This window comes from Pinus tabuliformis, chromosome 5_1 (genome assembly GCF_031772625.1).
Source record: "Pinus tabuliformis cultivar Carrire ecotype Pingquan chromosome 5_1, CPIR1, whole genome shotgun sequence".
NCBI classification, from domain to species: Eukaryota; Viridiplantae; Streptophyta; class Pinopsida; order Pinales; family Pinaceae; genus Pinus; species Pinus tabuliformis.
In genome coordinates this window covers 692,227,655-692,371,833 of record NC_142305.1, presented here as the reverse complement: position 1 = coordinate 692,371,833, position 144,179 = coordinate 692,227,655, and the positions used below count along the sequence as shown (strand labels likewise).

The following is a 144,179-nucleotide window of genomic DNA, read 5'->3' as shown; positions in this document are numbered from 1 at the left end:
GAGGTCCCTCGCAAATGCCTTCAATCTCCTCCTTAGATGACAAGCTTTGCAATCTCAAACCAACAACATAAGTTTGTTTTCTCTCAATTATAACCTCCTCAATCCCTCTACCCTAGACTAGTCATTTTATAGCACAAGAGGAGGAAGTTTCAGATCCATGAGAGGAGGATGAGACTCCTTTATTGAGGGATTAGGTTACCATGAGAAAAGGGATGGAGATGCACCTTGTGAGGCTTATAGTTCGAATATTCATCACCTGGAAGCTTTCAATTGGGAAATTTTCGACTAACTATGTTTCTAGAATGTAGTTTTTATTTTTACTTTCTAGAATTCACCTGCGTGGGTTTATAGTGGCAGAAAAAGCGCATCTCTGCGCTATTTTCAGAGTCAGTTTCAATGCATGTGTGGGAAACTCCAGAGAAAATGGTGCAGGTGGAACTTAACAGGTGTGACAACTATTTGACTCAAATTTATCATGTGCTTCAACATATTTTGGTTTGTTTGACTCTTGAGGGAGTTGGTTCAAACATGTTCACGAATGGTAAAAATGTCCATAAACTGATCAAGTGTCATGTCAAACAATTGACATGTAACAAATTTCCCCCTAAAGTTTGAAGTTTGTAAAAAGAAGTTTAAAAGATTGAAGTGCTTTATCATTTCAAGGATTGAATTAGAGGCAATGGTCAGAAACCTGCAGGGAACATTCAAGGGAATACAATGCAAATATATATTGAAAATCATCTTTAAGGTGGGCATCCCCATGCTTAGAGTAAAGCGAACTCAATGAACAAGCATGGAAAAACTAAGATCATATATATGGTAGACATAGCATGGACGCAACCATCTGTCTACATAATTATGAATATAAAATTTCCTCGCAACCTGGATTGATGAAACTAGATCCAGGGTTTTTATCTCCATCTCTCGATCCATAGTACGATTCTAACCATGTGAGTGAATGTCTCGAAGTCGAACACGGTAGAAACCACTTGATTACCGATTAATGATGTGAACCGTTAAAAAGCACGAGAGAAACCACCAATAATGACAATGGTTCTCAAGGTACTCCCAGTACAATCTATGAAGTGTGAATAAGTGATATGAAGTCAAACACTCATAGAATCATTCGATTGAAGGCCAATGATAAGAACCTGTTGTCAAAAGCGGGAAACCTACCATTAAGGCTATGCAGGCTTCAAGGTACTAAAGGTTTCTAAATCAAATTCCTAGGTAACGAGCTGAAGTCGATAGGAAGTGATTTGTCGTATGAAAGCCTATGACACAAAACGTGATATCAAGTTTTGAAAATAATTTGCAAGGGATAACTCAAGGATAGTTGATGTGAATGAAGGAAAAGAATTTTTCAAAGGGATTTGAACTGAGGTTGAACTTCTCTTGAACACATAACGACACGACAATGACTTGGCAACATTTGACTTAACGATAATAACAGAAACCATGAAGAATTTCAATGAGGTTCAATTAAATGTAAGGAAAATGGATTTCCCAACCCAGAAATGAATGTGATGAAGTGCCATGTTCAAGAGCGACATGCTACCTTTTAAAACTGATAATGTAGAATGGACACCTTCCCCAATTTCTCCCCACCATTACTGGAAAGTACCTCTTTATTTTTTACAAGCTTGAGGAGGATAACATATGCTTAGACTGTAAGCTCATCCTTCAGATGAGTCCATCAAAGTATTTTTGAAAAACCCTAAGAAGGAATGGTTTGGTCTCATCATGCTTAACGAGTCCTATATTGTTTAATTTTTACGAGTCCAGGAAAGGGGTATCTCAATGTCGTTTTCTTTTAAGAGTTTGAAAAAGACACAAAAAGGAAACTCATTCAATTCTTTTACCGTAAAATTTTAACGAGCTCAGAAGAAGTAAATATTGACGTTTTTCATTTTTAGAGAGTCAGAAGAAAAACATAAGTAGACTCCATTAGGTTCTTTTTCGTCATTTTAGTCTCTCAAGTCCGAAAAAGGATAAAATAATACAAGAGAGAACTCTATTGAGCATGTTTGGTCTATGTATACCTATTTCGTAAACATTCCTAGATTAGTCAGTAAAAGGGGTAAACTTATACTGAGTGGACAGTTATTCATTTAATTTTACGAGTTCGAACAAGTAAGTACTTGACAATCTTTTCGTTTTGAAAGAGTTTGAAAAGGGCTTAAAAGAAGACTCCATGATTTTCACTTTTCGTAATTTTTTAAGAGCATGAAAAGTGATAAAAGTTTGCTAAACTGTCAAAAATGATTTATCTTGACTCTGTAAATGATCCTGCACATTTAAACCCAATAACTCGTTATAACTGTTGAAAAGGGGCATTTTCACTTGCCAAAAGGGTTCAAAACATAAAAAAGAATATTTTTTAAGCTTCAAAAACTTATAAAAGTGGGAAAAAGTAATTTTCTTTTACCATTTGCATTTTCACCAGTTCAGAGTAGAGAGAGGAGTTTTTAGCATCAAACTTCCAAGACTGATTCCGAGCCAACTGCTAGATGAAATCGCGCACCGTTTCTTCCAGGTGGAAGATCTCTCCATAACTTAGATTTTTATCCATTTAGTTTTCCATTTTAATCTTTCATTTTATTTTTGGGGACAAAACCTTGTTAAAAAATGCGCCCTCGACCCTGTGCGGGTTTCTTTCAATCGGGTCCACATAGGCTGATAAAATTTTCCACACGGAAAATCTCGGCCTGTGCGAAATTCTGCGGGAAAAATCTGCGCAGTGGCACCCTGTCCATAAAAGGGCAGCCGCGCAGGCACTAGGGGATAATTTTTAAACAAGTTTTTATCCATAAAAAATGTCAAATGAGTTTTAAAAATGTTTCTAATTGCTTTAAAATTTTCATTTCAGGCCATTTGATTGCTCGGAAATGGAATGGAGGGTAAGAGAGCATGAAGCCAATGATTTGGCAGCTTTGGCAGATCCGACCACCTTGAAGGCTCTCAGGACTTGTGGCCTCCTGAAACACTGGCTTATCCTTGGGATGAAAGCTCAGGTAGATCTGGTCGGTAATGACCTGGAATGTCCAGGAATAGTGTTTTGTGATTGCTGATTATCGCCTTACCATTGATGCTGATGATATCTATTTCTTGACTGGGATGTCTCATTGGGGAATCGATCTTTCACTATTCGGATCGAGGGTGGGGAGAGATACTACTGATAGATACATATGATGTTTTTGCAGGGGTGCAACACCCAAGGATTGATGAATTGACATTTAGTCCATTGAACTTTTACCCTTGAGGACCATTGCTTTTACTGTTTTCAAACTGTGTGGCAATGCTTCCCTTCATCTAGCCACATGAGCACAGATGTAGACGACAGTGGAATGTTGGGAATCCACAATATACAACTAGTGCAAATCAGCGGTGGTGAACATGAAGGGCCAGTTGACTAGGTGCAAGAATAGAAAACTGAAGAATTTCGGCTTTGGTGCCATTCTTATTGCTTTTGCCTTAGACAAGGTTCCTATTCTCCAACCACAAGATATTTTGGCAGATGAGGGGGGTTCAAGGGATCCACACATGATGAGGTGGATTGCACTGATGACATGCGATGGAGGTGATGGTCCCATAGTGAGGTATACGACAAATTATTTTGACTGGTTGGGCCAACAGATTGTTTTGATCGAGGAATTTACGTATGTCAGGATGGATTACAGAAGTGATCCTCATATCCCACTTCTTGCCGGAACTTAGTGGGGTGATATAGGTAAGAATTTCTCATTTCAACATATTTTCAAATTTTCAAAATTTTAAGTGTTTTTTGTCTTCAAAGGCTAATTATCCGAAATGCATGTGCATATGTGGGTCCAACCTGACCAGCCGGGCTGAGACGATATGATAGACGAGGTGAGTAGCCTACAATAGTTGCAACAACAAACCCAGAGGCAGAGGACATCCTGACAGAGTTGGAGCACAACCTTCAGAGGTTGACTTCCAACATCCCAGACACTAGGACCGATGACATTCCACGCACCTATCAGAAGCATGTAGTTGGGGTTCTAGGGCCTCTCAGACATTTTCTACATTGAGTTGCTCATGCTATTGTTTGTTATCATGAGCATCATCATGCATAGCTATTCTAGATTCTAGGACTATTTTTGACTTTTTTGTGTCAACATATTCGAAAAATAAAAGGTCAGGGGGCCTTGCATCCTCGGATGACATATTTTGTACACACACCCAAACTCTATTTTAATGAAAAACTTACTAATTTTTACCTACGTTTTTCTCGACCAATGTATGAATGAATATATTTTATTTTTTAATTTGCAAATGTTACAAGTGTCTATTTAACACATGATTCACCAATGCATCTATTAATGTGTTTAAATATCTCAGAATGTATTGATATTCACTGTAATCAAATTGCCTTTCCAAGAGATGGATTCATAAAACTACTCTTGACATGGTTGGACTGCTTATTGTATAGACACCATTTAAATGTAATACCTGTTATAGACATTTTTGGGCACTGCAACCCCAAAGCATAAATGTCCATAAACCAAGGGCTACTAGGTCCCTAGAGGTGTTGTTCCAACCCCTAAAATAACAAGGTCAACTGATTACAGCATCTCCCAGAAGTTCTCCATGAAAAACTACTCAGAACTGGTCAAAACTGGACCATTTCACCTGCTCCATAGGCAAAGTGCGTTACATCCCACCTGAATACACACAGTAGGTGCGATGCATGTCAAAAAACCCTTCTATGGGATGCGATGGGCGAGAATGGACAAATGGCAGGGTCAATCCGCAAGGTGGAGGAGCATGGAATCTTCCAGAAACCTCTCCTGTGACAGTTGCCTCTCTGAATTCGACCAAGGATGAGTAAGAGATCATCAATCTCCAAGTGGAATCAAGAACTATCAGAGAGAAGACACTAATCAAATCTCAAAAGCTGACTCACCTCCCTTGCAGACATCCCTCATCCCAGAGATCCAGAGGCTGGAATTGTACTGCAGTACCTTGAGGGTCATTATCATTATCGGTGATTCCTCTCGCACCTATTAACAGCTTACATCATTGGCTGGTAATCAGGCGATGTCTTTCCATGTTCGACTCCAGAACATCTCTCACATGGATCGACTTGTACTTTGAGTGAAGATCGAACGAGATTGAAGACCCTGGATCTAGTTTCATCCATCTGGGCTGCGACATATATTTAGGAAAATAAAGACATCAAAGGTACATCATTGCTGCACAGATAATCATCCAATCTAAGGGATGATGGCTCTACCAGAATCACCAGTCTACACTCAGACGATTGTCTGTCCTATGTACATGAAAATGAATTTATAAAGCTGAGCATGGGAATGCTCGCCTCAGCTAGATCATGAAAATAATATGAAGATAATGTATTGTATTATATCTTATTACAGGTCACCTTCCAGCTCAAAAAAACTTCGGATCCTCATGATAAAGCATTTCATCCGAAATCAAAAGATTAACGACCTCATGCTTTAGGGGGCAACTGTTATAGGCATTTTTGGGCACTGCAACCCCAAAGCATTAATTTCCATAAACCAAGGGCTCCTAAGTCCCTCAAGGTGTTGTTCCAACCCCTAAAAGAACAAGGTCAACTGATTACAGCATCTCCCAGAAGTTCTCCATGAAAAACTACTCAGAACTGGTCAAAACTGGACCATTTCACCTGCTCCATAGGCAAAGTGCGTTGCATCCCACCTGAATACACATAGTAGGTGCGATGCATGTCAAAAGACCCTTCTATGGGGTGCGATGGGCGAGAATGGACAAATGGCAGGGTCAATCCGCAAGGTGGAGGAGAATGGAATCTTCCAGAAACCTCTCCTGTGACACTTGCCTCTCTAAATTCGACCAGGGATGAGTAAGAGATCATCAATCTCCAAGTGGAATCAAGAACTATCAGAGAGAAGACACTAATCAAATCTCAAAAGCTGACTCACCTCCCTTGCAGACATCTATATATGGATCCCTCATCCCAGAGATCCAGAGGCTGGAATTTTGCATCTTGTAAGGAAGGGCTGTTGGTTTCTTGGTGCAACATCATAGTGTTGGGTGATCTAAGCTTTTCATGAGGTGAAGAAGGGCTTTCTTGCTGAGAGGATGATGCTGGGTCAGAACAATTGGTTGTAATCCTCTTTGCTCTTTCTTGATTATCAATAAAGCTATTCAATTTTTCCTCCACATTCTTGTATGATTGATGATTTATGCATTTGTGTGGTCAATGTACATCTGATCCTATATTGTTTATGATAATAGATCTATGTTCTTGGATAGTGTTATGCTGCTTTGATTCTACAGGTGCTCTTTGAAGCTGGGTAGACAAGGAAGCGAGTGGTGAAGACCTACCAGAAGAGAGAGGAATCAAGCAAGGAACCAAGCGCAAGACAGAGGTTGGTCTCCTTATTCTTCTCTTATCTATTTCTCATAAAGGAAAACGAAAGTAGTTTTTAGTGTGTTTGTTTCTAAGGTAGCTACTAGCCTTAGTGGGACTAGCAGCTCTGCATAGACACTAGTTTTCCCGATAACAATACCACGAGCTGCGAATCTAACCTAATGACCAAATGCTGGATACCAAATGTGATGGAATCAGCTAATAGCTCAACGTTGTTCGTTGTTTGACTGAGACATATTTCATGAATAGAGACTAGCTCATCACTGGGTGAATAGATAGCCTAGAACGCAAAAGATAAATTCTGAGTTCTACGACTAGCACCATCATCAAAACCAATGTAAGTATGAGAGAATGTAGGAATTTGCAAATCAAGTGTAAAAACGAGATGAGCAGGAGAAGTAGTAGAGAATGTGAAAACTCTAATTATCATACATTCCTAAAAAAAGGGTAAATAATGTACAAATATTCAATAAAATTTTATGCAAAATATTTCTTTAGGTAAAGACCATTTCTGGGCTTTCCCAAAGGAACACCATCATAATCAACAAGCTCATAGGCTCCTTTAGCTAATATGCATTTTATGATGTAAGGGTCATGCCACATGGGCTCAAATTTTCCTGCACCTAACTTGTCATGAGCTTGATCATAAACCAAGACTAGGTCACCTTTTGAATATGTATGAGGATTAAAGTTTTGGTCATATTGGGCTTTGACATGTTTCTGGTGAGCTTCACTAGCCAATACAACATTACGGCAATTTTCATATAAATGAGCTAAATGTACAAAGCATTCTTTGTTCGCAAAGGTAGAAGGTAATAATTGAATAGCTAGTTTGAGGGATGGGATTCCACATTCAATATGTAATACTGCTTCCAAAACATAAACAATTTCAAAAGGAGTAAAACCAGTCGATGTTTTTACAGTAGTACAGTAAGCCCATAGTGTTGAAAAGAGCAAAGAATGCTAGTTTCTTTTATGCGTACCAATGATTCATTTAATCATATTGGTTAAAAATTTATTGACAACTTTGACCTGACCATTATCTTGTGGATAATATGGAATAGAGATATCATGGTGAATGCCGAGTTGTGTAGATAGTTCGACCATCATAAGGTTACGAAAATGACTACCATGGTCTGTAACAATAGCTTGTGGGACACTGACCCGAGCAATCACATGATTGAAAATGAAAATGGCTGCAGTTTCGCCATCATCTCTATATGTGGGCATTTCCTTGGCCCATTTTGTAAATTAATCGACTACAAGGATAATGTATCCATGCCCCCTAGATGAGTGAAGGTTACATGTGATGAAGTCGATGCCCCATTTAGCAAAAGGACTAACAATAATGATAGGGTGAAGAGGAACTAGAGGTGCTCACATTTTGTGATCATAGATTTGGGAATTATGACATTTTTGGAATGTAGTGATGCAGTCTTTAAACATTGACAACCAAAAATAGCCAACACGTAATATCTTTTGGGTAGTAGCATACCAAGACATGTGACCGCCACATGCTCCAGAATGGCATTCATTTAAAGTTTTTTCGGCTTCTTGAAAAGTTAAACAATGTCGGAATACAACATCGACACCACGATGATAAAGAGTGTCGCTAACAATATTGTATTATTGGGATTGGTATTGAATTCATCGACGATCAGTTTTGGATAACTTGGGCCTAAAATTTTGTGTTTGGAGATATACAATGATGTCTCCATACCACGATCTAATGTAATAGTAAGAAAGAGAGATTCGTCAGCAAAATAATCTTCTGCTACAGTTTCTATATCAATATGGGGAAAGTCACACAATAGTTTGGCAAAAATGAAGCATTTCTTTGATTTGGATTTTTCAAATTCCAAATAAAAATCTTGTAAAATAACTATCCACTTCGAGTATTTTCCCCATAGCAATTGGTTTGTGAGAATGTACATCATGGGGTTTCAATCTAAAATGATAGTTGTTTTTCAAAGAAGTATATAGTGACAAAGTCGTTGAACAAATTGCACAACTGCCAAGGCTAGCTTCTGCACATGTGCATATTTAATCTCAGTTGGAGTGAGACTCCTACTCAAATAGTAAATCACATGTTTGTTGCTAAAATCATCCTCTTGGACTAACACCATGCCAATGGTGGCATCGGATGTATCTAAGTACAGAAAGTAGTCTTGATGATAATCAGGTGGATGCAGTAACAGTGCATTATTCAGTGCACAATTTAATCCATCAAAAGCTTTATCAACAAGCTCATCTTAGAAAAATGGAGTACCCTTCTTCAACAATCGAGTAAAACCCTGGGTTAGTTCAACATAATTTTGGATGAATCTGCGCAAAATTTTTGCCGTCCCTTGCAAACTTTGGAGTTGAGTAAGGCTAGAAGGAGCAGGAAAATTCAAGATTGCCTCCACCTTGAGGGGATCAACATGAATGCCTTCCTTCAAAATGATGAAACCTAGAAGCCAACCTGATTGTACACAAGAAACACATTTTTGCGGATTCAAGCAAATATTATAATGCCTGCACCTAATGAAATTTCCTTTTAAGTTCAATGGGTGATCTTGGCATTTCATAGAATGAGCTGGGAGGTCATCTAAATAAAGCTGAACAATATTCTTGATATCGTGGAACGCATAAGACATTGCTCGCTGAAAAGTCGCGCCAACATATTTTAGGCCAAACGGGAGTTTGTGATAAGCAAAATTTCCCCATGGGCATATAAATGCAGTTTTATATTGGTTGGCAGGGAGTATGTTTATCTGATTGTAGCTAGAAAATCCATCCATAAAGGAAAAAATTTCATTCCCGGTACAATCATCGACAATTTGGTTGATATATGGAGTTGGATAATTATCCTTGGGACGAGCTTTATTGATATCTCGGTAATCAACACACAGTCGAATACTTCCTTGCTTTTTATTAACGGGCATAATATTTGACACCCAATCGTTTAAAGGAACATGGTAAATGAAACCTGCTTTCAACAAATTTTCAACCTCATTTTTTTATAGCGGTAGCCTTTCATGGATGTATAGGACATATTCGTTGTCTAAATGGCTTAGCATTTGGATAAGTTTTTATTTCATGTGCAACAATGCTAGGGTCGATTCCTGACATCTCTTCATAGGACCAGGAAAAAATGTCACAGAATTCCTGAAATAGGGCTTTGTAAGTTTGGATCTATTTAAATAATCAGAAGCTCCTATATGAATATTTTTAGTTATCCCAGGTTTCACTGATATATATATATATATAGGTATCATTGCAAATATGTTCCCTAAATTCTATTTAGAACTGGAAGAAAGTGTAGATACTAGACATTGAGGATCACTAAGGGTCTCATATGAAAATAATGATGAGAAATTATTCTCAATTTTGTCAAAGGATGGCAAGAAATTTGAACAATGATGAGTATCGTCCCGTGGAATTTCATCTAAGGTCATAACTTCCATAATCCCTTCATCAGTTAAAAATCTGTGTTAAAAAGATTAGGAATAGAGATTGGTTCCAAGCGTGACAAATGAGAATATTTGTCAATAATCATATTCATTCAATCATTATCAAATGTTGATGGGTTGGACAAAGACTGAATTGCCTCATAGGCCAACTCAAAAGGGCTACGAGGCATTTCATCACCATATAAGATCATTTCTGATTCTGAAGGTACTTTCCATGGATCCCCCGATTCGAAAGTACTTGATGTAATCATGTTAATCTAGGAATCATTATGAGGGAAATTGGGTGGAGGGAACATGAAAGTTCCCATAAAATATGAGTTTTTGAAAAGGTCAACACCAACTTCCTCATATGGAGTAGTTGATTTTCCAACATATGGGATACTACCGGTGGAATTAGGGTTTGAGGTGAAGAGACATAGTCATCCTAAAATATGACGAGACTATTGCCGCCATGGCATAAGTCCAGCTCTGACCAAGCAAAAAGTTATAGTCAAGTTGAGCATCAACAACCTCAACACCTATTGCAACTGTTTTTCCCTCTAATTCAATTAGTAAATCATTTAAAAGTCCATATGTATGAAAACCTTTTCCATCGAAGGCTTTCAAAGTCGTGGGATATTGATTGATTTTTTGAGAACCTAAGGCTTTCCAACAGGCAATGGACATAATACATGTCGACGATCCTTCATCAATCACTATTCGAAAAACTCGTCGAGTTTTGACATGAACTGGTATCTGAAAAGCCAGTTGGTGCGGGAGATACAGATCATGATTTTCGAGATTGAAAACAATCAAATTGGAGTCTTGAAGATATACAAGTCCTATAGATGATAATAATAATTTCCTTTGTGCTGGGAAAGTTTGCAACACTTCAAGGGCAGACATGACCAAAGGTGACATGGCCAGATCTTCAATGGTGTTATAGTTTTGGGCAACCCTCGCATGAGGACTAAAAGATGAATTACAAAGCATACCCTTAGGAGGCGGATGAATTATCATATAAGGGTTTGGTTTTTCAATATGTAACGGTTCAGAAGAAGGAGGAGCAGACATGGAAGTTTGACTAGGTGAATTGGAGTCATCTCCATCTTCAAGAAGACTCTTCGATGTGTAATATTTGGATCTCGTTGCTACCATAACTTTGGAAGACATCATCATGATATTTTCCGATACATATGACGAGGATTGGTCATGAGAAACCATTTTACTGTCTTGTGGAGGAAAAGGATCCTTCAAAACAACGAGTGTGGGTGAACTGGATACTTCGGCCTGACGAGGGCACTCGTTAGTGTAATGATCTTCCTCACAAATTAAGTAAGGATACAAAGGTTTCATCTTTTCATCAGATGGTTCGTTCTTGTTTGATTTATCCTTAGAACGATTGTCTTGTTTAGTTTTTCCTTTTCCCTTTTTCTTAATTCCGGATTGCTTACCCTTGCCAATAGATGACTGTATGACATTAATTTCCGAAGTAATTTCAGGAGAAGGATCTTTTTTAGATGAATCAGATAGAGCCGAAACCTGAACTTTCTTAGAATTCTTATTTTTGTCCTTAAATTTCTGGCTCACAGAACTAATCATGCCATCTGCGGTACGTGATCCTGGAAGAGGTGGATTATTTGGGGTAGATTGGGGTAAATCTAGGATCTTTTCATACAAAGTACCATACTAAGTATAAACAAGATCAAGGTATTGAGCATGAGCAATTACCTGCTCTTCAGTTACAACACCCCCTTTGGCCACATCTTCAGTTATTATTGGTAAAAGACATTTTATGAACCATTAGGCCAAAATCTAGTCTCATGTAAAATTTAACTAAGCGACATATTCGTCTCCATTCGTGAATGTGATCTAAGATATGGTTTGGCGTTGACTGCTTCAAAGAAGTTAAAAGTTTAGTTCCATTATCATACCGAATGGGAAACTGAAAATGCGTCAAAAAGGCTGTAGCAAGGGTGTTAAATGTGTTGAAGGAAGTGTGCGGCAATTATACATACCATTTGACTGCCGAATCAGTTAAGGTTCATTGAAAAAGTCACAATCTAATAGAATCATGGTTTAATGAGTTGGACATGTACCAAAGATGATAGATCATAACATGGTTGGACTGATCTTCACCTGAAGTACCTTTGAACTTAGGAATATCACTGGGTAACTTAGTAGGAATAGTCGACCAAAATGGTAAATAAAGAAGTGGATCATTAGTTAACCGAGAAATGTCAGGAAAATCCAAAGTTGCAATGAAGGGAAACTGGCGATTAGGGTCTTGCGATGGATATTGATAACCCTAAGGGACGAGTCTCGTACCGGGAGTAGGATATCCAAGATATCCAAGATATCCTGGGATAGCCTGAGAAATTGGAATCTACATACCTCCTGGGCATCCGGGATGAGCCATAATGTATTGCGGTTGAATAGGTTGTTGAAACGTATGACCTGGGTATGGTTGATTCTGAAAGGGGAGACTCTGACCCATTTGACCTTGAACAAACTGTCCTTGAAAGGGTTGGCTTTGCAAAGGTTGACCTTGGAGAAATTGAGTTTGAAAAGGTGGACCTTGAACAAACTGGATCTAGGGTAAACCTTGGAAAGGTAGCCCTTGAAACGGTACTTTCATATATGGGACACTAGGCTGTACAATAGGTATTTGGGGTGCTGATGGAATCATAGGAATAGATTGAACACCAGATGTCCGAGGTAAATATTAAACAAAGGGTTGCATAATAACCTATGATGTAGGTGGGATAGTTACTTGCGATACTCCTAGAATGGGAGTTTGAGGTGAAATCGAACTTGGGTTCTAAACAATCGTTGGCATGGAAGACTGCATCAAGGTTTGATGAGTACTCGGGATAGGTTGCTGAACTGGTTGCTGGGAAGGTGTTGATGAATTAGCCTGGACGGTTGATTGGACCTGAAAAGGCATACCTTGGAAAGGAATTTTCTGCATAGGTTGTCCAAGAGGTTGGCCAGGTTGATACAAAGGCACTTGAGAAGCAATAAGAATTGACTGTTGAGAAGGGTTCCAGATTGTATTCAATCCAGGGTAAGGCATTCCAACGGTGGGTTAAGGCATAACAGGTTGACCAAAACCGGTTTGTGGAATTTGAGCATAATTAAAGTAATTTTTGGCAGGGAGTATCCCCCAGATGCAGGGTAAGGTCCACCAAAAGGTTTTCCTACAGGAGGAGGATATGACGGTTTTCCCCTAGGCGGATAATAACCACCTTTTGGGTTAGCTTGTGGGTTACCAACATTATCGAAAATAATATTAATATATTGTTCTGATGTCAAAAACTTCGTTGGTATATTTAATTACACTAGTTTACATGTTTGAAGATGAGTTAGTCTAGGAAGAAGCTCCTGAATAAGCTCCTGCAAGAAAGTGATATCCAGGTGGTAAAAAGCCACCATATAATGTTGACTCTGGAGAAGTAGAAAATATGGATGTATCTGATGCGGTACTTCTAGGAATCATTGTAGACTAGTAAGAACTTGGTACGGTAGAGTAACGAGTCATGTATCGCAAAATCCCTTGTCTTTGAAAGTTAAAGGGTGTAAAATACCAAGGGTTAGGGTGAATAGATTGAAACAAAAGTTCTGAGATATCTACAGGTTCACTAGTAGAAACTATAGATTCTTCCTCTTTGTCTGAAACAAGTTATTCAGTGGCAATGAGACCAGGAGGGAGACTATCAGTAATAATGAGTTTCACACGCAGTTTTGGCTTGAGGGGGCCTGACCCAAGATTAGCGTTAGTTAGCCAAAAAAATCCCTACACTACTGGCCCTTTCAACATCATCTCGTGGAGTGCGGACTGAAGTCCCACCCAAAGTAGTGTAGGGGGATGCTGGGACCAAGTTTCTGCACCCTTGAGATGGTTGTGATGTCGGTTTATTCCAACCATACCTGCCTTCGTGTAGGTTGCTTCGCTCTCCGTCTCACCCTTCAGTACCTTCGCGAAGTGTTACAATCGGCTTTCGCACAGTCCTGACTAGGGGCTGAAGTCCTTTTACGCTGCTAGGGCAACGAACTGAGATATCTCCCAAACTAGGCTAAGTATCTTACTTATCTTATTAATAGAGCTTATTTAGCTTCGCGTAAATAGATGTTCTTACTTGCGTTCACTTAACCAATATATTTATACACATTCACGCATCATATAAGCATTATAAGAGAAATTCATACCCAATATAACATATACATAAACAGGAAATAAATACGCAGAATGATAGAAAACTTCTCTTTATTAATGATACTTGATAATTACAGACTCGACTTGCCCTGTGCACTCAACTACAGGGGTCTGCACACTCAGCTGCGAACTACTAGGCCTCTGCGCACTCAGTTGCAGAGCCTCTACCTACGCTACGACCCAAAACTTAGACTCACACTTCAGAGCTATCACACATACATCTTCATTGCTTAGACATTGTCTCTAACTACTTAGAGCTTAGCTCTATTTATACAATCCCATGGTCCATGGACCATGGGTAGATCTTCTACAGCCAACATTACATTATCAAAATAAGGGCGGACAACCCTATGACTCTTTAACAACTATGCGCTCCGTGCCCACAAAATGTGGAGTCTTTACATTGGAATTACAAAATTGGACCAAAATCTGGGCTCTAAGCCCCAAAACTGCCCTTGGGGGATATCACACCCAACATGCCCCTAACACAAACATCGTGACTCGCCCTCAAGTCACTCTGCAGGTGCAGAGGTCTTAGTGTGAAGACCTCCCAGCTTTGTTTGAATCCCTGCAACTTTGGCAGCGCATTGAGCGGCCGCCTGCTGGACTTCTTCCACGTGCTGGTCGGTAACTGATGCTGCTGAATTGCTGCCCTGAATCCTTTGCTGAGTTGCTTGTAGTTGCAAGAGATTTGCTTCAATGGAGGCTGTAATTGTTTAAGCCTCTTCGATCTACGACTATAAGACCGCTTCTTTGTACCGAGCAGCATCCAACTTTTCCTTGAGCGCCTTTGCCTGCTACATCCGTGTAAGTATTTGTGTAAGGGAAACCATCTGTGCGGTCCCTTTTACCTCGTCATACCTCAACTATAGCTTGCACACCTCTGTCTCTAAGCGCTCTACATTCGCGTCCTCCTGCAGAGTGGTTAGGACCTCGAATGACTGTTCGAAGAGCTACATGCAGTCTGTCACTGCATTGTCAATCGCCACGATCACTGTCGTAACCGTGGTGGTGCGTTGTTCTCCGGACCCCAACGAAGTTGAAGGATGAGCCCTCAACTGTAGTTCTTTGACCTGCAGGTTCAACTCTAGCTGAACCCTAGCCATCTCTGCTCTTGCGTCATGCACCCCTATGGCTAACTTACAAACGCACACCTCCATCGGTTCCTCTGCCTGAATGTCCAACTTTGGGACCATCCGACAGACTTCCTCTACTACCTGCATTATTTTTTTGTTCTTCTCCACCGCCTCGTTGCACTGCAGGCCCAACTGCTTGATCTTGATGCACTGCTCGCTCATCACCTATAGAGCGTGACTCTCCCTGGCCCGAAGTTCTGCGGTGACTCTATCCTGTAAGAGGTAGAATGTCTCCCGAGGGAGCACAACCATGTTGAACCCTACCCCTTTCAAACTACTCAACATAGGTATGTTGGCTTCCTTCTCTGTAGTAAGTGCCTCATCTGGTAGCACTATTGTGTTGGTCACACTTGTGCGCAACATTTCTTCAGCCGCTGAAGTGCCGACTGTGAGGCTGGTGGACACTACGCTAGCCTGTGGAGTGCGAACCTACAACTCCTGCAACTCTATCTAAAGAGCCCCCAATACCAATTGTTGTTGTTCCTCAAACTTCTGGAGGGCCTCCGTGGTGACAACCGTCACCGTTTCGCCGATATCATGCAAATTCCCCTCAGTGAGGGTGATTGGGTTGAAAGAAGTCTTTGATGCTTCTATTTCCTTTCACGACACTATCTGCTCTCGTGGTCGCGGACACTTGAGTTGGGTGGATGTCGTCTCCGGGTCCGTGCCACCCTGTTCTGTGTCTGTCTCTAGTTCGGGTGAAGGTGATTTCTATCCTTCGCGCTCTTCTTCTCCTATTTTCTGTTGTTCAGCCAGCTTTGCAGTGTCGCGCGTTGCTTGGGCCTTAGCTGCTACTTCTTCTTTCCTGTGCTTTTCTGCCAGCTGCACCATCCGAAGTTTTGTCTCTTTGTTCTTGCGCTGCGCAGTGGACTTCTCTGTTTCCACCGCAAAGCTAGCTGGAGCATGCCACTCCGACGACCAATACTCAAGGACTACAAATATCACATCGTCAGTCACCAACTACGGTAAATCATGTCATGTCTTTGTAGGGTCCTTCCGCACCCTGACGAAGACATGGTGGAAATCTGCTTTGAACTCTGCAAATCTCTGCAAACTGTGGGCGATAATTGCGGCTTGTGATTGATCCCCATATGGATGTTCATCTCCATTAGCACCCAAAATATCTTGCTTTCTCTGATCCACTCTGCGTCCTTGGTCGCCCACAGCAAAGCGTACTTCGCTGCCTCTAGAAGGTCCGGTACCACCGAGGGGAACTGGCTATCTTTGGGTATCTCCCATGCTACCAGTACTATCGACAATAGGAACAACGCATAATGAAGCGTTTTTCCCTGCTTCTATGGCTCACGACAGTTTGCAAGGAACTCGCCGCATAGATAGTTCACCTAGTTGAACTGGTCTCCTTCTACGCATTGGGCTGCTAGTGCAACTACTGGCGCGGACACCTCATTTGTGCGACACTTCCGCATCACCTTCCATGCCAATATTTGTGTTGCGAGCTTAACTGTAGGGTTGTTAATGTTGGAGATGGCATATCCTCGCTTCTTCTTCTCCAACTTAAACTTTTTCTTCATTGCTTCCACGAGGGCCAACTCGCCACCTTGTCCCTCTGAAATTTTTGCTTGTTCCTCTCCTGAGTAAGGCAGTCATGTAATTCGGTGAATCAGATGGTCTATGATGGGGATGGGCTCCTCCAGCCACAAGCACCCATCATGCAACAAGAAGAGCAGCTATCTAATGATGAAAACAATCATTGGGCGTGGTGGTAATGCGACACCTAGAGCAGATTTAGCAACCCTGCTTTCTCGACACCTCTGAGCCATTTGCACAGCTCCAATTCAATCATTCCAATCGTCGCGTCGATCTTTTGGCGCATTAGCTTCTCATTCGCTAAATGTGGGAACTTCTTGTGGTCTACGAGGTCCCAATCCTTGAATTTCAACATAGAAACCCACCCCAAGTGCGGTCCCTCAAAAATAATATCGTTTGGGAGCAACAGAGTTTGCAGAGAGCTCTTGCTCTCATCTATATCCTTCGACACCTTGGCTTTACCCTTGCGCGCTGGAACATATTCAGGTAACTGGGTAATAGGGTCCGCACCTTGGGTTTCAACTTCTATCTCTACATCCTCCTCTTCCACCAGGATTTCTTCAAATTCCTCCTCTTCTTCGGCCTCCAGGTTAATGGACTTCCCCTTTTCCTGCAAGGTGAGTTTTGTCCTCTGCTTATCCTTCTTACGTCTCGGTGTGTGGGGTGACTTATGGACCTCAACTATTGCTCCGACGTTCTCTAGGGCTTCTACTTCCGCAATCTCCTGTCAGGCTTTCGTGGGTGTCGACATCAGTCCAGTTAGAAGGTCGTGTGTCTCCTTTGGAAAGGTTTCAAACATTGAACTTGCTCTCAAAGCCTCAAAGTTTGACAAGTCCAAAAACACTTGAGAGTGTAACAACTCAGTTCTCAAAATGGCAAGTGTTTTTCGCTAGACAACCACTTGTAATTTATAGGGCCTTTTGAATTTGAATTTGACCATTCCCCCCACATTTGACCCATTAATGCTAGATTTCCGGCAGATTTCCAAGAATCTAACCCATAAAGTTCGCCTTAAATGCTTGCCGCCTGCTCCATTTGGCCTCAAACCAACCATCAAATTGTGAATAGTGACTTTAACGGTCACTTTCCAGTAGACCTACGCGCTGACACAACTGTCTTCGCGTTGTCGCAGACCCTGTGACACTTCGCTACTGCGCATAGTCTTGACATCGCGTAGTTCCCGGGTAGAGTAGTTTATAGTCTCGTGCCTCCTTTCAGCTACCTGGAGCGCTAAGACTATGCTACTTCCATATAGTCACATCGCTGGATCGCCGGTGTATGGCTTCAAGCGACTGCCATTCATGTTTCCTGGGAAGGTTTCTCCATTTAACTTGACCAGCTATACCACACCTGCGTCGGTAATCTCCTTAATAATATATGGCCCTAACCAGTGCATCCTTAACTTCCCTAGGAATTTATAAAACTTACTATCATACAACAACACCAGATTGTTTACCTTGAATGTGCATAGATTGATGTGTTGGTCGTGCCATGCCTTTTCACGCTGCTTTTGGACCTGCTGGTGAAATCCTGCCAAAAATCGTTCTTCTTCGAGCTCATCTAGCTGCATGAGCCTCTCCTCTAGGGCTCCGCGATCCATCATACCTATGAGCGCTGCTATGCGCAGACTAGGCACGATGTATTCCATAGGCATTACGACTTCCACTCCATAGACAAGCCTAAAAGGTGTCTGTCCCGTCAGTTTCTTGCATGTCATTCGATAAGCCGATAACACTACAAGTATGCATAGGTCCCAATAACTTCGCTGAGCATTGCATACCTTGCTCAGCGCATTTTTAAGCACTTTTTTGAACGCCTCCACTGTCCCATTAGCCTGTGGGTGATAATGTGTGCTCTTTTGATGATATACTTGAAATTCCTCCGTTAGGGTGTTGATCGTCTCGTTCAGGAAGTGTGTACCGTGATCGATCATCAAGATCTTCGGGAATCCAAACCACGTCAGTACATGTTCAAATAGAAACTTCACGGCAATGGCGCCCGTACAATCCTTCACCAGCTTTGCTTCTGCCCAACGAGTCAAGTACTCCGTCGCAGTGACAATATACCTCACGCCTGTCTTTCCTTGAGGTTTAATGGGTCCTACAAAATCAATTGCCCACTTTTCGAAAGGTTGCAATGACATTTGTGGATTCAAAGTCATTTCATCCCTTCTTGATGACCTACTTCTTCGTTGACATACATCACATGCCTTGCAATATGCTTTTGAATCCTGATGAAGGGTTGGCCACCACAACCCAGCGCGTAGAATCTTCTGCGTGGTTGCTCTTCCTGCATAATGTCCTCCCGCGGTGCCCCCATGAGCATCCACGAGGATGCTGCTTTGTTCAAACTCAGGTACATACCTTTGTAGTATTTCATCATTCCCCATCTTGTATAGATGCCCAGAAATGACAAAGAAGTCTGCCGTGTGCACCACTAATTCCTTCTTTTGCTGGACAGAGTATCCTTCCAATGCAATTCCAGTTGTTAGAAAGTGTATTATATCTTCAAAATGTCCATCCGCTACGCGCACAACAAAGAGCTGCGTGTTAGGTAATCCATCCTCCAAATTAGTAGGTTCTTCCCTTGTCTCGATGCGCGATAGGTGGTCTAGTCCTGCATTCAATCGTCGAGGCTTCACAACAAATTCGAGATCGTACTCTTGGAACAATAAAGCCACCGAAAAATTCACCCCCCCAACATAGGATTATTGACCAGGTAATTTAGTACGGAGTACACGTGGATTTTCTTCTGTAGGGGCTTTTCTCCATAGGCCTGCGTCCACTTGGCTAGATGTGCGCGCGGATCATCCTACCCATCATACTTGTCTGTAAGTCGCATCTCAGGCTTCTCAAATCATGCTCACATCATTCTCCTACATTCACACCAATCATCAAAGCTTCCTTCGTGCGTACCCCACCATCTTGCGGGCCTAGCGCGCAGTACCCAGTCCAAGGCTTGGAAGCGTTGCTTTTTCGGCATCTCCCTTTCAAATGCATCCAAGAAGGTATCTACCTAATTTAGGCCATTATAAGTAGTCAAATTTCTTTCTTCTAACGACACGCAGTGCAGTGAATGGGTCATCATATTACAATTCAACGTAGTTACTTTGTGTAACCAATTCTGCCAACGTTCTACTTGTTCATCGAAATCCAAAGTGCAGTAACTCTCGTGCTCCCATGTAATCCACCCATCCGTGGTGGGATTCATCCAACCTTGGTCTCACACTATTATCTTGTAGATGCAGTCCAGATCATCATCACTCTCATAGTCGTAGACTTGTTCCGTATAGCGCAATCCCTCAGCAGGATCCAGGGGTATTATTACGCGAAGTGACTTCTTCTCAAAGATCATCTTCTGCTTCTTTAGATTGATTACCTTGTTCATATCAGTGGCCCAGTCAATTACGAGGAGTGCGGGGTAGGGATTGCTGTCATCAACAATCTATATTACTTCAAAGTCTGCCAGCGCGCTCGCTCCCTCAATATCCACAATTACTCCCTGTAATCGCCCCATGGGTATGATTTTCTCTTGATTCGCCATTCTCAGCTGAATCGGAGACCATTGTAGTGCAGGTATTCCCATTCGTTCCCATGTCTGTTTCGGTAACACATTCACATTTGATCCCAAATCCAAAATGACTTGATCTATCTCGTATTCTCCGATCTACGCGGTCAGTCTCATTTCACGCCCCGTCCTTGTTTTATGTTTTTCGATCTTTCGAACTACGCGCAGTTCTCCTGGCGCTGTCCCAACACATCTGTTGATGAGTTCCTGTAACACTTTCATAGCCTTACTGTTGCACAGTAACTTCATATAGGTTTCCAAGAAAGTTGTGAGCATGGAGGGATCCATTTCTGGCTCAGGCTGATCTTTGCTTCTTGAAGTGGAGGCCTCAGTGAAGCTCTTCTTAGCTTCCATGAAGGTTTCTCGTGCGTGCTCCAAATCAAACTCAACGTATTTTGCTAGGGTTTTGCGAACCTAAGTACTGTCTTTTGGTTATTTCCCCTTGTCATCTCCCGTCGCGATTCCACTTCGAAGCACTATATTTACATTCGGATCTTCCTCGCATGCCTTAGACCTCATCATCTGTAGGTTTTGAGTCAGGGTAGGTGTTAGCACCCCTTTGTCACATATCAAAGCTATCAACGTAGGACAATCTTCTGTCTCATGATCAAACAACGTGGAATACTTGCACGACGGGTGCGTTGGATTAGTGCAATCGCAAGCATAGTGTCCTGGGCCTCCGGAATTGTAGTAAATCAATTGTCCGTGACCTCTACCAAGTCCTCCTCTGCCTTGGCCTCATCCGTGCCCCTGAAATCCTATCCGCGCCATCCCGACATTCTGGTCAAGGGGCCGTGTTTCGGCTTGAACCCTGTAGGCAGGAGTTCTATCCATCATCAATTCATAGCTCCTACAAGTACGCTCGTCTTGTCCCACCAACCTACAAAAGTTACAGAACAACTGTTGCATATTTTGTGTATACTTCTATAACAAATGGCAGTTATTCGTGGCATGTTTTCTAGCTACTTGACAGATAGCACACCACAAAGCAGGTGCCGCACTAGGTATTGCTTGAGCTTTCGACCTTAGAGGCATCGGTCCTCCTTTTGCAAGGTAATTTGTAAAGACCAGGCAATGGTCTTTGTCACGACCCTGACTCTTGTATTTCAAGCACCATATTTCCTCGCACACTTCTGGCTGAACCGTCCTATCTTGCTTCAAGCTTTGCATCTCAAGGCACAGATTCTTCAGCTGCGCGTGGATTGCTGAACTCCTAGATTAGGATCTTGCATCGAGTTCTCATGTAGTCTCATGGCAATCTCCAGGGCCTCTGCCTGAGTTGTTACCTTCTGCTGTGACAACACACTCCTTAGGTGTGGTAGTAGCGAAGCTACAAACCACTCGTGATGTTGTCCATCTGTCAGATTCATATTGGCTTCGCGCATTGTACATTTCAACCTCTGATCTAGTTCCAAAGGTGTCTCCCCTGGTATCATTGTGATTTATTTGAATCTAACAATCCACTGTGCTTCAGATTTAGGCCTGCTAAATTCCCTATTCAGTATTGCTTGGATGTTCGTTACTCTCGCATTCGGGTTATCGTGGGAGTACTTAACATACCAAGTCAGCGTGCGATCCTACAGGGCACTAACCAGTGTTTCTCTCTTTATATGGTCATCTGTAACACCTTGAGCTTCCCATAAATCCTTCACTATGAACCAGAGTTGGTCTGAGTCCTCGTTTCCCAAGCCTTTGAACAAAAGAAACTTCACTGTGTTCGCCATACTGAATCGCGGTGGTGGTGGAGGTGGTACAGGTGAAGTTGGAGGTGAAGCCGGTGGTGGTGTGGATGGAGGTGGTATTCGTGGAAATCCTTGTCTTATCAGATGAATAACACTTCACGGAGAGACCTTCACGATCCCTTCCTCGTCCCCTCACGGAGGTGAAATCAAGGGGCTATGCTCTGGACCCTTATTTCCTTTGTTTCTGTAAATTCTTCCGCTTTGCGTAGACCCGAACATTAAGGTAACTGCATAACCCGCTTTTCACACAACAACATTTTAATCCAAGTATTCAAATATTTTACGTACTTACCTCGCAGTGCTTTGAAAAAACGTCTCTCTGCCTCGCTATAGCTAACTGAGGTTTCAAACAAAAACTCAGTAACAAATCCTCCCTAATGCGATCGAGCCAATGATCAATGGCGAGTGCGATCTTATCCTCCGATCCTTCCATTTTTCGCACTAGCTCCGGGGTCCACACAAAAGGGCCATCAAGTTTCCACCTTCCTTAGCTATCTGCTAGCTTCGCGATCCAATCTTATAGCTTAGTAGGAAAGGAGGCGAAAAAGATTTCGTGGATCTTCATATACAGGTAGCTATCTAACCACTGTGCTTTTGACAGTTGCGGGTTTCTGTTTCCTATGCCGCGAACTCATGAATTATTCTGTCAAACCAACCTTCGATTTCTTTCTTAGTTGGATTCCAATGATACAACATCACACATCTCTATGTAGATTCTGGTCCACCATTTGTTGGCTTGAGGGAGCCTAACCCAGGTTCAACGTTAGTTAGCCAAAGAAATCCCTACACTGCTGGCCCTTTCGGCATCAGCCAGCGGAGCGTAGACTGAAGTCTCACCCAAGGCAGTATGGGCGGATGCTGGAACCAAGTTTCTGTACCCTTGAGATGGTTGTGATGTCAGTTTATTCCAACTATACTTGCCTTCACACAGGTTGCTTCACTCTCTGTCTCACCCTTCAATACCTTCGTAAAGTGTTACAATCAGCTTTTGCACAGTCCTAACCAGGGGCTGAAGTCCTTTCGCACTGCTATGGCAGTGAACTGCGATATCTCCCAAACTAGGCTAAGTATCTTACTTATCTTATTAATAGAGCTTAGTTAGCTTCGTGTAAACAGATGTTCTTACTTGCATTCACTTAACCAATATATTTATACACATTCGCGCATCATATAAGCATTAGAAGTGAAATTCATACCCAATATAACATATGCATAAACAGGAAATAAATACGCAGAATGATAGAAAACTTCTCTTTATTAATGATTCCTGATGGTTACAGACTTGACTCGCCCTGCGCACTCAGCTGCAGGGGTCCACGCACTCAGCTGCGGACTACTAGGCCTCTGCGCACTCAGCTGCAGAGCCTCTACCTACGCTACGACCCAAAAATTCAACTTCACTTCAGAGCTATCTCGCATACATCTTCATTGCTTAGACATTGTCTCTAGCTACTTAAAGCTTATCTCTATTTATACAATCCCTGTAGATCTTCTACAACGGACATTACATTATCAAAATAAGGGCGGACAACCCTATGACTCTTTAACAACTACGCGCTTTGCACCCACAAAATGTGGAGTCTTTACATTGGAATTACAAAATTGGACCAAAATCTGGGCTCTAAGCCCCAAAACTTCCCTTGGGGGATCTCGTGCCCAACACGTGGTGAAAGTGGAGGATCCAGAATGTGTGTTGTAGAAGATGTATAAATTTTAGACTCAAGTTCATCAATATCTGGTTTAGAAATGGGGTCTGTATCCGAAAATTCTCCAGTATCTGATTCAGTTTGAATGAGTTCAGTAATTTGTAAATCAGTTGCTGTTGAGTGTGATGTTAAATTCTAAGTTTGATTAAATTCAGTTTCTGTTACTTCAAGGATTAAAATAGTAGATGTGATTGGTTTATTAACTTCAATTCCTCTTACATCAAAATCTATAATAGTAGAAGTTTCAGTTTCTGCTCTAGTTCCAATTTCAGACGATTTATATTTTTCTACTTTAATCTTTTCTAACTGACTTGGTGTATACTCAGGGGCATTCCTGAGTATCCTACATGCCACCACAATGAAAAATTTTCAATTGATCAATTACACAATATTTAAATTACACCTAAAGTCTTTGAAAATTAAAAAACAACACAGAAAGTAACACATGCTAAAAATCTAGTAGTTCAAACCATACAAACTTACTCTTCACAGAGATCAATAATTACTAGTTGGTGATGAAATCCAACATCGCAGAGATCAAGGTGAAACGTTTTATAGAAATGAGTATTTGGAACCAGTTACCCAGACAACCTGCTTAATGAAGCAGTATGGTGCGACTAACTCTGCTATAAACCATCTCGAGCAAAGATTACCCTCCAAAAAGTCCAAGTGAGTCTAGCCAATTTCTGTTCCAGGTACAACAAGACCTTCCCTCCACCGTCACCTTAGGTAGAGCCCTAGGATCATAGTCACTAAGTTTACCAAATACAACAATTTTACGTAGGGGGATAGTCGTAGATCGGATGTACATGCAAGGGCAGAGTAACAAGCTCAATCCCCTTGAAGGCTCCTCTACATGATCAATTGGATGTTTACTTTCAAGTGACCCAAAGTACCTTTCAAAACCATTGTAATACATGCAAATCACTGTATCTAGGCCAATGAAGTGGGTACGATCACTTCACCAGATTCAACACAACCTCATGCTTAACTCAGGTATAAGAAGAGCTTCCCAGAGCAAAATGGAAATAATTGGATTTTCTCTCTCTAACTCAAGATTCTATTGTTTGTTTGTACCTTTGGAAATTTTACTTCCTTCCCTATTCCAAAGCCCTACACTTAAGTTACTGTAGGTGATAAAAGCCCTAAAAGGTACAAAATTATAAGTGAATTTTAATTAACGCTGTATTATTAAGATGTTCTTTACTCAGTAGGCGATGAAGGTGACACTAATGATGTTATGACACAACTCGAAATCTTAATGCACTCTAAAATGCAATAGCAACTTTCAAATTCGATGAAATTCTATTTATAGAAAAGAAAGAGTTTCTTTGATTTTTTGAGAAATGAGATGCAAAAACTCACAACTTTTTCCAATTTTTTGAAGCAACCAATTTCACTATTTGTAATGAAAATGCAGTCAACAAACTAATTTCCAGATTTCCCTAATCATCAAATAAGCCAAAATACTCTTTTTCTCTAATCAATCAAAAATTTCAAGCACACAGAAATCAATCAAGAGAGTTGGAGAAAAGACATATTCTCCTATGAATGCTTTGATATAAGTATAATAACAGTGCAATCACAATTTTTTTTCCAAGATGAAAGCAACAATTCCTTTAATCCAACAAAAATAACTACAATTCTTTCACAAAAGCACAAGGTCTTAAGAAATCCTAATTTGCAATTCAAAATAATTTTGACCACGAATAAGAAACAATTAAGGCTTAACCAGTGTATTTATCAGAACAAAGTAAGAATATCATAATTAGAAGGACACTCTATCTTGTTTTGATCAATTAGCAAATCAACTAGGTAAAACCCTAAGTTATTCTTTAAAAGAGACCTAATTTGCAAAAATAATAAATAAAACAATCAACTGAGTTTAGAAGAGACAGAACATAGTCCAAGAAAAGATAATGACACTCTCAGGAAAAAAAAATTAGGTCTGGGTTGAAGCAAAAACAACATTTTCAAAAACAATGCAGGGAGGAAAACCTAAGAAAAAATAAAAAATTCAAAGAATCAACCACTCAGATCTAAAAGGCCATTAATTTATGAAGACTCAGGTCTAAATAAATCAGAAAAATAAAAAATCTAGGCTAAGGAAAAAGACGAGAACATAGACGTTCCCCCAGTATGGTCGCCAATTTGTTACACTGGAGAATCCCTCTTGCGGACAAGAGCGATCTTCCTAGATCCTAAATGGAAACTAGAATTAATCATGAAAATTGAACTGACTCTTTCCCTAAGTTGAACTTGTTTGAATTATAAGCAGTATAGCTAATGGATGAGCCTCTTACCTATTTCACGAAATGCCTGACGAAGATCCCTTGTTGTGACTTGATGCAGTTCTTCAATGCTTGATAAGACCTGCAAACATGGACCATAAAAGGATTAAAATCACATGTGATATAATAATCTAAACAACTTAGCTGTGAGGTCCCTCCCAAATTCCTTCAATCTCCTCCTTAGATGACAAGCTTTCCAATCTTAAACCAACAACATAAGTTTTTTTTCCTCTCAATTCTGACCTCTTCAATCCCTATACCCTCTAGTCATTTTATATGCCAAGAGGAGGAAGTTTCAGATCCATGAGAGGAGGATGAGACTCCTTTATTGAGGGATTAGGTTACCATGAGAAAAGGGACATAGATTCATCTTCTGAGGGTTATAGTTCGAATAGTCATCACCTAGAAGCTTTCAGTTGGGAAATATTCGACCAACTATGTTTCTAGAATGTACTTTTTATTTTTACTTTCTAGAATTCACCTGCACGGGTTTATAGTGAAAGACAGAGCACATCTCTACATTGTTCTCAGAGTCAATTTCAGCGCATGAGTGCGAAACTCTAGAGAAAACAACACAGGTGGGACTTAACAAGGTGCGGCAACTATTTGACTCAAATTTCTCATGTACTTCAACATATTTTGGTTTGTTTGACTTTTGAGGGAGATGGTTCAAACATGTTCATGGATAGTAAAAATATCCATAAACTGATCAAGTGTCATGGCGACAAATTGACATGTAACAAATACCTTCATTTGATACTCTAAAAAATGTATTGCTTCCAACAAAAACTTGAGCACATCAAAAACATAATCAAGAGATGGAACAAGGAAGTTTTTAGGAACATTCTTAAGGACAAGAAATACCTAGAAAATAAAATGGAGGAGCTCCAACAAGACATTGTTCTCAATGGTACCTCAACTCAACTACAACAAAAAGAGAAATAATTGCATCATAAATGGGAAATTAGAGCCAAGGAGGAAGAAAAATTATGGTAGCAAAAGTCTTGAATTCAATGGCTTAAATGTGGTGTAAGAAATACAAAAATTGTCCATAAATAAATGACACAACACAGAAAGACCAATAGAATCTTATCTCTAAATAAATCTAATGGCACCATGATCACCTCCCATGAAGATGTATCTATAGAGCTCAATTCTTTTTTTGGTAACTCCTATAGGTACCTAATGAGGAAAAAATCCAAGAAATTAAGGAGACCATTCAAAACATCCCAAAAGTTATTAATGAAGACCACAACACTCTTCTACTATAGGAAATAACTCAACATGAGGTGGAGGAAGTCGTTATGTCGATGCCCTAAGGCAAGGAACTTGGACCCGATGGTTTCACCATAGACTTCTTCAAATATTTTTGGCCCGTACTAAAGGAAGAGGTTCTTGATACCGTGGAGGATTCAAGACTATCCAAAACGGTTCTTAGAGCTCTCAATGCCACTTTCCTCACTTTTACTATAAAAGAAGAAGGTGATACTACTTTAGAGAGACACTGACCAATAGCCCTATGCAATGTCATCTACAAAATTATCTCAAAGGTTATAGCAAATAGATTCAAACCTTTACTTCCTCTTCTAGTCTCCCAAATTCAATCAAGTTATGTCGAAGGAAGATAGATTCTAAATAGTATAATCCACTCACATGAAACTATTCACTCTCCCAATTTCATCAAGACTGGATCGACTTGGTAATGGCTCTAGTGACTAGGTCCTTCTTTTCAATATTCGTCAATGGAGCCCCCACTCATCCCTTCTCCCCCTCTTAGGGAATTAGACAAGGGGATCCTCTCTCACGCTTCTTATTCATCCTCATGGCTAAAGGATTGGGAAGAAAAATAATTGTTGCCAAGGAAATTAATTAGCTTAGTGATCTCAAGCTTCACGAATACACACCACCCTCCACCCACCAATAATTTTTTGATGATACCCTTCTTATGGAAATCCCCACTTCTACAAAGGCTCAGAAATTAAATCAAATCCTCAACCTATTTTCATAAGCTTCAAGCACCTCCATCAACTTATTAATATCCAAGGTATTCTTCTTTAACACCCCTCAATCCATCTAGAAAAACATATCTAGGATCCCAGGCTTTCAAATATTCTCCCTTCCATCTAGATACCTCCAGTTTCCCATCACTGGAATTGTTCTTAAGAAATTCACCTAGGAAGACTTGTTAACAAAACTACAAGTTATACTTAGCAACTAGAACTTTCGATCTCTCAAACTAATATGAAGGTTTTTCCTGGTGAAGTCAATCCTATAGGTCGCGCCTCTCTATATTTTTTCTACATTAGTTGCTCCCAAAAATGTTCTAAAGACCATATGTAACCTCCAAAGAAACTTTATCTGGAGAGGTTTGGAGGAAAAGAGAAAGTGGGCTCTTGTATGCGACGAGAAACTGTGTAAGCCCAAATTGGCTTGAGGACTTCGTCTCTAAGACCTGAAAATCATCTGTAATGCCCTTGGTGCAAAAAATTGGTGGAAGTGGTTGGAATGTCATGAAACCCCTTGGGTAGCCCTATGGAAATTAAAGTATGCTCCTAATAATCAACAAAAGGACCTCATAATATTAGAAGGATTAATATCAAGCTCAGCTATTTGGAAAAAATCTTGGCACAATAGACATGTCATCCAACAACACTGCTTTTGGTAAATCGAAAATGGTCAAATCTCACTATTATAAGAAGATGCATGGTAGAAACTTCCAAAATTAAATGAAGTGTCCCAAACAAAATTTTAGGATTATATGAAAGCTAGAGGAAAAACCTAGGTGTCACACTATTGGAAAAACACCCCTGAGGATAACAAATGGAAACCCAAATTGACCGAGAAGAATGGAAGCCCCTCCTAGAGAAACTTAATTAGGAAGCCTTATGGCATCTCCTTCAATACCTCTAAATTATTATAGACCAAGACAAAGATAGGTTGAGATGGGAAAGAAATATTGAGGGAGTCTTCCTCATCAAAGAAGCCTACGGGTACCTTGCTGACCACAATCAGTTGGAACGTCACCCTAAGTGGATATCCCTCTCTTCCAAAAATCACTAGCCAAAAATCACCATGTTTATCTGGTTGATCATGCGAGGGAAAATCCTCACATGGGATAACCTATTGAAGCGAGGTTTTATAGGGCCATATTGATATGACATGTGTGGTTATCAGGAAGAAACCATAAACTGTTTATTAAACTCTTGCAGAGTGGCCTCCTCTATTTAGGATTGGAGTGCAAATATTTTCAAAATGACAAATAGACAAAAGAGCCTCCATCCAGGACACCCTAAAGTATTGGAAACCTCAAATATCCACACATCCAATAGTCAACAGAGCCTAGGAATTGCTTCCCAGATCCATATGTTGGGTTATTTGGAAAGAACACAATGCTAGGATTTTCAAATAAATGCACGTCACAAAGGAAGTTCTCATTACCATGGTGAAGGTGATTATTCAAGGCTCTGTCTTGGTTACAAAGCTCCAACTGCAACAAGGAACTCCATGAGCATTAGAAACCAAAATCATTTAACTCTTATAGCTTGAGCAGAGCCCAGTCTCTGCCCCATGAACCCTTCAACCACCCCCAACACTCCAAAGAAATAGTCACTGTCTGATACAAATTTTTACAAGATCAACTTAAATGGAGCCTCGAGGGGTAATCCTGAGCAAGAAGGATTTGGAGGTGTTTTCATAATTAATGCCAAGGGCACCCAATGGATCTATTTCAGCAAACTTAGGGACAACAAAAACAACATTGTAGAACTGTAACTGTTGGAGCAGGGTCTCAAAATAGTCGGATCCCACAACCTTCTACCATTGATTGTGGAAGGGGATTCATTCATGGAAATACGCATAACCGAGAAACTCCAACATGGCACCCCAGTCAACAAGGTCACCACGAACTAGAGAGTCTCTAAGCTCCTCCAGGGTATCAAAGGCCACATCGACAACCTTGTTGGGGCTCACTTTCAAGAGGTTAAGTGAAAAAGCCAACTCTCTAGACGGCGGGTTGGAAAATGCAGTGATTGTGAAGTAATTAATCGTAAGGATGAATCAAATATTTCCAACCCAGAGCAGATCCAATAACACTCCCTCCAACAAAATTTCTCATGATTCTTGAGGATAATGGAAGTGAGGGGGGTGTTGTCAAATCTCTTACATTGTCCCTCCCATTTATGGATATTTATGTGATATCAAATAAAGGAAATATAGATTGTTTAAGAAGATTCAGGCACATTCTCCATTCCTCTCCAGGCGAATGTAGCACACAATGCTATGATGCTTGCAAAAACTTCATTATACGAGTGACGGGGAGGCGACATGATGTTTCCGTAAGCGATTGAGGCTTGCATGGTTGATGTATACCTTCCTTGATCCCTCTCTCAGGAGTTTCTCTTTCATTCCATCTCACCACCTGGTGTTTTCAGTCACCCTATGTCTATAAGATGGATTGCCTTGCTCATACCAGCAAAAGATCCACCTCTGGCCAAAGGAGAACAGGTCATGTCAGAAGTAAATGGAGGTAGGGCCATGTGCAATATACAACTAGAGTGGAAAGAGAAGCTCAGAAAGCCACTCACTACTACAATTACACAATTTCACCTGAAACAAGGGAAGAAATTGTGCAGCTTAAGGAAAAATAGGGAAGTCAGGAGGCGCAGTAGAAATGAAGAAGTGGACACCCAAATTGACTGGATCCATGGCCCCGGGCATTAGGAGAATTTTGAGGTCTAAAATGGGTCTCCTAAGAAAATTATAAAATAATAGTGTAGATAATAAAATAAGATTATATTACATCATCGAATTTTAGAGGAAAATAAAAAATAAAAAAATTTTCAACTCGTATTCTCAACTTATCTCCCTATGGGTTTACTCAAATTTCGAGTGGAAACACTCATTGGATGCACAATTTGATTCCTCATCGAAGGAGTACCCATGTTTCATACTTTTTATGGACCATATTACACGAAAATGAGAAATACATGAAAACCATGATTGCAATCACGTTTATTCATGTATTTCTAATTTTCTGTGTAGCATGGTCCATCAAAAGTACACAACATGGGTACTCCTTGGATGAGGAATTAAATTTTGTATCCAACGAGTACTCCCACTCGAAATTTTAGTAAAACCTTAGGGAGAGAAGTTGAAAATATGAGTTGAAAAAGTAGTTTTATTATTTTTTAATCTTTTTACTTTTTTACTCCAAAAATGGTGAATCATCCCCCATGGTTGACATCATCATCTTGAATCCTATTGGTTCTTATAAGTTTATTTTGGTTGTACATTTTTCTTAGGAGGCCCATTTTAGACCTCAAAATTCCCCTAATGCTAACCAGATCATGGGAAACCCTGTATAGTTGAACTATCGAGTTAGCAAGGAAAATGAAAACAATGTTGGGGTTAGCCATGTAGGAGAGAAAAAATGCTAAGACCAATCTAGAGAAAAAATAGATTTTCTAGATGAAAAGTTCATAGTGTACGTAGCGAGGGTGCACAACGAAATTTTTGTTACTCACGAAAAGGGGGAAGGGCCTTCTGCAACTTGGGTCTCTCCTTAGGTGTAGTGGTCCATAACTAACAAAAATGATTACTCAACAAACACCAAACTTCAGGTCAAGATTGAGGGTGAGGAGATCCTCTACCACACTCTAACCCAATGGAAGGTAGAAGGAGGTGAATCAAGTGGGTATTTGGCAGACCCAATTGCTATCTGGGAAGATTAATAGATAAGTGTCATGTCCATCACTTTTTGCCTCACTTTTGTAGGTTCTGCCCTATTGTTGCTTCATCTTTTGTTTTTTTTGTTTCTTATACTCCACTAGCGGATTCAAACAGGGTTTGGTAGCAATCCACTTAGTTCTTATAGTTCGAAAAAGTAACAAGGGGCATCTATATTAAAGAGTGTTTTTCCCACAGTAATGTAATTATGTCAATATTCAGTAGGCTCATGGGGATTTTTTAGTACAAAGTTTCAAAGGCTAAATAGTATTGTAGGTGGCTAGGATTTCAAACTAGTCGGGCTATAGTAAATATCATGTACCCTCATTTTTATTTCAAGAAGTAATATATATGGCTACTTACTTACAAAAAAAATAACAAAAAATATCAATTTAACATTTCTTTCTTGTTATATTTGATTATCCACCCCTCCCGCGGTAGTCTCAATGACATCATGAGTACATGACCAGGTCATTAATGGGAGCTATAGAGGCCATAAGAATTGAAGGGGAAGAAGCAATTGATGAAGTAATTTCTAAATTATTTTAAAAAATAAAAGAAAAATAAATTATTCTACTAGTTATATCATTAGAAACATCATGTACCATATTATGAAAACATATTTTTGATGATAAATTTATTAAGATGATATTTTGTGTCTATTATTAATGAATGAATGTTATATGTTATAGAATGAAACCTAATGAGTTGATATCAACTATTTTCTAGTAGATAGATTGGGTACTAGGGAACATAGAGTGATGTGATGGGGGGGGTGGGGGGGGGGGGGGGGTGTGTAAGCATAGAAGCTTCCGTCTTCATGTGGTTGGCCCTATTCAATAGAGAATAATTTAGGATTTGGATAGTCTTGGAGCAAAATTCCCTCGTTCCAACAGATGAACAACTAAGTAAATGTTGACTTCGATGTTGTTTAGTCAAGTCAAGGAATGTTTGCTCCAAGATTAGACTAATCCAATAAATTATTCTTGAAACCAAGAGGATCTCCTTCAGGTATTTATGCGCCTCAATATTTCTAATTTTTATTTAATCTTGAAAATGTTTCTTAATTTATTTTATTATTTTGCATATTATTTATCTACGTTTAACACAATTTATGTGCATTGCAGGCATTCTTATTATAGAAAGTTGTCGTCCACAAATATAACATGGTTGGAAATAAAGTGGACAAATTTCTCCTCTTGAGTAGGCATTCCTTGTCAAGTGTGCGTCCTACCTTTTGGATTTCATAAAATATATCCAACGCTTATCCTTTGTAGTTAGCATGGCCATAATAATGAATAAGGAAATTGTATGTTACAACATTGGGCTCATACCCATCCCTTTGCATCTCATTCAAAAGAAGATTGATGACCTCAAATTCCTAGCATGTACCAGTATATCTATCATATTTGTGTAGGATTTCCCATCATGTATAAATCCTTCTTGTCATTTGTTCCATTTGAATAAGTTTAATGCTAAGCCTTATGATAAATTCAATGCATTATTATCTAAGTATACATGTATTACCTTGTTAGGAATTCAAGCTCTATTGACAAATCATTTCAAACCAAATCAATTAATGATTCATGTTTTCATGCCATTCAATTTTCTCATTTCTTGATAGGGCGGTGATGCTATATTTTTGACATCACATTGTTGATGTGAGCATTGGTGTGGTGGAATAATTTCATTATGGTTGCTTGTCATCCAACCCTAAATTTGTTTTGCTAGAGGTTTGTCTACAAGTCTCGGAATTTCTTATCCATCCAGTGTTTGTAGTTTTGAAAGTCCATATTTTTTGAAGCTGTCCCAAGACATACATTCCTAGGGATGAGGATTGCAATTTTCCCAATGCTTTTGGCCCCCAAAATGGGCTAAGGATATAGATCCCTCATTTTGTCTTTTGGGTATATTTTTCCTTGTTTGGAAATTGTCCTCCTGACACAGTCTATAAATACTCAATTTATCCCCTTTTTGGACCTCTTTTTCATTTTTTTTCCCTTGTCCTATTCCACTCCTTTGGGTGCTTCAAGGAGCTTTGAAAACTCCATTTCTACTTTTCTTTGACATTTGATTTTCTTTTGTATTACCATGTCTTTTTCTGTTGCTTTGGGTGCTTTAGGAACCAAGTCTTCAAACTTGAGTAATAGTTGTTTCTCACTAACCTCTTCTTAATCCAACAAACTTTGTTGATATAGTTTCATATACTCCACATTCACAACTGAAAGGATGTTTATGTTGGATGGAAAATTGAGCTACATTGTTGTATTTATTTGTGAAAGTTTCTCAAATGGAACATACCTTATATGGGTTTGATATTTTTCCTTCTCCTTGCATTATCTCCTTGGTCAAATGTAACCAAATGTATCCAACATGGAACTTATGCTTTTTCTTATAATTTCCATTCATCTCTTTGTATTTTGTGCATCTCCAATTGTTTTTAGACTTTTTTAAGCACTTGTCTTCTACTATTTTCTATGAAGTTTTCAACCTTTTATTCCTACTTGTGGGTTGTTATTCCTTGTCTTGCATGCTTGTTATATACCATGTCAAATGGTGATTGTGGAAGGAACTCATAACAAAATTTATATGGTCTCATGTGAGTAAATGAGTGAATTGTCACATTGTATGCACATTGAATATGGCTTTCATCCCATGTTTTGGAGTGTTTGTGATTATACCCTCTCAGTAAATGAGCTAGTGTTGTATTTACAATTGTTGTGTATATGTTTTACATACCTTCTTAATGAAATTTTCAGCTGTCTCTTTGGATTTGATGGTCTTATTACAAGGAGTGAGAACAAACATCTTATTGAATCTATCTGTAACTACTAGAATTTATTATTGTTTGACCGTGGAAATCCTCCCAATAAATCTATAATAATTCTCTCATATGTCCTAGAAGGCTAGGATATTGGTGTATACAATATCAACAAGGAGTAACTTGGATTTATTATATTTGGAAGTGTGCATGCACTAACATACCTTGAAAAATATTGATGTATGCTTTGAGAAAGCACATATATTTTCAAATATGGTAATGACTTTTCAACTGTGAGATACCCTTAACAATTGGATTTGGATTCCTTATTTTCAAAACGAAAATCAACCTAACTCATAGAGAAATACCTCTTGAACATATAAATATTATGGTTCAATTTCTTTGTGATTTCTATGGATACTAGCTTGTTGATCTATGTCTAAAATTTCAAGATATCCTCATACAACTTTGTGTACTAATTTTCATGTTAAAATCGACAAGATCTCCTCATACAACTCTTTGTACTACTCTTCATGATCAAATGGACAAGATCTCCTCATACAACTCATTGTACTACTCTTCATGATCAAATGGACCAATCTTCATGATGGCTCCTAATGTTAAAATTTGATGATTTAGTGGCATACATGTCTTCCACTTTGTTTCTCACTATGTTCTCATCTTTTATGACAAAATGGAATTGTTAAAGAAATCCCATCGATTTATATTGCTCAACTGACTGCAATTTGGTTTTGTGTTTGCATATATTGTGATGGTTCATGACTAGAATGAAAAATGTTTCTTTTTCCATTAAGTAATTCTTCCATTTCTTAACAACTTGTACCAATGCAAACAATTCTTTGTTTCAAAACTTAATTGGGAAACATTTCCAAATGATATAAAGCTAATCTATCTCCTATAGTGAGCATGGCTCCCATGGAGTAGTGTGATTCATACACCTTTGTTTGAAATAGTTTTATCACAACCAATCAAATTAGAATATGAACAAAGTTGGTTCATGCTAGTTTTAGAGTTTTGGTCAAAATGATCATTCAAACCAGTTTTTGACCAATTTCCCATTTGGTTAAAATATGTTCAAAATAGAGTGGTTGCAATAAAACTAGTCAAAATTGGTTGGTTTTACTGATTACAATCGAGTGTTAGGAAATAGAGCATGTAATTGGGGTTGAATTCACATCTCACATCTCTTGGGTGGAAGTAATATTTGAATGTGCACACTTCTTTAAATGCTACGATTTACTTATCTAATTTCATTCTTTAATTCTTTGAACAAGTAGCCTCCATGGTGCTTCCTCGTTGTTTAAAGAAGATAATATAATTTTATTAATGTCTAATTATTTACCAAAAAGTAGGTCAAAGGGACTCAAATGTACTTCCAATGTAAACACATAGAGGGAGTGCAAATGTTTCCTATTGTTATACTATCAACAAAAAAGAAAAGTAAAATAAACTTCATGTTTGCATTTAAAAAACTTTGGGTTCGATTCGTTGATGGAAGAGATGTTTTGCATATTTATTGATGGTTTCCCCTTTCTAAACACACATATATTCCCAAAATTCACTAAGCACAAGGATTCCATCCAAGTACACCATTACAAGAGAATAAATATATGGAGGAAGAATGTCATTAATTATCCTCATACATGTATTTGGTTTGTTACATAACTTGAATGGTAGCACAATCCAGTGGTATAATCGTTGTTGGGTTTGAGAGTGGTCTTTGCCATATTTTCCTCCTACACTCATATTTGGTGATAACCCAATCTTAAATCTAGTTTTGTTAATAATCTATCATGTTGAAGTTGATAAAATAGATAATCTATCCTCATAAATTTCTTGGTAGGGAAAGAATTGAAGAAACCCTAGTTGCTTCATTGGTAATTTCAAGTTTTGGAGGGCCTGATCCTTTGCCTCCTCCACCTGATCCTAATATTGATGCTTTCAATGCACTGGTTGTTGGTGGTTTGAGCTTCCAGTGCTCCAAGCAGTATCAATTTGTGAAGAAATTGAATATCCCAAAAATTGGAGTTCATGTCAATCAATCCCACAAATTGGATCTTAGGATAACAAAAAGAGGATTTATCGAACAATTTATGGGTAGATGGCCCTCACTGCACTCTTTGAATCTCAGGGTGTATAAAAATTGGAGATCAGTCACAATATTATTTTTCTCCTATGTTAAAAAGTGTCCCATGATCATCATGAATATTCCCTATGAGGAATCCTTAGGGGTCAATGGAGATAAAGATTCTATTTGAGGCCATTTATTTTTATTTTTTAAATTTCCAGCGTCATTGGTCTTTTGACACCTTTTATTTCTAAATGTCATCGGTCTTACGGCGCATCGACGTCGGTCGTCTGACAACTATTCTAATTACACAATCATCACAAATATGGTAGGTTCATCACAATACTTAAAAAAAAATATTGAAGATGTCAATCTTATGATTTCATTTTCGACGTTAGAAATGTCGCAAGTATGGTAAGATGTCGCAAAATATTTTAAATAATTAGAGGGGACGTTAATCTTGCGACGCCCTTTCTGAAAGCCAAAATGTCACAACTATGGCAGGTTTGTTGCAATCCTATTAAAAAAATAATTGATGGGGTCGGTCTTGTGACTCCCTTTCCGATGGCAGAAATGTCACAACTATGGTAGGTTACCATCAGTCATATGATGCAATTTTTGATGACACAAATAAGTTGTCTTGTCATTAGTCATCTGAAGAGAATTTGCGATGAATCAATGTAAATTGTTTTACAACACTTATTGTCAGAATTCTGACAAAAAAGATGTTGAAAGTATGGTTGTACCGGAAACGATGTTTCATGAAATATCATTTTGTCGCTATAGCTACGAATAATCATCGTAAGAACAAAAAAGATTGATCGAAAATTGGGTGAATATTTAGTAGTGTCTCCAGCCTTCGCCCCTAGTCTTGGTTCCTCGCCATATGTGATCTGATTAAGAAAATTAGTTTGTTCTGCTAAAATTTCTTTTTAGATTATGTTAAATATGCTTGAGGATTTATGAAATTATTTGCAAGTTTAAACATAGGTTTTTGAGTGTTTTTATGTGCAAATTAACATAAACAAATCACTGAACAACAATATATAACATACATAAACATCACCATAAATAGTATCACAATAGCACATGATGAAGGATTTCACCCTGTTGGGTTGTGTTATATTCTTTCCACGACTAGCCCACATAGTTAACAGGAGGGTTAGAGGGGGGGCGGAGCCCCCCTTCGTTGCGCCGATTTTGTAGTGGGGGGGTCACAGGGGGTTTGAGATGTACCTGTAACCCCACTTTATGGGGTCTGGGGCAGTAAAATTTTGGTTTTGGACCCTATGTTAGGTTGGGCGGACCCACCTATGGTTTTGTGCATGATTTTCGCACATGTTTTTTGGACGCGATGGTTTTCGGTCCATGGTATTGGATGCTTCGGCATGTATAAATATGTATTATAACATTGAAAGGAACAATAATGAAAAATCAAGCTGGTAGTCTCGGTTTTGGGATCCAGGGGAAAATCTCTGTGTATATGTGTTTTATGTGTTATGCTCTCACATTGTTTATTTTCTATGTTTTAGAATTCGTATGCAGGTAATTTTCTGTACAAGGTTAAAACCTACACACCCCTCCCGGGCTACATCTCCTTGGTCCAAATTCCAATGGCTTGACCCTCTCTATTATGGTCAAAAGTGTGAATACATTAGTTTACAATGCTCATAATCCTCTCAAACCTGTTCCAATGCCTCCAGAATGCCCAAAAATGCCTGTGTCACCTCTTTCTGCTCCTAGTTTGGTAAAAAACTAAAGAAATTATGGGCTTTCCCAATTTTCTGCTAATCGCACTGCAAATTCCCCAAAATTCGGCACCATCCTACAATTTCGCCCCATAACGCACTAATGGAGTATAGTTTTGGCCAAATTCTGGTTGAAATTGTAGGTGCCTTAATTTGGCCTCTACGGCCTTAAATTTGAAAAATTACGGGCACGTGGGGGCCACATGCCCGGGGCTAAGGCCAATGGCCTGCCCTTGCCGGCCGGCCCCCCGCACTGGTCTCCATCAGTGGTCATGTTATATTGGTGTGACCAAGGTCAGCTCCCCGTGGGTGGCCCTACCCCCAAATGACGCGTAAATAACAACGAAATACAACTCGTGACCCTTATGGTTAAGAAACAACCACATGGTGCATTGGAAATGGATTTGGTGTTGTGTTGGAAGGTTGCAGTTTCAACCCCCACTGCCTCTGCCTGAACTATGAACAAAAATTTTGGTGGCCTCCGACTGGGCCACGTGTCAACCTGTGGTTGGGCACCACTCCAACCAATCAAAAGCACAGAAATTCTACCAATAAATAAATGCCACTTGTCACATTGTGATTCATTGGAGAAAACCCATTGACCAAGTCAAACTGCCACATACCCCTGTCCAGTCAGCGCCATGTCAATAGTACGGATTGCTGACTGGAATGTCAATTTTTTTGAAAAAAATTCCTGTTTGGGAAAGTGAACATAACTCATTTCTGGGAGCATATAGAGTTTGTTTTGCGTGAAACGAGTTGCGTCAGATTCAATATGGCGAGCACTATGCGGTTATCCAGGTTCCACACCAATCCGAAAAATTTAAATTTTGAGCTATTTTTTGAGCACCTGATCATTCCTCCCCACTGGGAAGTCTTTTGGACCCCAAAAGATCACTTTCAGCTGTCCAATAGGTGAGGGTACAGTTCCCTCACCTTTCCAATCTCGATCCATTTATTACCGACTTCGAACTTGTGATCTACACGATGCTTGTTGTGCCTTGTTTTGTACTTGCCTTTGCTCTTTTCAAGTTGATCTTGCACTGTTTGATGTACCATCTGATGTCGTTCAATGAACTCCTTAGCTTTTTCCATGTTACCATCAATAACAACATCCTTCTTATCAAGATTATACAACACATTATGATGAAAATGGTAAACAAATTCCTCTATTTAATTCCCTTGACTTAAGCTTGAATGTACATCTTGAAAATATGTATTTTTCTGAACACAACTTTCATCCAGAAGAAAATGATGCTTGAGGAAAGTAGTTATACAAACAATAATTCTAGAAAGTACATCAACTAACTTGTCGCTTATACCTTTCTTATTCCTTTTTACCAAGTGGAATAGTAGAAGAAAACCCATCCAATTAAAGTGCCTTTGTTGCCGCAAATTAATCACTAGACCATTGAAAATTTCTGAATGAAATGAAATGGGCTTACCATGTTGCATAAGGATTGCGCCCATGGCATAGTTGCATACATTAACTTGAAACTCAAATGAATTTTTCAAGTTTAGAAGAACAAGTATAAAGGTTGAAATGATCTTTTGTTTCAAAGCATCAAATGTCTCTTATTGTTTACCTCCCCATTGGAAGACCTTTTGCACAATTGCCAAAGAATGCAAATGAGTTACAATAGAAGAAAATTTAACAAAAGTTTTCCTCCAACATTGGGCTGCTCCAAAAAAGCCTATTATCCAAATGACTATCGTGAGAGTTGACCAAACCATAATGAAACCAACCTTGGAGAGATCTAACTTCAGCTCACCTTCTCCAATATTATGGCCCAAGTACATCAAAAAAGTTTTATTCAACTCACACTTTGACATCTTCAATAACAAATGTTATTGACATATGATATCAAGTATTTCTTTCTCACACATGACATGTTTATAATGAAATTTTCTGAAAATGAAAATGTCATCCAAGTAGACTATCATGTCTAGAAATGGCTTCAATACATCTTTCTTCATATGCATGAAAGTAGTAAGAGCATGGAAAAGACCAAAAATCATAACAAGCCATTCAAACAAACCTTGCTTGGTTTTGAATGTCGTCTTCCATATGTCTCCTTCAACAAATCTACTTTGATGATAGCCACTCCTTGAGTCCCATTCAATGAAATGCTTACCATTCTTCTTGGTCGCCAACACAATAGGTGCACCACACGATGAAGGAGATGGTTGGATGATCCTTTTGTTCAACAATCCTTGGATTTTCTTTGTTATTTTTGCACTTTCCCTTCTTGACATTCGATGCATGTCAATGTTAGAAAGAAGACACTTTTGCTGCAATGGTATTTCATGTTGGATTCTCCTTTTGGGAGGTAATCCCTTTGCTTTCTGAAACACCTCATCATCATGGTTAACTACATCAACCAAATCAGTTTCCAATTTTGAATTACAACCATCAAATGCTTCATAATCAACATCAACATTGGGTTTGATCATAAGAAGCACTAAATTCTTTCTTGAATTCACTAGTCTTTTCATTTTCCCTGCATTAACTAATGAAAGATTTAGTTTCTTGCGATGAGCTCTCACAATATACTCCACACCATCTTTGAACAAGTGGTACTTGTTTTCATGACAATAGAAGATTTATTTTCTATCATAGAGGTAAGGACTACCCAAAACAATTCCTGATATATCAAGTGGTACAACATCTAATTCAACTTCGTCAATGAAGTTTGTTGTGATTTCAAACTGAAGAATACATTTTCTTGTAACCTGTAAGTTTGTGTCCTTGCATATCCAACCCAATGGATATGGCTTGGGATGTAAAATGGTTTCAAGATTAAGTTTCTTGACTAAATCATCAGATATCAATTTGGCTTGAGACCCACTATCAAATAGTGTGTCAATTTTTGTATGTTTTGTGATTACCCTCACTTGAAATAATTCAATCCTTGTTTCTTCATTTGGAGTGCTAGTGTGACCGTTTGATATACTAATGCTAGCAATGAATTCTTTTCCTTTTGTAACCATGGTTGTATTTTTAGTTTCATCACCCGAATTAGATCCCAAATCCTCTTGAATGGTGGTAGCTAACTTTTCTTTTCCTTTATTGTTGAATTTCTTAGGCCTCATCTCCGGATGAAGATTCCAACAATTAAATTCTTGTGACTCTCTTTGGAAAAATGTTTACATATTTTTTTTCTCTCCTTCCAAATTAATGGATGCATTTTTCTTTCCTTTGAAACCCTTTTCTTCTCTTTACCCTTAAATTCTTTTTACTACCCTCTTCTGGAGTGTTTTTCCCTCTTGCCTCAAGATGAGTGGCTTGCACACACACCTCATCCAGATTATTGGGATTAAACATAAGGATAGTATGCCTAAGATAACTGTGTAATCCCCCTATGTACTTAAACAATGTGTCTTGTGATTGCAAATCTACACCTAACATTAGATACCTTATTATGAATTCTTGGGTGTAATATTGCACATTTTGACCTTTAAGTTGTATAAAGTTCTACCAATTCATGATGGCTTTCTGCATATAAGCTATAGGGTAGAATTGTATTTTAATTATAGCAATGAGACCAGTCCAAGAAATTGAGATCTTACCATATTTTTTATCTCCTCTTGTGTCTTTGATTCCCACCATACTAGTGCTTCACCCTCCATCCTCAAGGAAGCTAATTGAATATTCATGTAATCCTCTTAAAGGTTTTGAATTCTGCAATAGAACTCCAGTTGTTGAACCCAATTTTCAAGCTTCTATGCATTCACTTCACCATTATACATGGGCCGTTCAAATTTAACATCAAGTTTTAATAAGGGTGAGTTACGAGTTCCTTTTGAGGTATGTTGATGAGTATGAGTAAGGGTTGTGTTAGTGGAAGAGGGTGAAGATGCATGTGAAGAAGAAGATGAAGAAGATGGTGGAGGTTTACCTCCATTTCCATTACATCCTCCTCCCGAAGAACCTTCTCCTTTGGGAGGTTTGGAGATTTCACCCTGCAGTCTAGTATTCCTCTCTTCATAGAGGACCTTCACCATCTCTGTCATATCAAAGAAAGCCTTCTTGAAGACCTTCTCATCCTCTGTCATTGTAGGCTCTCCTTCATGATACATGCTAACTGGAGTCTCAACTACAACTTGAGGAAGAACTAGTGTTGGAGATTTTGGCAACCTTTCCCTCCTTCCCTTTGACCCAACTTCAGGGATTTCAACCAGCTTCCCTTCTCCTCTCTTGAGTTTCAACCTTGTAAGAATGACATTCACTTGCAAACAATTAAATCCTTCTTTCAAAAATTAAACCCAGAGCTCTGATACCTAACTTGATCTGATTAAGAAAATTAGTTTTTCTGGGCTAAAATTCCTTTTCAAATTATGTTAAATATGCTTGAGGATTTATGAAACTATTTGCAAGTCTAAACATAAGTTTTTGAGTGCTTTTATGTAATTTTTATGTGCAACTTAACATAAAAAAATGACTGAACGACAAGATATAATAATACATAAACATCACCATAAACAATATCACATAAGCACATGATGAAGGAGTTTACCCCTCCTGGGCTACGTTTCCTTGGTCCAGCTTCCAATGGCTTGGCCCTCTCTATTATGCTCAAAAGTGTGAATACATCAATTTACAATGCTCAAAATGCTCTAAAACTTGTTCCAATGGCTCCAGAATGCCCAAAAATGCTTGTGTAGCCTCTTTCTGCTCCTAATTTGGTAAAAAACTAAAGAAATTATGGCCTTTCCGAATCTTATGCTAATCACACCGCAAATTCCCCAAAATTCGGCACCATCCTACAATTTTTCCCCTTAACGCGCTAACGAAGCGCTGTTTTGACCAAATTCCGTCACAAATTGTGGGCGCCTTAATTTGGCCTCTACAACCTTAAGTTCGAAAAATTATGGGCACGTGGGGGTCATGTGCCAGGGGCTAAGGCCATCGACCCGCCCTCGCTGGCTGGGCCCTTGCATTGGTCTCCGTCGGTGGTCATGTTGTATTGGTGTGACCAAGGGCCGACCCCCCGTGGGATGGCCCGACCCCCAAAGGACACGCAAATAACATTGAAATACAACCCACGACCCTTATGATTAAGAAATACCTGCATGGTGCATTGGAAATGGATTTCGTGTTATGTTGGGAGATCACAAGTTCGACCCCCACTGCCTCTGCCTGAACTATGAACCAAAATTTTGGTGGCCTCCTGGGCTGCCACGTGGCAGACTTTGGTTGGGCCACGTGGCAGCTCATGGTTGGCCACCACTCCAGCGAATCAAAAACACGAAAATTTGACTAATAAATAAATGCCACTTGGCACATTGTGATTTGCGAGAGAAAACCCATTGACCAAGTCAAACTTCCACATACACCTTTCCAGTCAGCGCCACGTCAACAGTACGCACTGTTGACTGGGCTATCAATTTTTTTGAAAAATTTGTTTGTTCGGGAAAGTGAACATAACTCGTTTCTGGGAGCATATGGAGTCCGTTTTGTGCAAAACGAGTTGCACCGGATTCAGGATGATGAGAAATACACATTCGTCCAAGTTCCACAATGATCTGACAACTTTGAATTTTGAGCTATTTTTTGAGCACCTGATCAATATGATCTAGAAGGGAGACACTTCTTTAACCCCTAGCAACAAATATTGACTCCCACTCTTTAGCTCTCGGTCATAGCTCTTGGTCATAACACCTGACCACATGGTATTTATGCATGAGCCCCTTTTTACTCCTTTGGGCCCTAGACTTCTAGCCCTGCAACACTTGTTTATGTGTACTATAATTGGGGATTTTCTTGCCCTCAACCCTTGTTTACGAGATCATTCATATGCACATTGTGCCACCTCTATTGAGCTCATGTGAATCTTGGCCTAGTCCAGTCTTATGTACATATATATATGTATTACATTATCCCTCCTAAGCTTCGACAAGGCTTGGCCCAAATCCATTCACTATGTACATATATATCATAATAACATATATAGTATACATTCGACTATCTCTTCCAATTTTTGCAAGGACTCAACCTGACCCTTGAATATATATATATATCCAATCAACTAATTGGAAGAGAATCAATAGATTCTTTTTTGGGAGCGATTCATCCTTCCCGAACGCAACATACAACTTCCTCTTTGTTGTACTGCGCTTTCCAAGTGTGTGTGTTCGCCTTCCTTTTATTTTTATTTCATATATATAACTTAAACATAGGCCAAACCTAGCGCGCCCCCCACCAACCCCAACCCCCCCCCCCCCCCCCCACCACACGCCACCCCCCACACACCCACACACACACACACACACACATATATATATATATAACTTTCCTACTAGTTTTCTAGGATTTAAATTAGGGTCGAATGGCCAATCCATTTCCAATTTAATAATTTGTTTAGCTAATAGAGATGTTCCCATCACACCATATATAGACCTTTAGACAATTCCAAACTTAGGCCGAGCACATCAAATAGGTTCATTCCTCAAACACACATGCACACACACACACACACACTCTAGGCACATGCAATACCTTTCTATGCGAATTTGACATTCTTGGTCATTAACTAGAGTAAATTACCAGCCTTGCGCCAGCCTATAACAATCATTACATAAAATCATAAGAAACGTAGATTTATCAATGTTCTAGGACTGTACCATTCCTCATCCAGGGCACATATCTTATCATTACACAAGAATTCGTTTTCCCCAACAAATCATAGGTATTATATCAACACATCACCCTGTGAAAAATATCTAACCTTCCTAGGCTTACATATTTGAAACAAAAACGACTAACATTTATTTTAACACAATGTTCTCATTACATATATTTACCCATCTATTCAACATTCAAGCACACAGACCATAGCTCTAAATCATGAATTTATGAGATTCAGACATTCCTTACAGACAATCTATCTAGACTAGGAGTATGCTCAACTCACACAAATGTGTAAATTAGTTCATATTCATGCCTTTAAGACAATAGTTAACATTCATATAGGAATGCCTCATTCCTTTGTACTATAATCCATGAGAAAACAATACATTTAAAACAATAAAGAATTCAGAACACAAGAGTCATAAGCAGGCACTTATCTTTGATAGTTTGAACCAGGAAACTAAGATTGGGACTTCCACTCTCCACCCAACCATAGACACATTGCAACCAAGTCTTTCTTGCAGTAGTCACCCTCGAGCCAGGTTCCAAAGCTTGAGGATGAATGCTTAAGGGATTAACCAATTCTTATAACTGAAACCAGGACTCCAAAGGACCATCCACCTCCACCCACCAATTGCTTCTTGCAGAAAAATATCTCACATGGGAATCTAGAGGTCCACCATTTCCACCCTTCAACTAATTCACAAAAAACATCGCATAAGGGAATCCAAAGGTCAACCACCTCCACCCTTCAACTACTTAAATAATAATTGTGGCTCTACCATTACAAGTTGAAGAAGAGAAATCCAAAGGCCCACCTCCACCCAAACTGAATGAGGGAATCCAGAGGCTTATCACCTCCACTCTCAACAATTATTTCACCCAGTGGTGGGCCACCCAATCCTAGGAATCTATAACCCACTGTAAAACTGGAAACAAGCAGAGAGGGGCTAAGGAATTCTCTCCTCACCGTGAATCCAAGGAAAGATCCCCCACCCAAGTTGTCAAGGGAATCTAGAGAAAAGCATCTTCACCCTCCAGTCTTACAGGAAATCCATATACTACTGCCCTCACCCAAGAGATATCCTTACCACCTCCCATTGTTCAACTAAATGATTACTCCCCCTATTTCCTTCGAATAACCACACAAAGCTTTATGCTCCTTTAATCCCATGTTATCCTTTCTCTTTTTTATAGCATAGTCATATGTATGTCATCCTCTTCTTGAGAGATTTGCCTCCTATTATGTTCTTTATCAACAATGATCCATTGTGTTATTTGTTGTTCTCTCTCGTACCAGAGACAACCTCTCCTCCTCGCATCAGAATTATTTCTTCACCAACGTTCCCTTCCTTGTAGTGCATGGATTGTCATGTGGGAGAATGATTTTCTCTTTGACAACGCGTGAAGTGTGATGATTCACTCCATTATGCAACTGCAAACAATTTTGGTTGTGTGGGTAAACCTTGTTATAGCCCATTCCTTCTCGGCTGTGGTAGATTTTTCCTACGTGGTTGACTTGAACTGTCCTTGCTACCAGCATAGCCCATTCTCCATTTAAACTTTTTGTCATTTATGCCTTTTGGATTTATCCAAGGCAAACATGGCTCCTTGTCCTTCTTCCTCAACTGGATTAATGGCATAAGCAATCCATTTAATCACACACCTACCAGCCTTCAATGATTGTCATGAAACAATCAAACTTCCTTCAAATCCCAAGCAATCTCCTTCCTCGAACTTTGGTATCCATGTCCCAATTCTTAGGTATTTTTAATTTATAATCGAAATACATGAAATATTTACAATGTATTTAAGAGGGGAATTTTCCCAAGGGGGTTGTCACGTATTCCATATAGTCGTCCAATTTATTATACTGCAATGGGCTTCTATAATATCCTTATTACACCTTTTCAAATTTGTATTCACATTTTCAAGCTTGTGGAGCACATAACAACCACTTTAGTAACGGTAGTGCGCAATCATTTAAATTGACAAAAATAAATCCAAATACATAAGCACACCTAGAATAAAAGGCAAAACCATATGCAATACCACAAACATAACCAAAACCACAACTACGAAAATTGTGTCGATAGCTCTGCCTAAATTTCTACTAAGGAGTACAAAAATATCTAGGCAAAACTTAGACTAGTTAACTCACTTTTACTGTTTTCCATTCTCATATGAGAATATCACACTTTTCATCAAAATCCATAAACTTTAACCCAAAATTGAACACCACATACCATGCTCCAAAAGCCAACCAAGGCTAAATCCTTTCTAAACACTCAAGCTTGTATGGGGAACCTTGATTTGTAGTGAGGTCCATATATACTCCCAACAACTAGTGCCAATTAAGCCCACATTCTTCTCACACCACAACCATTATACCATTCAATAACTTTCTAATCAAAGTTACAAGGGAGGCATTAAGGTATGAATGATCGTGGTATAACTCTCCATCTCATTGATTATACCATTGATTGTACTTGTTGAGGCATGAGTTAATTTGAAAGGTTATCTCCATAAAAATTATACATCATGGGAGAAGTTAGTGGACCATCCGCCATGTATACAATGCCAACCGTCTTCCATCCCTATTCCATTCTAATGTTTTTATTAGCTTGAACAATTGTATAAGATTAGAAAACATTAATTAAAATAGTATTTATCCTACCAAGTGATGATTTCCTTTCATTATGTTATTGTATTGTCTATACAACATTATTTATATAATAAAATTTTCCTACTATTTGTATTACTCCATATACAAATAAAAATCCTTTTATGTTATCTCTATTATATAAACCAACATAGATCTATCTTCATTCTGGATCTACCAAGTGCCCAGAGGGCTCAATTCTCTCAAAATGAAAACCTCTTTTTGAGTGAAAAACTTCAGGAAAAGTTTGTACTTCGATAGATTTGATTGCTCTCGGCTCTTGGCAATTCTGAAGTTAAGATGGATTTATGTTGGTTTTAAACATACTAATAAAATGTTTTAACTATAAGAATTTTTTTATTTAAACTTATTTATATAATATATGATGATGATGATGATGATGATGATGGTTAACGTCCACTGAGACCAAATTGGTCTATCGGACCTACAATTTTCTTAATTTTTACTTGTCTGGCTCCTCGTCTTTCTTGGCGAGATTGGTGTTGTAGCTTTCTTTCTTTTCTCTACGGTCTTCCAACTTCCTTTGTCTTGCATCTCCTTCATCTCTTCTGGTTCTTGGGACATTGGTGTCTTATCTTCGTGATCTATAGTCGGAGAAGTTTGGTTTAGGAGATCTGCTTTGCTGTTAAATGAAGATTTATTTTCTGCGGTATTCAAATCCTCATAACTGTTGATTTGTTGGGGCGGGCTTTCTCCTTGCTTGCTTTGAGAGTTGTTTCCTTCTTCCTTGATTTCTTGTGACTCAGAGTTTTCTCTAGAATATTCTTCTTTGATGACAGTGTAGTGTTCTTTTTGTGCTCCTTCCCACCATGTAGATCTGTGGTGGTTTTTTCTAGCAAAATTTTTCTCAGAGGCTTTTGGGCAATTTTTGGCTAGATGTCCCGTCTCAAAGCACGATCGACATCTGAAGAGGACACTTTCATAATCAAGCTTCTGGTTCCACACATAGTCTTTACTTGTTAGGTTTATTTCAGCTGGGAATCCGGCGCTGAAATCCATTTCCACACAGATGCGTGCATAGGTGGTTCTGGCATATTCCTCTGTTTCTGGGCACCTGCAGTAAAATTTCCCAATTGCATTTCCGATGGCTTTTAGCGAGGAGAGATTCCAGAGATGCAAGGGTAGGCTTGGCAATCTCACCCAAACTGGTGCTGAGGTTATCACTGCTGTAGAGGGATCGAATGATGGGTTCCATGGCTTCATGAATAGGCCTGATTTTTCCCAAAACCAAGGGCCGGAATCTAGAATACATTGTCTGCTTTCAGGGTTTTCAAAATCTACTATAAAGAAACCTCTAGCACAGGGGTAGATATTAATTTCATCAGAAATGATAGGCTTCCATACCTCCGAGATCCAATTGTGGAGTGCTATCAGCCGCGGCCAAAAACCATTGAACCGGCAAATTAGGGCACTTTCGGAGAACTTCAAAGCTTCATCGAGTGAGTCCTGGACCACTTGGATAGTGGGAGCTGGGGCTTCACTCACGATATGGGCAGGAGATTGCCCTCCAGAGGCGGATGAGCCACCAGTTATTTTTGCGAAGCTCGGAGCCATATTTTACGCAGATCTGCACCAGATCGAAGCCGCAGAAACACTTATATCATAGATTTCATTAATATATGATGTATATAGATCTGGAGCCACAGTCCCGCAGAGAGCCGCCGAGACCAAAGGAATAGAGCCGCAGTCGAGCCTGGAAGAGATCTGGAGCCGCAGTCGAGCCTGGAAGAGATCTGGAGCCGCAGTCGAGAGATTTTTTATTGAAAACAATAAAAAATCAAAAAATCAAATCAAAGAAGCCGCAGAAACACTTATATCATAGATTTCATTAATATATAATGTATATAGATCTGGAGCCACAGTCCCGCAGAGAGCCGCCGAGACCAAAGGAATAGAGCCGCAGTCGAGCCTGGAAGAGATCTGGAGCCGCAGTCGAGAGATCTGGAGCCGCAGTCGAGCCTGGAAGAGATCTGGGGCCGCAGTCGAGAGATCTGGAGCCGAAGTCGAGAGAACTATGCATAGTTGACATTGAAATATTTTGTTTATGGTTTAGATTCTCAACCTTAAAATGTCAATATAGGGCACCTCATATTATGGAGTAGAAAATATATATCCATACAATATTATATATCTCTCTATACACACAGACATTGAATTTTTTTTGTTATTAACATTTTTTAAAATGTTATATATATGTGTGTGTGTGTTACATATCATCTTCATATTAAAAATTAAAGGAAATACAAATATACGTCATACCTTGAATTAGAAAGAATTATTAATGACATAAGAATAAAAACTCTCTCTCATTTGATATTAAAATCTTTTAGTCCACATCCATATTGAAATATTTAATTTATAGCTCACATTAATTTTTTTTTTGCTAATTTTTTTAAAACATTATATATAAAATCCATATTAAGAATAGAATAAATTACACATCTCTATTACAATGGAAAGTTAAAAAAAATAACAACAACAATAATAATAATAATTTAATTTTTTTTTCCTATATAAAGTTGAAATAAAATTATGTTATTTAATATAGAAATTGAAATATTTTATTTATGCGTCACAGTAAAATATTGTTTTGTTATTCAAAAATATATATATTTAATATATCTCAATATATATTACTCTTAAGATATGAAAAATTAATTTTTTTTCCCTAAATTCATCTTAACTTATGGTTATGTCTTATTTATTGCACCAAGAGGTACTCTATAGGTTAATATAGGGGAGATGTGTATACATAATGTAAGTATGTCAATATTTTTATAAAATGGTTATGTAATATAATGTAACTTAACTTATGTTGAGTTGGTAAAATTATTTAAAATAAAATTAAAATTAAAAAAAAAATAATTAGCTCCATTTTTGCGAATTCTATATTAGCTCCATTTTTTTTTATTTTGAATTTTATATCACTCTTGAATTTATATGAATTTTTCTTAATTCACTTTTGAATTTATATGAATTTTTAAGAGCTCCATATTTACGAGAACTCATGCTGTTGAGCTTCAAAGTTACAAGAACTCATGGTATTGATGTGTAATATAGCCTATTTCAAGGGGGGAAGAGTCTAAGCAAATGTGTCCTTCTTATCCAAACAATTTTAATCCTTTTATATATTTTTTGAATTTAAAAAAAATATTTTTTAATTGGCAGTTGTTGACAAACATGCGATAGGCCAAAAATTTGTACCTTTCACATTATGTTAGTGTTGCCTTTTGTTTTAGATTTTTTCCAATAGTTTTATCTTCCAAAGTAAAGTTTGAATAAAATTACAATTTGAGTATCATATTTTCGTGTTATTAAAGAAAAAGAATTAATTTTTTCTTTATGTGAAGTCTTTTGGTTTTTTATATGGGCTACTACACCGCAAGTGAAAGTAGTGCTAAGAGCTTGTGTGGATTGGACTAGCATTCATAATTTTTTTGTGCAAGTTGGGATTGAAAGAGTATGATATATTTACTCTTACTTAACTAATTATGAATGAGTAAGTTGCAAAGAGCGAGGTCGTCGCCTCTGAATATCTGCAAGGAGTCTCACAAGATTTAAAGCCTTCCCTTGCAGTTTTGTTTGCTCCATCAATGTGGATCATCTCCTTTCTTCTCAAATTTGTTGTTTCGATCACCGCAACTTTTATCTCCAGTTAGTTTCAAATATCTTCCTCTCTTGAGCCTTGATTTTAACAGTTTCTTCTATACACTATGAACTAAATTCCATTCCTCCTCAAAGTTCATTCAATGTTTTTTCCGTGTAGAATATTATAACATTAAATGAACACTTACTCCCAATAGTTTTTATATTGAGAATTAAATGAAATTTTAAAATTTATTTTGAAAGCAATTATATATATATATATATAATTGATGTTTAAAGTTCATGAGTTTAAAGATGGGTTGAAAATAACTATTCTAAATCTATATATACATCTTTCATATACACACACATATATATTTGTAATCCTTGCATACTACAAGACTACCTGGGGTTTATGGCCTATCCTCCTCTCCATAAACTAGGTCACAACCCGAGGGATTTGAACATTGGATCTCTTAGTTACCACATGCTCACATTACTTCAATCACCAATTAAGTTGCCCCTGGGACATACATCTTTAATATATTAATTGACCACTTTTTTCCCATAGTTTTTATATTGAGTATTAAATAATTTTTTTAAAATTTATTCTGAAAGCATTCTTTTTAATCTATATATATATATATAAACTATTTTTGAGGTTCACCTTTATTATTTTAAATTCATGGATTCAATCTTTTTTAAAATATCTTCTCAATTTAAAATTAATATCATGAATTAATCTAGATTAAAATAAATTGCATTATTATGAAATTTTAAAATATATATTTAATTTGAGCTAATAAAACATATATATACCAACTTACATTCATTTTAAATTCAAATTTACCAATCATTAAAAAGTCTAAATCTCTTAAAATACAAATATCTTTTAAAATAAAATACGATATATTCCCTCTTCACTCCCTCTTCACGCTTAATAAATCTAAAATTAATGTAAATATAAAGTGATAAAGTTATAACATCCTTCTGACATACTCATCTAAGTCTTTAATAAAACTATACCCTAAACTCATATTCTCCTTAAAACCACGTGCGAGATCCCCGCATGGATATAAGAAAACCTAGGAAATAGTAACTAAATGAAAAAAGAAGTTGAGTACAATTTATGTTGGGGAGTGTATTGCCCCCATTCGAATCTTTGCAACATATTATATTTAATTTGATAGGTTATCAAAATAATTAATGTTAAATGAGTATATGGTGACGCTGAGTACGGAAAAAATTAATAATTAAATATTGTTTATTTTTAGGTTTGAAATTTCAGTATTTTTAAATTAAATTAATTTAATTGTTATAATAAAAAATTTAATTATTAAACAAAAATGCAGTGTTGTAAAAGTGGACATGATACCCATCATTTTATGGTAAAGCGACAATACAATTTGTTATTTGCTTTGCTAGTGTCGGGATCACATATATGCTTTATAAAAAAACAATATGGATTTTCTTTTGGGAATAATTAGCATGAACCAACTTACTTTCTTTTGATAGTGAAATGATTTCCTTTTTACTTTTTCTTTTTTTTTTCTTTTTCTTTTAAGTATAAGTTTGGAAATTATTTTTCAAAAGAAGTATGAACAATTTTACTTTTTTTTTTTCACAGTGAAATGTTGTTGTTGTTGTTGTTTTTTTTTTAAAGTATAAATTGGAACTTTAAATATATGTTAGGTTTAAATAATATTTATGGGTGTAGTTATCAAGAGGTTATGGGGTCAAATCTCTTTGACGCCTTTGGGGTTAGGTCTTTCTACTTTCGCCGATGGGTTGATCCCTTTGGGTTGATCTATCTGGATTTTCCTGTGGATGTACTTCATTCAGTGTTTGTGAACCACCCTTTAAAAAAACATTTATGAGTGTAGTTTGTTAATTGAGTTATTTTGAGTGGTTAAGTGGAATGCTTGTTATCTTAATCAGGGTATAAATTTTGCGGGCACTCATATTCATCAAGTAATTTTTTATGATGAGTTTCTTTTCAAAATTTCTTTTCGTGTGGCATTTGGTTTTTATTTCTACCCATTATTTAGATATTATGTAGTATGCATTTCGGTTAATTTTTTGTTGTGAATATACCAACCCATATTCATCTAAATTTGGATCTATCATGATCTGAAAGGGATCAAATCCCTCGACATGCAAACCATTCCTCAATTTCTACACTCCAAAAAGAAGGTTTAATTCTACAATGTAACAATGTTTAGTGATCAACAAAATGAAATAATTAATATATTGAATAACAAATATACTGCATCATATATTAATTTTTTTTTTTAAAGGACATGTGTCGGAGCATAGAAGAAATCACACATGACCCTCATACTATGTTATAGAATGCGACTCGACACAAAAAATATTTGAGTTCTCACTTTGTAAATTTTGTAACTATGGTTTGACCATAAAATACACTTCAACCAAGTAATATCATAGATATATATGTTTTATATTACTTTAAAAGTTCTAACATATTCAACAATTTTCATACCTACTTCCAAAATAGCTAATGATTTTTTTCTTTTTTCTTTTTGTATGCTAAGGTAGTGCCTTTCTTTTTCTATTCATATAATTCCAGGTTCAGCCATATACATCGATGTGGTGGCCTCAACCCGCCCAGATGGGAAACCAAGTTTGTTGGCCACCTCAAATTAAAATATGCCATCAAGTAACAAAAATGAGAAAGTCTGTCAATCCATGCTAAGTATACTTCACAACAGAAAAAACAGAAAAAACTAAACATATATCCAGTAGACATGAAAACAGGCAAAAATAATGGAATATTGACCTCAAAATCTAGCCATGGAGGCAGCAGCTCGGCTTAAGGATCATTCTCGCCCACCCTCGGGTGGTATCGCCTCTGCTCGTTGTGCTGGAATGAGCTGCTGCAGCTATTGCTGGATTTCATCTAGCTTACTATCTTGCATGATCATGGTTATTTGCAGGTTCTTCATTTCTTTTTTCACGTTAGGCATGCCTTGGGCCAGTTCCACCATTTCTCTTGCAACTTGCTCCAGCGCTTTTGCCAGTAGGCGTTTCAACACCCAGTAAATGTGCAAGGCCTGTTTATAAAGGGTCATGCGACCCCTTGTGTTGCCTGGGTCTGGGATGAGTTCCCCCCATTCTTCCATTTCTGGCTCAGAGTCATCCTCCATAACATTTTCCTCCAGCTCCTTAATTAGTCTGCGTATGTCCTCATCTGTGCCCTCTCTACACCTTTTCCGCCTCCTAGATGGTGTTCCTCATTGTTCGCCGGCTGCATCTCTGAGGGGCTGTCGAAGAGGTTGCGTTAGTGTTGCGGCCAGGTTGGTTAGACCAGACCCTTCCACCACGCCCCCTTCCCCATCCCATCCGCGCCATTTTGCCTCTTACTGTCGCCTGAGTATCCTGTCCAACAGAGAAGGTTAGATTCTCTGCCCTTGCCATTGTTCTCCTCTCCTGAGTACCCATTCCCATGAATTGGTCTTCCATACTAAAATTTCTCCCTCTGGCCAGACTGCGCTCAATATTTCCTCCCCTTGTCCTAGAGAATTGGGTGGCTTTTGTAGTCTTCCCCATTTCTTAGATTGTTTCTTTGTCCTCCTCAAGCGGTCCCTGATCTTCTCCCCTGCAGAAATCTAGAGGGGTTTTGCCCTGGTTGCCCCGGTTTCCTCCCATTCTATGCCCTTCCCCTGAATTTTCCTTCAGCTCTCTTTCCTCCTCCCTATTGCCATCTTTAAAGGATCTAACCCCCTCTGATATGCTTCTCCCTTTCTCTGCTAATCCTAGCTCTCCCTCCTCTTCCATCAGACTATCTACAGTTAAGAAAATTACAGGAATCGGCTTAACGAGAACATACCTGGACCTGTGCATCGCCTCTGGTGGAACCAACTTGTCCTTCGCTCCCGCTGTCTTCCTCCTTCGCTTCTTTGTGACCACCCTCATTACCCTCTCCTCTCTTATTTGTCTTTTATCAACTTTCCCACGTCTAATCAACCTGGCACCGCTGATTTCTGCTGTTTCTTCCCCCACTCCCTTGTCAGAGCTATTCCTCGGGTGGCTGTCCCATCTGCATGCCTCCCCTGCATCTTGTTGTATAATGGGAGTTTTGGGCGGCCAACACTGCCATCCATTCCCCTCCATAATCTGTTCCCACATCATCTTCCCATCTCTCATCCCGATCGGGGGCCACTTATAACTATTGCCTTGAGATCATGGCCGTATTGTTATCATGGTTGATAATTGCTTTGAGGGACTCCCACCTTTGATCCTCCGTATGCATCAGCCATATACTATCCACTTCCCTCCTTGTTCATTACATCCCCAGTTAGCAAGGAAATTTGCTGCCTTATTACCATCTCTTCTGGTATGATTGATAACCTTATAGCTTATTCTTTTCATGAGCGCTTCCATGTCTTGAAGCAGGTCTGCCGTCCTCTAGCTCTGCGCTACTTTTTCCCAATCCTTTCCATTATTTAACTTCCTCAACATTTCTATCACTATCTTTGAGTCCCCCTCTATTTCCAAATTATTGTATCCATTTTTGATTGCTATTTTTAGTCCTTGGTGAATTGCTGTTAACTCCGATTCGTTGTTGCTCATGATGCCTCCATGGTCTGCGTACACCCATCTTGTCCGTCCTTGGTGTCTCTGAAAATGCCACCAAATCTTGCTGGCCCTAGATTTCCTTTAGAGGCTCCATCGAAATTAAGTTTGATGAAGTCGTCTTGAGGTCGTCTGAAGTTGGTCAGGCTGCTGACAGTCGTAACCAGATCCTTGTATTTCTAGGGATGAACCATTCCTTGTTCTAGATTGAGGTATGTCAGGATCTTACCTTCCTCCTGAGTTGTTTCCCAGTCTTCTTGTTTCCAATTTTCCGTTAAGATAGTTTCTCTTATGTGGGTTTGGGTTCTTTTCCAGATCAATTCCGGGCCCATTTCTTTGTCTTGAAATATCCTTCGGTTTCTCTCTTTCCATATCATCCAGATATTTAAGCCCATCGTTAAACTCCAGGCTCTTCTTACTATCGGGCTCGAGAATTGACCACGTCCCCATTGATTGATAGTTTCTTTTATGCTTTGAGGATCTCTATTTGTCTTACCGAATAGCTTGTTGATTTCATCCCATTGTTGCTGGGCAAAAGGGCATGAGTTTAGCAGATGTTCCTGAGTTTCCTGGGCTTGCTTGCATAAGCAACATCTGGGGGGTCCATAGATTCCATGCTTCTGAATCTGGTCCCATGTTAGGATACAGATTTTTCCAACCAACCATAAGAACATGGTTATTTTTGGCCACCAGTAACTATGCCATATTTGTTTCCATATGGGAGCATTTTCCTCTTGTCCCTACTGCGTGGTTAAATGGTAGGCTTCTTTAATTGTGAAGGCTCCTGTCATAGATTTGCCCCACCTCAATATATCTGGACCTGTTCGAATGATTATTCTCCTAGACTTCATTTCTGTTGCATATAGCTCTCTTTGTTCAGAATCTATGTTTCTGTCCCACTCCTCTTGGTCCTTCCAAGTTCTCCATATTTCCTCCTGTCTTTCTTCATGCCAGTAATCTTTTATGTGATTCATTCCTTCCTCCTTCGCTCTCTGACATATGTTCCTAAGGCCTTCCAATTCTTTCAATTTTTCTCTTTGTTGCCAAGCTTCATCCCAAAATTTAGCTGATTGCACGTTCCAGATTTCCCAGAATGCATGTTTGGAGATTATGTTGTTGTGTGTGGAGCATGATTGTTCAGAGGTCTTTGTTTCAGCCAGATGTATACCCTAGGAAGCTTGTACACCCCTCCACGCGGGGAAGTGCGGGGGGGACTTGTCCCCCTCGCGGGGGTCTGGGGGCCAGCGGTCCCCCGGCGGGGGCTTGGGGGCAGCGCCCCGGAAGCTAAAAACAAATGTAAAATTGCCTTGTAAAAGTATAGTAATTTCTAGTCAATCTAGGCCGTTCATTAGGCAGATAATCTGACGGTAGAACTTATGTTTAGTTTAGAGTTTTTTGCCCTAGAAGGCAACCCCTCTCTTTGTATGAGGGCATTGTATTGGAGGCTGAGATATAGATGTGTATTCTGTGAGCGAGAAACTGAGAGGTGAGACTGTGACAGAAAACAGAGGATATTACAACGGATTTGCTGAAGGTTGTGTCTCTTCATTTTGTTGGATAATAGAAAGGAAGGACTGGTTGTTCGGGTAAACGTAGCCCAAACTGGGTGAACCACGTATATCTGTGTCTCTCTTGTTTTATGCGTTCTCTGTGTTTATATTTCTGCAATATTTTATGTGTTCCATTGCTCCGTAATATATAATTTTCTAACATATGTCTCTATTTTGACTGGCCAAGTTCCAAATTGTAGAGCCTCTTCGAGATTCTTCCAGCCTTAAGAGGTCTTTAATTCTAGTGGGCATATTGTATTTTTGCGTCTAGATTATTTTCCATAGGTCTCCTCCTCCCTTCATCCATCTCCACCACAGCTTCGCTCCCATTATTTGATTCAAGGTGTATGGATCTCTTAGCCCTAGTCCCCCTTCTGCCTTATTTTTTATCAGGCCTTTCCATGATATCAGGGCCCATTTCCTCTATTGTTGTGGTCCTCCCCATAGAAATTTTCTGAATATCTCTGCCATTTTTGTGCATGCCCCTTTTGGAACCGCCGTTATCGATAGGGGGTAAATGGGAATTGCTTGTAGGACTGATCTCAGAAGCACTGCTCGTCCTGCTATGTTCCGGGTTCGGAAGGACCAATTTGCCAATCTATTCTGGAGTTTTTCTACAGTATGATGCCAATTTACCATCCTGAGAGGATTTAGGGCTAGTTGGGTCCCTAAATACTTAGTGGGTAAATCTCCAGAGTGGAAGCCCAGAATTCTTGTCAAAAAGGATTTGACATTGCCCGGTGTGTTGAAGAAAAAAGTACAAGATTTTTCCTTGTTAATTTGATTACCTGAAGCTTCCATGAAAAGCTCAAGAATATTTTTCATTCTCTTTACTTCTCTTAGAGAGACTGCACAGAAAAGCATGATATCGTCTACAAATTGCTGGTGCGTTATCGGCAGGTTGTTGCCCCAAAGTCTTAACCCTTTAATTTTCCTTTCTCTTAGATCTTTCTTGATATATCTGCCAAGTCCTTTCGCTGCTATGATAAACAAGAAAGGAGATAGAGGATCTCCTTGCTTCAACCCTCTTATGGCATTGAACCTCGAGGTTGGCATTCCATTCAGGAGGATAGAAAAATTTGGTGTGGCGATCATATTTTGCACCCATTTAATCCATTTGTTGTTGAAACCAAATGCTGCTAGGAACGATTTAATATAATCCCAGTTCAATCGGTCATAAGCTTTTGAGAGATCCAACTTGATCATCATTTCGGCTTCCTTTCATTTCGGCTTCCTTTCTGATTTTCAATGAATGCACTACTTCTTGAGAGATTACTAGGCCATCCAGTATTTGTCTTCCTTCCACAAACCTCGTTTGTTTCGGAGATATAATACTTGACAGAATTGGCTTTAGTCTCTTGGCTATTAAAGTGGCAATGATCTTGTAAATTATGTTACATAGAGCTATGGGTCTAAAGCCCTGGGCATTTTCCGAGTTAGCATTTTTGGGAATGAGAGATAAAAGAGTTGAGTTGAGACCAGGACATACCTTCTGATTTCGGCGCGATTCTTCCACTACCTCCAGTATGTCTTGTCCCAAGAATTTCCAGCCTGCTTGGTAGAATTCTACAGTGAATCCATCTAGTCCTGGAGCTTTATTTTTCTTCATCCCTTTCACAATCTCTTCCACTTCTTCTAGGGTTTCCGCCCTCATGAGGGCTAAGTTCTGGTCCCTAGTGATCAATTCAGGGATTTCATTGCAAATCCTTTCAATAGCTCCTCTTCTATTGACCTGGGGTTCTGTGAGAAGGTCTTTGAAATGTTCTACAAGATTCTGCTCCATTTCCTCATGCTGGGTTAAACATCTTCCTTCTTCATTGGTGATGGAAAAAATTCGGTTTCTCTGCCTGTGCTGGATCATGGCTTGATGGAAAAATTTCGTGTTTCTTTCTCCTTCTCTAAGCCAGTTCACTCTTGATTTTTGTTTCCATAAGATCTCCTCCTGTTTTCTTCGTTCTTCTATTTGGCTTATTAATATTCCTTCCTCCTTAATTCTTTCCTCACTTAGTCCTTCTGTGATTATTTCTTGTTGAAGGGTTGCCATTTTCTGGTCCAATAGTTGCTTTTCTTTAAAAATATTCCCAAATTCTTCCCTGTTCCATTTTTTGATTTTCCCCTTAAGCTCTTTTAATTTTAGTTGGAAGGTCTGCATTCTGCTTCTGCCTCTTTGCTGGCTCTGGTTCCACCATTCCTCCACTTTCGTCATGAAATTCTAGTCCCTAAGCCAAAAGGCTTCAAACCTAAAGGGGCGTCTTTTAGGGCATGCCTTGATGTCAATTTCAAGTTGTATCGGCCAGTGGTCTGAACCCATTCTTGGTAAGATCCTTGCTTCAATAAATATGTCTCTGCTAAGAATTTGTTCAGATAGTAGGAATCTGTCCAGTCTTGAAGCGATTTGGTTTGTACCTCCTCTTTTGTTATTCCATGTGTAGATCCCGTTAGTGGTAGATATGTCCACCAATCGTTGTTCCGATATCATATCACCAAAGGCTTCCATGTCCGGATCTGTTCTTCTCAAACCCCCTCGTTTTTCCTCTAGGGTAGTGATCATGTTAAAGTCACCCCCTACTATCCAAGGTAAATCTGGGAATAAACCTCGAAGTGTTCCTACCTTCTGGAGGAAGCTTCTACGTTCTCCTGTTAGATGGGGACCATACACTCTAGTGAAAAGGACCCATTCATTCGAACCTATGTTCCGGAACTTTCCTGAAAGGATTCGAGGCAAGCTTACCCAATTTTCAAATTGAACTTCCTCTGTATTCCAAAGAATTGCCAATCCTCCTGCACTGCCTACAGCATCCTGTCCCATTACTCCATAATGGGGTTGATTTCTCTGCATTATTTCCTTCAGCTTCTGTTCACTTATTTTGGTTTCCTGAATAATCATTATACTGGGTTTATCTCTTTTCAATCTATCCTTTAGATATCTCTGTTTCCCCTTACTATTTAACCCTCTAATATTCCACATTGTTATTATCATTTTAACAATTTAAGTGGTTGTTGGAATACCTCTGATAGAGGTATAACCCGTCCTGAGTTGACTAACATTTCCCCAACTATTTGAATGGTTTCACTCATAGGTCTTCTTCCTCTTTTCCTTCCTGCTTTTCCAGTGTTTCCCACTTCCATGCCTTGTCCTCCTTGTGTTCCTAGCTGCTCTGGTTGATTTGCTGCAGCTGTCCCTCCTTTCTCCTTGTATTTTTGGAACATTTCCTTGTATAATTGTTTTTGTTCTTCTGGGATGAATATTTCATCTAGATGATGCCATTCTTGCAGCAGTCTCTTCATAACTTATTCTTCTTCGCTTCCTTTTCCATTTTGTGGGTCTATTTCCATTTCGGATAGGTCTTGGGGAGTTCCCAGGTTTTCCCTTGTGTTCTCTTGTTCTAATATAGTTTGTGTTATCACTCAGGTTGTCCTTAAGCTCCGGAAAATGATACAGCCGAGGTAACCACATACCAACTTTGGACTGCAGGTTCTAGCCAACCTGCAATCAGAGAGGGCTCTCTCTTTTAGATTTAGCTTTGTTGAAAAGGATTTTAGGCTAGGTTTTGAGTTCAGAGGGTTTTTGTTTTGTTTTTGGTGAGAAAATTGATGTCTTTAGACAGAGAGGCAAGGCATAGTCTGGAAGTTTCAAACCATTGGGCGTGGAGTCGAGGAGGAGAACTGTTGGTGCATTTCTTCGGTCACAAGAGAGGGAAAATGGAGCAAGATAGCTGTGCATGAAACAGTATTTCAGGTTTAAATGATGGAAAGAATGCTAAGTAATGAGAGGCAGTTAAGAATCTCTCAATCAGCTTATCAGATGGGGGTAACAGAGCTCTACCTAGGGGCAGTAAAGAATCCCTAGATAATTGGCAAACACAGGTGAATCGGGTTAAATATGAGCCCGGGGGAATTCACATTCATAACCAATTCATTCAGAGGAAAACATAAAGAAACAACAGAAATTGAGCATAGAGTGTACTTAAACAAATTCTAAGCTATTCTTTCTTTCTGCTATTTAGATAGTGGTAAACAATAAACAGAGGTAAGATGCACTTATTGCTTCAGACTGCAGCACAAGAATTCCATCTTCATATCTCCAAAAACATTCATTTACAGCAGACAGTTTGCTCTCCAAGCTTTCAACAATCTTTGATTATAGAAAAAACCCAGGTATACAATGCGAGTCTCTAGTGAAAATTCTCAATTTTCCAACCCTTGTAACAATGTAGAGGGCGGTATATATAGGGAAAAAACTCTCTACAGCTGCTTTTATTACAACTTGACCTAAACAGGTCTGAAAGAAAGATGATTACTTAACCTAATCCTATCGAGAAATAAATGCAAAAATATATCTCGGGCTACGCTCAGGGCTGCCGTATCAAAACTGAGTAAATGATGTAGTCCTTGGCGGCTTGGTGCAGTGTTTTCTGCAATAAATGTGTATGGGTTTCTGCTTCTTTGTTGTCTATCTGCATTTAAAGCTTTAACTGTGATTTGAGGGCAAGGATGGGCTTACGCCTCTTGATTTGACTTTTTGGGGGGCTCATCAATGTTCAGGTGCTTCGAGCCCCTAAAAAATCTTGACTGATACTCTTTGGCTCTTCTTCTTCCTCTGATACTCTTTGACAATAAACTGGGCCGTTGTTTTCCTTTGCTGTGGGTCTAATCACAAATTAATGGCCGCTGTTCGGCCTCTGTTTCCTCTAGAACTGTCTTCTGCTCCTTTCGGCAAGCTTCGCGAAGAAAAATGGGTCATTCGGCGCCTTTCTGGCTTGCTGGGGGCTGCAAAATGAAAAGATTCCCTAAAGATTCCCCATTCAGGCCTAATTTATCCAGCGATGAGCGATTTGCGCTGCTCATCAAAAACTGCCTCAGAAACTGATTCCGGGGCTCCGGAGTGCGATTTTCGCCCTTCGCGCCAAAAAAGTGATGATGACGTCAGCATGACGTCAACGATGGGACCTCGTACGGCGGGTGACGTCAGCATGATGACGTCATCACGTACGGAGGTGACGTGGCAGTACGGCGGCTCTGAAGATGTGGCAGGACACGTGGCAGGTGACTCGGCGGTACAGTGGCAGGAGGGCCACGCAGGCGGATGACGTGTCATGGTGACTGGGCAGGGGGGTGACGCAGGCAGGTGACGTCACCAGGCAGGGGGCGGTTTCTGGTTTTGGGGCGCACCGCCTTTGGGCATGAGCGGTTTTGTCAGAAGGGGCTCCGCCACAGCCCAGGAGGTGACGCGTGGCGGGAGTACGGCGGCAATACCGCCCATCTCCCGGACGCTAACCTTCGGGTGGTTCGGAGATGGGACGGCCCGCCAACCGTCGATCTGGGCGCAGGGCGATCGGACGGCTGGCGGCGATGGTGAGGCGGCGGGGGTATACGGGCGGGGAATATGCGCAGAATATTCCAAATTTAATAATGCGCGCAGGTGGTTTAAACTTAGGGAAAGTGGGTTATGGGGTTTAAAATGGGCGGGTTACGATATTTATAGTTAGGGCGTAGGGAAAAGGGGTAGAACATGGGTTTTTTGCACGCGGGTTTAACAATTTATGCCCGAAACTTAGGATAAGGGGGAAAAAAGTGGGTTTTTGAGGGTTTTAGGGCTAGGGAAGAGGCTGTTAGCATGACCAGGTGTCATCTAACCCCTGTTATGACTCGGATGGGCTAAAAACAGCCCCGAATGGACCATTTTTTCCCGGACTTATAAAAAATATGGCTATATTGCCAGGGAGGGGATATTTACATAGGGGAGTTTTAGATACATTCTTTTAGTAGGGGAAAGGGGAAGACTGATAGGGAGTTATATAGTAGAGTTAGTGGTTAATATGGTGATGATAAACAGGCGCTAAGGTTAGGGACCTTAGGCTAATTTTGGGGAAAAGAATTTGGAAAGAAATAAAATCCTTGAGTGAAGCAAATCTTCACCAAGGCAACTGATATGGATGATGATGAAACTAAGAGGAATCAAGTAGATCTTGACCTCTTTGGGAAGTTAGTAAGTGACTTAGGGAATTAGAAGAAGGGGGAGTTAGTGATGTCCACCTTTGAGCTCCTTTGAATGAAAACTGCCTGCACTGTGATCCGGAAAAATATACACTTAGTAACACAAAATTGATCATAAGTCATCTTTCTGCAACCTCTCAACTACCTACCCAGCCTACTCACCTAACATTTTTTTCTTCTTTTTTTGGTTTGGGTGCACTTAGACTTGCAGACCCAGATTTACAATTTTTCTTTTTAATGTTTCCTATCTAGCTCTACACTTATTTCTGCCAGGGCCCAGATTAAACAGTTGGGTCCCTTTGATTCTCTACCTATCTACAAATCTGCCAGGATTAAACTGTTTGGACAGATATCATTCTCTATATTCTAAAACAGGAAATTGAAACCTAGGGAGACCAAGATTAGACTGTTTGGACCTCCCTTAAATGAAAACTCTTCAAAACTGGAACAACTCATCAAAATTGGAATCAGTAGTGGCATTTGGACTAGCACACTTCATGGCTTTCTTCTTTGGTCTCTTCTGGAAATATGGAACACTGCAGCTTGCAAAGTATGACATATTTGGCATGTAAAAATGTCAATCATGAAAGATGAAACCCTGTTGCAACAGGAGGCTAACAGTTTGCGTCATGTTTTTTCCTTCTTCCCTTTTTGTAGGTTCCCCTAGTTCCTCTTCGTTGGCTGCCTTCTCCAGCTCCATTTCCTCCTCCTGTAGAACTCCAACTTGTTTTGATTTTCTCTAGTTGCTGTTTTGGCAGTTGATTTTGCCTGAATTGATCCCTTTTGAGATTTTCTCCTTGTAAGCACTTCTGTGAACCCTTATTCATCTTCCCTGTTTTGCTCTGTCTCCTTTTGTTCCTCCTTCCCCTGTTCAGCTATCTCTCCAGATGCATTCAAGGGGCATTGTTTAATAAGGTGACCATATTCGTGGCATCTTCTACATCGAAATGGGATATGCTCATAATCCACTGGTTGCTGCCAGATCTCATCATGGTACTCTAATTCGATATACTCTGGTAACAGTTCTGTGATATTCATGTATACACAGATCTTGGCATAGGATGTGTATTTTCCCCTTTTGGTGGTCTCCGCTGCTTTCACAAATGTCCCAATCGTGTTTCCTATCCCTTCCAAAATCTCTGGATCCTAGAACTCGATTGGGAGTCCAAATAATCTTACCCAGATAGGCGCCGCTAACATTTTCTCCTTATTTGGGTTATAGCATTCCTCCCAGTGCCTTATGAATAGTCCAATGTTATTCAGGAAATATGGTCCTCCCTCAAAGATCCTCTCCTTATCTTCCAGGTTAGTGAAGATGACTGTAAAAAAACCTTTTGCCCCAAGTTTTAAGTCTATATGTCCCTTGGGCTTCCATCATTGCTGTATCCATTTGGCCAAGTCTTTCTCAGACGGCCAGGTTCCCACAAACTTACAAATCAGGGCATGATCTTTCATGTATTCTCTATATTCTTCCAGTTTATTGTTTGGAATTACATACCTGGGTCTTTTCATTGCTCTGGGTAGACATCTACTTCCCAACCCTGTCTGCCAGCGAGCACCCATGACTGGAGTATCCTTATTACTCCTTTCGGCACCTCTGTATCCCCCGTTTTTGCTAGTCTCACCTACTGCCACATTTTTGTAGGAGGGGATCTCTCCCCTCCCATCCCCATCAGTCATTTCTCTGTCAGTACTGCCTTTCTACGATTTCCTCACCGATTCTTACTTCTACACTTCTCGCCTCTCTGGTAAGATTCGATTGGCTTCAGGCTGCCTTTGATCTCTATTCTAGAAACAAGACTACCAGAAGCGGTCCGTGCCGAAACCCTAACCCTGGTTGGAAACCCTCATCGTTTTTTGGCTCTCACTCCTCTCCCAAAATAGCCAATGATTAGGTGTAATTTGTTTCGATTATATATTGTCGTTATTTATGTAATTTCAAAGATTTCACAAATTATTCTAAACCATCCTTGAAAAGTTTTCAAGTAGCTTGGTTAAACCCATTAACTATAATGGAATTTGAAAAGAAACAATAGATCTCATCTTTCAATGTGATGAGTTGGATTGAAGGAGAATTATAAATAATAAAACAAGTTTGAACTCACTTTGAAATAGAAATTTGAGAGAATTTTAACATGTCAAGTAATAACAATATATAGGGCATGCATTTTAAAGAAATTTATAATCTTCTCACAAATAAGAAGAATAGAGCTCTCACACAGATAGGCTAACACCTAAATGACCCTAATATAGTTGTGTTTATCTTAACAATGAATGTATTGAATGCATCATAGCCTTGGTAGCCACACATTTGAAATTTCCATATCCAAGCACAAAATAGACTTGTTTTCTAGTCAAACTAATAAATAGACCATTTTATAAAAACTAAGATCTATCACCAATATACCAACACTAAAGAAACTACATAAAAAAATCAAAATTAAATGGAAAACGATTATTTCACCCATAAGTTCAAGAAAGGTCAGTTAGTGTTTTACATAGGATAATAATGGCTTATGAATGTGGACATCTCATGTGACTCAACCTTTACATTTTACGCTTTAGTGTTTAGGATTTAGACTTATTTGTGTACAATGTAGGATTTCATGGTGTGAGTTAAGAATGATACAAGATTTTTCTAATAAGTCCAAAGACCCAAAATCGATGAGTTTATGATTATCTTGAAGTCCCATCACTAATGGGGCATTCTATGTTTATCTTGGAGTCTCCACTAATAGGATCACTAGCTTCTTTTATTTTCCACGAATTTATTTGGAATATCTTACATACACACACATATATGGATAAGTGTAAATTTTTAAATCACCCATCAAATTGATAGTTTGAAAAATTAGATAATCATGTTAGGGTGGTTCGAGACTAAGTTAACAATGGTTTTCAAGCTCGAGGTTTGTGAGAACACATGGTTTTGTCCATGATATTCATCTCTAATGTAGCTTATTTAAAGGCTGAAAAACTCCAGGTTAATTTGTCCTAATGACCATTAGGATTACAAGCAACGGTGTCTTTAGATACCACCACTTCTCTTTGTTTCGTGATCCTAACATCTGGTATCATATGTTAGTGAATATTAGAGTTGGGATGGCTTGATAGTGTATGTGTATAAAAATTCATGCAGGGTAGAAAAGTGAGAATTTGGAACGGATAGTCCAAGAATTGGACACAAGTAGACAAATGACAGTAGATTGGTTGTGAAGAGCCCCTACCAACTGATACTAAGGGCAGCAATGACCCTGGTGGATAGAAATGTTGAATTCATGGCATATAGGTGGATTTGAATTAACAAAATTTTCTTAGCATATGGAAGGTGTCAAGAAATCACTACGATGTCGTTGGCAAGTTAATCAACAGGAAGAAAGTACAAACATCAAGGAGAATCTTTGTTTTGGAGAGAATAAAGAAGGAGGAGGTCGTTGTCATGACTACTATTGTAGCTAAGCACGTGGAGGAACATGTGGAGTGAAAGTTATACCGAACACAGAATCGTAGACCACCTGAATTACAAGCCATTAATCGGTCAAGGAGTGGAAGGAAGAGATATGTTGGGGCAAGGGAAATTTCTGAATGTGGTGCCTATGGTTGTGATGCTAGGCATGATGAACATGCAGTTGGTGATCTATATGTGATGGTAGTCGCATGAAGGTACTCTGAAGGTTTGTCAAGGCAAACATACATTTTCGAGTAGGGTATTAGTAAATATTCACAGAACAAGATGGTAAGAGGACCGAGTCAGCACAGAGTTCAAAGCCATAGGTGATCAGCCATGGAAATGATATTAGGATCTAACACCACTTAATAAATCGTCATGCAACCCACATTGCAGACCTAAGGATGTGAGATTTGTGGTCAACATGAGATATTATTTTCTGAGTGAAGATGATTCGACACAACTTGATCATTGCTGCATAGAGCTAGTGTTGTCGAATATTATGAGAAAGGAAGTTTTATACAATGGAACATTTCCATTTCACCATTCGTGGAGTTATCATTAGAGTTATTAGGAGAATTTTAAGGTCTAAAATGCCCACTGAAGGAAAATAATATAATAATAGTGAAAATAATTAAATAAGATTTGTGAATTTCTAAAGAAAAAGAAAGTAAACAATTTTTTTTATTGTATTTTCGACTTATCTCCTTATACATTTACTCAAATGTCAATTGTAGCCACCCGTTGGATGCAGAATTAAATTTCACTTCCAATGAGTACTCACTCTAAATACTTCTAAGGAGATCAACATTGAAAACAATTTAAAATACATGAAAAAGAATGTTGAACACACCTTTTTTCATGTATTTTCAATTTTTTCCAATGTGGGTTTGCTCAGAAGTTCATAGAGTGGGTACTTGTTGGATGCGGAATTTAACTTTGCATCCAACGAGTGTCTACACTTGACATTTAATGAAATTTATAAGGATATAAGCCAAAAATACAAATTAAAAAAGGTAGTTTTCTTCTTTTCCCTTCAAAATCTTTACCCCTAGGTATGACATCATCATAATAAATCCTATTGGGTCTTTTAAAATAATTTTGTTAGTATATTTTTTGTTTTGAGGCCCACTATTGACCTCAAAATTCCCCTGATGATGTGAAGGTCCCTATTGTTCCTCTCTGGAATGGACCACTTGGATAGGTACCAATGTGTCAAGTGTATTGTTATCTACCCTAACAAATCATTGTCATGGCTTACAAATATAAAGACAACATGTTTAAATAGCCATCAAATTTAACCCCTAATCCTACCCACCTAGATTCAAATTATTTCTTGTGACATGTTGAGCTTTAATGCCTTAAAGAATAGTGTTGTAATTGCTTTGAGCCTAAACACTCTAATTATTTTATATTTTGATTTGTTTTGTTGAAATTTGGTAACATAATTTTTTTTAAATTTGTAATCTTGCATAAATGAATTCATCACCATAAAAAAAACCAGAGCACTCAAACTATGTAAACTAAAAAATACATCAAAAATCAAAATGTAAAAATATTAGAATATGCAATATTTATGTTTTCTAATATATATATATATATTTATATGTAAAAATGTAAAAATATATAATTCATTATTTTTAGTTTTCAATAAAATATATTTAATTTAGTATTATTAAAAAATCTTGTTAATATTTTAAATTATATTTGGAATTATTTTGAAAATGTACACTAGATATTGGAAGTGAACAAACATCAAAAATATGTTTAAGTAATTAGTCATGCACACACATTTATATCAAATTCTATTTTCATCTCTTTCAATTTAAAAACCTTAAAGATCAACTCAAAGGATAATGAATTAAGCATGTCCCCGATGGGGGGTGTCTTTAATGTTTCTTGCCACGACATTAATTAATCCATTTCCATGATGGGGACTAGGTCTGGAGGTTGACCTTCAAATTGTGTGTTGGGCCTAACATATGCCCACCCCTTGTCCGTGCGTGTCATGGCAACCGACCCTATGGCTGGGATCTCCAACCGGTTTCTCTTCACTTTAAATTCTCAGAGGTAGTTACAATCGGGAGGAGGTACGTTGTTAACTCTCACATTGTCGTTTTTAAATTTTCAATTCAAGTGAATCAGGTACCTATGGAAGGATTGGCTCATGCCTTTGTGGATCTTGACAAAGGGTTCAATGAGATCATTGATGAGCGCATAAGAGAGGGAAGGAATGTTTGTATTAAAACATGTGTCAGGTTTCACACATGTCTTTTCCTGGACTTTGCATGCTCTGGTAAAAGCTCATTTTCCCTGGGCCATTAATCGACGTCCTCTCATTATATAAACATGGGATTTATAGCAAGGTGGATACACGGTGATGTTACCTGGGGTGGTGGGGAGGTTGTCTCTTCACCTGCCTGCTCATGGTTCTCAATTGAGGTTTTCTCAGGCTAACGAGGACATTTGTTTCTTTCCATTAATCAATTTTCAGTTAGTTCCAATGCGACTGGTAAGACAACATATATTCAACCCTTTCCCTTCAGTTCTAGGAGAACTAGCGTGGGTCAATGTTTTTCATTTTGTTTTTGCATAACATAACATATGGGACGACGTTCAAATTGGTGGGTTTTTTAGCCACCTCGATGCTCCAAGGAACTAATTCTGCAGGGATTTCCTTTAATTTTCCGATCTTGGTGTATGGAGTTTGGTATCTAGGTAGTTTCTTTGTATGGTTTTAATGGATGTAACTTCTCATTCAGTTTGGTAAGGAATTATAGGGGTTAGGTGTCCTTTGTTGCTTGTATTTATAGATTCATGTTTCCTACTGTGTTGGGAAATCACGACATATCAAGTCTCAGGAGTCAACCCTTTTATATCCCTCAAAAGAATTGAGGTGTCGTGGTTTGGTTTGTTTAATTTTGAAGTGAGATTTATACCTTAAAGTGGTACCAGACTTAGTCTTTGTTGAGGGCAGTCTAATTGAGTTATGTCAAGAGAGTCCACAGTGTATTGGTATTGGAGTCCAATTGTATGGTTTTGGAGACGATATTCTTTTGTTTGTGCTGAGATTCATTGAGTCGGGGGTGTGTTATTGTTTGTGTCTTGTTGGTTATAGTGTGGTTCAACTTTGTTAAAAATTCATGCTCCCTTCTGTAATCATGCCTATTTGATAGAGAATGGAAAGTCATAGAGGGGGTGCGAGCACTTCTACTTCTCACCGAAATTTATTGTTTGGGTGCGAGTCAATGGAAAAGTATTTTGATTATGTTGTTATCGAAGTCAAAAGAGAAATCCTCCACCTTGAATCAAAGGAGTTTGGAAACCACTTGTACTTGTCTGATTCTGAGGTGGGAGAAAATGGACTCAAGTGGATCCCTGACTGAGGGAAATTCCGAAAAGAAGACTTCACTTTCTATATTCGATGGCAATGCATTTACAAATGGATACCCTCCTGTGGATTGTTCTCAGAGATAAACAAGTGGATACTTACAAAATTTTTGCAAGGAAAGAGGATATCAAAATACTTCTCTACAATGTATGTTCCAGCTTGGACGATATTATGTCACGATTGAGCAGGATTGAGAAATACTTGGTCTTTGAGTCAAACTATGAGATAGAGGAGCTCAATGATGCTCTTGCAGTTATCAATGCACCTCATGTTATAGTCTCTCCTGTTATCGTCACTCCTTTTGCTAACTCCTCGCCTCTCCCTCCAATTATTATCTCAGACTGAGGGGTGAGTGGATGGATCAATTTTTGTATTTCTCTATCGGTCTCACTTTGTGGAACTATGGATGGTTTAGTTTTGGTCTTTCTTTGTTCGCCTCGTTCTATGGAAATTTGGAAGGAGCTCGCGGCACCATCGATAGGCAACACGGTGGTCAATATTATGGTCTTTTTGAAACTGCATGAACTTTGGTTGCACTTTCACATAGGTATGGTGTAGATTGTTTTCTCACCTTCTCTGTAGTTTTCCGAAATGATACATTTGGTTATGAATCTAACAATGTTTATTACTTGTTTGCATATGGACAATGGTTTTGGTGTAGTGAAATGATCCTTGTCAACCAAAATTGGCAGTGGACCATGAATATATTAAGGTGTCAGCTTCTTGGTCTTATATTTTGTCCCTAGTTTCTGTAGCACCTCAGTGTTCTTATATGTTAACAGAGAGAAATGGTGCTTAGTGTGTCCCACTGGGTTGGAGGCATGATCTCACATGTTAGTTCTTTTGGCATGATGTTAACTATATGTACTCAATTTAATCCTTCTTGCTATTAATACAAAACTTTTGTATCAACTTTTTTTAGAATTAACGATTTATAGATTATTCTATTTTTAACTTATACAACTAACTAATATTTATATAACATCTTTGATAACTAATTAATTTATTTATTTACTTAATTTAAATTAAGATTTAAATGTCCCTTTAACTTATATTTTAATTAAAATATAATTTAGGGAAGCCCTTGAGATTGAAAAGAGGCCGAACAATCTCAATAGAGAGGATGGCTGGAAGATCAGTAGTTGCTGGGTCCTAGCCCTCTCCTCCTAGTCGTTTTCTCCCTTAAGTAATCTTCTTCTTCTTCTTCTTCTTTTTAATATGGTAATTTTTTCTAATACTTGTATTCTCTAATATTTATATATTTAAACTCTTGGACTATTAAATTAAAATTAATATTTTATTTTATTTTATTTTATTTATTTTTAATTTTAATTTTGTAATTTTTTCTAATACTTGAATTCTCTAATATTTATATATTTAAATTCTTTGATTATAATATATATATATATATATATATTATAATTAATTTAAAACTAATATACTAATTTTTACCCTTAATAAAATATTAATTAATATTGTAATTCTCTAATATTTTTTATATCGGGATACTCTTTGACTATGAATATGAAACTAATCTATTTATTTTACTATATATTTATAAATATATGTCCTTTTAACTTATATTTTTAACTATTTATAGATTATTCTATTTTTAACTTATACAACTAACTAATATTTATATAACATGTTTGATAACTAATTAATTTATTTATTTACTTAATTTAAATAAAGATTTAAATGTCCCTTTAACTTATATTTTAATTAAAATATAATTTATTTTTTATTTAAAATATAATTAACTATTCTCTATTACTTTAATTATTTTATGATTATAGTATATTAACTCGCTTATTCTAATATATATTTATAATTATAAAATTGTCCATTTATGTTTATTTTAATAAGAAAATTAATAACCGAATTAACTTATTTGAATAAATTATGTTTATACCCTTCATAGTCAAACTAGCCGTTTCCTGGTCAAATCTAGTTGTTATCATTTTAGTCATTACTTGATCTGGAAATTTGGATATTCTGCCCGATCTATTTATAATGCATAGCAAGATCTGCTCATTCAACTTGTCCTGACGATGAACCACACTGGTTGGTTCGAAACGCGTCGACAAAAATTTCTCTATGTGATTTTCGCCGAAGATTCTTCTCAAAATTGATATGGATCACATAAGCCTAAATTCATTAATAATAATGAATTAAGTATGAAATATTTCTCGTACTTGAAAAGATCACATATTTAATCTTTTGAATTCCTTTAAAATTATTTCATATATATATATGAACATTAAATTAAATTAATATTTATATATAATCTAATTTTATTTATTAAATATTTTATTTTTAAAATAATGAATTGGTAATTTATTGAAATAATCTCATCCAATATCAAATTTAGTGATTTTCACTATAGTATCAAGAATATATTTAATTATTATAATACTAAAAATACATTCAATAAACCATAAACAAGATATACCAAAAATGTATGACTTAACTAAAATTTCAAAAAATAAAAAACTTGCTTAAAAAAATCTGCTCACAAAACAACCCAGAAAAATATCTTCCACGAAACATCTCTTTACTTTGACTAAAATTAATTAAAATATATTTAAAAAATAAACATATCAAACATCTACCAATTCCAAAATAAAATACCATGGAAAGGAAAATATCTTCTCATTTTTTAGAAGAACATGCAAAACATACCGCGGAAGATTGAAGTAAAAATAATCAATTCATGAATTTAATCAATTCTCGAATTTTTGGAACTTAAGAGTATAAGCATTCTTATAACAGTGTTTGATATATTATTTAGAAAAACAGAAAAAACATATAATGTTTACTTTCCAACTCTCACGATATTTAAAAAAGTTTGAATAGTTAAGCCATTAAGGGTTTTAAATATCACATAAAAAAGCCAAAATGACTATAGCATTGCTTACATAAGAAGCTTATAATGTTTACCTTTCAAATTGAAAAATTGAAAAGGTAGTCTAAAAAATTCATAAATTATATTTGAGAATAATGGCAAGTTTGGTAAGATTATGATAAAATTTAGTAGAAATTTTTAAAAATCTGAGTTACAACGATCAAACTTCAAGGTTTTGGGTGCCTCAGGGGTTCTTGATAGTGCTGAATCTATTTCCACTATCCAAAAAAAGATTCAAACACTCCAACATTCTGATTTTTTGAAATTTTTTTATCTGATTCGACAAGAAATCTAAAATTTGTGGCGTTGATAGAGAAAACCATTGAGTAAAGGTTTTAAATTTCAAATAAAAGTCAAAATAACCAATCATAATATAGCTTATTTGTTTATGAATTTGGTTTATAGAAGTATTATATGAATTTGGGTAATTTATTTTGGTCCAATAAATATTGTTTATTTTATATTGAAAGAATTAGGGTAGTTTATTTTGGTTTAAATAAATATTGTTTATTTTATATTGAATAATTAGGGTAGTTTATTTTGGTTTAATAAATATTTTGCTAATAGACGTATATATATGAACTTTAGATGGAAGGAGGTTTCTTGATTTTTTTTAATTGAGGGCTTAGATTGATTCTCAAGAGAATATGCTTAGAATATGCTTCTTCTTAATGTTTATCAATGACTGTAGTGTATTACAGAGTTTGTTAGGTTGCATTGACTTTTAATAAATTTAAAAAATTATATTCGTGCGATGTGGCTCCCCACCCACCAATTTCCTAGGGATATGAGATTATTCCGATTCTAATAAGGTCGTCCATGTTGATATTATTCCAATTCTAAAAAACTTCTCATTATTATTTATAACATTAATTTATATATAAGAAAATTTATTTGGTAAAATGGTCCATCACTTTTAATAAACTTAGAAAATTATATGTGTGCCATGTGGCTCCCCACCCACCAATTTCCTAGGGATTTGAGATTATTCCAATTCTAATAAGTTCCTCCATGTTGAGATTATTCCAATTATAATAAATCCCTCATTATTATTTATAACATTGATTTATATATAAGAAAAATTTATTTAACAAAATAGTCCATTACTTTTAATAAATTTAAAAAAATTAGATTCATGCCATCTCGCTCCCCATCCACCAATTTCCTAGGGATTTGAGATTATTCCAATTCTAATAAGTTCCTCCATGTTGGGATTATTACAATTCTAATAAGTTCTTCATTATTATTTATAACATTCATTTATATATAAGCAAATTTTGTTTAGCAAAATGGTCCATTACTTTCAATAAATTTAGGAAATTATATTCATGCCACGTGGCTCCCCACCCACCAATTTCCTAGGGATTTGAGATTATTCCAATTCTAATAAGTTCCTCATTGTTATTTATAACATTCATTTATATACAATCAAATTTTATTTAGCACATCATTATATTATTGATGATTTCAATCACTCGTTTATAGATTAATTTGTTATTAAATATTTTTTTTATAATTATAATTTAAATTATTATAATAACATTTTTTATTGAGATATATTAATTCATATTAAATGAAAATGTTGTGATATACAAAGTAATAATATAATTCAAATATGCAAAATTCAAAACCCAGGATTAAAAAATTCTCAAAATTGTGAAGAGTTCATCAACTAGCTAAATTGTTTTAACATATTTTTCCATAAACTAAAAAACTTACAATTATATAGCCTAACATATTAGCCTACTAAGATTGTTATTTCGCAAAACATTGGATTTTTAATTAAAAGCATGCCCACTATGGACTTCTTCATTGGGATCAATGTTGGGTTCTAGCGGTGCATTCTCACATTCCATTTCCCTTTGATGTTGCTAAATTGTATCTTTCTTGGTTGCTTTCACAAACCCATCAGAGACTTATAAAAAGAAACTATTAAATGAAAATTCCTTGCTAAATTTGTAATCAATTGATATTGCAAGTTGTAATTAGCAACAAGCTTCTTAATTTTCTTATGTTGAATGGCCACCCTTCACAAGCCCATTAAGTTTAAAATAAATCAAATCAATACCAACTACAAAAAAGAACTCAACATTATAAAAAAATATAAACTATTAATTTAATTAAGAAAAAATGATAAATAACATTTATAAAATCATCAAGCAAATCCATCACACCTGCATCTACTTTACTTCACCAAAAAAATACTTAATAACATTTATAAAATTATCAAACATATCCATCCTACCTATATCTCTTTTACTGTCGTCAACAATCAATTAAAGGGATAAGATACAAAGAGGAGAGTTTATTCTGTCGTGATAAGTGCAATGAAGGCACTGAAATAATCCTGTGCATAAAGACAACAAAGAGATAACGTCGCGGACCCATTTCCTACAAATATTTGGAAATAGTTGATAACTATTCAATTAAATAGATTTTTATTTAGTGGTTTGTATTCTTAAAAAAAAAGTTTTTGCACGATGTTTATCTATTTATGTTAGATCCATATTTAAGATGGATTTATGTTGGTTTCATAAAAAATCATAAGGTGTAGATTAGTTGGTTAGTTTTGTTTGGGGTTTAGTCTTTGCCAAATATCTCATGAGAAGAGTTAGGGATAAAAGTTGCTTTGGGAGAATTAAACTTCCAAAAAAATGAGAAGACTCAACAAAACATAACGTAATAATTAGAATCCCATTAAAGATGAATATGCCTTCTTCCATTCAATAAATGAGCTAACTTTGACCGAACTTAATTTAATAAATAATAAAAAAAAAACATTTTCGTGTAGAAAGAAAAATAAAATAAACAATATTTTCAAAATAGTAATATAATCACTAATCCACGTTCACTTGAAAAAAACCTTCAACAATATAGACCCAAGGATAAACCAACCACCCACATGGAGGGTTAGCTGAAAGGATGTAATGTTGATTTGCTCCATCCAAGATTGATCACATGCTTGGTTGACAAGGGACATCTTTCTTCCCCTCAAAGCTTAAGTAATAACCTTCAACAATATAGACCCAAGGCTAAACCAACCACCCACATGGACGGTTAGCTGAAAGGATGTAATGTTGATTTGCTCCATCCAAGATTGATCACATGCTTGGTTGACAAGGGACATCTTTCTTCCCCTCAAAGGTTAAGTAATGCACTGAAGTGATAGGCTAAGGTTGATTTGCTCCATCCAAGGCTGGTAAACGCTGGTTAGCAAAGGATATATTTATTCTCCTCACAACCTAAGTGACATACCAAGGTATCAGCAGAGTAAAGCATTATTTAAGGCCTCTTCATAATAAAAGGAATGCATATATCATGCTTTCGTGTCCAATCCTATTTCTTAGGTTAAAGAAATCAATTTAACACTCCAATTTACATTGGTTTATATGTCATTTCCTCGAACTTTCTATAAACTTTTATAAATATCTAAGCAAATTTTTACCATACAAAATTGGGTAACATAATAGAGGATGAAGAATTTTAGATGAATATTATATACATATAGTTATACATGAAGGATGTCCATTAACTATTTTTTTTTTTCATTTAAAGTAAGTAAAATTATTATGAAAGGTATAATTTTATTTAAAGAATAGTATTTTAATTATTATTTAGTTTAGCATCAGGTTTATATAGGATGAGGATGGCTAGGGTTTTGTTTTGGGTAGGATTTCTAGGTCGGAAAGGTTTGTAACCATGAGACTTTTTGTTAGTCATTAGCAAGAATCTAACTCTTCAACATCAGTATCACAAAGTATGAGGACCTAGTTGACTATTCCCTAAACCCATGGGAAGGTAAGCCTATATGGGTCGAGCCTGTTGGCCCACTGCTTATCTCTCCATCCTACACAAATGACCTGGACCAAAACATAAAGGTGATTGTATTGTCATTGTCGTTGTCAATATTGCCATCGTTAATGTCCCGTATAAGATCCCTCCACCGCACCTAACCCACTCCTTGGTGTGATATATGTTGAGGGTTCAAATACATGTCCCAATTATTTCTCTTCGATCCCCTTTCCCTCCCTTGCCTATCTACCTCCCATCTCCCCCGACTTTTCCACCTCATCATGTTCTTCACTAGACTTATGTTGTTTGAGGCCCTCACCAAGACTGGTTGGTTTTTATCCCTCAAATTTTACTATATGTCGTGCCTCCCTCACCCTGTGCCCATCCCCCCCCCCGATCTTTCAGTTTCCTTAGATGAAAAATGTTTAGGAGCATAGGGCTTCCTCAACAACCGCTTAAACCGTCAGTCATCCCCGTCAGTTAGCCACATAAAAATGACCATAGATGCATTAAAAGAAAGCTTGCGGATCCATGTTTGGTGTTTGGTAAGTGTTGGCAGGCCAACCACTCCCATCTCATTCACAGCTGATGATATGAGCCCCCTCTTTCACGATTTTCAATTTTTAATTTGATTTTTGAGTTGTTTTTTTTTTAAACTTTCTAGTTGCTTGAGAATTTATTTTATTGTACATCTTGAATTAGATTTTGGTTTGATAATAGCTTCAAAACATTGATAATAGTATTCCCAAGGTTATGATCACTCATGCATTTGAAACTGTACATGAAAATCATATCAAACAAATAGGGATTGTCACATAATTTTATAATTTTTGTAACAATTCTTTATATATAGTTGTTTATGTATTTTTGTGTCTTTATCCTATGGTTTTCTCAAAGGCATATATTATTTTCTTTGTTATAACCTTTTAGAACCTATTTACCTAATCCTAGCCTATGTATTTCAGACCTATAAGATGGTGGGGTGATTATTATCTAAACCTATACTTAACACCTATCAGAGTATGATTCAAAATTTCTTTCTGTGACCTTAGCTCATAACATTATAATCATGTTCTGAACAATCTTTGAATTAGGTTATGTTCACGAGGATTGGGAAATGGGATTATCGAGGTGTTAGTATGATGGAGATCATCTTGTGCACTTGTAGGTTTTCAACGGTCATGATTTCAAGCTATGTCATGATTGTACCTCGTTATTCATTGCTTGAAGTAACTAAAGTTTTCAAAGCCCATCCCATTTATTGTCTCTGATTATCTCTTCTGGGTTTTGGATCTCCTGGTAACGAGTTAGGGTTTTGAGGGTTTGTTGATTTATAGTCATCTTGTAATGTAGAAAGCTAGTATTGTCTCACCATGTCGTGAGTAGTCTGATTTGAGACCCAGGGAATTGATATGTTGGAAGCCTATGAGGACTGTGCTCATTTGTTTTGGACCGCTGGCTAGTTCGAATTATTGAAATTATTCCAAGGACATAATTAGGTAGTCACTAAGGCTTTCAAAACCTCTTTCAACGATCGTAGGGTTAGAGTTGAGAACATTCAGTTTAAGGAGGACCATGATTTTATCATTGAAGTTTCTTGTTTGTCTCTCGAAGGTGAAAAATGGTCGAAGACCAAGAGAATTAAGAAATTTCCTTAGAAGAAATTGTTGGCCAAAAGAGGATATACCTACGACATTAAAGGTATGTTGGTTACCCATTTAAAACCGAAATGGAAAAACATGTTACTATTTCTCAGAATGTACATAACATGTGAAGGCCGCTATAATTTAGTGTTTTTATATCATGTTAGACTGTTAATGGTTTTCTTGGGATACCCTTTGAATCTTCTGCATTTCTTCTATGTATCACTGGTTAAGAAGGATTCAACATACTAGAGCGGAATAACCACTGCTATCTGATTTATCATGGCTTAATTGTGATTTTGGTTAAGTTTTAGTTAAGGAAATTAGGGTTAGAATGGGATCCCTTCCTATTAAAGAATGGTTTTGTTGACAAACTCCAACTCGAGCCGTCTTGCCCTCAAGTGTCTTCAAACCCTGATATAAAAAATTGATGATGCTCCCGTCAAGTCTTTGGGCAATAATACCCATGTCAGTGACCTTGATTTTATTTCAAAACATGTCTCTTCAGGGAAGCGGGCAAATCAAGGTTCGGACCCGAAACCTCAGGGTTATGTGGCAGTCAGAATAATAATCCTATTATTCAAGATGGTATGATTCGAAAGGTGTTCGGTCAGCAGGGTAAACCTACAGCTAATAAGGAAAAGCCTAAGGTTGACTCTTTCCATGTAGAACCTACAACACAATGCATAAATAGTCAGTCTCATCAAGATAGAAATACACATTTAAAGGACAAATTGTTAAATAGGAAAATTTAAAGGTTGTTGCGTAACAAAAACATAAGAGAAAAAATAAAGAAAAAAACCCTTCTGACCTAAATGTTGTAGATATTGAGGAGACTCGGCCAAATAAGATTAATCCATAAGTCATCCATGATCAAGATTCTCCCTGTAATGTTGATAATTCATCGTAATTGAAAGACAAATCTCACAAAGTTGCTTTTGAGATGTTGTTAGATCCCTATTAGCACCAACAATACATGGTGATTGTTCCAAAACTCACTTGTTGAATTGAACAGTTGACCCAAGGGAACGAGCAGTTAAGGGCTACCTGTAATTGTCATATAAATCCTAAACAACATGAGCCTTCTCAGTCTGCCAAAATCTCCCAGGGATCAGACACTCACTTTATAATAAAGTCTAGCAGAATCAAGTTGGTTATTTCTTAAGAACCAGAAAATGCTATTTTTTTTTAATTGATATTTATTTAAAGTTAATCTTGAGGTAAGATTTTATTGTTATTTTGAGTTTTTATTCAATAAATTAAAATAAATATTAAAAAAAAGGATATTACAGAATTTCCAATTATGTAACAGCCTTATTTTCCTGGTACTATTTTTTAAATATCTAATATGTATATCATAGGTGAAATCTCTGATCAAAATTGTTGTCACTTGATCCAAAAATGGATCCTGGATAAACCTCCAAGTCTAAAAGATTTCATATAAAAGGTAAAAGGTGCCAAATGGTACAAATCCTTTGTAAATCAAAGGAAAATGGAAATCATAGGCTACTCTTGGAAATAGTCTCATTGCAGAGATCACCTCATTCTGAATCCAACGCAACTTGAATGGGTGAAAACGGAGTTCAGATGAAGGAGTTATCATAAAAAGAAGTTCCCCTTTTGTTCTTTGAGAAACAAACAAAAACATGAGAAAACAACGAAAATCGAGCCCATCGGAGGTCAAAGGGACAGTAAATAGGAGCCGTTGGATCTGGCCGATCAACGGTCCAAATCTGATCGGTGAATCGCAATCGGCGGTGGCTATCAGAGGCAATTGGAGGCATAACATGCGATGGGATCAGGATGATGCGATACCGCAATTGCCGATATCAGCAGATCGTAATCGGCGTTGGCATAGACCATACCACATGGCAAGACCTCGGGCTGATGCGATATGCGATTGCGACAAGTCGCATCGCAATATCACATCGACGCATTATAGAGGAGTGGATATATATATATATATATATATATATATATATATATATATATATATATATATATGTATATATATATATGTATATATATATGTACATACATATATACATACATATATATCTATATACATGTATATATGTATGTACATATATATATATATGTATATATATATATATATATATATATATATATATATATATATATATATATATGCGCGATCCTATCACCAGAACCGATAACACTTTAAAACGATATTCCATAAACATTTCAAATCTGATATAAAGCCATTGCTACGGGATTTTGTGATATTTTAATGTATTTCTAAAATACAAAGGGACAAGCCATTTGCGACTTGCGACAGCGACTTGTGGGCGGACCCGATAGGAGAATAGACCAGATTTGAGGACATTTGAAGTCCGGGGAACAGTGTTCTCTGCGGATTTTTCCCGTGTTAGTGCATTTCTCTGTGTTAACAGAAAGTGGTCGTTTCAGGGATTTCACAAGCCTGATGCACTCATCCATTACAGAATAGGTGGCATCCATCCCTAAGGGCGTTTAGCAATGATTGCTAACGCTCAGAGAGGGGATTTGAGCAGACAAGGCTGGAAGACAGAGAGCTTGAAAGGGAAAATGAACCAACATCGCCGATTTGGCTTAAAAAGCCATAGAACAACAGAAACAGGAGGTTGGTTGTTGGTTGTTGGGGTTGTTGATTGTTGGTTGCTGAAAGTGAAGCCAAAGCAGGAAGCTAAGGCAAAAGAGGCAGCACAGAAACAAAAAAACGCAGCCAAGGGAGTCACTTGGAGTTCAAGTGAAAAGCCTAGAGAGCTGTAAACTGATAGAGGGTAGAAAGAAGCCAGAGCTGAAGAGCCAAAGCCAGAGCCAGAGCCGAAGAGCCAGAGTCAGAGCCAAAGAGCCAGAACTAAGAGCCACGAGCCAGAGCCAAGAGCTAGAGTTTCAAGAGCCAAGGGAGAAAATGGTGTCTGAACCCACTGTTTTTGTGTAGAACAACAGGATTTGAGCCAAGAGCTTGTAAAAAGGACTTATACCATAATCCTAGAGAGCCTAGTTGAGTTGACTAGAGCTCACAGAGATGTAGCCCAAGAGTTGTGGGTGAACTCCAAATTAATATTGTTGTTCATGTGTCTATTTTATTGTTGCATTGTCTCTACTGTTTTATTTACTGTTATATGCATTTATATATCAGTTTAAGCACATCAACTTACAACACAACAACAGAAATTAAAGCATGTAGTCAATTAAAAACAAATACCAGCATACACCTATATTTTCAAGCATTTCTTAATTCCGCATTGGTTAATCAATAACACTTGGGAAAATTTAAAGCTTTGGAAGTGGGAGAGGTTCTTGTAAGTTAGAAAAGAAGCCTAAGTGCATACTTGAATCGGTACATATTCCCGAATGTTCTCATGTTATTTTCTCTTAAAATTAGTTTTGTTATGATCAGTCATTTGGTCCAACAAACAAAAGGATTTTTATTATTATCTTTGTAATTGTACTGTTTTTAATTTTGAATTCTAGATGTATGTAAGAGATATTCTAATCACCTATATAAACCCCTTATTTTTGAAGTAAAGGGGGGAACCTGATAGAGGGGAGAGAGACATTATTATGAACAGAGAAGTCTTTATTTTTTTACTCTGGAATTAATGACAATTTGAGACATCTTGGTGTGGTTTGGTTCCATCAATGTGTTGTATTTTATTATTTCCATAGTCATAGTTTAAATTTCATAATATCTTGTGGTTTATGGAACACATTCGTATTTGTTAGTTGACTTTGTGCGTTGACAAGTGAATGTTTTTAACACATTTCTCTATTGTTACAATATATCTACTCAAATTTGTATAATTGATCAACTGTTCGTCTCCAACAACTTATGCTCTGAGAAAGACGATTTGATTTTAATGGCTTGATTAGCTTGATTAATGTCTGGTTAATTTTACTATTGTTTTCCTGAATCTGTAGTAGGGATATCATAGTGAATGTTATCAACAATATTCTTTTCAGTATCGATTTGATGATTATCTGATTTAATTTGTTAATCACCAATGAAGGTGTGAATTCTTAAATGATATCATTCATTGTTTGTTTTCTTTTTCTCGCTTATAAGTCTTGGCCAAGCAGTAACTGTAAATTAGAATAATTATTATTATTTTTTTGTCTTTTCTTAGTGTTAAATTGATTCAAAAAAGCAAACAAAGTTTTCATGTTGTGTTTACTTAATGATATGAACTGCTTGTTTTGATTTCATTTTATTCTTTACTACATTAAGAAAATAATTAACTTAAATTTCTCTTTGTTGATAATAATATTTCTGTTTGATTGCTTTATCTTTTTAGTTGTTATATCATAACTATTTCATTTATTTATATTGCGCTAGTTACATTTAGTTCTAGCCTTCTTTTATTATTGTATTATATCATTGTAAATATTGTAATATAACTTTAGTTTTGTAATAGCAAACTAATGTATTTCATGTTTACGTTAGAACTCCACTAACATGGCTTGTAAAATTTAGATATTATTTAAATCAATTTAGGAAAACCATAGATATACTTTTGTTCCAGGATTTTTTTTATTTTTCTCCTTCACAAGAAGAGGAACGATTATTCCAAACAACTTGGGTTGTGTGAAGAGCCTTGGTCTGGGTTGTTTCTCCTTTGTTGACATAGGCATGTCATTTCCTGCATCAATAGTATGGAAGTCCAACTAAATAGCATTTGCAAGATGGAGAAATCAGCGGTGGTGGGGCATTTTTCCATTAAGTGCATGCTCATGGTAGTCCTTTGGAAATGGGCAGTGTTTAGTCAATTTAGTATGTCCTAAATTGCTACATTAATTATCAATCCAGGAGTCGTAAACTGATGAAGTGTGGCGCACTATATGTGCAAGGCAACCTCTTTCTTACTTTTTATTGTTTTCAATTTTATCTTGTTTTTGGGGGTTTTATCTTGGTTTGTCTCCTAATGCAAATGGAAATCTTATTCCTAAGTTTTAAGAATACTTTAGAAGGCAAGTTTGGGTATAGATTTTAAGGCAATTATGTCCTTTATGATGACTTCTAGAACTTAACACTTCAGAGGATCTCAAAACATTCTAGTGATGAAATTAATACTTGAACAAGAATGTAAATGTGTAGCTATTTGAATCAAACAAATGATGAACTACTGATCATGAAATCTCTATCTCTGTTGCTCATCTAAATACAGAAATAAAAGTTAAGCTATTGCATTCAAACAATCCAAAAACTGCAAACTAATAAAAGTAAAACCAATTCACTTCATTTATAGTCTGATAGCTCGCCAAGTAGCTTTTCGGGGTTAAGCCATGGCTCTGGAGATAACATCAATAACATGAGGAATTGATATCTAAATTATCTACTTGCAAATAAAAATAAAATCAAGTCTCTTCACTTATAGTCTGATAGCTCGCCAAGTAGCTTTTTCGGGTTAAGCCATGACTCTGGAGATAACGTCAATAACATGAAGAATCAAATCACTTCACTCAAAATCCGATAGCTCGCCAAGGTAGCTTTTCGAGGTTAAGCCATGGCTCTGGAGATAACGTTAAATGACATGAAGAATTTGATATTTAAAATAACTGTCAACAGCAAATGAATAAGACTGAAATCAAAGCATAACTGAAATTGAAAGCTAAGAAAAACAAAGTCAGGAGAGAGGACAATCTCATGTCAATAATTATTGCAAAAATTGTATGAAAATGCCCGGGCCTATCCTAACCTGAAACACACTGATCAGTGTTAGCACAAATATACAATGCTTGGAAAATCATGTACAGGAATGAAACATTAGCATTATAACTGAAATGTGAAATATACACAAGTGCACAGACTACGAAATATTTACAATGGAAATAAAACAACAACACATGAAAACTTTACAGAAATAAAAGAACGAAACCTTAGCCAGCAGGGGCCCTCTGCACGACCTTGGTTAACACACTGTCAATCCGAGATTATGCTCACGCAGTCATATAAAACAGAGTTTTATTGTATTGCAAAACAGAGGAAGGATCCTCTCGTTACAACAACAAGACCAGTGTCACGGCACAGTACATAAACTTAACAGCAAAATTACATCAACAAAAACTAACTCTACATGCGTTTGCAAATGCGTTATTTATAAGGGAAATTACATAACTGTTTTTCCTATGGAACTACTTCAGCAGAAGACACGTAAAAAGACAACATCCGTGAGCTTAGCATGATGGTTTCCAAGATCATTCAATCTACCAAAAGGTGGCTATTGGATTTGCGTCGTGGAGGCAGTCTACAGCTGTCAAAATGAACCCACGGATCTAGGAACGATCTCAGATCCTTCACATGTTGAAAAACAGAGACCTGCTTGCTGTAGAACTCCTCGTTGACCACCGTTTGACCAAGGCTTTCCTTTACGAATTTGGCTAAAGCAATAGGACCTGGTCCACGTCCAGATCATTTCTAAACTGCCCACGTGCCTCGTTTTGCTTGATGACACTTGTAACCTAGAGATCAACAAAAACAACTGTGGAAAGTCGAGTCAGTTGCGGAAAGTGGCTGCATTCCGCAGCTGATGAGCAAAATCTAAGTCAAATAGAAAACAAAAAAACATAGTTAGAAAACCACTTAAATGTACTCTCAGAATCAATATGTAATGATTTTTGATAGCTTGTGAGGCACTGGTGAGAGGAAAAAGTCTAGAAAAGTGTGTAGAAGAGGTGTAGTTTCAGGGCTCAACATACCCCCACTGTGAAGGTGTTGCATGTCCTCATGCAACCAAAACTGTGATCATCCTCCCTTCAGTTCATGTGTTCTGAGACCTCTGCTAACACATCCAACCTTCTTTTCTTCTTTCTTGGGACCACTGTCATCTTAGGCTTCCTCATTAAGCACTTGAATTTGAGGTTGATGAGAGCTCTGCTCAACCTGCTGCTCTTTTTCTTCAATTTTCTATTTTTCTTCTGCCACAGCCCAAGATGCAACATGGTGTTGTCATGAATAATTTTATCCAACTTGGTCTGTTCTTTCACTATTTCATTTTCTCTTTTGATGTGTCTATTTAGGACCTCCAGTTCAAAAAAATCCTGTTTTAGTGATTGGATTAGAGCTTCCTGGGCTGTATTAGGCTGGGCAGATGAAGTGCCTTGATCTGTGGCAGTCTTCTCCAACATCTCAATATAATCATACATTTCTTGCTGGGTTGGATCTATCTCAGGTGTAGTCTTTCTTGGGCTGTCCCCAAAATCTGGTTGAGAAGGATTGATCTCAAAATCTTGCTGAGAAGGACTGATCTCAAAATTTGGTTGAGGAATAGGAGTATGGTGTGGGCTACGGCCAGGAGGGATTGCTGGAGGCTGTTCCGGTGTTTCCCCTCCTAAATCAATGAAGTGGGGCCCTTTAGTTTGTACTTTCCTCAGTTTCCCTTTAAGTCTGGAGCTCCTCCTTAGATTTTGTGAGCTAGTGTCTTCTTTCTCCACACTCTGTTTTTCTTTCCCTTTCCTCTTTGCTGCAGCTGATTGTTCTTGAAGGTAAACTAGTCTTTCAGAAAGTATTTGGTGGTCCTCTTCTGAGGAAGGTTCTGGGGTTTGATAGACAGCTTCAATATTTCTTTTCCCCTTTAATTTTCTTTGCTTCCTAACCTCAGTTCTTTCCTTCCTACTTTCAGACAACTTCTCTTCCTTATTAGTTTCTTTAACTATGTTAGTAGGAGTGTCCTGAATTTTCACACTTGTTTTCCTTCTCCTACTTTTCCTTGTTGAGCTGCTCTCGGGTGTTTCAGGTGGATCTTGAAAGAAGTTTCTAACCAAAAACTGTTCCCAGGTGTCCTTCTTTTCCTTCAATTGTTTTTCAATCAAAATTTTTACAAGGCCGTGATGGTATAGGTGGGGTTCTATGTCCTCCAGATTCTTTTGTATAGTTATGGACATCTTTTTCAGGCTATTCAATAAAAAGTAAGGCAAATTAATGGTTTCATTTTCTAGAAAATTCATTAGCAACCGGGTGTGGTACATATACATGGACCCAAACCGTCCTTCACATGTAATAAACTTATGGATTATCAACAATAGACTAGCCCACTTTTCTTCTAAAGCAGAGACAAGGATTCCACGTTTGAAAATGGTTATATCCATACCTGGATTGCGTAAGATAACCCTCCAAGCCCTCTCATCAAAGCTTTTGTTTTTGAACCACCGTTCCCCCTCCTGTGGGAGTTTCGTTGCTGCAACGATAGATGCCTCTGTAACTGAAAATTTAAGGTCTCCAACCTCAACTTCCACACCATTAAAAGACCTCGCAAATGTCTTCGTAACTTCTTTATTGTAGCCTCTGAATTTATGGATGAACTGTAGCCACCGTGCCTTCCTTAGTATGCTTTTCAATTGTGGATACCCCTCCATGAATTTGGGCCCTTCCGGTTCTGCTCTTAGCAAAAGACCCATTCCTTCCTCCTGCCTTAAAATATGTCTGGGTGAGTAATGGATTGACGGAGGTGAAACAATTGTGTTAGCGGGGAATGGAGAAGGTTTGTGGAGAAAAAAACCAGTAATCATAAACGAAAGAGTAGAGACAAGTAATGAGAATGAGTTCACAGGGATGTAAATAGTCCAGAAATAACAAACGAGATAGTATGGTACAGAGCCGTGATCAAATAGATTACGTCGTCATAATTACCCGGTTCAGCAGGTGGAATGCCAACGTACAAATAAACACGAGTTAAATTCGGAGGCAGATCATGAGGCTGTTAAAAATTAATGCAAGGTTCATGGAGGAATCATGTAAAGGTCATGGAGTGGCTCTGAAAGCTATCAATGCTAATCATTACAAATAATGGAGCCATGGTTTCATAACTATATAGAATGTGCTTTAAAATGCTATTTGAAATGAATTTTTCTTACCTTATAATTTTACCACTTCCGCTCACTGACCTTTGATTGGCTGCTTCCTGTTGGTACTTTAGGTGTTTTATATCTTCAACATATCTTCCTTTGTCATACCTGCATTTGGTTCCCATCATTATTTGGCTAACATCTGACTGTCAGTGCTGGATAACAGAGTGTTAGCTGCAGAATCAATCAACTAGCTGCGGAATCAGTTTCTAGCTGCGGAAACTGAATTCAGCTGCGGAAACTGACACAGTGAACATATGACTGAATGGAGATGGATGGAAATGAATGATGGCTAAATGATGTATAAAAACTGGTCATAAAAGGAATTTTATTGGCGGAATGAGATGATGAAATGAAATGGAGTGAAGCGAAATGAAGTGAAATGACATGAAACTTTGAACAAAATGAGGAAAGATTTTTTGGGAAAATATAGGGCATCAGAAGTTTCTGATTTTCACCCTGTATTTTCTGTATAAGGCTGCCAATCAGTGATTGGTTTTCAGGATTATTTATTTATTTTTTATAAAACAGAAAGAAAAAAGACTAGGTTGGTGGAGAAGAAGGATTCTTCTTCACCAGCCTTATTGCAGAATTATCTTGAAAGATTTTGACAAATTCCTCCTTTGAGAGTGGCTTATGATAGATCTTTAATCTGTGGCCATTCAAAATAAGAGGAGTTTTATGTTCATCAATGGTTTTGATTCTTACTGCTCCATTGCTAAAGATTTTGTCAATCTCATATGGTCCAAGCCAATGAGTCTGAAATTTACCTTTGAAATCTTTAAACTTGGAATCAAATAGCAATGCCCAATCTCCTTCTTGAAACTTTTTCTCCTTTATGTATTTGTCATGCCACTTAGCTCTTTGATATTAAAATAGACCAGTTCTTAGGATTGCTTCTTGTCTGATCTCATCTAGTTCATTCAACTGCTCCATTCTATGCTTTTGGGCTTCTGATAGATCCATTCCCAATTGAACTGCCATCTTGAAGGTTCTAACTTGGAATTCAATGGGGAGCAGAACTTCTTTCCCATAAACAAGTTCATAGGGAGAATGTCCTGTTGTATTCCTCCATGTAGTTCTATAGGCCCATAAGGCTTCAGGAAGCCTTTCTGCCCAATCTCTTCTGTGTAGATGAACAGTCTTGGTAATGATACCTTCAAGAACTTTGTTTGTAGACTGCACTTGACCATTTGCTTGCGGATGGTAAGGAGTAGATTTTCTGTGCTTGACCTTGTATTCTTCCATCAGCTTCTCCACCAGTTTGGATGTGAATTGACCTCCCTGATCTGTCGCAATTTATCTTGGAACACCAAAGCGAGTAAAAATATCCTCATAAAGAAAACTAACAACTGAATGCTCAGTAGCAGAAAATAATGCTTTGGCTTCTACCCATTTAGTGACATAATCAATACATACCAATATATACTTTTTTTATTTAGATGGTGGGGTAATAGGTCCAATGAAATCTAAAGCCCATTTTTCAAAGGGTTCGATGAGTACCTGTGGTTGTAATGGCATTTCATTTGAGAGGGTAGGTTTCCCTACTCTTTGGCGGCTGTCACATCTTCTGACATATTGTTTTGCATCTTTGAAGAGGGATGGCCAATAATATCCTAAAGAGAGGATTTTATAGGTTTTCCTTTTATCAGCAAAGTGTCCACCGCATGGTTCATCATGAAATGCTTTGAGAATATCAGGAATCTCATCTTCCCTAACACATCTTTTGATCACAAGATCTGGCCCTGTTTTAAATAATTCGTTAGAAATCCATGAATACTTTGAACTCTCCTGAATAATCTTTCTTCTTTCACCAGGAAATAAATGTGGAGGTAGTTTCCCTGTAACCAAATAGTTAGCTATATCTGCATACCAAGGAGTCTTAGTAGTTATTGCAAATAAATATTCATCAGGAAACTTATCCTCTACAGGAGAATCTTCTTTAGTATTCTAAATCCTAGACAAGAAATCAACTACTGTGTTTTGTTTCCCTGGTCTATCTAACACAGTAATATTGAATTCTTGTAAAAGTAGGAGCCACCTTGTAACTCTGCCATTAGTAATGGGTTTTTTCATTAGATATCTAACTATAGAATGATCAGTATGAATAAAAGTTTCATATCCTGTTATATAATGTCTAAACTTATTGATTGCACGAACAACAACTAAGAACTCTTTTTCAGTCACTGTATAGTTCAACTCAGTAGGAGTTAAATTTTTACTGGTATAGTAAATGGCATAAGGAACTAAATCTTTCTGTCCCAATACAACCCCTAGAGCTATATTTGATGCATCTGTAGAAATATGGAAAGGGAGTTTCCAATTTGGTCCTTTCAAGATAGGCACTTCAGATATTCTTGTTTTCAAAGTTTCAAATGTTGATTGGCAATCAGGACCCCATTTGAATTCACAGTCTTTTGTAAGCAGTTTGAAGAGTGGAGATGCTATTTTGGTGAAGTTTTCTATAAATATTCTATAATATCTAGTAAATCCCAGAAAACTTCTAACATATTTTTGACAATTTGGAATAGGTAACTTGGAGATGACTTCAACTTTTGATCTATCAACTTTAATCCCATCCCTTGAAATATGATGTCCCAAAACAATACCTTCAGTAAAAATCATAAAGCATTTTTCATGGCTTAGTGAAAGGTTTGTTTCTTTACATCTTATAAGTACTTTTTCCAAATTTTCTAATGCCTCTCCAAATGAATCACCATAAACTGAAAAATCATCCATATAAACCTCTACACAATCATGGATTAGATCAGAAAAAATTCCTAGTACTACTCTTTGGAATGTTGCGGGTGCATTACATAATCCAAAAGGAAGCACTCGATAAGCAAAAGTTCCCCATGGACAGGTAAATGTGGTCTTATCCTGATCTTCAAGTGCTACCTGATTTTGATTATAACCACTAAAACCATCCAGAAATGAAAAGTACTTTTTGCTTACTAATGTATCTAATACTTGATCGATAAAGGGCAAGGGAAAATGATCCTTCAAAGTTGCTTTATTCAATTCCCTGTAATCAATGCATACCCTCCATTTACCATTCTTTTTGGGTATTATAACCAAAGGAGAAACCCATTGGCTATCTGAAATTGGGTAAATGAAATTTACATTGAGTAGTTTTTGGAGCTCTTCTTTCACTATCTCCCTAAGATTTGGATTCATCCTTCTCTGAGGTTGTTTGATTGGTCTACTGTTTTCCTCGATATAGATATGATGGATGCAAGTCTTAGGGTCAATACCTTTCATATCAGTATACTCCCTTGCAAATGCAGTAGAATGTTTTTGCAAGATTTTGATTGGCTCTTCCTGTTGTGACTTTTCCAAGTTTTTGTTGATATTCATTGTTTTACCTGGAAAAATTTCAATGGTAGTGCTACCAAACTCTTCCTTAGAGTAAAGAGACATTTGTCTTGATGATAGATATAAATATCAGAATCTAACTGAAATTGTGTGTGGTCATATTCTGAAGATGTTTCAAAGTTTTCTAATGTGTTCAAAATTTGACTATCTTCACTAATTTAAGAGACAGTAAAGATAGGTTGTATAATATCTTCATCGTCGACCCATTCATGGTCTCCTACTTTTGTAATTTCCTTTGCTGGAGGATACAAATTGAATTTCTTTGTTGAACTACCATCAGAAATGTACATATCTCCAGATCTACAACTAATGAAAGCAACAACTATGGCTAGCCAAGGTCTTCTTAAGATGAGTGGATGTCCTCCTAAATTACTCTTGGGAGTCAAAATCATGAAATATACTGGATACTCCCAAGAATTTAAGGAGACTGAAATATCTTCTAGTACACCATTTGGTTTGATTATTGATCTATCTGCAAGTTGCAGTAAGGTGGGTGTAAAAAGAAGATTAGGAAGTTTAAGCTGTTCCATAGTCTGTCTACTCATAATGTTGATAGCAGCCCCTAAGTCAATCAAAGTGTTTGGAATTTCTATCCCATTTATATGTGTTTTGACAATTGGACTACCTGGATCTACATACTTCTGCATGGTAATTTTTTCCATCATGATATCTGCAATTTTTCCTACCAGGTGGATTCTTCTTGTGTCTCTTGGTTTCCTTCCTGGTCTTTTAAGACTCAACTCCTTTATTGTTTTCTCTAGAATAGGAATATCTCGAATGGCTTGTAGCAAGGGAACCTTGATACAAACATTCTTTAATTCATCTAGAAAATCATAGTCAGGCAACAAGATTTGTTTTTCCACCCCTTTGTCAATTTGTAATCTTTCAGGGAAAGGAGGCATGGATGAAGATGCAGGTTGCTCAACTATAGGAGTTTTTTCTTTTTCTTTTTGAATGGTTGGTTTTGAAGAGATGCTTCTTCAGAACCTTTATTGACTTTAAGACAATCCTCCTCAGAGGTACCTTGCTCTTGAACATCTATAGAAGGTTTTTCTAAAACTCTACCAGATCTGAGTTGAACATCATTAAAAGGAACAATCATATAGGTAGGAAATTGTTGTCCTTCTACCATGTAAGCATTCTGAGGATTTTTGTTGCTGGGATTTGGCAATGGCTGGGCTGGTAGTTGATTTGTCTTTTGTTGAAATGGAAGCAAGAGTTGAGAATTTGGATTTTGTTGAGAAGGTTGTTGTTGTGGAAATGGCAATGAAAGTTGTGGGTTTTGATTTGGAATTGGTGGATTTTGTTGATTTGGAAAATATGGAGGATATTGATAAAATTGAGCAAATCTCCCATAAGGATTTTGCATCCCTTGTGCCCATGACTGGTATGGATTTTGAGATTGGGGCCAAGGTTGTTGCCAAGAATTCCAATTTGGCGGGAGCTGAAAGTTCATAGGATTGTTAAATCCCTGATTTTATTGCCCTTGCCATGGTCTTCTTGAAACAAAACAAAGGGACTCTACTGAATTTGGATCTTCCTGAAAGACAACTTTGAGCCTAGGAATTGAAGGACAATCCTTGGTCTCATGACTTTCTGAGAAAATCATACATGTTTCTACAACTTTTGCATCCAAGGGGCATTCCTTTAGAGCATGTTTCTTTCTACATTTTGGACAAAAGATGGCCAAGGCATCAACTTTTTCTTTCTGCTTGTTTTGTATTTTAAGGGTGTCTATTTGTTCACTAAGGCTCCCTAGAATATCAGTTTTGAACTCATCAAGCATATTGGCAATCTCCGCCCTACTTACTGATCCAGTTGCATATTTGTTTGCTCTAATAAGAGAAGGATCTCTCGGCCCTTTTCCAGTTTTAGATTTTCCTCTTGAGAGATGGACACATAGTTCTGCTATGTCATGAAGTGGAAGTTGAGAAATATCTCTCTTCCCCATCATGTTTAAAATATCTATCCATTCATCTCTAATGGCTTTCAATAGAAGGGCTTTCAAGGTATCCTCATCTAAATTACTCATTTTTGCTCTCTTTAAGTTGTATTGAAATCTTTCAAGTAAATCCTCCAAGTTTTCATCTTCTCTTTGCATCATCTTGAATACCTCATCCTTATAATTGGCGGGCATACAATAATCCAGATATCTATCCAAAAATGTTTGTTTCATATCATTCCAAGTCCTAATAGATTGAGTGACTAATCCAATGAACCATTTCAAAGCAGCTCATTTCAATGTTGAAGGAAACAGTTTGAGTTTTTGAGAGTCTTCCATATAGTCATAGGTTCGGCACAAGACTTCAAACTCAAATAGAAATGTTTCAGGATCCTCACTTCGCAACCCATAAAAGTTTGGGAGGACAGATGGTGAAATGTTTTTCATTTTTGTATGAGTTTCCTCATCGGCTATAGGGAATCCAAATGAGTTATCTCCATCCCTATTTCCCCCATTGTTACCTCTACCTCCTCCATTATTTCCTCTTCCTCTACCTCTACCCCCTCCTCCAAATCCATTTACTACTTCCTCTGTCATGATAGTTTCCTCAGAGTCCTCTGGTTCTTCTATTAATGGTGAACGAGGAAGAGTTTCTCCCTCCTCTTCTTCAGGTGATTCTACTTCTTTGATTACAATATGTTCCCCTGTAGAAGTGAAGAAAGGTTCTTCTCCTAGATCAGATTTAGTAAATAGTGTGGGAGAATCTCCTAATTCGGCTGCTGCCCCTTGAATTCCAGGAATCCTAAGGCTGGGAGTATGAGTCGGAGATGATGGAGGTGTATCTTGTCTATGCCTTGAAGTAGCTGGAGTTGTGAAAATCGAACTTTTGGCCCTAGCTATAAACCTTCCCCTAGAATCTCTTGCTCTATGCATGTCATTTTTTATTTTTTATTTTTAAGTCGGGCTAATAATTCTCTTTCTGATCTTCTAGGTCACACTAGGTGCAAGAAGAGAGCATAATCAAGAAATTATTAAACTAATAACTCTCTTTTCTGATCCTCTAGATCACACTAGGTGCAAGAGGAGAGCATACTTCAAGAAGTTATCAATTTTTCCCTTTTTTTTTTGTAAGAGATCGGCTACCTAGTTACACTTCCCCGGAAATGACGCCAAAATGTTTAGTCAATTTAGTATGTCCTAAATTGCTACATTAATTATCAATCCGGGAGTCGTAAACTGATGAAGTGTGGTGCACTATATGTGCAAGGAAACCTCTTTCTTACTTTTTATTGTTTTCAATTTTATCTTGTTTTTGGGGGTTTTGTCTTGGTTTGTCTCCTAATGCAAATGGAAATCTTATTCCTAAGTTTTAAGAATACTTTAGAAGGCAAGTTTGGGTATAGATTTTAAGGCAATTATGTCCTTTATGATGACTTCCATAACTTAACACTTCAAAGGATCTCAAAACATTCTAGTGATGAAATTAATACTTGAGCAAGAATGCAAATGTGCATCTAAACAAGAATGTAAATATGCAGCTATTTGAATCAAACAAATGATGAACTACTGATCATGGAATCTCTATCTCTGCTGCTCATCTAAATATAGAAATAAAAGTTAAGCTATTGCATTCAAACAAATCAAAAACTACAAACTAAAAGTAAAACCAATTCACTTCATTTATAGTTCGATAGCTAGCCAAGTAGCTTTTCGGGGTTAAGCCATGGCTCTGGAGATAATGTCAATAACATGAGGAATTGATATCTAAATTATCTACTTGCAAATAAAAATAAAATCAAGTCTCTTCACTTATAGTCCGATAGCTCGCCAAGTAGCTTTTCCGGGTTAAGCCATGGCTCTGGAGATAACGTCAATAACATGAAGAATCAAATCACTTCACTCAAAATCTGATAGCTCGCCAAGTAGCTTTTCGGGGTTAAGCCATGGCTCTGGAGATAACGTTAAATGACATGAAGAATTTGATATTTAAACTAACTGTCAACAACAAATGAATAAGACTGAAATCAAAGCATAACTGAAATTGAAAGCTAAGAAAAACAAAGTCAGCAGAGAGGACAATCTCATGTCAATAATTATTGCAAAAATTGTATGAAAATGCCCGGGCCTATCCTAACCTGAAACACACTGATCAATGTTAGCACAAATATACAATGCTTGGAAAATCATGTACAGGAATGAAACATTAGCATTATAACTGAAATGTGAAATATACACAAGTGCATAGACTACAAAATATTTACGATGGAAATAAAACAACAACACATGAAAACTTTACAGAAATAAAAGAACAAAACCTTAGCCAACAGGGGCCCTTTGCATGGCCTTGGTTAACACGCTGACAATCTGAGATTATGCTCATGCAGTCATATAAAATAGAGTTTTATTGTATTGCAAAACAGAGGACGGATCCTCTCGTTACAACAGCAAGACCAGTGTCACGGCACAGTACATAAACTTAATAGCAAAATTACATCAACAAATACTAACTCTACATGCGTTTGCAAATGCGCAATTTATAAGGGAAATTACATAACTGTTTTTCCTATGGAACTACTTCAACAGAAGACACGTAAAAAGACAGCATCTATGAGCTTAGCATGATGGTTGCCAAGATCATTCAATCTACCAAAAGGTGGTTGTTGGATTTGCGTCGTGGAGGTAGTCTACAGCTGTCAAAATGAACCCACGGATCTAGGAACGGTCTCGGATCCTTCACGTGTTGAAAAACAGAGACCTGCTTGCCGTAGAACTCCTCGTTGACCACCGTTTGACCAAGGCTTTCCTTTACGAATTTGGCTAAACCAATAGGACCTGGTCCATGTCCAGATCATTTCTAAACTGCCCACGTGCCTCGTTTTGCTTGATGACACCTGTAACCTAGAGATCAACAAAAACAATTGCGGAAAGTCGAGTCAGCTGTGGAAAGTGGCTGCATTCCGCAGTTGATGAGCAAAATCTAAGTCAAATAGCAAACACAAAACATAGTTAGAAAACCACTTAAATGTACTCTCATAATCAATATGTAATGATTTTTGATAGCTTGTGAGGCACTGGTGAGAGGAAAAAGTCTAGAAAAGTGTGTAGAAGAGGTGTAGTTTCAGGGCTCAACAGGCAGTGTAAAATTTCCATAGTTTGTTTGGATACATGCCTAGATGTATAATTTTAGTGAAAGGTTGCATGGGTTGGATTTCTTCCTTGGAAGAGGATTTTGAAAAATTGTTAAACGGTATATGGTGATGGGGTTCTCAACCCATGTCCATGAGAAAATGATCCATTCATTTCGACACTTGTGTAGAGAAGCTTGACATTGTTCCTATTTGTGTCCAACTTCCATGACTACGTCTCATTTTTTGGTTGAAGGAAGTTTTTAAGGAAGTTGGTAATACATTAGGGTTCTATTATGATGCAAAATTTTCATTTCAACAAATTAGTTATATGGATATTGTTTGTATTCTGGTTGCCTTTAATCTCACCTTAGGTCTTCCTGAGTCCATCTCTATTAGTGTGGGAGAAATTATGCACAGCCATAACATTGTCTATAAAGGAATCCCTTTTAAGTGTGCTTGATGCCATGCACCCCATGGCCACTTGAGCAAAGATTGAAATCAGGAAAAGCATAGGGAAAAATTGGGTACACAAAGACTCATTGTACTTATCTTCTCTTCCATGACCCTCCCTTCATATGGCTTCTCTAGAATCCCCCAAAGTATCCCCCAATCACTTGAAGTGGGACTACTTCCCTAGGAATGACTCAGCTGGAAGTAGGCATTTGTAAGGAGTCTCAAACACATATCCCTTCTATAGGACTGAAAGAAGCAACGCCTTTAGAGACACCTCACAAATAGTTTTCTTCAATGAAAGATGCAACAAAAAACCCTTCGGAAGGACCCCCTTCTTCGATTGAAAAAATTCCTAAATTTCTTCCCATATCAAATTGTCATTTGGATGGTTTTAGTCATACTAGCTTAATTCCTAGTATCAATTTTGGGAATGTCTCTATTGGTGTCGTCAAACCTATATCAAGTATCTCTTGTCCACTTCTTGTTATACTCTTCTCCCTTACTTCAACTTCCTTGTGCCTTCCCTCAACCTCTATCCTTTCTTCCATCTCCCTCCGCTCTTCTCCTGCCCCACTTTTCATTCCCTTGCTCCTCATTTCTATGTCGTATTATAATCTACACTCCCATGATCATTCTACCCCCCAACTTCCACCAACCTTTCAACTCCAGATTCTAGTAATGGTTTGGAGTTTCTAGTGGAACCCTCCCATCCAAACTATTCTAAAGGACACAAATATTTTCTCTCTAAGGAACAGAGCCAAGCCTCCCTCAAAATTAAATTAAGCAAATAATCTTCAATTCAAAGGGTGCTTAGAGCATCAACCCCTCTATTTGTTGTTAAATGAAGCTCATATCTCTAAATTGCAAGGTAATTACCAACCTCTCGAGAAAATTGGCATTCAAAATACTTACAGACCTACACTCTACATATGTCCTTCTTCTCCAAGAAATGCTACAAAAAGGGGATAAGGCCATAAACATCCTTAAACCACTCATTCCAAATTGGGATTTTATGGCAACAAATGTTGCTAGAATATCGGGAGGTCTCATCTCATGTTGGAATATCCATCATATATGGATCTCCTATGCCTATTCTATTAGGTCAGGTTTAGTCTTAGACCTCCATGCTTCTAATTTGAATGTGTCATTTTTGTGTTTCAATCTCTATGGTCCATATGTCGAGAGGAAAGAATTATAGAGTTATTTTATTATTATTCCTATCTTCAACTCTAGGAAGGTTATTATAGGAGGGGATTTAAACTTCACGTTGGGGAATTATCAATTTTGAGGGCCCTATGCCAAAATGGATCATCTCTAAGGTTTTATTATAAACTTTTTGGATGACCAAAGTATTTATGACATCCTTCCCCAAAAAATTCTTCCAACTTGGAAAAATAATGGATCCAGATATAAGCTAGAATTTCCAAATGTTTGGATTGATTCCATATCTCAAATGCCCTTCTTGATACCAATCTCAAGATTAGATAATGCACCTTAGTGGGGGGAGACTTGGATCATTCCCCAATATTTCTAGAATTGGAGCCCTTTTGTGCAAAACCACCAAGTACTTTTAAATTAAATCCCATTTGGCTTGAAGAACCCTTCCTTTTAGATCTGTTGAAAAACAATTGGTCACACTTCTACCCAGACCTCCTAGTATCCCATGCCATTCAGTTCCAATGAAATCTCAAGAGATCCAAGGGTATTGATTATTGAATGGGAAAAACAAAAAATGAAGGTAGATTCTAAAGACCTATCTGACATTGAATCAAATATTCAATCCCTTTTTGAACTACAAACCTCTTCGAAGATGCCTAAGAACCTGAAGGATATAATTTTAGACCTTGAGAAAACCAAAAGGAAGATCCTTCTTGACAGGGAGAAGGAATCACAAATGAAGATTTTTGCTCTTCGGCTACAAGCGGACGATGATAATTCAAATTTCTTTGATTGGGTGGTAAATCATAAAAAATCCATTAATGCAGTATGGGGAATCAAAACCTCTAAGGGATCCTTAGCTACTTCCTTCTCGGATATTAATGCACAAGGTTGCTTGTATTTCCAAGCTATCTTCCATAAAAAAAACACAACGACCATTGAACATATCTTGGTTGTAGCAAGGCTATTCCCCAAGTTCATTGACAAAGAGGGAAATGATGACTTAATGGTGGATGCTTCAAGGTAGGAACTTGAAAGATTTTTTCATAGTTTTCAAAAAGGCAAGAGCCCTAGTCTAGATGGACTCCTAATTGAATTTTACATGAGTTGTCTAAATTTCAATGTCGATGGTCTACTCTCAGTCATTGAATACTTGAGGAATACTAGTAAAATTATTTCCCCTTTGAGCTCCACCTTCATTTCCCTCATTTAAAAACTTGACTCTCCATTTACCTTTACAAAAACACATATAAACTATTCCCTAAGACCATTGTCCTCATACTAAAATAAGTCATATCTACAAACATTTCCCTTGAAAAAATGGGTTTTTATTGGATAGACAAATCCATGAAGCTATTGGACTTTCCCAGGAAGGTCTACATTACATTCATAACAAGCAACATAAATATTTACTCTTCAAAATTGACCTTTCAAAAACCTTTGATAGGGTGAGTTAGTCATACCTCATACTTTTGTTAATCAAATTGGGGTTTTTTCATGCATTTTCCTCTTGGGTCATGAATTGTATCAACATTTCCTCCTTTGCCCTCCTCATCATTGAGGCAGCCTTCCCCTTCCTTCGTGGTGAGAGAGGACTGGGACAGGTTTGTCCACTCTCCTCCTTCTCTTTTGAATGGTGGAAAATTTAAGTAGGTTCATCAGAAAAGCAGTTAAAAGGGGTAGTTTTAAGGGGATCAACATTACCCCCCATTTCTCCCTAACATTCCTCCCCTTTGTAGATGATGTCCTCAATTTCTCCAACCATCTCTACTCACAGCTCCATGCATTAAAGGAAATATTGGACCAATTTTATCAGGACACAAGAATGCAAATAAATGCCAAGAAGTCTTCTATTATTGGTTGGGGCTTTTGAGGAGAAGAGAAGAGAAAAAATGAAACAATTTTCTATTCCTATGTTTATGAAATAATCCTTGGCTTAAAATGTCTTCATTTTATTTTAAATCCATGCATCTAAAAAAATTATACCGTTGTTGGTTGTTGGAAAATATTGAGAAAATAATCAAACTCTGGATCAACTAGTGGCTTTGAAGAGCAGGGAGATTAGTTCTGTTTAAATTGGTTGTATAATCCATTCTTGTTTATTGGGCTTCCTTGGAATGGATTCCTATGGGTATCATGCATAATATTAAGCAATTATTTGTCTACTTCCTATGGTTGAAGAAAATAAAAAATAGAACTTTTTACCTAACAACATGGAACTCTATTTTCCTCCCCAAATATCATGGTGGCTTAGGAATCAAATGTTTACCTAGGTTTGTCAGATCCCTTGTAGCTAAGGGTGCATGGTAAATCATTCAGGGATAATTCCTATTATTTTTTAATGGTGTTGTCATTGATTATAATTTCAGTGATTGAACGCTCTTAATATTTGTCATCCATTAGAAGCTCCATTGGTCAAATCCCCTAGAAAACCTTAGAAGCCCCGCACTTTTTGAAGATATTGATAATGAAGATATGTGAACATACCTCCCTAATCATCTCTATAATATTATCCTTGTCATATTTCCAATGGCATATGGAATACCTCGTGGTTCCTCATGGTTTGCAATATATGCTCGTCGGAAGATATGAAACCCCACCTTGTGGTCCAAAACCCCAAGGGTTGTTGATTTGGCACTTCAAATTGACTAATGTAGCCAAGAAAAATTATGTGGCATCCAAGGCCTAAAAAATATTTATCAATAAGATTTAAAATATTATAGGAAAACTTAATTCGTCTAGGGTTTTGCGGCTCAAATTGTAAAATTCAAAATTTGAATTTGTCCCCTCCATGTCGGTCTTGATTTGGGCCCAAAATTTAAATTTCAAATCAAATGTTTCCCTGAAAACGTCATGTTGGCTAGCTCTCATAATCATTCCTCCAAATCTATAAAAAGGAACCCCGTCTCACCTCTAAGGCTTGAATTCAACGTACATCAATTGGGTGACTTAGCTTTGCAATTGTTTTTGGCCCTATGGAGAAGAGTCATATCTTAAGAGAGGCACAAACCACTGTTAAGATTTGGAGCAAATTTGAAGGAAGTTTTATGATATTGTTTATGGGATTTGTTTGGGCATAACACTTAGTCTTTTCTCTCATGAATATATGTTATATTCTTGTAGGTGAAATTCACTTTGCTGTGAAGGTATGAATCATTGGATTCCTGAAGATATTGTTGATCTCCTAAAGTTTTGTTACATTGTATCTTGCTTCATAGCTCTGTGGTTGTTTGAATAAAGCTCATAATTCCTTGTGTTGTCCTTTCAACCTTGTTTTCTAATCACCATACTTTTTGCGGCCTTGATCATCTATTCAAGGGATCTTGTCACACAGTGCATTGGATTCATCTGGATTCAAGACAGATATTGCAGGACACTTGCGATATGGGGTTTTGAGAAGAAATTGCACCTAAAATTCATGTTTAGTATTATGTGCATACAATACATTTTGTATCCCATCTACAAGGCATTTTGGATCAAGTGGCTTCATCTTAGCACAAACATTTAAAACTAGGTTTTAATTTAGAAATTATGTGGCACAATCTTACAACTAAGGAAATGCGTTGTATGTCCTGATATAAATTGGTGTATGCATTGAGCACATGCGCATATAATTGGAAAGTGGAAGTCAAGCAAAGACTAAGTAAATTGATGGCAACGTTTGTAAACTATGCATATGCATATACATGTGTTGGACATCCTGAGATAAATTGGTGTATGCGTTGAGCACATACGCATATAATTGAAAAGTGGAAGTCAAACATAGACTAAGTAAATTGACGGCAACGTTTGCAAATTATGCATATAACCCTTCAACGATCAATGCCAAGTCACCCATATGCATACTAGAGAACAATTGTTTATACGCAGGCTTAATATTGAATGGTGTGAATAGGAGCTGAATGAACCCGTGATCCTTGAGCCTACCTGAAGATCTGTATATTATGCTAGAAAGAATAATATTCAAACTTGTGTAAGATACATTGTTGTTGGTAGAAACACGGAAATTCAATCAAAGTTTTTGCACCGAGAATTCTACTTTGCCAGTGTTGAATTTCGTGTGGCTCAAATAACAAGATAAAATAGACGTTGATTTGGAAGTTATGGCCATGCCCTCAGCCATGGGTATCATGAAGGTTGTTGACATTTTGACATCGATTGAATTCAATACCTTGTTGCATAAGTAGATTTTTAAAGGGTGACATATTATATAGTCTGCTTCATATATAGATTGGATTCACAAGTTTGTGGTTTGTGGGCCCTTGAGAATTTGTAAATGGTGGCATATTATATAACATACTTCACATATATATTGGATTCACATACACATTTGAAGCTTTTGATTAATGGGCCCCAGATATAAGCCTTTATATATATATTTTAAATCCATTTTAAATCCATTTTGTTGCATAATTAGAAATTGTGGCTGATTGTGTTGGAATTTGGTTGGACATTGCTCGGAGAGAATTAAACTGTAGAATGTTTTGCAGATCTGAGAAAAGGTCCTAAAAATGCAGAATTTGTAGATCAATTAACTTACCACATGTTTTACTATAGTCATGTTTGATTTATGAGAGCAGTTTCTCTTTGATTTGAAATCTGGAAGAAGTTCAACGATCAAGCTTGGAGATAGATCTTGTTGAAGTGATTACATTGATTTAGTTTGGAATTTCTCTTACATATTGCTGATGTGAGATGATATTTTGATGCAATTTGGGCACAATTGTTGTGATAGTGGACTTGACAATGGAAGTTCATGTTGCCTAAGGTTTGATCTTGAGCAGGGACTGGTTATTGACTCTTATTGATACAGAGATGTTGAGCATAAGTTGTTAGGGTTTGATATTGATCTAATTCTACTTGTTGAGATTGGGTTTACAAATATATGTTGAACTGTTACTACTAGGGTTTGACAGACGTACATGTGACTTGAGAAAAACTATTGAGATATGGTTTGGTTATGAGACATTGTGAATCCTTGATATGAGATAGCATTTGATGACAATGGTTGTGTAGTTGATTACTTTAGGACTTGATGTATTGCACCTATATTGATAGAACCTAATCATCCTTGTTGATGCTAAGTGTTGACATTATTGGAACGGTGGATATATGTTGGAAGCTAGGTTTTGCAGCAAAAAATGTGTGCCAAGCAAAAGCATATTTGATCATAGACTGACAATACATTGTTGAAGAGATGTTGAGAAGTGAATTGTTAGAATTTGATGTTTGTACTAATGTATATTTGATAGATGCTAGGGTTTGATGTGCTGATTGATCAGATGAATAATTGGTTGAAGAAAATTGAATAACATATAGGTTTATATAACAATTTCTTTTATATCGAGTCAGGTGGATACAGTGTGAAAATTGTGAAATGTGGTTCATCAATTGATTAGGGAGGTAGCGTGATTCTAGGGAAGGTTGGAGCTTGCATAAGGTGTTGAATCATCCTTTTGATTGCAGCTGGTAAACAAGGTGTTGTAGCATCCTTCAGGTTGGAGCATGTAAACTAGGGCATTAAAGTGTCCTTCCAATTGTAGCCAGTAAACTAGGGCATTGGAGCATCCTTTAGGTTGGACTCTGTAAACCAAGGGGTTGGAGCCTCCTTTAGTTGGAGCTAAAATTATCGATGTACATTTTATTGAACACAAAATATTAAGAAACATTTAGTGATTTTTCTCTCGGAAGGGTTCCCACCTAAAAAAAATTGTTGTCTCCTGTTTTGATGTTTGCCCATTGTTGAACGATGTTGTTTACTATTCATATGATGTTGATTTATGTTGATCTAATGTTAATGATAATTAATGATATGTGAAGTCAAAAATACTAATTGAAGATAAATATGGATTCAACCCCCTCTCAGTTTTTCCAACAAATGGAATCAGAGTCAAGTTCCTTCGGTCATAGCCTAATAGCTAGAAGGAAGATCTTAGGGAATCAAGATGGGAAGGTCAAGGAAATGTGCTTCTAAATAGTAAAACGAAACTTCTAATGTTGCACTAATTGCAAAATCTGCTATAATTGATGATGAAAATTAGGTTGGCCTAGTTCCCTTCTTCAACGGGACATGTTATGCATCATGGTGCGTTGATATGAGGTTCCATTTGATGAAGGTTGGCCATGAAGTATGGAGATTAATATTTAATGAAATCACTACTACATCAGTAGAACACGTTGCAATAGCCATGAAGGTCATATCGATTGGTCTATCAAAATCAATAAAAGAAAAAGTGGGTGAATGTTCATCAACCGAAGATCTTTGGAACAAGTTGTATACTATTTATGAGAAACCTCCTCCTATGACTGCGAAGCCGAGTAAAGAAGATAGTAGCTCATCCGATGAAGGAAACAAGTTAAGGAATCAAGCTGTCAAGCATTAAAAGGAATCAAAGGAAGTCCCTAATATTGAAGTTGATTTTAGACCTATTATGGCTAGTGAAGAGAAACATGTTGGTTCAATTCCTCTATTCAATGAGTCAAGTTTTATAGTTTGGAAATGTTAAATGAAAGCCTATTTGCAATCTCAAGGATATTATGTATGGCACTATGTTGTCTCTAGGGACACATATACCGATGAATCTAGAAGGTGCAATATGAAATTCATGGATGTTATTATTAATGATCTTCTAGATCCAGTAAATGCTAAGGTTGATCAATGTTCAACATCCAGAAGTATTTGGAAGATGCTTCATGATCTCTACTCAGAGAAGCATGTAGGTCAAGATGATGATTAAGACCATTCTTAGGTCAAATAATATGACAATGAAGAAGAAGTAGAAGAAGGGGTAGTTGGCATAGAGGTAAAATTTATCAACGTTGTATGCTATGTAAGTAAAGCAAGGAAGCGAAATTAAACACTCAAAGAAGAGGTTGCCCTTCTAAGCCATAAAGTGAAGGAAGTAGAAAAGAAAGAGAATTTTTTGACAAGTTGATTAGAATAATTTGTTCAAAAGCGTGAGGCAAAAGTCATTCAAAAGCAAAAGGAACTTGACGCAATTCTTATTGAAATCAATAGGCTTAAGGAATGGCAAAAGGAACATTTGTAGGATATTGAAAAAAAGGGTCATATCATTAATGAGAAAGATCAAGGAATAGCTCAGTTGAAGATGAAGGAAAAAGAAGCAAGTAAAGCTCCATGTGATGAAGGCACAAGATCCAAGTCCCCATAGAGAAAGATTGATGAGAAGATTGATAGCATGATCCCTCAAAGGAAAAATCAAAATGAAGGACAAAAGAAGGTTAAAAATTTTGTTGCTCCAAGAAGTAATTAATAAAAGGTTGCACCTCCTCCAAAGAAGGATGACTACAAAAGAGCATCAAGACAGGACATCTCATCCAGGAATCCGAACATGTTTAATGGTTATTGGTTTTCATGTTCTAGCTTCAGGCATATGGCTAGTGATTGCAGAATTTATGGTAGGGGTGGCTATCAAAGGCAATATTAAAACCCTAGAAGTAGGTTTGCAGGATCACAAGACAGATTTCAAACAAACTTTTTCAGTGGAAAGTATATGTCACTAGCTCATTCACTCAACCCCAACATTGAATGATACAAATACCATTACAATGGGAATATAGCTCACTATTACAGGTTCAAGGTGGAATATTCCTGCCCTAACATCAGGTAAATTAAGGTTTGGAGAAGAAAGAAAAAGGAAGAAGAGCAAGTAAATGAAAATGTCTCTGTAGTCATACTTTCGGGTTTTGTAAGATCAAAAGATTGTGATGAATCTGCAATGGGTGATGACATGGTTTAGCATGATCTGATTGAAGAGTTGGTTCATACATTATTATGAGGAATCCAATTTGATGACTCCCTATCCTATGAATCTTGAAGAGGGGGAGTCCTTGTAGCAGTAGTTGCATGTTCAAAGATCTATCTTTTTAAGAGGTTGACAGTTGGAAGATATGAAGAAATATTTAAAATGGCATTCAAAATTATGGGCAGTTTTAGTGGAGTAGAATCTTTGGAAAGAAAAAGCTAAGGACAAAATTGCAAAAGAACCCATGTTGTTGATCTATATTGACAGGTAGAATCAGCTATGACAAGCCATGAGAAACATAACATATCATGGAAAGAAGCAGTCTTGCAGGAAGATAGAGGAAGGCATTTTGTCGAAGGGAGAAAACATATGCAAGCAGATTGTCAGGGAGAATAAACCTTTGTCATTAATGTCAAAGGGGGAGAGAAATTAGGGAAAGAAGATTGAGGCATAAAGTCATGGGGAACAATGATCACAGGGGGAGTATGTGTTGTAATCAATGTTAAAGGGGGATATTTTGAATGGTTTTGTCATTGATTCCAACATCAATGACTGAACGCTCTTAATATTTTTCATCAATTCGAAGCTTCGTTGGTCAAAGCCCTTGGAAAACCCTAGAATCCCTACACTTGTTGAAGATTTATCTGTTAACATGCCTCCATGACCATCAACAACATATGCTCCTTGTAATGACAATTCCAACGGTATATGACACGCCTCGTGATTCATGGTTTGCAAGATATTCCCATCAGAAGATATGAAACCCCACCTTGTGGTCCAAAACCCCAAGGGTTGCTTATGTGGTGCTTCAAATTAACTAAGAAAACCAAGCATAATGAAATAAGGAAACCAAGTAAAATGTTTTGGAATCCAATGCATAATTTTCTTTTATCAAGGAGATTTAAAATATTATTGGAAACCTTAATTCAACTAGGGTTTTGTGGCTCAAATTGTAAAATAAAAAATTTGAATTTGTTTCCTCTAAGTTAGTCTTGATTTGGGCACAAAATTAAAATTTCAAATCAAACGTTTCCCTCCAAACATCATGCCAAATAAATCTCATAAATTTTCCTCCAATTCTATAAAAAGGAACCTCTTCTCACCTCTAAGGCATGAATTCAACGTACATCAATTGGGTGACATAGCTTTGTAATTGTTTCTGACCCTATGGAGAAGAGTCAGATTTTAAGAGAGGCACAAACTATTGTTAATATTGGTAACAATGTTGAAGGAGGGTTTATGGTATTGTTTATGGAATTCATTTGGGCATAACGCTTAGTCTTTTATGTCATGAATATATGTTGGATTCTTGCAAGTGAAATTCACTTTGTTGTGAGGGTATGAATCATTGGAATCCTGAAGTAATCGTTGGCCTCCCAAAGTTATATTACAATGGATCTTGCTTCATGGCTCTGTGGTTGTTTGAATAAAGCTCAGAATTTCTTGCGATGTCCTTTTGACCTTGCTTTCTAAGCACCACACTCTTTGTTTCCTTGATCATCTATTCAAGGGATCTTGTCACACAATGCACTGGATTCATTTGGATTCAAGACATATATTGCAAGACACCTACGTCCTCGTTTTTTGAGAAGAAACTGCACCTAAAATTCACGTGTAGTATTATGTGCATACAATACATTTGGGCTCCCATCTACAAGGCATTTTGGATCAGGTTTGACCTACAACAATCAAAACACAACTCCTGGCCTAGCCTGTGGTTTCATCCTGGAAGAGATATTTAAAACTTGGTTTTAATTTAGAGATTATGTGGCACAATATTACAACTAAGGTCATGTGTTGGACATGCATATTCACATATAATTGGAAAGTGAAAGTCAAGCACATACTAAGTTAATTGATGGCAACGTTTGCAAACTATGTGTATATGTGATGGATGCCTTGAGATAAATCAGTGTATGTATTAAGCGCATACACATATAATTGGAAATCGGAAGTCAAGAATTAACTAAGTAAATTGATGGAAACATTTGCAAACTATGTGTATAACACTTCAATGATCAATGCCAAGTCACCCATATGCAGAATAGAGACCAATTGTGCATAGGCATGTTTGATTTTGAATGGTGCGAATAGGAGTTGAATGAACTTGGGATCCTTGAGCCTACCTGATTATCTATATATTATGCTAGAAATATTAATATGCAAACATGTGTAAGAGACATTGTTGTTGGAAAAAACACAGAAATTCAATGAAAGTTTTTGCATCGATAATTCTGCGTTGCTAATGTTCAAGTTCATGTGGCTCAAATAATAAGACATAATAGATGTTGATTTGGTAGCTACAACCACACCCTCATCCATTGGTCTCACAAAGGTTGTCAGCACGTTGACACTGATTGAATTCAATACCTTGTTCCATAAGTAGATTTGTAAAGGGTGACATATTATAATATAGTCTCTTTCATATATACAATGTATTCTCAAGTTTGTGGTTTGTGGCCCCTGAGAATTTGTAAAGAGTGCTACATTATATAACATACTTCATATATATATATATTGGATTCACATACACATCTGAAGATTTTGATTAATAGGTCCCAGACATAAGCCTTTATATTTGTTTTAAAATTCCATTATGTTCCATAATTAGTAATTGTGTGTGGTTGTGTTGGAATCCGGTTGGACATTGCTTGGAGAGAATTAAATTATAGAATGTTTTGCATATGTGAGAAAATGGCCTGAAAATGCACAATCTATAGAACCATTAACTTACTACATGGTTTATTATAGTTATGTTTGATTTTTTAGAGCAATTTCTAAGTTATTTGAAATAAAAAATCAGCTGTGTGATCAAGGCTCAGAGATATACTCTTGTTGAAGTGATTACATTGATTTACTTTTTTAGTTATCTTACATATTGTTGATGTGAGATGACATTTTGATGCAATTTGGGCATAATTGTTATGAGAGTGGACTTAACAATGTATTTTCATGATTCCTAGGGTTTGATCTTGAGAAGGGATTGGTCACTGACTCTTATTGATACAACGACGTTGAGCATAAGTTGTTAGGGTTTGATGTTGATCTACTTCTATGTGTTGAGCTTGGGTTTATGAATATATGTTGATCTGTTACTACTAGGGTTTGAAAGATGTACACGTGACTTGAGTAGAACTATTGAGATAGTGTTTGGCTATGAGACATAATGAATCCGTCAATGTAAACTTTGCAACAGGAACTGATATGATTACTCGTTTCGGAGAGGTAGCAAAAAAGTGACCCGATTTTGAAAAGTGGTGTTGCAGAATACACATTTTTTTTTAGCATAGTTTTTGACACTTTAATTTTTTTTTGGTGTACATTAGTTTTTAGAATGTTGTTAGGATATTCTGACACACATGAAATAGTTAAGTGTAACTTGGTCTAGTGTAGAGTTAGGTAAAGTGTGTTTCTTTACTATGTACTTTTGTAACTTACAATCTGACGATCACGATATGTTCTAGACATGAAGTGATCCGACGGTTCATTCTCTCCTCGGTATTACCGACACTTGATCTGTGGATTAACACCCGATTGGTCCATGGTCTCTATTTAAAGAGCATGGAGGGTCATGTGTAGGGTGACTGTTCATGAGAGAAGCTTATGTAAATTTTCATTCTTTTATTAATAAATTCACTGAAGTGGCTGCATTGGCTCAGGCCGTGGACTGTTTCCCTCTTTGAGGGTTTTAACCACGTCAAGAATACTGGTGTAATGATCTGTGATCTATTTGTGAGCGGTGTTCTTTGGTGTTCTATCTGAGGAACTTACCCTATAAATTCCTACAAATGTTAGTGATTTGCACGCTGATTTTAAAAAGTGTTGATTCTTCATCAGGGCCTTTTTTTAAAAGACCTAATTTTTTACTTCAAATTTTCTAATGTATTAAATGTGAATAATTATTTTTTAAATTTAACAATTTTTGAAGTGGTCTTCTTCTTCATATTTTCTTGTTTTTATTTTATTTTTTATGTTTTTTGCATAGTTAAAGAAGAAGGTCAATATTTTAAAGTTTCGATATTCTACATATTTATATATCGTTAATTAATTTTTCAATGCACATCAAATAATTGTCTCTAAAAAACAATAATTTTTAACAATTGACATAAAAATAACCATTTTTAACATAAATATAACTAAAAAATTACACATTTTGATAATTTTTTGCTAGAAATGATATGTCAAAATCACAATTTTTATAGAAAAAATTTAACAAAAAATGGTTAAATAATAGTTGTTGTTGTTTGTTTTTTGTTTTTTTGTTTTTGTTTTTGTTTTTTTATTATTGTTGTTGAATTTCATGTCAAAAAATAATAATAATCACAATTTTTTTCAAAAAATAATGATCCACATAAAAATTAAAGCGAAAATCAAATAATACAAATATTGAACACATAACAATATGAATTGAATTCGGCCTGGAGTATGCCGTAAAACTGCTTCTGCTTGGCTAAGAGCTCGTCTTCCTCGGACGTAAGGAAACAGGTTAATGGCCCAAGACCCAGAGGCATCTGGCAGGAGTGAAAGCCTGCTCCCTTACGGACCACCAGCGGGTTATTACAGGTGGCGTGGTTTTCCTTGATAACGGTGATGAGTCAAATCGACATTCGTGGATAGCAGCCAGAGATGGTTGTCCTCACTGTTGGTTTGACACCTGAGTTTGATAGGTTTTGCCACCTTCGGAAAAAAAAAAAAAAAAAAAAAAAAAAAAACAATATGAATTGAATGCTTATTCTTCTCATAAAATGTCAAAGCAAAAAACATTACAAGTATAAATAATTAATAGTTACAAAAAATGAGTTTGATTTCCAAGCATAACTTAAATTTAATCAACAATATCATGTAATCCAAACTCTTCATCCTCTAGAGTTTCATCATTGTCTTTTCCTACAATATTTTTTGCTTCATTTTGCTTGTTTTCCTCTTCTAATGGATCTATGATGTCTGTGAATCTCCCAATGTATGCCTTTCCAATCATTCTATGTAATGGTGGTTGAGGTTCCTTTGCCTTTTTTCCGCACGGTTTCACTAAAATCCCCTTTCTTCAACCCAATTTCTTGCATTGCATCTGGAAGAAATTGAAGAGCATTAATTCTTTGCTGAATAAATTTGCACAGTACTGGATCTTTTTCAATTGCAATGCAATTTCTTCATTTTTGTAGGCAACATGCTAATGTTGTACCTAATTATCAAACACAAAAGAAATAATGAAGTAAATTAGTATAATGACATATAAATTAAGAAAGAAGATATTGAAATTCGATTCTATATAATAAAACTTACTGGAGCCAGAAAATAAATCCAGTTTTCAATCTCCTTCATTTGAACATATGTCTATAAGATAGTTAATCAATGACTGTGGTTTTTGATAAATGTTGATGATGATGATGGTGGTTAATGTCCACTGAGACCAAATTGGTCTATCGGACCTATAATTTTCTTTCTTAGTTTCTAATTGTCTGGCTCCTTGTCTTTCTTGGCGAGATTGGTGTTGTAGCTTTCTTTTTTTTCTCTACGGTTTTCCAACTTTCTTTATCTTGCATCTCCTTCATCTCTTCTGGTTCTTGGGACATTGGTGTCTTAGCTTCGCGATCTATTGTGTTCATCCTTTTGAAGATAGTCGGAGAAGAAGTTTGGTCTAGGAGATCTGCTTTGCTGTTAAATGAAGATTTATTTTGTGTAGTATTCGAACCCTCATAATTGTTGATGCTTGAGGGGTTGTCGAGTTCACTCTTTTGTTGTTGGGCGAGGCTTTCTCCCTGCTTGTCTTGAGAGTTGTTTCTTTCTTGCGCAATTTATTGTGATTCAGAGTTTTCTCGAGAGTATTCTTCTTTGATGATAGTGTAGTGTTCTTTTTGTGCTCCTTCCCACCATGTAGATTTGTGGTGATTTTTTCTAGCAGAATTTTTCTGGGAGGTTTTTGGGCAATTTTTGGCTAAGTGGCCTGTCTCAAAGCAGAATCGGCATTTGAAGAGGATACTTTCATAATCGAGTTTCTGGTTCCACACATAGTCTTTACTTGTTAGGTGTATTTCAGCTGGGAATCCGACGCTAAAATCCATTTCCACACAAATGCGTGCATAGGTGGTTCTGGCATATTCCTATGTTTCTGAGCACTTGCAGTAAAATTTCCCAATTGCATTTCCAATGGCTTTTAGTGAAGAGAAATTCTAGAGATGCAAGGGTAGGTTTTGCAATCTCACCCAAACTAGTGCTGAGGTTATGATTGTTGTTGAGGGATCAAATGATGGGTTCCATGGCCTCATGAATAAGCCTGATTTTTACCAAAACCAAGGGCCGAAATCTAGAATACATTGTCTGCTTTCAGGGTTTTCAAAATCTACTATAAAGAAACCCCTAGCACAGGTTTAGATATTAATTGCATCAGGAATTAGAGGCTTCCATATCTCCGAGATTCAACTGTGGAGAGCTGTCAGCCACAGCCAAAAACCATTGAATCGGCAGATTAGGGCACTTTCAGAGAATTTCAAAGCCTTATCGAGTGAGGCCTAGACCACCTAGACAGTGGGAGCTAGGGCTTCACTGATGATATGGGAAGGAGCTTAATCCCCAGAGGCTTCTCTCATTTTGCTTCTTTGTCTTCATATGTTAGTTTTTTCACAACAACATCATAAACCAATACTTAGTTATGACTCTTTCTTCTACTCGATTAAAAAGCATAGACATATAGCTATCATCCTTTTCCCTACTATCAATATGGATGAACTCACAATCATTTATAAATGGTTGATCTTCATGGTTAAGAATATTTTACTTTTTCCTGTAACATGAAATAATAAAAGTTCAATTAACTTGTACATAAATGAATTTTTTAACATTAATCAAACATACATTTTCAACGTCTTACCATGTAAGTTGCATCCTTGAGTTTGTTTTCCCCTTGAAGCTTGACAATAACATTTCCAATTGTGTGTCTGAATGAAATGTCACAAATCTCCATAACGGTGATGATGTGACTTCTACAAATCCCGCAACCACTTTACTAAGAGCTTGATAAGTATAAGGGTCACTATCATAGTCAATGTTTGGGATATTGAAACCATGGGGAATATCTGCAATAACTAGGGAATAATCCCTTTTAGGTATGATTTTAGCAATGTCTTCACAGTCACCTTGTATTACTTGATATTGAATAGTGTCAAGCCCATTCCAAATGAAATGAGTAAGATTTGGATCAAGTTCAACATTCTTAAGACACTGCTTCTTCAGTATTTCGATCTTAATTTTTTCAATAAAGGTTTTGAAACTATCTGTTGTTCCATTTGCATCCTTCCTCATCTTTAATAAAATAAACAAATATATGTATAAGTTATAAAATAAAAATAGTATACATATGAATAAAAATGAATGTATAAATCAACATACCTTTTTAAATGCAAGATAAAAATCTTTTAGTGTTGATGTAGAATTTGAATCTGGATAGTTGCGTACAACATCATCCCAACTATCTTCATTCAACAATTTAACCATTTGTTCTTGTATTTTCATGTAAACTTCGCGACTAAATAAATAAAGTAAAAAAACTTAATATAATGAGATGTATAACAAATACTACCAAGAACAATATGTTATATTAAAAAGAAAATTATAATCTAGAAATAAGTAAAAATAATTCAACAAACTTACTTTTGAAAATTTTCAGACATTTCCTCCAATGATAATTCCCCCGACCTCACATGACATAATATTGCTTTGACAAGTTTTTCATCCTTCACTCCTTGCATTTCTCTCCAAGGTGTGATAGTCATATCTTCTAGAAGCTGCTTCATTTCAGGACCTGATTTACTGTTGCTACATATTGACGATTTAGAATTTTTGACCTTCTGGTTTTTAATGCCAATGTTCTCCCACATGCTAAAAATCTCATTAATCAATTCCCATATCTCTCCAGTTCTAAATGCCAACTGGAAAATATTATCAATACCTCTAAATATATGAGTATTTACTATGCTGCCTTTTGAATTGATTTTCTCCTCAATTTGATAGCCTATTTCCATACAACATTCCTTTCGAAAATCTACAGTAACATTTATCTTATCCCCACCACATTTTTCTTCAAATTCACTATGAATAAATCTAACCCTTTGGATGAAAGTCATAGACATCCTATATTCATTATCTGAATTATGATCCCATGCCAATAACTTTGCTTTTGTATCTGATAAACCAACATAAATGATACATTTCATTGTTTCAAAACGTGGGTTATTGGAATGTTCCTCCATCAATTGCCTTTGAGCTTCTACAAAATGGTTCCCCCCAAGCACATAATAACTGTATTCAAAACATTTTTACTTATCAAATGCTTCTTTGTTGGGAACTTGAACTGGATCAATAAGAAGCACATAATTAACCACATGAGAATATGGATTGTACCTCATCAATGTCTTCAAGTTGTGAACATGCAGGTGCTGTGACTTTCTGATTTTATATTTACATTGTCCTTCACTTGCCTTATATATTTGTCTCACATTAAGCTTAAATGTATGACTACCCTCAATTAAGTTTCTCTTTGTCAAGTTCTGTCAAATGGAATTTTGTGTTGTTTTAATAATGCCATCCTCTAAATTGGCACTTGGTGTAATGATTTCCCTTCTTTCTTTTCAAGTTTCACTAGGATCTTCATTGTTGGTAATGACTACTTGAGAATGTTCAACTTTACTTTTCTTCCTCCTAACATTCTCATCATTAACTAGAACAGAGACATTCCTGGGCATTGTTACTTTTTGTCTTTTATGCCTCCTCTCATTTCTAACATTAGTTCCAATGTCATCCTCAGTAGTGACAACATATTATTCAGTGTCAGATTCAACTTCCTCATCTTAAAAAGTAACCTGTCTACCTTTGCTAGATTTATCCACTAGAGCCATTTTTTTTTTCCTATCCCTTGGATGTAATTTTGTAGCATCATGAATTACTACTTTTTGCTTGTTTGCCATATCTTCTTCTGACCCTAAGTAGAAACTGTTGACAACATTCATAATATCTTGCTCTATGAAATGAATGCCTCCCAACATAATTGAAAGACTTTCAACAAAAATTTGTCAAACAAAATATCATATGTCAATAAAAACTAAGTTATAAAAATATAATGAGACAGTTACAATAACGCAAAACACAAATATAAATAATAATACTTACGATATCTTGTGCAATCTCATTTATGATTTGTTTAGACAACTTTGTAGATACCTCTCTCGTGTCATACAATGAATATGTTAACTGATATTTAATCTTATCATGTGACTTGGGCGGTTTTGTAAGTATATAAACAACTTCAATGTCTGGTACCAAACACATGTCTATGACCTTTCCCAGCACCTCATAAATTCCACTATCGTTAGGGATATCAACATATAGATATATTTGCACATCTTTGCCTTCTCTTTCTTTCACATACCATACATTTTCTGGAAGTCTCACTTCTTTTGATTTCTTCCAGTATGAAATCGTCTTCTTATTGTTTGAGGCACTTGATAGATTTGTAGCTATTAACTCAGGTTTGGTTCGTTCAATAGTGATTTTTGAGGATCCACCTTTAATTTTAGCAATCTTTGGTCCAGAAAGATTCACATAAATCTTATTTGATGCCATTTTCCTGCAAAAAAACACATATATATAAATCAGTAAATTACAAAAAAATAATATCTTAAATTAACAAACAAAACGATAAATGATAAATAATTTTGTAAAACATAACCATTTAAAAAAAAATTAAAAAAATGCAGCCCCTTGCTACCCCACCCCAACAGCCCCAACTGTGTAGCCCCCTGCCGCCCCACCCTGGTGGTCCCAATAGTGCAACTCCCTGCTGCCCCAACTTGGCGGCCCCAGTCGTGCAACCCCCTCCCACCCCACTTCAGCAGCCCAACAATCGGCTGGGGTGGCGGCCAATTCCGGGAATCGATTCGCCACCTGGGCTGGCTGTTGGGCTGCCGGGGTGGGGTGGGGGACCAGGCGCTAGCCCCCCCGCCCCACCTCGATGGCCTAACAGTTGTCTGCGGTGGTGGGTCATTGGGCCGCTGAGGTGGGGTGGGCCCGCCCCACGCGTCCATTCCCCCGCCCCACCCTGACAGCCCAACGGCCCACCATCTCAGCTGACTGTTAGGCCATTGGGGTGGGGCAGGGGGGGGCTGGCACCCGATCCCCCACCCCGCCTCGGTGGCCCAACAGCCGGCCCGGGTGGCGAATCGATTCCCGAAATCGGCCCGCCACCTCGACCGACTGTTGGACTGTCGAGGTGGGGCAGGAGGGGGATGCATGGTTGGGGCCTCTAGGTTGGGGCGACAGGGAGCTGTAGGGTTGGGGCCGTTGGGGTGGGGCGGTAGGGGGCTACACGGTTGGGGTTGACCGAGGTGGTGGGCCGTTGGGCCGCCGGGGTTGGGCAAGGGACTGGGCGCCAACCCCCTCCGCCCCACCCCGATGGCCCAACGGCCCGCCGGGGTGGGGCCAGCTCCCTGCCCCATGCTGATGGCCCAACAACTTGCTGGAGTGGCAGGTTAATTCTTATATAAAGTTGACATAAAATTATGTTATTTAATATAGAAATTGAAATATTTTATTTATGCGTCACAGTAAAATATTGTTTTTTTATTCAATTATATATAGATATATACTTACATTATGTCTACATATCTCCCCTATATTAGCCTATAGAGTACCTCTTGGTGCAATAAAAAGGACATGACCATAAGTTAAGATGAATTTAGGGAATTTTTTTAATTTTTCATATCTTAAGAGTAATATATATTGAGATATATTAAATAGGGATTATATGTAGACATAATGTAGACATAATTTAAGTATGTCGATATTTTTATAAAATGGTTATGTAATATAATGTAACTTAACTTATGTTGAGTTGGTCAAATTATTTAAAATAAAAATAGAATTAAAAAATAATAATTAGCTCCATTTTCGGGAAATCTATCGATATTTTTATAAAATGGTTATGTAATATAATGTAACTTAACTTATGTTGAGTTGGTCAAATTATTTAAAATAAAATTAAAATTAAAAAATAATAATTAGCTCCATTTTCGGGAAATCTATATTAGCTCTTTTTTTTTTTTAATTTTATACTACTCTTGAATTTATATGAATTTTTAAGAGCTCCATATTTACGGGAGCTCATGGTATTGATGTGGAATATAACCTATTTCAAGGGAGGAGAATCTAAGCAAATGTGTCCTTATCCAAACAATTTTAATCCTTTTATATATTTTTTGAATTAAAAAAATCTATTTTCTAATTGGCAGTTTTTGACAAACATGCGATAGGACAAAAATTTGTACCTTTCACATTATGTTAGTGTTGTCTTCTGTTTTAGATTTTTTCCAATAGTTTTATCTTCCAAAGTAAAATTTGACTAAAATTACAATTTGAGTATTCTATTTTCGTGTTATTAAAGAAAAATAATTAATTTCTTCTTTATGTGAAGTCCTTTGGTTTTTTGTATGGGCAACTACACCGCAAGTGAAAGTAGTGCTAAGACCTTGTGTGGATTGGACTTGCATTCATAATTTTTTTGTGCAGGTTGGGATTGAAAGAGTTTGATATATTTACTCTTATTTAACCAGCCGTGAATGAGTAAGTTGCAAAGAGCGAGGTCATCGCCTCCGAAGATCTGTAAGGAGTCTCACAAGATTCTAAAGCCTTCCCTTACAGTTTTGTTTTCTCCACCAATGTGGATCATCTCCTTTCTTCTCAAATTTGTTGTTATGATCACTGCAACTTTTATCTCCAGTTAGTTTCAAATATCTTCCTCTCTTGAGCCCTGATTTTAACAGTTTCTTCTATACACTCTATGAACTAAATTCCAATCCTCCTCAAAGTTCATTGTGTTTTTTCCATGTAGAATATTATATAGAGTTTCTATAATTGGAACACATTAAATGAATACTTATTCCCAATAGTTTTTATATTGAGAATTAAATGAAATTTGTAAAATTTATTTTGAAAGCAATATATATATGTGTGTGTGTGTTTTAAGTTCATTAGTTCAAAGATGGGTTGAAAATAACCATTCTAGATCTATATATACATCTTTCACATACACACATATATATTTGTAATCCTTGCATAATACAAGACTACCTAGGGGTCTATGGCCTATCCTCTTCTCCATAAACTGGGTCACAACCCAAGAGATTTGAACCTTGGATCTCTTAGTTACCACAGACTCACATTACTTCGATCACCAATTAAACTGCCCATAAGACATACATCTTTAACATATTAATTGACCGCTTTTTCCCATAGTTTTTATATTAAGAATTAAATGATTTAAAAAAAATATATTTTGAAAGCATTTTTTTTAATTTAATTATAAAATTTAGAAATAGGATATATATATATATATACACACACTATTTTTGAGGTTCACCTTTAATGTTTTAAATTCATGAATTCAATCTTTTTTTAAATATCTTCTCAATTTAGAATTAATATTGTGAATCAATCTAGATTGAAATAAGTTGCATTTGTTACAAAATTTTAAAATATATATTTAATTTAAACGAATCAAAAATATACATACCAACTTACATTCATCTTAAACTCAGATTTACCAGTCATAAAAAAATCAAATCTCTTAACATGCAATCATCTTTTAAAATAAAATAAGATATATTCTCTCTGCATGCCTAACAAATCTAAAATTAAAATAAATATAAAATGATCTGGTTCTAACATACTTCTAACATACTAACCTAAGTCTTTAATAAAACTATACCCTCAACTCAAATTCTTCTTAAAACCACGTGCGAGATTCCCGACATGGATATAAGGAAAACCCTAGGAAATAGTATCTAAATGAAAAAAGTTGAGTACAATCTATGTTGGTGAGTGTATTGCCCCATTCGAATCTTTGCAACATATTATATTTAATTTGATAGGTTATCAAAATAATTAATGTTAAATGAATATATGGTGAGGCTCAGCATGGAAAAAAAATTAATACTCAATATTGTTTATTTTTAGATTTGAAATTTCAGCATTTTTAAATTAATTTAATCGAATTATTGTTATAATAAAAAATTTAATTATAAATAAATAAATATATATATCTATATATATATAAAACAAAAACGCAGTGTCGTAAAAGTGGACATGATACCCATCATTTTATGGTAAAGTGACAATACAATTTGTTATTTGCTTTGTTAGTGTCGGGATCACATACATGCTTTATATAAAAATAATATGGATTTTCGTGTGGGAATAATTTTTTTTTCTCAAGAAGTATGAACTAACGAGCTTACTTTTCCTTGATAGAGAAATGATTTTTTTTAAAATTTAAGTTGAAACTTTAAATATATGTTAGGTTTAAATAACATTTATGGGTATAGTTATCACGAGGTTATGGGGTTAAATCTTTTTGACGTCTTTAGAGTTAGGCCTTACTACTTTCGCTGACAAGTTGATCCTTTTGGGTCGATTTACCTGGATTTTCCCGTGGATGTAGTGGTCATTTAGTGTTCATGAACCACCCTTTAAAAAAGCATTTATGGGTGTAGTTTGTTAATTGAGTTATTTTGAGTGGTTAAGTGGAATGATTGTTATCTTAATCAGGGTATAAATTTTGCAGGCACTCATATTCGTCAAGTAATTTTTATGTTGAGTTTCTTTTTAAAATTTCTTTTCGTGTGGCATTTGGTTTTTATTTCTACCCATTATTTAGATAGCATGTAGTATGCATTTTGGTTAATTTTGTTGTGAATATACCAACCTATATTCATCTAACTTTGGATCTATCATGCTCTGAAAGGGATCAAATCCCTCGACATGCAAAGCATTCCTCAATTTCTACACTCCGAAAAGAAGGTTTAGTTCTACAATGTAACAATGTTTAGTGATCAACAAAACGAAAAAATTAATATATTGAATAACAAATATACTGCATCATATATTAATTTTTATTTTTATTTTTTATTTTTAAAGGACATGTGTAAGAGCATAGAAGAAATCACACATGGCCCTCATACTATGTTGTAAAATGCGACTCGACACAAAAAATATTTGAGTTCTCACTTCGTAAATTTTGTAATTATGGTTTGACCATAAAATACACTTCAACCAAGTAGTATCATAGATATATATGTTTTATATTACTTTAAAAGTTCTAACATATTCAACAATTTTCATACCTACTTCCAAAATAGCCAATGATTAGGTGTAATTTGGTTCGATTATATATTGTTGTTATTTATGTAATTTCAAAGATTTTACAAATTGTTCTAAACCATTCTTGAAAAGTTTTCAAGCGGCTTGGTTAAACCCATTAACTATAATGGAATTTGAAAAGAAACAGTCGATCTCATTTTTCAATGTGAGAGTTGGATTGAAGGAGGATTATAAATAATAAAACAAGTTTGAACTCACTTTGAAATAGAAATTTGAGAGAGTTTTAACATGTCAAGTAATAACAATATATAGGGCATGCATTTTAAAGAAATTTATAATCTTCTCACAAATAAGAAGAATAGAGCTCTCACACAGATAGGCTAACACCTAAATGACCCTAATCTAGTTGTGTTTATATTAACAATGAATGTATCGAATGCATCATAGCCTTGGTACCCACACATTTGAAATTTCCATATCCAAGCACAAAATAGACTTGTTTTCTAATCAAACTAATAAATAGACCATTTTATAAAAACTAAGATCTATCACCAACATACCAACACTAAAGAAACTACATAAAACAATCAAAATTAAATGGAAAACTATTATTTCACCCATAAATACCAGAAAGGTCAGTTAGTATTTTACATAGGATAATAATGGCTTATGAATGTGGACATCTCATGTGACTCAACCTTTACATTTTACGCTTTAGTGATTAGGATTTAGACCTATTTGTGTATAATGTAGGATTTCATGGTGTGAGTGAAGAATGATACAAGATTTTTCTAATAATTCCAAAGACCCAAAATGGATGAGTCTATGATTATCTTGAAGTCCCATCACTAATGGGGCATTCTATGTTTATCTTGGAGTCTTCACTAATAGGATCACTAGCTTATTTTATTTTCCACAAATTTATTTGGAATATCTTACATACACACACACACATATGGATAAGTGTAAATTTTTAAATCACCCATCAAATTGATAGTTTGAAAAATTAGATAATCGTGTTAGGGTGGTTCGAGACTAAGTTACCAATGGTTTTCAAGCTCGAGGTTTGTGAGAACACATGGTTTTGTCCATGATATTCATCTCTAATGTAGCTTATTTAAAGGTTGAAAAAATCCATGTTAATTCGTCTTGGTGACCATTAGAATTACAAGCAACGGTGCCTTTAGATACCACCACTTCTCTTTGTTTCATGATCCTAACATCTGATATCATATGATAGTGAATATTAGAGTTGGGATGGCCTGATAGTGTATGTGTATAAAAATTCATGCAGGGTACAAAAGAGAAAATTTGGAGCGGGCGGTCCAAGAATTGGACACAAGTAGACAAACGACACTAGGTTGGTTGTGAAGAGCCCCTACTAACTGAGACCAAGGGCGATGATGATCCTGGTGGACAGAAATGTTGAATTCATGGCATATAGGTGGATTTGAATCAACAAAATTTTAATAGCATATGGAAGGTGTCAAGAACTCGCTACAATGTCATTGGAAAGTTAATCAACAGGGAGAAAGTACAAACACAAAGGAGAATCTTTGTTTTGGAGAGAATAAAGAAGGAGGAGGTCGTTGTTGCGGCTACTATTGTAGCTAAGCACGTGGAGGAACATGTGGAGCAAAAGTTGGACCGAACATAGAATCGCAAACCACTTGAATTACAAGCCATTAATCGGTCAAGGAGTGGAAGGAAGAGATATGTTGGGGCAAGGGCAATGTATGAATGTGGTGCCTATGGTTGTGATGCTAGGCATGATGAACATGAGGTCAATGATCTATATGTGATGGTAGTCACATGAAGGTACTGTCAAGGTTTGTCAAGGCAGGCATACATTTTCGAGTAGGGTATTAGTAAATATTCATAGAACGAGATGGTAAGAGGATCGAGTCAGCACAGAGTTCAAAGCCACAGGTGATCAGCCATGAAAATGATATTGGGATCTAACACTACTCAATAAATCGTCATGCAACCCACATTGCAGACCTAAGGATGTGAGATTTGTGTTCAACATGAGACATGATTTTCTAAGTGAAGATGATTTGGTAGAACTTGATCATTGGTGCATAGAGCCAATGTTGTCGAATATTGTGAGAAAGGAAGTTTTAGACAATGGAACATTTCCATTTCACCATTCGTGGGGTTATAATTAGAGTTATTAGGGGAATTTTAAGGTCTAAAATGCCCCCCCAAGGAAAATAATATAATAATAGTGAAAATAATAAAATAAGATTTGTGAATTTTTAAAGAAAAAAGAAAGTAAACTATTTTTTATTGTATTTTCGGCTTATCTCCTTATACATTTACTCAAATGTCAATTGTAGTCACCTATTGGATGCGGAATTAAATTTCACTTCCAACGAGTATCCACTCTAAATTCTTCTAAGGAGATCTACATCGAAAACAATTGAAAATACATGAAAAAAGAATGTTGAACACACCTTTTTTCATGTATTTTCAGTTTTTTCGGGATGTGGGTTTGCTCAGAAGTTCATAGAGTGGGTACTCGTTGGATGTGGAATTTAACTTTGCTTCCAATGAGTGTCTACACTTGACATTTAATTAAACTTATAAGGAGATAAGCCAAAAATACAAATTAAAAAAGGTAGTTTTCTTCTTTTCCCTTCAAAATCTTTACCCCTAGGAATGACATTATCATATTAAATCCTACTGGCTCTTTTAAAATAAATTTTGTTAGTATATTTTTTGTTTTGAGGCCCACTATTGACCTCAAAATTCCCCTAATGATGTGCAGGTCCCTATTGTTCCTCTCTGGAATGGACCACTTGGATAGGTACCAAGGTGGCAAGTGTATTGTTATCTACCCTAACAAATCATCATCATGGCTTACAGATATAAAGACAATATGTTTAAATAGGCATCAAATTTATCCCCTAATCCTACCCACCTAGATTCAAATTATTTCTTATGACATGTTGAGTTTTGATGCCTTAAAGAATAGTGTTGTAATTGCTTTGAGCCTAAACACTCTAATTATTTTATATTTTGATTCTTTTTGTTGAAATTTGGTAACATAATTTTTTTAAATTTGTAATCTTGCATAAATGAATTCACCACCCTAATTTTTTATAGAAAAAAAGCCCTAGAGCACTCAAACTATGTAAACTAAAAAAATACATCAAAAATCAAAATGTTAGAATATACAATATTTATGTTCTCTAATTAATCTATATATATATATAGATATAATATTTGTATGTAAAAATATATAGTTCATTATTTTTAGTTTTTAATAAAATATCTTTAATTTAGTATTATTAAAAAATCTGGTTAATATTTTAAATTATATTTGGAATTATTTTGAAAATGTAAACTAGATATTGGAAGTGAACATACATCACAAATATGTTTAAGTAACTAGTCATGCACATACATTTATATCAAATTCTATTTTCATCTCTTTCAATTTAAAAACCTTAAAGATCAACTTAAAGGATAATGAATTAAGCATGTCCCCAGTGGGGGGTGTCTTTAATGTTTGTTGTCACGACATTAATTAATCCATTTCCATGATGAGGGAGTGGGTCTGGAGGTTGACCATCAAATTGTGTGTTGGGCCTAACATGTGCCCACCCCTTGTCCGTGCGTGTCATGGCAACCGACCCTATGGCTGGGACCTCCAACCTCTTTCTCTTCACTTTAAATGCTCAGAGGTAGTTACAATCGGGAGGAGGTACGTTGTTAACTCCCACACTGTCGTTTTTAAATTTTCAATTCAAGTGAACCAGGTATCTATGGAAGGATTGGCTCATGCCTTTGTCGAGCTTGACAAAGGGTTCAATGAGATCATTGATGATCGCATGAGAGAGGGAAGGAATGCTTGTATTAAAACATGTGTTGGGTTTCACACATGTCCTTTCCTGGACTTTGCGTGCTCTAGTAAAAGTTCATTTTCCCTGGGCCATCAATTGACATCCTCTCATTATATAAACATGGGATTTATAGCAAGGTGGATACACGGTGATGTTACCTAGGGTGGTGGGGAGGTTGTCTCTTCACGTGCCTGCTCATGGTTCTCAATTGAGGTTTTCTCAGGTTAACGGGGACATTTGTTTCTTTCCCTTAATCAATTTTCAGTTAGTTCCAATGCGACTGGTAACAACATATATTCAACCCTTTTCCTTCAATTCTAGGAGCACTAGAGTGGGTCAATGTTTTTCATTTTGTTTTTGCATAACATAGCATATGGGTTGACCTTCAAATTGGTGGTTTTTTTTAGCCACCTCGACGCTCCAAGGAACTGATTCTGTAGGTATTTCCTTTAATTTTCCCGTCTTGGTGTATGGAGTTTGGTATCTAGGTAGTTTCTTTTTATGGTTTTAATGGATGTAACTTATCATTCAGTTTGGTAAGGAATTATAGGGGTCAGGTATCCTTTATTTCTTGTATTTATAGATTCATGTTTCCTACTGTGTTGGGAAATCATGGCATATCAAGTCTCAGGAGTCAACCCTTTTATATCCCTCAAAAGAATTGAGGTGTTGTGGTTTTGGCTTGTTTAATTTTGAAGTGAGATTTATACCTTAAAGTGGTACTAGACTTAGTCTTTGTTGAGGGCAGTCTAATTGAGTTATGTCAGGGGAGTCCACAACATATTGGTATTGGAGTCCAATTGTATGGTTTTGGAGACGATATTCTTTTGTTTATGCTGCAATTCGTTGAGTCGGGGGTGTGTTATTGTTTGTGTCTTGTTGGTTATAGTGTGGTTCAGCTTTGTTAGAACTTCATGCTCCCCTCTATAATCATGCCTCCTCAATAGAGAATGGAAAGTCATAGAGGGGGTGCGAGCATTTCTACTTCTAACCGACATTGATTGTTTGGGTGGGAGTCAATGGCAAAGTATTTTGATTATGTTATTATCAAAGTCAAAAGAGAAATCCTCCACCTTGAATCAAAGGAGTTTAGAAAACACTTGTAGTTGTCTAATTCTGAGGTGGGAGAAAATGGAATCAAGTGGATCCCCGACCCAGGGAAATTCTAAAAAGAAGACTTCACTTTCTATATTCGATGGCAATGCATTTACAAATGGATACCCTCTTGTGGATTATTCTCAGAGATAAACTAGTGGATAATTACAAACTTTTTGCATGGAAATAGGATATGAAAAGACTTCTCTGCAATGTATGTTTCAGCTTGGACGATATTATGTCACGGTTGAGCAGGATTGAGAAATACGTGGTCTTTGAGTCAAACTCTAAGATAGAGGAGCTCAATGATGCTCCTGCAGTTATCAATGCACCTCATGTTATAGTCTCTCATGTTATCGTCACTCCTTTTGCTAACTCCTCGCCTCTCTCTCCAATTATTATCTGAGGCTGAGGGGTGAATGGATGGATCAATTTTTGTCTTTCTCTGTCGGTCTCACTTTGTGGAACTCTGGATGGTTCAGTTTTGGTCTTTCTTTGCTCACCTCGCTCTGTGGAACTTTGGAAGGCGATCACAGCACCATCGACAAGAAATACGATGGTCAATATTATGGTCTTTTTGAAACTACATGAACTTTGGTCGCACTTTCACATATGGATGGTGTAGATTGCTTTCTCACCTTCTCTGTAGGTTTCCAAAATGATACATTTTGTTATGAATCTAATAGTGTTTATTACTTGTTTGCATATGGACTATGTAGGGGTGATTTTAGGGGCGAATGTTCGCCCTTTGGCGAAATTAAGGGGTTTTAAATTTTTAGTGGGCGAATATTTTGTATCATAGTACATTATTACAAATCACCTCAAACATCCCACCTTATTTTAAGGGAGAGGGTAAAAAAGGTAAATTTAGCCCTTGAAATTAGGAGTTACAACCTTCCATTCGCCCATTTTCAAGAATAGGTTTTATTTAAGTGAATCCATTCGCCCATTTTCAAGAATAGGTTTTATTTAAGTGAATCCTATGGGCCAAAGGCCCAAATACCATATTTATAAAAGAGGTATGGTAAATTAATAAAAATATAAATAAATGAGAGGTATGGTAAATAAATAAAGCATTTTTTATATTTACTCCATAAGTCACCTTATATAAATGCAAGGGTGCAAACAAATAAAAATATAAGTAAAGTGGAGGTATGGTAAATAAATAAAACATCTTTTTATACTTACTCAAAAGGTATGGTAAATAAATAAAAATATAAATAAACTAGACGCATGGTAAATAAATAAAACCTCTTTTTATATTTAGTCCATAACCCTCATTCTATTTATGAAGGCTCAAGAAAGAGGTTTTATTTAAGTGAATCCTATGGGCCAAATACCATATTTGTAAAAGAGATATGGTAAACTAATAAAAATATAAATAAGTGAGAGGTATGGTAAACAAATAAAACATTTTTTTATATTTACTCCATAAGTCACCTTGTATTTATGAATGGTATGGTAAATTAATAAAAATATAAATAAACGAGACATATGGTAAACAAATAAAACATTTTTTTATATTTACTCCATAAGTCACCTTATATTTATACTATGGGACAAATACCTTGGACTAGATTGTTATTAATACCATGCAAAACAACGTTATTAACCCTAATATTAGTATTAATAAAAATAAAAATGGCACATGGTATTGACCTATGGTATTCACCAAAATGGCACATGGTATTGACCCATGGTATTCACCAAAATGGCACATGGTATTGACCCATGGTATTCACTTGGAATGCAGCCTATTTAAATGGGGGAATTAAACCAGCATAGATCCATCTTTACTCTGGATCTACTAACCCTCCAGAGGTATTAAATATCGTGATATGCAAAGTGAAAAAATATTTGATCCGATCAATAGTAAAAATGGATGTTGTAATTTAATGTATGTTTAACATTTTAGCTTGGTTAAAATAAAAAATAAAATAAAAATCAACTATTAATTTTTATAAATTACTAATATTAATTTTTAAGCTCTAGGTTTATGATAACCCATGGTATTCATGTGAGCATAGACTATTTAAAGGGGAAATTCTATCTTAGATCCATCTTAATTCTGGGTCTAACAAGTGCTCAGAGGGATAAATAGATTTCATCCCCCTAAGAGTGGTAGATGTGGAGTTAAGATGGATATAGGTTGGTTTTTATGATAATGAAGATATTAAATAGACTTAGGAAATTATATTGTAAAAACATCTTAAGGTGAATGGTTAAAGCATAGACATTGGACAAGTATATTTGTATACTTCTGTTTTAAACTGAAACAAATTCAGGGCTAAAAGGAATGGATTGATTGCACTAGTCATTCTTCTATAACTTTCCAACATATATTGGAGTAAACAGATTGTAATTTGGGTAATTTTTCTAATTGCAAACGGGAACATACTTGTGTATTGGCAGGGTGGTTACGAGGTCCCTAGAAGTGATGAGAGGTCCCTAGAAGTGATGAATTTGAATTTTTCTTGGTTTTATATATAGTATTAGGTGTTTTCTCATGCTTTCTGTGAATGGCGCGGGTGAATTTTATCCTACACCCACTAGGTTATCGATATGTAATTTCGGTAATTTTGATTTCAAAAGATATTTTAAAGAAATGCAATGATTTCATTTGTGTATTCAATAAACACAAGATTTTATAATTGAGTAAAACTTTCACCATGCCTGGTGAGAGATTCACCAAAAAATTATATATACATATCATATTATTGATAAAATCGCCTTCCATTTTTCCTATATACCATGGAGATTCGCCCATTTATTATACATGTAAATTTAGGGGGGGTTCTTAAAATTTTCACTGGGACTATGGCTTTAGTGTAGTGAAATGATCCTTGTCAACCAAAATTGGCAGTGGACCATGGATATATTAAGGTGCTAGCTTCTTGGTCTTATATTTTGTCCCTAGTTTCTGTAGCACCTCAGTGTTCCTATATGTTTATAGATAGAAATGGTGTTTAGTGTGTCCTACTTGGTTGGAGGCATGATCTATATGTTAGTTCTTTTGGCATGATGTTAACTATATGTACTCAATTTAATCCTTATTGCTATTAATAAAAAACTTTTATTTCAACTTACAAAAAAAATAATGAATTAAGCGTGAAATATTTCCCGTAATTGAAAAAATCACATGTTTAATTTTTTGAATTCCTTTAAAATTATATCTATATATATATATATATTAAATTAAATTAATATTTATATATAATCTAATTTTATTTATTAAATATTTTATTTTTAAAATAATAAATTGGTAATTTGTTGAAATCTAGTCCAATATCAAATTTGGCATTTATCACTATATTATCAATATCTAATTATTATAATACTAAAAATATATTCAATAATCCATAAACCAAATATACCAAAAATAAATACATCACAAAAATAAATAAAAAAAACTTATTTCAAAAAATCTGATCACAAAAAAAACAAAAAAATATCTTCCACAAAACATCTTTTTACTTAACTAAAATCCATTAAAATATATTTAAAAGATAAACATATCAAACATCTACCAATTCCAAAATAAAATACCATGAACATAATTGAAAGGAAATGCAAAACATACCGCGGAAAATTGAAGTAAAAATAATCAATTCTCGAATTGTTGGAACTTAAGAGTATACGCATTCTTATAACAGTGTTTGATATATTATTTAGAAAAAGAAAAAACATATAAGGTTTACTTTCCAACTCTCAGGATATTAAAAAAGTTTGAATAGTTAAGCCATTAAAGGTTTTAAATATCATATAAAAGCCAAAAGGACTATAGCATTGCTTAAATAAGAAGTCTATAATGTTTATCTTAAGCCTATAATGTTTACCTTTCAAATTTCGGGATACGGAAAAAGTGAAAAGATGAGTAATTAAATAAATAAAGGTAGTTTAAAAAATTTACAAAGTAGATTGGAAAATAATGGAACGTTTGGTAAGATTATGATAAAATTTAGTAGGAACTTTTAAAATTCTGGGTTACAATTATCAAATTCAAGATTTTGGGTGCCTAAGGGGGGTTCTTGATAGTGTTGAATCTATTTCCACCATCCAAAAAAAATTCAAACACTTCAACATTCTGATTTTTTGAATTTTTTTAACCTAATTTGGCAAGAAATCTAGAAAATTTGTGGCGTTGGTAAACAAAGCCATTGAGTAAAGGTTTTAAATTTCAAATAAAAGTCAAAATGACCAAACATAATATAGTTTATTTGTTTATGAATTTGGTTTATAGAAGTATTATATGAATTGGGGTAATTTATTTTGGTCCAATAAATATTGTTTATTTTATATTGAAAGAATTAGGGTAGTTTATTTTGGTTTAAATAAATATTGTTTATTTTATATTGAAAGAATTAGGGTAGTTTATTTTGGTTTAAATAAATATTGTTTCTTCTATATTGAATAATTAGGGTAGTTTATTTTGGTTTAATAAATATTTTGTTGATAGGTGTATATATATGAACTTTAGATGGAGGGAGGTTTCTTGATTTTTTTAATTGAGGGCCTAGATTGATTCTCAAGAGAATATGCTTAGCATATGCTTATTAATGTTTATCAACGACTGTAGTGTATTACAAAGTTTGTTAGGTTGCATTGACTTTTAATAAATTAAAAAAATTATATTCGTGCTAGGTGGCTCCCCACCGACCAATTTCCTAGGGATATGAGATTATTCTGATTCTAATAAGGTCCTCCATGTTGATATTATTCCAATTCTAATAAGGTCCTCCATGTTGATATTATTCCAATTCTAATAAGCTTTTCATTATTATTTATAACATTCATTTATATATAAAAAAATTTATTTAGTAAAATGATCCATTACTTTTAATAAACTTAAACTAGCATTTGCACCTGATGTTGCAAAGGAAATGCCGTAAGGCATAGAGTGTGGAAGAATAGGGACATGTGATTGGGCATTGTTGAAAGCAAGGGTGGATGATAAAGAGTTGCAATTGAAATTGTTAGTTATGTGTATGCTGAATATAGATATTTTATAAATAATAGTGTGTAGAAGAATAGTGACATGTGAATGGACATTGTTGAACACAAGGGTGGATGATATTGAGTTACACTTGAAACTATTAGTTATGTGTGTTTTGAATATGGATAAATAATAGTAGTGTGTGGAAGAATAGCAACATGTGAATGGACATTTTTGAAAGCAAGGGTGGATGATAATGAGTTATAGTTAATGTCATATAGAGGTTATCCATTATTCATGTAGCAGTTGTTGTTTATGTGAACATATTTTTGTACATTTTTTGTTTTTTTGTTTTTTTGTTTTTTTGTTTTTTTTTTTGTTTTTGTTTGTATTTGGAGATTTTGTTTTTCCATATGTTACATGTTTAAGAATGAATTGTCACTTTTAAAGAGGGCACACAAGGTTGCTAGCTGTCACAAACCATCGTGAGAGTAAAAATTAAATGTCCTTTTCCTAATACATGGTTCTGTCAACTAGGTGTTTCAAAAAATACAAGTGAAAGCCATCAAACTCCTTGCTAAAATCAAACTCTCGGTGAAATTTTCGTAAATATAGGGATGCACAAATTCGTTTATTGGCCAAAACACTATTAAAATGACATTTTTCACTACTAACTTCATATGAGATGTCATGAAGTTTCTTTTGGATAAAACCTCGAATGTGTTTTTAATATCCCAATTCAACTCTCGGTGAAATTTTCGTAAATATAGGGATGCACAAATTCCTTAACTTGCCAGAACTCTATTAAAATGACATTTTTCACTACTAACTTCATATGAGATGTCAATTAAACTGTTTTATTATTATTATTTTAATTTAATGTTTCATTATGCATACTAAATCTTTTTTTCATATAAAACTAAATTTAAATGTTTACTCATTTACAAATACTACAACACATACCCCTTTTTTGGATTGATGTTTATGAGTAGTAGGCCAAAACTTGCCAAACGCTTCAATTTCTTTTCCAAAATTTCAGAGATGCCCATTTGAAAACCCTGGATATATTAGTGTCTGATACAAACAAGTTTTGAACATATTGGTTGTTGGGGTACAGAGTTTTCTGTAAATTGCTACCAAGCAAGGAAGAAGTCAAAAGTGGATTGGTATTAAAACCATGGCTGCAGCTCAAGGACCTATGTTCTTGTCCCCAAATAAGACACTGCAACTAACATATGAGGGTGAGTTTTATGAGGTACTCATAGCAAGAGCCCATCTCTCCGCCATAGTAGACAAAGGGAGCATACCCTCATCTACAAACACTGTAAAGCAACTGTAGCCACATTTTGAATATTGCTATAGGGGCTTAGAGCATACTATATTGCAGGCTGTAAAGACTCCACTTTCAAAACAAAATGGAAAGATAAGATGAGAAACATATTGGATCATAAAGCAATAGATAGTATAGTGTAAGCATGGGATCCTTATAATTATCGTTGGTCCTCCTTAAACCTTGCTAGGATTGGTGGCTTAGGCAAGAAGAGTGATTTTCTAGGTATCATTTTCATTTTGTTGCTCCTATGGGGCTTCTTAGATTCAGAATTTGAAGGGACCCAACATGGGAAAAGTGTTGTTTGGTGGCTTGGGCCTGTAACACATAGACTGTACTCATATTGGGCTATGCATTTATATACACCCTTTGGCTCTAGTTTTCCAACCATAAATCTCTCTGACAAAAGCACTGTCTTGACTGGAACCCTTCTTATGGTGACAATGACAAGAACTTCATGCAGAGACCCCACATTCTTTACATAATTCTCAATAATCAGTGGTAAGCTGGAAATAAGGTCACTGTAGAAGAAACAAATTCCTGGTACACGTGAATTCACCCTGGCAAGCAATCCATTCAAACCTTCTATGCTGAGTTTTCTCCGTGCTAAATATTTATACTTTTCTGCCTTCCATAGTTCCAAGAGAACATTATGGTCAGAAAAATTGTTGCAATTAGGAAGGGACACCAACCTCCCTGTGGTACCTTATTCAATACAAATGATAGATAAACGCCTTCAGAGATAGCAAAAAACAGAGTGAAGGGTAGTATAAGCAAAATATTTTGTGTAAACGATGTCTCGTGCACTATTTGTCATAGATTATCCTTCTAATATTCTCACCAGTGAAGGAAACAAGTTTTTCCAAGCCCCAAAAGTCAATAAAAACAACATATTATCAATACAACAATGCAAAGGTTTCTATCTTCCTATATTTTACATCACAACTGAGCATCAAGGGCTGGCACTTCGAAAGGAGCGTGATCAATTCTTCTTAAAATTCGCCACAACCAAAACAACACCATTAAGACCAGTAACAATAGAAGTAAGAAAAATAAAATATCTAACCATATATATGCTATTATTCTCCGTTGGTAATCCATAAGTGGTGACGTTTCAAGCGCTGATGTAGATTCAAGCAACAAGCTAGCCAATGTTGTCAATTTGTTGTAAAACATTTGGTAGACAAACTTTGAATCTAAAAATCACCAAACAATGAGCACGATTAAATAGCTCTAATTATCTCCATATAGCCCAGCTCACATATCCACTATCAAAACTGAAGTAAATTGAAAATGATATCAAAACTTTTACCTCTTCCAAAACATAATTTAAAAACACATTGTGACATCTTGTCCATCTTTTACCTATCTAATGATAACTTTAAAATCACAGAACTTTGGTATTCTTCTTCTATAATGCCAAGATTTCAAATCATGATTCATACGTAGATAATCTACCATAAATTTAAAAATGAATGCATATTTAAAACATGGTAAATGCTTAGAATTTTCATTATATATTGAATATCAGTACATTATGATATGAAATAAGGCAACATTTTTCATCCTTGTGGTGGAAAATAAGCTCGAGGGAAGCAGCTAAGAGCCATGGATTGTTTTATGATTGGGAATGTTGCTGTAATCAATGCTTGATTGGCTACAATGGCTGCTAAAGTGGCAACAATGAACATTGACCAATACACAGGCTGTGGTATTGCTTTGTAAAATGTAGAGCCTATGTCCCCTGGGTTTTTTATCAAATAAGCTGCTTGTCTCGTATATGTGATAAGCAGAGATGGGTAAACCAACACACAGAAAGCAAGCTACAACAAACAACCCAAATTTCTCATTATGGTACTAAAACTTGAGGATGAAGCACGCATGTATGATGAAATACTAATAATTCCGTCCTTGACATATAGCTTGGACCTGGATTGATTTCCTGTTGAAATGGCCCAAGTCTGCAAACATGGCCTTGGCACCTGGATCCAATCAGAACAAAGCACTGATGTTAGTGTTTCTATTTGTATAGCTTTAACATAAATAATTGGGATGAAGTTATGAATTTTGTTTGAGAAAATCATTGGTATGGATTTATCAATTGAGTTAGAAAACAGTTCCAAGTATACTATATGATAAAATGAGACACATATCATCATGCGAATAATCAATACCTGTTATACATAAGACTACACCTCCAAGCATCACCCATCCTTATTAGTGATATTCATGAAAGTAATAGTATATATAATATGGGTTGAATGCTTTGAATGCTCCAGGATAATATTTCACAATATTATACTGTCCTATCATGATGTTGGTCACAAACCAGGCAATCATTATGGGTGAGAACATGAAGCTAACTTTACTTGTACCGAGTACCTACACTCTAGATGAAACACCAATGTATTCAAAATGCTTCTCTGAGTATGATGATGGTGTCCGAGCTGTTTTAAATAGGTGAAATTCTGATAAGATGAATGGCACTGAGTGCTATGGATTTCACCTGTTTAAAACAGCTCAGAAACCATCATCATACTCAGAGAAGCAATTTGAATACATTGGTGTTTCATCTAGAGTGTAGGTACTGGGTGAATAAGCGGAGAGAGTTTGGTTATGCTCTCAAAGATTATCCCAAAGAAGAACAGGGAAGTAGCCATGATATAGGTGTTCTGAATTCTACATATTGCAGGTTTGTTCAGCTGGATCCTAATATTTATGTTCGTCACTTGCTGGAGTGCGGAAATTGCAGAGCCCTAGCATAGGGAAAGAGGGTTCATGGCCATATAGTTAAAACCGGCTTTGAGCCAAGCATCTATTTGTGGAATTGTATTATTGACATGTATGTGAAGTGTGGGAGAATTAAAGATGCATGCCAAGTGTTTGCCACAATGCCTGAACGAGATGCCTGTTCATGGACTACGGTTCTTACAGGTTATGCAAAATGTGGGTATGTGGAAAATGCACAGTCTCTGTTTGAAAAAATGCATGAACGTAGCATAGTTTCTTGGAACGCAATGATTGTGGCATATGCCCGATGTGGTGATCAGGTTGAAGCCATGGATTTATATGGCCAGATGCAATGGATGGCCATGAAACCTAATGAGTTCACCTTAGCCAGTGTTGTAAGTGCATGCATGGTGGATTTAGGATATGGGAGGAAAATTCATGGACCGGTTGTTAAGCTTGGATTTGAGTCAAATGTATTTGTTGGGATTGCTCTTGTTGATATGTATGTCAAATGTGGGAGAGTAGCTGGTGCACGCCAAATGTTTTATTTAATGCCAGTTCGAAATATTGTTTCTTGGACTGCCATGGTTGCAGGATATGCCCAAAATGGGCAAGTGGACGAGGCCACAAGGTTTTTTAATCAAATTCACCAGACCGATATGAAGCCAAATGAGTTGACATTTGTCAGTGTCGTCAATGCGTGTGTTATTCACATTGATTTGTAGTTTGGCATACAGGTCCATGCGTACATTATCAGAAGTGGATTCCAGTCCCAAGTTTCCGTGTGCAATGGTATTGTTACAATGTATGCCAAAACTCAAACCATAGAAAATGAACTATGTGTGCTTGATAAAATGCAGGAACGAGACTTAATCTCATGGAATGCAATTATTGCAGGATATGCACATAATGGCCATTATCAGGAGGCCTTCAAGCTTAGTTTCCAAATGAAACAGACAGGTGTGAAACTGAATCAATTCACTTATGCAAGCATTCTCAGTGTAAGTTCCAACTTACCTGCTTTAGAAGAAGGTAAACAACTTCACGGCCACATTATCCAGACTGGTTTTGACTCAAATATGTTCGTTGCAAGTGCTCTTGTAGACATGTATGCTAAATCTGGCAGCCTACAATATGCCCGCCAAGTGTTAGACAAAATGCCTGAACAAGATGTGATCTCCTGCAATGCAATGATTGAAGGGTATGTGCAGCATGGGTATAGTGAAGAGGCTCTAAAACTCTTTTGTCAAATGCAACACACTGGTTTGAAGCCAGATGAGGCAACTTTTGCTAGCATTGTTAGTGCGTGTGCCAACCTAGCAGTTCTTGAGCATGGAAGACACATCCATGCCCACATTTTCTGTATGGGGTTTGAGTCACCCATGTCTGTGGTCAACGCCCTGGTTACTATGTATGCCAAATGTGGAGGCATAAAAGATGCACGGAAAGTTTTCGAGAAGATGATTGAGTGTGATGTTGTCTCATGGAATGCAATGATTGTTGGTCATGCTCAGCATGGGGATGGGGTGGAAACCTTGAGACTTTTTGAGCAAATGCTACTGACAAGCATTAGGCAAGATGCCATAACCTTCCTTGGTGTTCTCTCTGCTTGCAGCCATACAGGTCTAGTAGATCGAGGACATTACTACTTTCATTCCATGAGGCATGAACATAACATCACACCAAGAATGGATCATCATGCCTGCATGATTGACCTTCTTGGTCGTGTTGGTCATCTATACGAGGCAGAAGATTTCATCAATAAGATGCCATTTGAACCTGATGTCAGTATTTGGGTGGCACTGCTCAGTGCTTGCAGAGTTCACGGCAATATAGATATAGGAAAGTGTGTCACACAATTGCTTTTCGATTTGGAGCCACAAAATACTTTTGCATATGTGCTGCTTTCAAATATCTATTTTGCAGCTGGTAGGTGGGATGACGCAGCCAAGGTTAGAAAAATGATGAAGGACAAAGACGCAAAAAAGAAGCTAGGGTTCAGCTGGATTGAGGTCAAGAATAGAGTACATGCATTCATGTCAGAAGATAGATCACACCCACAAATAGAAGAAGTTCATACAATGTTGAATACATTGGCCGGGAAAATCAAGGAGGCAGGTTATGTACCGAACACAAACTTTGTCCTCCATGATATGGAGGATGAACATAAGGAACATGTCCTCTACCATCAGAGTGAGAAGCTCGCCATTGCATTTGGGCTTATGAGCACACCTCCTGGGGCCCCTATTCGAATAATAAAGAACCTTCATGTATGTGGTGACTATCACAATGCTGTCAAGTTTATTTCTAAGATTGTTGGACATGAAATTGTAGTAAGGGACGTTATACGTTTTCACCATTCTAGGAATGGAACGTGCTCTTGTCAGGATTATTGGTAATACAAGATGAAGTTTGAGCACTATTTGGGAGTGGCTTGAATGCTTCTCTATACTATCCTCTATTGGTCTAGAAGTTACCTCTTGTGACATGCGGAAATAAGGAGAAACATGCTGAGAATATGTCAGTTGTCTCGTAGCTTCTTCATGTGGAGCAGGCTCACCTCTGGTAAGTTTCATACAAGATTCTGTATTGCTTTGATAGCATGAATGGATGCGTTAAAAGTTTAGTATGTTAAGCTTGATTATTGACAAGACGGTTCTGATCTTGTTGCATGACACATAAGACACTTTCTTTTATAGTACTCATTTTTAACATTTTTGGCTGTCTTTATAGCTGCACCAGTTTGGCAAATTGTCAAAATTTCCCTTTGGAGAAATGTTAGGAACATCACTTTCTAAAGAGAACAAAAGCATGGGCGAGAAGCAACATTACAAAACATATGTTTTTTCACAATTCTGCTTTTTATATGTTGAAGTGCTAATTCGGTCATTTATCATTATTGAGTTGCTCAGAAGGAGGGATGCAATCGATCTTTCTTGATCAGGAAACCAACTTGAACTTTTGAATGGAAGGGAACAAATGGCATGTTGATTAATGTCAAACATTGAGGAATCCCAACTTTGGAACGGCACGACATTGTTTATGTAAGCCCCCATCATTGTAAGTCAGGTTTATACTAATTTTATATTATTTCAGAATAAAGTTTTGATTTAATTTAATTATAATTTTAAGCTAGTAAAACATCAAGTACCCTAGAATGTTTCCCACTGCTAGACGTTTTTTGTTGAAATTGCTTTACACACCCCAGAAATGCTTTGCAGCTAGGCCTTCCAATTGATATCATTTTTCTGCAATTCCAGATGTCAAGTTTCTATTCTAGAGTGATGGAGATGCAGCATTGCGTGTTGGTGGGAATATCGTCAAGTTTCTAGTCTAGAGTGATGGAGATGCAGCATTGCGTGTTGGTGGGAACATAGACTGGTACTCATATTGGGCTATGTATTTATATACACCCTTCGGCTATAGTTTTCCAACCATAAATCTCTCTGACAAAAGCACTGTCTTGACCGGAACCCTTCTTATGGTGACAATGACAAGAACTTCATGCAGAGAGCCCACATTCTTTACATAATTCTCAATAATCGGTGGTAAGCCGGAAATAAGGTCACTGCAGAAGAAACAAATTCCTGGTACAAGTGAATTCACCCTCGCAAGCAATCCATTCAAACCTTCTATGCTGAGTTTTCTCCGTGCTAAATATTTATACATTTCTGCCTTCCATAGTTCCAAGAGAACATTATGGTCAGAAAAATTGCTGCAATTAGGAAGGGACACCAACCTCCCTGTGGTACCTTATTCAATATAGATGATAGATAAACGCCTTCAGAGATAAAAAAAACAGAGTTAAGGGTAGTATAAGCAAAATATTTTGTGAAAACCACCCCACAAACCAATGCCCAATCTTGCCCAGATTTAAAGCCATGTACCAAGGGACTGAGGCAACCACTGAACCTCTCTACTTCCTCAACCAAAGGAGGCCACATGGGCCCAGACCTTACCAGCAGGGGATGCAAGGGACATCCCAAGCTTATTATAGCCCCAACCAATCTGCTCACATACCTTCTTGGGGGCCCCTTGCTCATCCTTCCTAGTCTGCACCTCCTCCATGGTCTTATCCATCTCAATACCATACTCAACCCACTGCTCATTCGTTTCACTCACATGTCCAGCCACAACCTCAGTGGAATGCACCTCAACCAGGGTGGAGGCCCCAATACAACTCTCCTCCCGCCATTCTGCCTCCACCACCGGCTCAGCCACAACCATTACCTCCTGTTCCTCCAAGACAACCCCAGATGCCTGCTCAACCGAACCCGAACCCCAACAACCGACAGGCCTAGCAGGTATACACTGGGGAGACAACATGCCCTACCTATGCTGTGGAGATCCAGGAGATCAACCTGCGATCTGGGAAGACCCTTCTAGATCGTCAACCTCCTTCCCCAGAGGATGAGGAAGAGAAATAGAAAAGTGAACCCAAAGCCATTCCACCCTTTCCTGAGAGACTAACAGTAACCACGCAACTGAACCCAGAAGAGACTGAACTTCTGGGAGAACTTAAACATTTTTGTGTGAAAATACCACTTCTCCAGGCCATAAAAGATGTACCAATATACAACAAATTGATTAAGGAGAAGTGTTTCAGGCACCCAGGCAGGCGAAAGAGAGATGCCTCGACTATCAATGTCATAGGACAACTGTCCGATCTAATGTTGGGGAAAGTCATCTGTCCAAAGTATTTGGACCCTGGGAGTCCTGTAGTTGATGTCCACATCAATGGCACCATAATCCCCCATACCTTGATTGATCTAGGGGCTGCCATTAATGTGATGACCAGGGACACCATGCTTAAACTCAACCTTCAGAGTTCCTTAAGGAAGACCTCAATAGTCCTGCAATTAGCAGATCGCTCCACCGTGACTCCCGAAGGGATTGTGGAAGATGTCTTGGTCTCTATTGACTCTTGGGAGTACCCTGCGGACTTCTTGGTCCTTCAGCCAAAGGCAAAGCTCACTGGATACCCCCTCATTTTGGGAAGGCCTTGGTTAGCCACTGCGGATGCTTACATCAGTTGTCGAGCTGGAAGCATGACCATCAAGAATGGGCCTATGTCCAAGTAGCTAGTCCAATACCCTCCTGCCCAACCTCTGCTAGAACATGACCTACCACTCTGGTTGGAAGAGGGAGATGAGGATGAGGTCTACTCTGCACCATTGTGCACAGTAGAAACCACCAGGGGAGGTCCTCAAACCGAGGATGAGTTGATTGAGAATTTGATTCGAAATCCACCTCCCAGTGCACAGTCCTTAGAAGAGTTGGTGGAGGGTACCCAAGCCAGCACTTTAGTGGACCTCTGTGTGACTGATCCGACCTCTCCCAGAGTTAAGAATGTGGAGTTTGGCCCTGAAAGAACTTTAAAGATCAGCTCCTCCCTATCTCCCTCCCAGGAGAAGGAGCTGTGTAGCTTACTGAACAATCATCTGGATGCTTTCGCTTGGAGCTATAAGGAGATGAAAGGAGTCCACCCTTTAGTCTGTACCCATCACATTTACATTAAAGAAGATTGTAAACCAGTCAGGCAGCCTCAGAGGAGAATGAATCCAGCCCTTAAAGACATTGTCAAAGAAGAATTGCAAAAATTGTTGGATGCAGGATTCATCTACCCCATCTCCGATAGTGAGTGGGTCTCACCTCTAGTGCTTGTGCCCAAGAAGAACGGGAAGTGGAGAATCTATGTAGATTACCGAGAACTTAACAAAGCCACCAAGAAAGACCATTTCCCTTTGCCTTTCATAGATCAAGTGTTGGATGGACTGGCAGGGAAGAAGTTCTTCTCTTTCCTAGATGGGTTCAGCGGGTATAACCAGATCCAAATAAGCCCGAAGGACCAAGATAAAACCACCTTCACTTGTCCATGGGGTACCTTTGCCTACCGAGTCCTTCCCTTTGGGCTATGCAATGCTCCTGCCACTTTCCAGAGAGCAGTATTGAGCATATTTTCTGAGTTGGTCCATGATTCGGTAGAAATCTATATGGATGACTTTACTCCTTATGGGTCCAACTTCCAAGAAGCATTGACTAATCTGGGAAAAGTTCTAACCAAGTGCATTGAGATGAACCTGTACCTCAGTCTCGAAAAATGTGAATTCCTGATGACTGAAAGGACCGTGCTAGGTCATACCATTTCTCAGCAAGGATTACAGGTGGATCCTAACAAGATTGATATCATCCAGAAGGTCCCACCTCCTCAAAAGGTGAGAGATCTTCAGAGTTTCCTAGGCTTAGCAGGATATTATAGAAGATTCATTAAATATTTCAGTAAGCTAGCCTCGCCATTGTTTGGCCTCTTAGGGAAAGATGTTGAGTTTAAATGGACTGACGACTGTCAAGGGGCTCTGGATGAGTTGAAAGATAAACTGGTGTCCACCCCGATCTTAAGAGGTGCAAACTGGGCCCTACCTTTCCACATCCACACTGATGCATCGAACAAAGCCATAGGGGCAGCCTTAGGAAAAGTTGAGGAGAAACTAACATATGCCATATACTTCATCAACAAAAACCTGTCCAAGGCAGAAATGAACTATACTGTAACCGAGAAAGAGTTCCTAGCTGTAGTCCATTCCCTAAACAAGTTCAGACACTACATCACTGGTTATCAAACATTCGTACACACTGATCATGCTGCGATTAGATACTTAATGAATAAGCCTGATGTAAATGCTCGTATCATTAGATGGTTACTTTTGTTGCAGCAATTTTATTTGACTATTATCGACAAGCCAGGGAAGGGAAATGTTGTTGCTGACTTCTTGTCTAGATTGGATTTGTCTGCAGGTGAAGAAGTGACAATGGATGACCAGATGCCAAATGAACTCCTGTTTGCTATCTGAGTACTCTCTCCATGGTTTGCTGATATAGCAAATTACTTGGTCTCAACACAGTTCCCTCTGCATCTATCCTCAAAGGAGAAGAGCAGAATTGTGAGGAAGAGTGCCCCATTCACTTGGATCGGGGGCAACCTGTTTAAACTTGGCCCAGATCAGATCTTGAGGCATTGTGTTAGGGAGGAGGAAGTCTTTGACATCCTCCTAACCTGTCATGACGGACCTTGTGGAGGCCACTTTGCAGCAAAAAGGACTGCCTTCAAAATTCTACAGGCAGGCTACTATTGGCCTACTCTTCACCAAGATGTCAAAAGATACATCAGCCAGTGTGACTGATGTCAGAGGATGGGGAAACCGACTCCAAGGGATGAAATGCCTCTCCAACCTCAAGTGACCTTCGAGCCATTTGAGAAGTGGGGCATGGTTTTGTGGGTGCTATCAACCCTCCTTCAAAGCAAGGGTCTTATATCATTATGTGCACCGACTATCTGACAAAGTGGGTAGAAACAAAGGCAATCAAAGCAGCAACAAAAGAAAAGGTGGCTGAGTTTTTAAGGGAAAACATCTTCTACAAGTTTGGCTACCCAAGAGAGTTAGTCACCGATCAAGGAAGCCAGTTCACCTCCAACCTGATTGAAGACTTGCTCGCTCATCACAAGATCAAGCACATGAATTCCACCCCATATCATCCACAAGAAAATGGGCAGGTGGAAGTCACCAATAGAGCATTGGAAGGGATTTTGAATAAGGTGGTGAGCAGCAGCAGAAAGGATTGGGCAGATTTCCTAGTTGAGGCCACCTGGGCCTACAACACCACTTGGAAGACTACAACAGGTTTAAGATCTTATGAGCTGGTCTACGAGAAGAAAGCTTTGCTGTCCATAGAGTTCGAGTACAATACATTGAGGATGGCAGCTCAGCTGGACTTAGATCTCAGCCATGGTCAACGTGAAAGATTACTGCAGCTGAATGAATTAGATGAACAACGAATGTAGGCCCTCCTCCACTTAGAAGTAGTTCAACTCCAGAGGGAGATATGGCATGACCGACACCTTAATGAAAAGCAATTCCAGCCGGGAGATTGGGCGCTGCTGTATGACTCAAGATATAAGGATTTCAAAGGAAAGTTGAGGACAAGATGGTTAGGACCATATACAGTGGAGAAATGCAATGACAATGGTTCAGTCCTTATCAGGACCATTGATGAAGAAGCCATCCCCATGCTTGTCAATGGGCATCGATTGAAAATCTACAGGAAACCCCTTTTGAGGCAGGAGTTCATTGAAACTTTGGAAAAATCAGTGCTGGTAGTGGAGCAGGGTTCTGCCTCTATTCCGCCCACACCTTGATCATCAAAAAAAAAAAAAAAAAGTGGAATAAAAAGGATCCCCAGGCGAAAACCTCTCTGAGGCGCCCAGGACAGATAGTGCGGGTGAAAACCTCATGGAGGCGCCCCAGCTGTCTCTCAGAAAATAAAGAAATCGAATAAAAAAAAAATCCTTGGGTGAAAACCTCTCTGAGGTGCCCAAGGCAGATAGTGGGGGTGAAAACCTCATGGAGGTGCCCCTATTGTTTCTCTCAAAAAAAAAAAAAAAAAAGAAAAAAAAAGAAGAAAAAAGAGAAAAAGGAAAAGAAATAGGTCTAATCTCTAGAAAATTATTGCAGGTTGCAGGGAATACATTGCAGATAAAGAAGGTCATGCAAAATGAGGACAGGGGTCCGTACCAGGCTACATGACATCCTTACAGACACTCCCTCCATATCCACTCACTTTTCCCAAGATTTGAACACATTCAGGTCAAGATTCAACCTCCTACAGGAAGTTCTGAGCTTTCTACAAAAAGTTTTGGGGCTTTCTATAGGAAGTTCTGCATTTCTACAGGAAACATCATGTAGAGCCTTTGGGCAGGCCAAATTCAATTTTGGAAAGGGATTTGAAGCTTGAAGTCTATTGATTAGGCCTGCAACCACCCCTCTCTTCCATCCATCACCTGTTTCATCTCTTCTTACCGCCATTGCAACAATCTGGTTATGTGTTCCTGCAATCATGCAAGAAATACTATTTCTCTCAGATTGGAATTTTTTTTTCCCAAGTGACAAATCAAGCACACAAAGGCTCGCACACTCTACCTGTCAAAGCTTCATCAGGACTCTTCATCAGCAAATAAAACCCTGCTCGTTTAAGCATGCATCCCAGGAGGAGAAGTAGCTATAGGATATCCTACAGGAATCTTGTAGCAGCTGATCCGTCTGGAGCACATACTCTGGAGTCAGTAGCAGCTAAAATCGACATAGGGAACATAAAAAAACTCCGCTTGGACGTGAACACCTCCTCGACAGTTGAAATCAAACAGAGCCTGTGCATGCAGCGTTTAAAACCAGAGGATTGGGTTCCAAAGCCATGCATACAACATCAACCAATGAACGAAGGAGTTACAGCACCTGTGCATGAAGCAGCAGCGAGCAAAGCTATCGTTCCAAGTCCCAAAGCCTGCAGAACACGTCGACGGCCACACAGGTAAGTGTCTAACATTATTCGTCAAATTGCATAGACTATATTCCGGAAACTGCATGTCTGTGAATGGTTCAGATTGAACAAATTTGGTGGCCAGTCAGCTGACCACTCACAATCAGTCGAATAGCCTCGTGGGATCCGAATGAGCTCGGTTACGTTCGAATTCGCCAAAGAGACGTGCAGCTGACATGTGGGAAGTGTCCAGTCGGGGAGAATCGGCGGGACTGGCAGTGGTGGTGGCGATTAATGACAGAGGAAAGGTAACGACGGTCAAAGACACGCAGAGGAATGATGGCCGTGACGTTGGCTAACGGATTGGCTTGGCCACCTCACCCCCTCGCCATGAATTACGCCATAATTCAAAAATGCTCGGCCGAAGAACTCACGTTAACCGCTGTCATTTACACTTGCAACTGTTCTCAGCGAAGTATGCGTCCTCCTCCTTCACAGTCTGTTAGCTCGAGCTTCTCGACCTGTTTCAAAATCCTCTTGCGTCCCAGGCTCGTTCAGAAGCGCTGTGACATCCTCCAGAAGCTGGCAAAGCATTCTACAGGAAGAGGCTCTACAGGAAATACAGCATAACCTTCTGGAGCAGAGCAAATGGATTTTTCTTCGACAAATTTAGAGTCCCGAAAGAGGTAGGCTCGAAAATCACTCTTCCCTGCATGGTATATATTGAAAGGTGGTGAATTGAACTGTCTGGAGTAGGAGAATTAGAGGCAAGTCTACCTGTGGGTCAAGAATAGTAGTTTGCCTGTGTGTTACATAGAATGTTTCAGTTGGTTCTGCGTCAAATTCTCCTCCACAGTTCCTGTTAAGAAGTTCCTCCTCTAGAAACGATAAACCACTGTGAGGGCTAACCTGTGCATGAAGAATGTGAATTTTATGTGGTTGTATGCATGCTGGGGATGAAAATTAAGCTTTGCACTCTGTCTGTGGGAGCCTAATTCCCTTGTGACAGTCGAGTTTTGGGCAGCAAAAGCATTAGAACCAGGGAATTGGTGCAAAGTTGAAATACAAACACCTGAGAAATCTTGTCCTGAGGATCGAAAGAAGAAACCATAAAACAACAGTCCCTTTCTGCTCGGAGCATTGAAACAGGGCACTCTCACCATGCCAGGAGGGTTTATCAGGAAGGAACCCTCGGATTCCAGAAAATTGCGTGAAACTCCCGAGGTGGTGAACCTATTCACCCATGCCAATTGGATGACCTTTTGTGACAGAATTCAAGGTCATGACGATGAGGTAATAAAAGAATTCTTAATGTCCCTGCAACCTAAATCAAAGACACTGGCCACTGTGAATTTCAGAGGGTTGACCCTAAAGCTTACCCCACAACTCATTAGTCGAGTTACTGATCTACCATTAGGGATACCCTGGAGCAAAGAGGAGAGGGCATTGGGCCAAAAAGCCAAGAAATAATTCTTCCTACCAGAGGAACAATTTTCAGAAGATAAGAATGGGGTTCGGAGAGCTAGCCTACACCGTT

At 37.2% G+C, this 144,179-nt stretch overlaps 1 protein-coding gene, 1 long non-coding RNA gene and 1 pseudogene across 2 annotated transcripts; 2 read left to right on the top strand and 1 right to left on the bottom strand.

Annotated features, from left to right (window-relative positions):
• Positions 1 to 59,616: 59,616 nt before the first annotated feature.
• On the bottom strand, positions 59,617 to 60,291 carry LOC149166837 (uncharacterized). The gene has a single exon (XM_089430276.1). The coding sequence runs from the start codon at positions 60,289 to 60,291 to the stop codon at positions 59,617 to 59,619; it is 675 nt and encodes a 224-aa protein (XP_089286402.1).
• Positions 60,292 to 70,273: 9,982 nt separating this feature from the next.
• On the top strand, positions 70,274 to 135,729 carry LOC149166836 (putative pentatricopeptide repeat-containing protein At3g13770, mitochondrial pseudogene; annotated as a pseudogene).
• Positions 135,730 to 135,819: 90 nt separating this feature from the next.
• LOC149166835 (uncharacterized) lies at positions 135,820 to 136,696 on the top strand. Its single transcript, XR_016260476.1, has 3 exons — positions 135,820 to 135,895; positions 136,064 to 136,390; positions 136,591 to 136,696. It is a non-coding gene; the product is annotated as an uncharacterized LOC149166835 (long non-coding RNA).
• The last annotated feature ends 7,483 nt before the right edge of the window (positions 136,697 to 144,179 follow it).

What these genes read in the sequence shown, in the direction of transcription:
- LOC149166837 (XM_089430276.1), bottom strand. Translation starts at nt 60,291, where the DNA reads ATGATTATTCAGGAAACCAAAATAAGTGAACAGAAGCTGAAGGAAATA.